This window comes from Peromyscus eremicus, chromosome 19 (assembly GCF_949786415.1).
Source record: "Peromyscus eremicus chromosome 19, PerEre_H2_v1, whole genome shotgun sequence".
NCBI lineage: Eukaryota > Metazoa > Chordata > Mammalia > Rodentia > Cricetidae > Peromyscus > Peromyscus eremicus.
In genome coordinates, this window is record NC_081435.1 from 53079614 (window position 1) to 53217370 (window position 137757).

Genomic DNA, 137757 nt, shown 5'->3' on the forward strand with positions numbered 1-137757 from the left:
CAAGCCCCAAGGACCTTTCCGTCTCTACCTTCCCAGTGCTGGAATTATAGGCACCCCCAGCCTTTACAGGTGCTGGGGATCAAACCCCGGTCCTCATGCTTATTCAACAAGCACTTTACTGACTGGGCCATCTCCATAGTGCCCCGTGGATTTTTTTAAAAAATAAAACTCAAGTCAGTAAGACCAAACATTATAGCACAATACAGTCCAAATTAGATAAACTAATTTGATATGTTGATGTTGAAAAATTTGAGTAGGGAAATATGAAAAGTCTTGGTTTCCATATTTATTCTAATTTCTATATGAGCAGAAAATGTTTTATGTACAGTAAGAGTGTTGCAATTCTTGAGATACAATAACATTGCTAAAACTTTTCCTGACCCCCACATTCATTATGGGGTCACGACCCACAGTTTATGTAGCTAGGCTTTAGAATAAATCAACCCATTCCCAGGGCGAGAAGAGCCCATGGAAGGGCGTCCTGTCTGTGCACGGATGACAGACAGCATCGTCTCACATGTGGAGATAATGAAAGATGTGCTCAAGAAAATAAATACCATAAAGTAGTCAATAATCACTGGAATCCTACCTAAACAGGTAGTAAGCCTCCTACTGTGTGGTTACTTATTCACTTGATGAGTGGGAGCCTAACACTTGATACAACATACACCAAACAAATTCGGCTCCACCATGGTAGTTGGCTCGCTTTCTATGATTAGTGCTAATTCTTCGTCAGCAGGATCTTCACCCCTGGGACCCAAGACTACACACACCCATACTGTACATATGTAGTCTCAGGATTTCAAAAAGAAATGCAAGTCTCTCTGGGGTGAAGTGAGGCCAACACAACACTTCTGTGTTCACGGTGTGGGTGAGCTTACTCCAGTGTGGCTGGAGAAAGAAACTTAAGATGGGCAGACTTTCAGGCCTTGGATCAAGAGCATGAGCTCAAAACCAAGAAGAAGAGTTGGCGGTGTGCTCCTTGACGAGGATTCAAGTTAGCCCGGGGTACCCTTCTCCATTTTTCCACTCCCAAACTGGAAGGAGCTTTGGAGCCTTCCATAAATGTAGAGAAACTGGGGGCTTTCCAATCCTAGCCTGGGTCAGTAACTATTTCAAGACAATGCCTGACAAGATGGCTTTGCATTGTGAAAGGCACGGGGGACGACAGAGAGTAAAGACACCTGGAAACTCATGTGTCAGACAGGACGTATTCTGCAAGAGGCCCTTGCAGAATAACACAGGCAATTGGAGGCATGGAATGTTCCTCAGAATGCTAAACCTGATGTACAGATGAAGATAAAACGCTAAAAGATAAGCTGCCAGTCACTTCCCACAAAAGGACAGCTTGAGGTAAGTGGATCAGACTAGACTCAAGGGTGGGGAAACCTATTAACATGAATCCTAAGGCAGGATTTTAAATCATTCAAAAATCTTTAGGTGCCCAAATCTGAAGAGTCAGAATAAATATTGAAACTGTCTTTGGACTTAGCTATGGAAAAAGCCATTTCCCCTGCACCATGTTATACAGAGTTTCATATCATTCCCACTGACTCCCATATTTCTGTGTCAAATTTACAATAAAAATTAGCCACTTGCTACCTGTCAGTCATGTTTTATATTGTGTAAGAAATATAGACATCTCCTGTAACTAAAAAGGAACTTTTCACATGGCTAAAAGAATCTGCATTTTTACATATGCCAATCCCAGAGGGAAAAATCGTCTGGTTTTAATCTAAAGAGAAGAAATGTCACTGGCACAAACATCCCACTTTTGCTTAAGGCTGCCTAGGACTGCTCTTTAATGTCCAACTTCCATTTGGGTTTCTAGCTGTGCCTTGAGTGAAAAATCAGCTCTGCTACTGACCCCGGCAAGGGGAGGCACAGGCCCTCTCCCTGCAGAAAATGCAAATTCTTCTGTCAGGAAAGTTCAGGGGCTTCCTTAATCACCTAATCACACAATAAAACAGCAGTCAAGGTGGGGTGATAGGGATTCTCAGAGAACTCTGACAGGTGGCCCAAGGTAGGCTTGGTCCCAGAGTCTGCGCATTTAATTTAGCTGCATTTTCAGTAAACCAGGGAACTTGCTGGCCGCAGGAGCTCTCATCTCCACTTCAGGTTAGAGCACAAACTGAGGAAAGCGGGGTTCCTTCCTTCCTCCCCACAGGTAACAGGTCTAGAACCTGCTTCTCAGCGGGATGTCTAAAGCCAACACTGTCAACTGCCCCCTTCCCTTCCACTTACCCCACGTGAGCCACCTCGTCCTGCCCCCATCCTCTAAGAGGAAAAGTCATCTTTGAGGGGACACATTCTCATGGCATAAACAACTGTAGAAAGGGGCTTAGCTGGGAAAGATAGGGCATTGACGACTAGAAAGGGACATGTTCTGTGTTTAGTGACACGAAAAGGTTAATACCGACACTTCAAACTAACAGTTAGCCAAACCTCCTCCACACAACGGTCATGTGCAGAGACCTGTAGCCATGGTGTGTGAGCTCATCAGTGGGATGTTTAAGGAACACAATGGACCAAGCTGCTTTGTCTGTGGGAAGGAGAAAAGATGGCTTCACCTGGCCAATTTCACCAGCAGAACAGAGCGACTGGCTCATCTAGAGCTCAAGTCTGACATTTGTACTTTGGCTATTTTATGACAGGAGCTTTAGAAATCCAGAGTGCGGGTTTATGTATTTCCTCACATTGAGTTCAGTTATTTCACATTAGGGACTATTTCTTTTGAGTGTTTAGTCTTCTATGAAAAATAATACCAGATTCCTGATATAGAGTCCCAGGTAGCAAGAAGCATCAGTGTCTCTACAAGTTTGGGAATAATAAGAAGCATAATAAATTGATAATAATAGTAATAGTTATGATAGATAGATGGATGGATGGATGGATGAATAGATAGATGGATGGATGCATGGATGCAAACATACATACAGACATTTCTAAAGACATTTGTTTCCAAAAACCAAATCTTGACCATAGTATACCATCAGTCCAAAACCTGTTATAAAACTACACAATTAAAAATACAAGTATATGAAACATAATACTCTATAAGCATTAAGTATTTCTATAATCCCGTCTCTTTCAAATCAGAACTGAAAATCATACCCAAACCACTATTAAGGGATAATACATTTTCTTTTTGGCCTTTTCTTGGCCTCTTTTATACTTTGCGGTCTGAGGAAAAGCAAAGTAAGGCAAACACCCAATCAAAAGCCCTGCATCGCGCAGCAAGATCAGCTTTGCCTGCTTCCTCCAGTGTGGCAAGTGGATCCTGTAAGTTTTCCAGTTCCACCGAAAGCCTGCCCCTTGCATTATGTATCTGACTAAAGTCTACCATTTTCAAAATGTCCCTGAAAAAAGCGACCCAAATGAATGGGCTCCCCCCCCCCAAAGGCTACCCCATGAACACTGACTTGAGAAACTTTCAGAACAGCGAACACTGCCCTAGTAAAACACATGCAGTAGGCAAAAATCTCAGGTTTCTTTTTCCAGCTGTCCAGAATCCCATTAGTGCTCTTACCCTACCACTCTTCTGCTATAATTAGAATGGCTCAGGGTTTATCTGGGCCTTTTTTCAAAGCCAGAGTTCCTTCCTAGCTGCCGAAACAGCAGCTGTCATTCACAAGTACCCCGACGGCACTGGGATATTTATTTTGATTATCATTATAGTACAAGAATTATGAGTGTGAAGTGACGAGCACACACACACACACACACACACACACACACACACACACACACTCCCACACACACACTACCTTTCCTCTTGCAGTGTGAAAACAAAACAAAACAAAACAAAGCAGGTCTTACCTGAAGATGATCAGTCTGGTCTGAAATTTGGCTTGCTTCAAATAATATATTAAACAATTCCGCTTCTCCCTCAAAGCATGTGTCCCCTTCTTTTGGAAGTGGGTCCGCTGGTGGTCCAGGGGTTTTGGAGCCTTGCTCTGCAGGAAGCGGAATACACAGTTCTGCATGGAAGTGGGAATTCCAGCCAGGAGCTCCTGCCTCGGTGTGTGTGGTCTCTTGTCCATAGCTCCCGGTTAAGGGGTGCCTAGTAGTTTCCTTGGGGAGCGGATCAAGCGTGCCTTTGGGGGCACTGTCTTTCAGCAGCTGCTTCTTGGCATTAGCCTTCACTTCGGGCCGCCTCGCCCTGGTGGGTCTCGGGGCAGTCTTCCTGCTGCCTGGGTGCTTTTCCTCCGATCTTTCCCCAGCCAGGCTTTTCAAACCCTGCTTCACCTCTGACTTGTCTAACCCCCCAGACAAGGGCTTCACCTCTGCCTCTGTCTCTGCCTTATCCATGGTTTGCAGACTGTCACCGGAGAATTCCTCTGCTGCTTCAGGCTTGTCTCTGGTTTCTCCCCGAATTCCTGAACAATCATTTTCAACAGCCTCGGAAGCAGTAGGGAGTGGAGCCCTCCCCGGTTCAGTCATTTTAGCTGTTCCATCCTGGTGAGGTCCCAGAGTGAGAGTCATTGCAGCATGCAGGGGTAAGGGACTATGCCTGGAGGTTCCGCTGCTCCTGACCCCCACTTCCCGGGGTTGTGAGTGATAACTACACAAGCCAGTGGTGGCATTCATAGGCCCCATGTCACCCGACACCCGAGGCCCACAACCCATTTCACTAAGGAAATGCTCACACCCACCCAGACCACACTCATTGAATTCCATCTCTTCGTCATCGCTTTCTAATAAAAAAACTCGGTCAGTCCCCAGCAGGCTCCTTTGCCAGACGGCATTAGAGTAATCCGTCATAACATCGGAACATTCCAAATACTCCAGGTCATCATCTGAAAACTCCTCCGTGTAGGTTAGGGTTATCTCTGGGCAAAGTTCATAGTCACTGTCAGAGTCCTCGCTGGAAACCTGTGGGCCGGGCTGCATGATGATGGAGCTGCTGTCACTTGGGTAAGGACACGGGGTAGCCTCCGGCAGCGGAAGACTGAAACTGATGTATTTCTGTGCTTTGGGGTTTTGATGACTCGGGGTGACACTCTCCTCATTAGACCCTTCGCTACGTAGGCCATCACCAATTAACTCTGGGACAGTGGCGTGCGCTGTCCTGTGCTGGTATACATCTTGTTTTTCGGTAGAGTTATTTGAATGCAAGGAATTTTCTTGCGTGTTACTTGAATTGTAAGGCTCCCGTCTTGTCTCCTTAACATCTAGAGGATTCTCAGAATTGGAAGCACCAGAGTCATAATTGGCCGCTATCTGGGGTGAACATGAGTGGTTGAATTCGTCGGGGGAGGAACCAGCTGGCATGCAAGCCCCCGGGGCCATACTTTCTTCTTCCTTACAAGGGCTCCATTTCTCGTCCGAGTGATTTACGCTATCTTCTTCACGTAGCTCTGTTTTACGTTTGCCAGCCGCATCCCTGCCACCTCCTGGGTCAGGAGACACTTGTGCGTCCTGCAGACGCTGGACCTCGATGGATGCCGAACAGCAGATCATCCCCACGCAGCTTCTTGCAGAGACTTGATAAACAGCGGCATCGCTCTGGGTGCAGCTAGGAGGAGGACAGACAGGTAAGTGAGAGTTTGTACACCGACATTTGTCACATCTTGGGTTTTTAAGAAAATATATCTTGCCATTTAAGTTAGCTCTAGTTCTTCTGCATTTCAAAGAGCATTGTGTGTGAGAGACACTCTACACAGGTAATAAAAGCATTCTACCTCAACGTTCTCACACAGTGCCGACAGTAGCTCTTCTTAAAGACCATACCAAGAAGGCACATAACTAAAAAAAAAAAAAAGTTTTACTTTATGGAGACTTTAACTGTCATGTCCCCACCATTTCCTCCCTCCAAGAAGTAGTATTTCTTGTCAAGAAACTCTAACAACACCGCAATGGGTTGTATGTAGGACGGTTGGTGCCATCTCCTCCTTAATGTGACTAAAAAGTCTAACTCACAGTCATGAGCTCCACTGGCTGGAAACCTGTGTCCACATGTCACCTTGACTAACATGGATCAAGCCAGGTGGCCTGCTTTGGCCCAACAGGGGAGAGCTCTGAATCAGGCTAAGCTTGCACTCCCTGTTCCGAGAGAGACAGTACTCCTGCGTCTCTTTCCTTTGTTGACTGGAGCCACATGGAGCCTGCACCTGGCATGCCACACTGACTCATTCCCTGCTGGGATCCTTCCGAAGACCTGGCAGGCCCAGTAAAGGCTTGGGACGCTTGCACAAGGTGCATTCTTACTGAGTCCGGTTGGCCACAGAGTATTCTTGCTTATCTTGCACTGTGCATTATCCAACTTAGAAGTCATATTTTCAGGAGGCAAGGGCTGTGGGTCTGGCCTGGACTTAGATGGAATGCTTAGACTTTCACCGACTGTTTTCTGTGTAGAATACGTACAGTTATCTAACTCAGGAGGGGTTAGACAGACAGTTTAGTAGAAGTAGTTCTGACACTGTATGTAGTTCCGAGTCCTTCCTCATCCTCCCTGGGAGGGAGCCCTTTGCCTTCTTGCCCCACTTATGTTCATAAACCTTCAATCACGGGAGCTTGCGGTGAGTGCTCACTCACCTATTCAGTTACAACTTCAAGGATGCCTTGTTTAGATGCTAACCAGCCTCTAGATGGGTTGATCTTGGCCATGCCCTACACTCTGCCTTGGATAACAGCTTGGGGAGAAAAGCACAGGGCAGCAGTCTATTTCACAAACTTGTTCAGGTCTGGAAGAGTGTGAGGGGGCTTCATCAAGCAGAAAACTCATTGCTGGAGTAGTCTTCAAGAATGTGGAAGCATCCTTTAGTTTCCCCAGTGTGTGCCTGAGCGTCCTGACGACTTGACAGGTGTGGTGGCTTACACCTGTAACTCTAACACCGGGAAGGCTGAAATAACGGACAGCAGCACGTTCAAGGCCACACTGGACTACACAGGAAGACCCTGTATCAAACAAAACAACAGTCAAAAATGGAGGGGGAGGGATTCTGAGAACTCTATTTAAAATTCCTAAGTCAGGGGCTGAAGAGACGGCTCAGCAGCAAATAGCATAGTCTGCTCTTACAGAGGGCCCAAGTTCTAGTATCCACACGGCATCAAACCATCTGTAACTCCAGTCCCAGGAGATCTGATGCCCTTTTTTGGCCTCCGCAGATTCCAGGCATTCAGATGGTACGCAGACATGCATGGAAACAAAACCTCCATACACATAAAACAAATAAGTAAAATAATTACTTTATCAAAAAGAACATTGAATTTCATACATCACCATTTCTAGATGGAGGAACTAAAATATGTTTTCAAAGATAGGAGTCATTCTAATGCAATGGCCACCACCCGCAGTCCACTGCATTCCTTTCCTCATTAGTTGGGCTCAGCTCTGTCCAGCCAAAACCAAGTTTTCAACTGATGAAAAGTGACCTTTGCAGCGGTTTCATATTATACCCATCATTCCCTTTGTGAGTCTCTTCTGTGAATTCCTAGAGATCTGTCCTCGGTTATGGATTTACAGGGAGCATCAAAGAACATTGTGGACAACAGGAAAAATCCCAGAGAAATCAAATATTCTGACCTGCTGATGCAAGGAAAACCCTGAGGGTACCATGACCAGTGTGGGGAGAACTGAAAAGAAAGCAAGGCCAGGAGGCACACAGAACCAGTTGAGAGACAAGATGAGTAATTGATACTCAAGACCCAGGGGGCACCAGGTGCTTGGAAAGCTGAGGCAGGAAGATCACAAACTGAAAGTCACTCTGGTTCTGTCTAAAAATGTACATTTACATCAAAGAGAGAAGATAAGTATAGATTTATTCCAAAAATGGCAAAAGTAACTATATTAAAAATAAATTCATAACTAAATTGGATATATCGGATTGTCATGGTTTAGTTAAAAATAATTTTACAGCACATATTTCAATTGATATGAAATTTCCAGTCCTCCTTCCATCCATTGAGGGGAGAGGGAAAGGAATTGGATTAAGCAGAAACAACTTCCCACTGGCTAATGGACGCTTTGAATTTTGTGTCATGGTTGATGCATCCTTGATCATTATCTTCAAGCACCCCACAGAGGAAGGGGAGAACATTGGGCAAAATGCCAGTATCTGTTGGATGCTTCTATGTGAAAACAGTCTAGTTACATCCCGCATGCGAAACTGGGGTACAAATAAGTTAAGTGATTCCTCCATAATGATAAAGGGAAGAAACCATGTAAATGGGATAAGCCAGTGGAGCCTTTGGACTCTGAAGCCTAGGTCTGTGTATGCGCCAAGAAAACTGCCATTCAGAGAAAGGAAACCGTGCAGTAGAGAGAAACCATTGTGTAAATGAAGCATGTCTATCCAAAGTCTGCACCCTCTTCTGTCACTTAGCAATCCTGTGGGAAACGTGCTGTTGATACCTGGCATTGTGTTAAGTGCTGAAGAGAGCCAAAGAGATGGGTGAGATCTCATATCTATCACCAGGCGCCTCAGTGAGCCATGCATTCTGAAGTGGGAAAAGTAGCTCAAAGAAAGGACGTCAGTGGTAGCCAGCTAAAATGATGTGAGGCCAGTGGGGAGTGCTGGCAGAAAGACCTGTGGACCCCAAAGTGATTCCTAAAAACACCAAGAAGGAATTCCCTGAACAACTCATTGAGTTCCATCCTTGCGTGTCCTTCCTTTTAGCTGAGGGGGGCAATAGCCATCTTCCGCCCTGTTGGGAAGTCTTAACTTCAGTTCTCTAGGTCCTTTCTACATTAATCATTTCCTTATTAAAAGAAAGAGGTCCAAATTATCATAGCTAGATGGGACTTCTGGGCTTGTACCCCCAGAACTGTATTATACAAGAGATGCTAAAACCATTTTGGTATCAAGACTCCAATGACTGAGGATTCAAAGCACTTTGTTAATGTAGCTTGTGTCTGTCAATATTACGTCAAACTGAGAAATGAGAAAATTCAAATATTTATTTATTCATTTCAAAATTAATCTGTCGTACTTTATCATATATAACATGTTTAGAAAAACTAAGCATGTCTTCCGAAAACAAGGTAAAATTTTATGAAGGACATTGTTTTACACTTTCCTAGGTGTCTTTAACATGAGGCTTAACAGAACACAGCTGGGGATTTGGATCGGTTTTGGCATCCAGTGTGATGCAATACACTGTTGTAGTAGGTGTAGAGAATCTGCCCTCACATGGACACACATGAGACGAATGTCAGAAGAGAGAAGAGCTTAGGGGGCAAGAAGAATGTCTGAGGAAACTGGAATGTCCTAGTTCAGAAAGGCGCCGAATACTGAATGGAAAGGGTTGGGAAATCGGATTTTATCGTCAGCAACAGATATTTTTAGTTTTCCTTGAAGCCCATTTTTCTGAGAAGATATCTACCAAACATTATTTGTCATTTTTTGAAGTGTGCATGTGATTGTGTGCAGTACAGGCATGTAGAGGTCAGAGGGTAATCTGAGCTGTTGGTCCTTTGTCTTCCACATTGTTTGAAACAGCGTCTCTTGTTGATCACTGTGGCATAGGCTAGCTGGCCTGCAGGCTTCCAGGGATGCCTGTATCCACCACTCATCCTTCTGCAGATGAAGGGGTTAGACATGGGTGACTCTGCCCAGCTTCATGTAGGTTCTGAGGACCTAAGGTCAGCTTTTCACACTTGCACAACGAGTGTTTTACACACTGAGCCACATACACCCCAGCTCCTGTCCATTGCTGATCTTTTTTTTAAAGTAAAACCATACTCTGTAAAACAAGTGGCTAGTTAACTTGCAAATTAGATAATAAGGCATATGCTTTTGGTCATACCTTTAGGGAGACCAGCAGTGATTTTTTTTTGTGTGTGTGTGAGTATGTATTGTCTTTTAATATAGTTATTAAAAAGGGGTTTTACTGAGTTATTAAGATCTAATAAAATCGGTCAAGTTTTATATATTCACAGAGGTTGGTGTTAAATAATACTCCATTGACTTTTAACCACAGCTATGCGGCAGTGATGCATTCTACAGCAGCTAATACAGTTTGGGACTGCTGCCCTGATTGGTCTCAGAGGTATCAACCAATTTATCAGCACAGTGCAGAAGACAGGTTTTATATATCTACATATATATATATTTACATTTATGTAAAATAAGCATAAGCAAACTTATGCCTGGACTCCATGCCCAGAGATTCCGATTCAGAGGTTAAAATATGGGCAGGTGTGATTGAACTGGGAACAGGAGAAGGCTGACTGCATCAGTGGGATGGGATGGGGAGGAGACCGATCCCAGAAACTCCTTCGGGTCATGGTCACTGTTGCTGTGATGAAACACCATGAACCAGAAGCAAGCTGGGGAGGAAAGAGTTTCTTTGGCTTATGCTTCCATATCACTGTTCATCACTGAAGGAAGGCAGGACAGGAACTCAAACAGGGCAGGAATTTGGAGACAGGAGCTGATGCAGAGGCCATGGAGGAGTGCTGCTCACTGGCTTGCTCATCATGGATTGCCCAGCCTGCTTGCTTATAAAAACCCAGGGCCACCAGACCCGGGATGGCACCTCCAACCAAGTGCTGGGCCCTCCTCCATGGATCCCTAATAAGAAAATGTCCTACAGGCTTGCCTACAGCCCGATCTTATGGAAGCATTCTGTCAATTGAGGTTTTCTCCTCTCCAATGACTCTAGCTTGTGTCAAGTTGACTCAAAATAAGCCAGCACAGGGGCTGTACACACCTGTAATTCTAGCCCTTGGTAGGTAGAGGGAAAAGGATCAAAATTCAAGGTCATCCTAAAATTAGTAGTAAGTTGGGGGCCAGTCTGGGGCACATGAGTTCCTGTCTGAAACACACAACATCAGAACAGGGATTCCCATGTGATTTGAAAACTGAGTTATCCCAGCCACAGCTGCTGTTCTTCCTTAATGTCTGCTCTGAGGCCATTTCCCTGATGCCAAGCCATCCTCCCACCCATTGCTGAAAATCAAACTGCACCTCCTGGCTAGAGGTAAAGCTTAGATTCCCTCTAGAGCTTGAGTGTTGAGCCAACCGCCCTGGGCCAGGGCCATTCCACTTCACCGTACGCCCTGCTTTCCAGTGGAGGAGAGCAGGAGCTGGGAAGGAAATGTCTGCAGGGTCTTCTCCCTGCAGCCAGGCTGTGGATTGCCTGAGCCTTGCCTAGGCATGCCACGAGGAGAGAAGAGAGGACATAGCTCAATAAATAACTCCACGATGACATCTGTGTCCTTGCCTTGTCACAGAACCAGGTTAAGGTCGTCTTATTTTCTTAGGCTGTGTCTGTATTTTAATACCTGGCTTTCTGCTGCTGTCAGTGACCTTCATTGATTTATTCAAAAGAACTAAAAGAAGGAGACAGAACTCGGTGATTTCTTCCTCCTCAACATCACTATTGTCATCCTCTTCCTCCTCTTCCTCTTCCTCTTCTTCTCCTTCTCCTTCTCCTTCTTCTTCAATGCTGGAGATTAAACCCAGGGCTTTGTGCATATTTAGTACATGCTATCCCACTGAACTATACCCTCAGCCCAAGGTGTTTGATTTTTTCCAAGCCTCATGCCTGTGCTTGTCATAGAAATAAAATCACAATACTAAAGACACATAGAACTTCCTCGTTGTGCTTTCTATAAGCAGCTAGGGACATTTTAAAGTAAAGGAGGAAATCATTGGTCATATATTTACTAATCCATTCCATAATTTATCCAACCAGTGGGTTGAACCATCATACAACTAAAGAGCTAGAAGGAAGCTTGGATCTGTGACCAGACCCGTTTGGCCCTCGGCCACATCTGTCTTTCTGTTATTCTGTTCTATGACACCAGGGCTGACCCCTTGTGGCTGAGCCACCCTGGGTCCAAGGTGGCTGAATTTTTGCTGTATCTGACCAAAGAGAGACAGGGAATTAGAAGATGGGAGGAAGGGAGAAGCCAGCCTTGGGCATCTTCCCTGGTTATGTGTCTTTTGCAGCTTCGGATCCCAGGGACCACCCACCAGGGGCCAACCTCTAGTCTGTGAGGAACCTAGTCCTTACTCTTTCCATTGTTTCTTCGGTCCAAGAGACAGTGGCTTCCTGAGGATGCTCATCTCTGGGTGATCTCCCTGTTTCTTGTTTGCCTCAATCCCTGTAGTAATCCTGCACTACATGCTTGAAAATGAGGTTTTGTCTTCCCTCGCAGATGCAAAAAAAAAGATATATTTTATAGATGTTGGATTTGAGACCCAGAGAAGATGTAACTTGTCTTCAGTGACCCAGATGGGGAATGTCTATTATACAGACTGGTGTGTGTGTGTGTGTGTGTGTGTTGGTTACTCTTCTATTGCTGTGATAACACACTATGACCAGGGTAACTTAGAGAAGAAACCGTTTATTTGGGATGACTGATCCAGAGGGATAAAAGTCCGTGATGGCAGAGTGGAGACATGGTGGCTAGAACTGGAAGCTGAACTGAGAACAGGAAGCAGAGAGCAAACTGGGGATGGTGTGTGGCTTTGAAACACCAAAGCATGTCCTAGTGACACACTTTCTCCAGCAAAGCCACACCTCCTAAGCCTACCCAAACAGTGCCACCAGCTAGGGACAAAGCATTCAAACATCTGAGCCTATGGGAAACATTCTCATTCAAATCACCACAGTGTGTTAGCCCCTAGATAGAAAAAAAGATGTTTAATTCCTAGACAGTTTCAATAGGCCCTACCTTCCCATCTGATAAGGGAAATGAAATGTCTATACAGATAGATGAAATATAGGGCAGTGCCTATTAAGGGCCACTAAAAATCATGCCCACTGTATGGACTCTGGGTGCCCCCAATAGAGAGAGTAAAGGTTTCCTGGGTAGCTTAAAGCAGGTCTAGGAAATGTATAGTCTGGTTTTGAAAGGAAAGATGGCATTTGCCTGAGACTGGGAGAGTAGAAAGATCAATCGAGACAGAAGAACTGAGAGAGGTGTTCACAGAAAACATTTGACCATTCCTTATTTGTTTGTTTATTTATTTATTTATTTATTTATTTATTTATTTATTTATTTATTTATTTATTTATTTTTGGTTTTTCGAGACAAGGTTTCTCTGTGTAGCTTTGCGCCTTTCCTGGGACTCACTTGGTAGCCCAGGCTGGCCTCGAACTCACAGAGATCCGCCTGCCTCTGCCTCCCGAGTGCTGGGATTAAAGGCGTGCGCCACCACCGCCCGGCTCCATTCCTTATTTAAAGTAAGGGACAGCAATAGATGGGCACATAGGGAAATGCCACCATTTACTGTTCAATCAAGACACTTGATTTTAATCTCTCTCTCTCTCTCTCTCTCTCTCTCTCTCTCTCTCTCTCTCTCTCTCTCTCTCTGTGTGTGTGTGTGTGTGTATGTGTGTGTGTGTGTGTATGAGTATGTATGTATAGGCACTCAGGGGTGCAGGCACATGTGTGTGGAGGCCAGAGGTCAGCCTTAGGTGTCAGTACTCAGGAGATGTCCACTTGCATTTTGATACACGAGTTTGCTGATGAGGCTAGGCTGGCTGGCCAGTGAGCTCCAGAGGCCCACGTCTCCATCTCCCCAGCACTGGGATTATAAACATGGGCCATCATGTCCAACTTTTTTTTTTTTAAAAAACCTGAGTTCTAGGGATCAAAACGTTGGGTTCTCGTTTGAGCTATCTCCCAGGGCACATTAAAGAGTGCACAGGGATCATCTTAACACTGCCAAACGATGGACAGAGATGAGAACCATGCTGGAAAAAAACGGAAGCTGACCCAGGTGAATCAAGAGATACAGTCACCTGCCAAGAAACAGCGGCACCAAGATGGGGAAATGTTTTCTATGCTGTGCTAAGGGGTTTAGACCTCAGGCTGCAGTTCACTGGAAAACAGATTAAAGATCCATTCAGGTCAGAAGGGAAGACAGTTCTATAAGATGCTCAGTACATTGTACACCACTGACCAGGGGTGGGGAGGGAAGGCTCTTGTTCTGTAGTGGGGCCTGCAGCCCTAATTGAGCAGAAACACCCAATTCTCAAATATAATCAACACTACCTTCCCAGCATATGCCACAGGACTTGATGATGGAAATTTTAAAAATTAGCATAAGATTTAGTTGCTCTGATCAGGGAGCTGAGCTACTACTTCAGGAATGAAATGAGACTGTGCATGATTTACAAACCTGAGTGTCATCAAATTCCAAAAGGCATGCTGAGGCTTCTGGTGGTTAGCAGGGGAGAGGTCAAGGTGGCCTAGATCTTCGGGGAGTGCAGCCAGCACGGGGAACTCGAACCGAGTGGGAAGGATTAAAGTTAGGTTGTGTGGGATAGAAAGGGAGGTATTCTGGGCAGATGGGCCAGAGCAGTAGACCATGATCGGGTCATGTGGGGGGGGGTCTGCAAAACAACGCACTGGGGTGACAGTCCCAGAAGCTAGGGGCTCCCACATAGAGCATAACACAAGAGACACAGACATCGGGAATCTTGTGAGAGCAAATTGTAGTTCAGGTCTGCTTTTACTCTTCACCAAGTGCACCCGGGGCTAAGGAACAGCAGCCTGCAGTCACAGTTAACCACGTGCTGGGTGACACTAGGTAAGCTTCTTAACAGCTCTGGATAATAACCGAATCTACAGCACTGGGAAATGACACCAGGTTAAGGGACTTAACAGTTAGAAAGTGCAAAGCAGGACCAGCCTCCTGGGTCAGTAGCTACCAGTCCAGCTGAGTATTAGAAGGGCTTTTAAAAATTATTTTTGATGTATGTTTGTGTGGATACACGCACGTGTGCGGACCTACATGAACATGTGTACACATGCATGTGCAGCCCAGAAGCCAGCCTCGGGTGTCATTCTTCAGGAGCTATCTACCCTATTTTTTTAATACAGGATCTCTCTCTGGGACCTAGTGCTTGCTAATAAAGCTAAGATGGACAGTGGTCTGACGCATTCCCAGCTCCCAGCTTCACCCTGATGAGAATGTTCTTCCCTCAGATGATTACTGCATCACCCTCCCTCTTCCCACTCCACCTCTCTGCTCATGGTGCACAGAGAGACCACCTTCCCTGGCCCACCTTACCTCTACCTGCCTTTTTTTAAACCTGATACATCATATACTTGCTGGCTTATTAGGTATCTGACTCTTCATATTACCCTTATCCCTGAAGATCCAGGACTCTAGTGTCATTAGTGAGTCACCAGCTTCTAGAATGGTCCCTGGCACATTGTAGACATTGAATGAATCCTCGTGTTTGGAGGAAACCCTCATATCATTCCCATTGTGCTGTGTTCCAGCCTGCATGTTAATAGACTTTATTTGCAGGAGGTTCTGGTAAGATGTACTTTTGTGAACCATGTCATGGACTCAGGGCCTGGGAAACAGACTGTTTAGGTTCCGAGTCTAGCTTTGATTCTAATTAGCTTTGTTACTTCCTATGGGTCCTGAGATCTCTGAGCCTGGGCTGAGTTATAAACTACACCAAGGTGGGGACTGGGGAGATGGCTTAGCGGGTAAAAATGTTTGCTACACAAGCCTGATGACCTGAATTTGGACCCCCAGAATCCTCATAAAAGCTAGACATAGCAACAAAAAATGTCCGAAATCCCAGCATGCTCCTACAGGAAGACGGAAGATGGAGAGAGGGGGAGCTCCAGAAGCTCATGGGCTGTCTAACCTGCCTTATGCATGGTCTCAATCAAGGCAGAAAGTTGAGGATCAACACACAAAGGTGGTCTTCTGACCTCCACATGTGTGCTGTGACCCTTGAATACCCACATTCCTGGACAATACTCACATAGACTTACCCATATCACACACACATACACTTACACAGTTGGGGGTTAGAGTGTAACAAGTGGGCCAAACCAATGGGATTTGACCAACAAAAGCGTAACTGGGGAGTAGGAGAGGTTGAGCATCTGTGTGGTTTGGCCTCCCAGTACTGTGGATAGCAGAAGTCAGCAATCCTCAGTTCATGGACTTCTCAAGTTTAACCATTCTCGTGAATCCCCTGAGGTCTTGTTAAAGTTCAGGCTTGGATTGGCTAGGTCTAGGGTTGGCGATGAGTTTCTGCCATGACAACTAGCGCCTAGCGATGCTGATGCTGATGATGCTGATGAAATCAATCAGCAAAGTCAGAGTTGCTCCCAGCTCTGTTGACACCACAAGCTCAAGAAAGGTGAAAGTCCCCTTATTAGATTTTTGGAAGGCCAGCTGTCACTTGGGTTACTGCTCAAACTGGGCTGCATTCCCGGTCAGTGCCTGCAAGCTGCCACCATGTATATGTATATGTATGTGTGTGTGTATATATATATATATATATATATATATATATATATATATATATATATATAAACAACCCATGACTGTTCAGAATCGATGTTACTTTTAAAAAGCAAGCAAATAAATATCAAAACTAATTACTGGATCCAGGGAGGAAGGAGGAGAAAACCGGAACGGAGAACTCTCTCATCGCAGAGGCTGGCTTAGCTAACCTGTGGGACCCTAAGTTCCGTCCCCAGCACCACTAATAATAACGATGACGGCCATGATGACAAATATGGTAAGACTGTAAAAAGCTGGCTCAGACCTGCTCTGAGCAAGGGGGAGGTCAGTCCCAGCTTAATTGCTTCTCTTTGCCTGCTGCTCTGTCAGGGCCACCGCGGTGCCCGCTGTGACCAGTTTTAACTTCCTAACCAAGCATCCGTGTGTCAGCCTTGCCGTCATCTGGTACCCACTAGGTAAATGAGGGCAAAACAGCAGCTGTCAGGCGAAGAGATAAACCGCAGGGGGACAGTGTGGCAGCTGGCAGGAGGCCGGCTAGAGATAACCGGCAACTCTAATTGGAGGAAGAACATCCACCCGCTGGGGCAGCAGCCCAGGGGATGCAGGATGACAAGAACAGAAAGGGGCAGCCACAGAATGGCCGAGGGCTCCTTACCCTGCTGCTCCAATGATGATAAGGGTGCTGACACAGTGGTGCTCTGTGGCTACAGCAGGGGATGGTGGGGCACCTTTTAAAGTGAGTCAGTCTTCATAATGCCTTTAAACGGCCATCTCTACAAAATACTGATAGCCAACCACCAGGAGGCCACTGTAACTCAAATCATATTCCCAGACTTGGGTAGCTAAGTGTGGAACAGCTCTTGCCCTCCCTCTGGGCAAGCCTCAGAAGAACAGAGGAAAAAAAAAAAAACCCACTGGATACAACTGTAAGCAGGCCACAAAACTTTATTGATTGCCAACTAAGAGACACTGTGCTTGGTGCTGGAACAGACAGGACAAGTCTTAGCTCCCATGGCACTTGCAGTCCATGTGAGTCCCATACCAGGAGGCAGAGAGTCACTATCAACGAAGTTGCAGATAAATATTCATCACTACCGGGAAGAACCCAGATGTCTGTAAGCAGGTGGACAGACTAATACGCTGTAGTACCTCTGAACACTGAAATGTGGGAATGTAGCAAAAAGGATGAACTTACCATACACCAAACAGCCAGAGAACACACCATACAATCTCATTTGCAGAAAGCTCTACAAAAGATAAACCTGTCTATGAGGACAGAAAGCACATGGTTTACCTTTTCAGGATGGTTGGGAGGACAGGGGCAGGAAGGTAGGAGGATTGTGAAGGGGCAGAAGAAACCTCCTGTGGCTCCAGGAATCTTGATCACGATCAATTGGGCTCGTGCATGTGTTAGCGCTAATCAAACTGAACGCTTTAAACATACACAGTTTGTTATGTGTCAAAACATGCACATGTGCACATAGATGGTATACCACAGTGTATATTTAGTTAGCATGTATGTATATTGTGTCATGCACTACATGAAGAGAGAAGCAAGTCATGAAAAGTAGCCCATGCTGGGGGGCAGGTGCTGTTTTAATGGTTGGTTAGAGATGGGATCTGTAACTAGGTAATTTTTTTAAATAAATCTAGAGCTATGTTGGGAGAGACCATTCAAGAGAGGAGGAACAGCATGGGTCGAGGCCACGAGGTTGGAATGTGCTATGAGACCTGATTCACATCCCTGAGCTCCATGACAGCTTAGAACTCGGTTAATGCTCCCAGGATTTGGGCTGATTGCTCCAGCAGCCACATTCCTTCTGTGCTTCTTACCCAAGCAGACCCTACATTCTTGGCCTGAGCTGGGGTTTCCTAGCACCCACAGAAGGAGCATTTCCTCTTTAGCAGCTCAACAGCCCACCCCAAGACTCCTGTCAAGCATTCAGAGGCATATTTTGACTCATCTTCTCTGAAATGCTTTGGCCAGGAAGCCTGGTCCCACTTTCACATTCTCATGACCAAAGAGTGACTATGTGTGTCTTACAGCACACAAGAGACCTCAGAGTAAAGCGTTACCATTTCCTCAGCATTTTCTAGCAACAAGCACTGTTCAAAAAACCTTTTCCATGTGTTTTAACTTTTTTAATCTTTACTCAACCCTGCAAGATAGGCGCTATTAGTATTTCCACTTTACAGGTGTGGAAACGGAGGCAGATAAAGTTTAAACCACCTTCCCTAGTAAGAAGTGGGGCAAAGATTTGAACTTGGGCATCTGATCCAGAGTGGCCTCACGGGTTTCCAATAGAGCGTCAGAGGATGCTTCAAATCTCTAATTCTGAACCAAGGGGTCCCTTCCACACTTTACTAGCCTGGTTTAGCCTGTCCCTGAACATAACCAGAACACCTTTTTTATTTGGCAAAGTGATGTAGACTGAATTGTGTCTACCATGCCAAATTCATGTGTTGAAGCTTTAAGTGTAAGTATAATAATATTTACAGATGGAGCTTTTGGAAGTGATTGGTTTAGATAAGTTCATGAGGGTAGGACCCTTTTGACAAGATTAGCTCCCTTATAAGAAGAGACAGAAGAATCATGCTTTCTGCCTCTCCCCGTGAGAGGATGGCCTTCTGCAATTCAGGAAGATGGCCCACCCTTTCTAGACCTTCACCAGCCTGAGACCTTGACTACAGAACACTAATCTTGGAATTCCCAACCTCCAGAACAATAAGAAACACATTTGTGTGTTTAAGCCATTCCATCTATGGCATTTTATTGGGCAGCCCAATCAGATTAAAATAAGCAGCATCGATCAGACCACCCCACATTCAAATCCCTCTCACAGGCCATCCCATCTCTAGGTGTGGCATGTTATGGAGAGGGTTCTGAAAAGGTCCAGAGCTCTGGCCTTCCTATTCAGCTGGTTTGAATAGGAAGGGTTGATGTCCCAGGGTAGGAGGTTCTGGGACTGACCCAGTATCATAGGACTCAGGGACAAGGGAGAGGGCTAGGCAGGAAGTCAAGGTGATAAAGCCCAGAGGCAAACTAAACAGAGGCACAAGGTGACAGCCCTACCACAGAATGAGGGTCTATCACAAGTCAGAAGAGGCCAGGAGAAGCTTCTAGGCCCTGGTGTGCAACAGAGAAGCACTGAAGGCTTTGGTGAGATGTCATCAGCTGTATGCATGAGGGAGAGAAAATATGTCTGAGGCTGCTAATCACAAAGAGACATGTTGACAACTGAACCCTGTCCTCCATGCTGTCTCTGTCCCCACAGTCCTGCACACCCACTTAGCTTTCTCCTGAGTCCTGTCCCAGTCTCCACAGTCCTGCCAACCCACAGGCCTGGTTTGATTTCAGCTCTGCCACAAGCATGCTATGAATTCTTACTAAGAGTCTTGGAGGGTGTTGGCCAAACACTCCCAAGTGCTAGAATCCTGAGGTTTCTGCCTCAGTGAGACTTCTGCAGCTTTTCAATCCTCAGAAGCTCTGGATTGTGACTTTCATTACAGAGGGGGACCAAGAATGCCCCTAACACTCCTGGTCTGCTCTCAGTCCTCAGGAGATGTCAATGGAAGGACCTTGTAAGAGACTGTGCATTTCCAGTGACTATTGATGAGTGAACCTTTCCCTGGTTGTCCCAAGGTCTGAAGAGGGACTCTCGGAAGAATATGTCACCTACCCGCGGACTCACATGCTTTGTCCTAAAGGGTTAGCATCGTCACGAGAGCTACCAAATGCCTGTCTCCAGGAACAGGTGAGTAAATGTGCTAAGAGCTGACCTATGATCATTCTCTGAGATAGTCACCTACTGAAGTCACAACCGGGAAGTGATGATGGACAGCGAATTCTTGGAAGGGATCTATCACCCCAGAGACTAAATGGGAGATTCTCGTCAGACCCTCAGGACCTATTTAAGTAGGACTCTAAGCATGGCGACGGTAAATGGATATGAGGCACACCTTCTGAATTCATTCAGGAGGAATGTCAGGGAAGCCCCATGCTGGGAACAGACGTCCTTTAAGTGCTAGAAAATTCTACCAGTCATCCTTAAGATTTGTTACACCTGCTTAAGCACACAGAACACAGAGTTCACGTAGTGCTTTCCAACCTTGGATGGAAACCATCGCCACTTAACCAGGACATAATGAGATTCAGTCATCTTTATTTCTACCCAGTGAGGTCTTGATCAAACAAGTTAGTGGTATTTTAACTCCAATAAGAAAAGAACAGAGAAGAAAAAGCGCTGTTGATCCAAACTAGCTTTCTTTCCTAGCTCCAAAATGCCGGTTTTAATCTGTTCCAAATGTGTTCTTTTGGTGTTGTGGTACACATTTTTAATCCCAGCACTCTGAAGGCAGAGACAGAGGCAGGGGAATCTCTGTGAGTTTGATGCCAGTCTGGTCTACATAGAGTTCTAGGTCAGATGGGGCTACACAGTGATTGCCTCTCAGAAATAGAGAGAGAGAGAGAGAGAGAGAGAGAGAGAGAGAGAGAGAGAGAGAGGAGAAAGAAAGAAAGAAAGAAAGAAAGAAAGAAAGAAAGAAAGAAAGAAAGAAAGAAAGAAAGAAAGAAAGAGAAAGGAAGAAAGAAAGAAAGAAAGAAAGAAAGAAAGAAAGAAAGAAAGAAAGAAAGAAAGGAAGGAAGGAAGGAAGGAAGGAAGAAAGAAAGAAAGAAAGGAAAGCAATTTGAGACAACTTGAAATATCAATACAGACAAGTTAGCCTCAGTTTCTTCTCTTAATGTAGGAAATAATACCCTGTCTTTTGTAAGTGGTTGATGGTGACAATTCCACCGTTAGCTGAGTGTGCTCTGAGGTATTTCCTTGAAAAATGAAGATGTCACTAACTGAGTCACAGATTCCCCTAAACCTCATTCATAGTTAGACACTCAGGCCTTTGGGGTACCTAAGAGGGTTGAGGGGTCCTTGGGTGATTGTGCATAGAAAGGGACTGATGGTTTTCTCAGGGACTGAACGAAGTTCTTAGATACAAACAACAAGCTCTGACGTTGAACTTTCAGACCAAAGTAGCTGAAGGAATGTGCTACATGTCCTAAGGCTCATGAGGTCTGTCTGCTCAGCAAAATGTAAGTAATGATCAAAAGGGCTGGAGAGAGACTCAGTTGGTAAAGGGCTTGCTGTGAAAACGTGGGGACTTGAGTTCATAGTCTCAGCACCCATATAAAAAGTGGGCACCTATAGTGCTAGGGAGGTAGACACAGGGGAATTCCTTAGAGCCTGATGCCAGCCGATCTAGACAAGTCAATGAGCTCCAGGCTCAGTGAGGACTTTGTCTAAAATAATTAAGGTGAAGAAGTGATTGGGGCAATGATGCTTGTATTAACCTTGAGCCTTCACATACACCTGCACACACATGCACATGTACAAACACTTGTGTATGCCTTTATCTATACACACCGAGAGAGATAAACAGAAAACAAGAGATAAGGTTGAGAAATTACCAAAATCTTAAATCTACCTCTAAAACAGCCTTTCAAATATAGCTATGAGTATAAACACATATAATAATAAAACCTAGTGTCTGGGATGTAATAAATAATATATTTTTTCTTCTAATAAATAACCACTTATTTTTATGTCTGTTTCCTCCACTAGAATATGACATCACACGAGACTCAGTACTCCCTGAGTTTCACTCTACCAATGGCTAAAAAGTTCCTGAGCTCAACGAATATAGTTACCTCTCAGTATCCTAGGGAGATCTCAGTTCCAGGATAAGGACCCCAAGGATGCTCAAATCTCTTTCCTATATAATATGAGGTCTTATTTGTACAAATCACTCCATGTTAATTCTAATGCCTAAGATAACATAAATTATATATAAATTACTCGTGTACTATATTACCTAGGCCAGTGGTTCTCAACCTTCCTAATGCTGTGACCTTTTGATACAGTTCCTTGTGTGGTGGTGACCCCCCCAAACCATAAAATTATTTTCATTGCTACTTCATAACTATAGTTTTGCTACTGTTACAAATTGTAATGTAAATATCTGTGTTTTCCAATGGTCTTAGGCAACACCTGCAAAAGGGTTGTTCAACCCCAAAGGGGTTGTGACCCACAGGTTAAGAACCACTGATCTAGGGAATGAAGATAAGTATGTCCAGTCCCAATGAGATTCTTTAAAAAATATTTTCAACCCATGGTGGATTAACTCTTCAGATAATCCATTCATATAGCGGGACCACTCTAGTCACTTCTGGGTGCTTCGGCTGTTGCCTGCCAGTAACATCTAAGATCAGGACTTGAAAAGCAAATCTTTTGGCCTGATCTCATAGTAACCAGCCCAGCATGGAAGACAGAATGTTGGTGAACAATCCACAGGAGCCAAGCCACTTACCATGAGAGATGTAGCAAGTGAATATACTGGTTCTCAAAGAATTCATAACTGGAAATGGTGCCTCCCTCATCTATGGCATGACCATTCTTATACCAAGTCACCTCTGGCTTGGGCTGACCTGGTGATTAAAAAAAAGAATATTTAAGTATTTTCAGAAAAAGTTAAAAAGCTATAAATGGGTATTAACAAGACGGCCTGGGAATGAGCATAAAGGGATATGCTAATAAAATGTAGAATAAAAATGCTGTCTCTAATCATAAGAAAATATTTTTTAAATTAAATTATCCAAAATAAATTTTAATTCTACAAAACTATGATGGATGGTCAGGGAGATGACTCTGCAGATAAAGGCACTTGCCACTAAAATCTGATGGCTAACTTTGGTTCCTGGATCCCACATGGTGGAAGGAGAGAATTGACTTCCATAAGCTGGCCTCTGACCTCTGATCTCCAAATGCATTCTGTGGTATGCATGTACCCACCCCTACACACAAAATAAATAAATAAAGAATAAAATGCAATTATCATGGGCCAGTGGAGGAATTTAACCCACACAAGTAAAAATTTTGTCTTTCCTGTTACCTTGGGGAAGTTTCCAGTGTGTCCCAAAGAACTTTATCACTATTCTCCATGCCACCAAGAACTATCAAATGTGCTGTGTGTGCAGGAAGCGAAGTTCAGGCTTGGAAAACAACATACATTCTGGATCCATACCAGGAAGAGTCTTGAGGTTTGTTTCTATATTATCTAATATTTGGCAAGCAACCCAGAGAGCCCCAAAGAAGTCCCTGTTCCTCCAAGGAATATATAGAAAGGGTAAGGAGATAAAAAGAGGTCGGGATGGTAAGAGTCAGAAAGACATGTACTAGCAAGATCTGAGAATACTCGGTCCGGCTCCTTGTCTGCATACCAAGGCCATAAATATGCTTTCCGGCAGCTCTGGGGTTTTTTCTACCTTCTTATTCCAGTAGGTGCCTGAGCAGCTGCCCTCAAGGCCAAGAACACAGGCCCACATGCAAGGACACACCCTAGCCCGGCAACTTCTTGCCTCAACTTCCTACGGGCAGATGTAAAGAGTCAAGAGGAGCTTCCCTGGAAACCCACAGAAGAGGCTGTCGGGCTTCATTTCTGCCTGTTCTTCCCCTTCTCGAACCAGCTTCCTCCAGCCCCTGCTTAGGAAGCACTGAATTCCTCCTTTTGCACGTGTGTGGGGCTTTACCTGGAGAAAGCATGTGAAGTATGTGAGAGCTGGCCCCTGGGACCTTTTGACCTCTAGTTGTTCATTCAGAATGATCAGGGCTGGCTGTTCTCCAGTTTCCTGCTTGCTGCCAGGGTTTTTCCCTGGGCATAGCCTGAGCCTGAACCATCAGCCAGAAATAAGACATGCATAAGGAAGTGGTATCTTGTACCTTCTGGAAGGTTCTCCTTTCTCCTGGAAACCTCACCTAAAACTTCTCCTTCCTCCCTTTGTTTTCCAATGCTAAGGATGGAACCTGGGGTCTTACGCATGCTAGGCAAGCATTCTACCACTGAGCAATACCACCCCCAGCCTTCCTCCCCTTGTTTTTGAATCTGTCTGTGAGTCACTACCTGAACCATTCGGAATGATCCAGCTACTGTGTGACCAAGTTTAGGATCTGTCTAAACACATGACAGTTCTCTCAGAAGACTGAGGATCAGCTTGGGTGTCTCCTTCTGTCTGAATGGTCATCGAAGAGCATTGAGAAAGCCACCAGCTATGGACTTGGAGAGGCTGAGTACAGATGGGTAGGGTACTCCAGCCTCCAGACCGAAGACAAGGTTTCATCTTGACTTCTGCAAACAAAGCGTAGTCATGACTATGGCCACACTCCTCCTGTGAGTTAGGAAGAGAAGGTAAGGGGGTAAGTGATTCCTGTTTGCCCTAAGGAAACACCATGGGTGTAGTGCCTTCCTGTTTTCAAGGGTAGAGATATAATTTAAGAAAGAAAAGAATCATCCAAACAGATTTTAAAAAAAACACTTATCTGTCAAATTACTATTTTTATTCTTTATTTCTGTGTGTACATGTGTGGATCTCTCCCTTTTCCCCTTTGTGTGTGTATGTGTGTATATATGTGTGTGTGTGTATGTGTGTGTGTGTGTGTGTGTATACACACGTGCACACAAGTGTGTGTTGAGAATGACACAGCAGGTTTGTGGGAGTCTGCCTGAGTCACTTCTCTCTTGGCGTGGGACCCAGGGAGCAAACTCTGGCTGTCAGATTTATACTGCAGATGCCTGTACCGTCTGAGCCATCTCTCTGCCCCCCCCCCTTACTTTTAATGAAATCCCTTTACCAGTGGACCACCGATACCCAATCATCAGCTTCAAGTGCTCTATTCTCCAATCCAGGGGTAGTTCCCATCTTTGGCCTTATGTCCTCTGGGCACCTCTTGCTTTAGTTTTAAATTGTTCTTCGTTTACTAGCATGCCTAAGGATGGTTCAGCGGGAGGCAAATTTAGCCAACCTGCAGACACCGTTAAAAGCTGACAGAAGAGCTCCATTTTATCAAGTGAAATTATTCAAGCTGTTCCTGGATGCCACAGCAAGTGAAGAGTGGATTGTCTGAAAATTAGCCAGTGGGAGGGCTGCCTAACCAAGAGCCACGGCATGAGGTGAGGAAAATCACTCAGCATCCAGAAGTCACTTGAAAAACATCATAGAGGATTTAGTTGCTTAATTGATGACTCAGAATACATTTCTCAGGTAATTTTCTCAAATGTTTTCATTGTCTTTGAGCCAATAAACCTGGTCTGCAGAGAAGCATGGGGTGGGGGATGAGCAGTTAGTCTAAGCTGAACAGCACCTAGGCTAGGATGAGCCGTAGTCAGTCTGAGTAGCGGCTAGTCTAGGGTGAGTAGCTGCTAGTCTAGGGTGAGTAGCTGCTAGTCTAGGGGTCATTACCAGCTATCATGCATCGAAGCACAACATCAGACTTCTCTGGAACCTTCTGGGAAAGTAATGTTGATAAAAAACACAGCCTGTGCCTCTGGAGGCAGCCTGGATCTGTCATCCTTTCATGCCACGTGACCTGAAACACAAACAAGGCCACCATCACTGTATGTTCTGTGATTATTCTGACCTTTAGAATCCCAGGAGCCATGTGGTGTGGCTCTTCTGTCCAGGCACAGTTGAGACAGTGGTGAAGGGTCCTCAGCAGCCTTCCTGGAACAGAGAGCTTCTGGGATGGTATGTCAAGGATCCCCCTTACACATCTCAAGACATTTAGAGATCTCCTTGATCTCCCCCCACTAGAAGCTCAGCACTCCACTTCCTTCGAGGGCAGTGTTAAAGTGTTGCTTGTGGTGGAGTTGCGTAGCCCTGCCTGAAAGCCACAAATTGAACAGTGATGGGACTATCCCAAAGCTATGAGAGCCCAAGCTGAGAGAGCAGAAGCCCATGAGTCTGCAGTCTGGCTCTCTCTTCTTGCTATGCAGGCTGGGAATACAGCTCACTTGATAGGAGTCTTTTCCCAGCACGCACAGAGTCCTGGGTTCCACCTCCAACATCCCATAACCAGTCTGTAATTGCAGAACTCTGGAAGTGTAGACAGCAGGATCAGGAATTCAAGGTCATCCCTGGCTACACAGCAAGTTTGAAGCCAACCTAGGCTGGATGAGCGCTTATCTCAAAAAATACAAAATAAATACATATATTGACTTCTCCCAAAAGGAGTTGACTGCACTCAAATGAATCTTGAGATGGGAGAGATGTTGAAATTTGGAAACTACCGACCCTGTTGAACACCCCAGGGGAGGGGAGGAACTGGGCTTGCACTTTTGAGCAAGCATGCCTTCTTTGGTAGACACAGACATCACACTCTTGTTAGTCACCAGGTAATGTCAGGTCACTTAATGGATCTTAAATTAACTGGAGTGGTTGTCAGTGCCCCTTAGATTGCATACATGAGGAATACAGGCTCAGGAAGTTCCATCTACATGCTGCTACCTTGAGGCTGCCTGCCTTCAGGACTTGCTGACTGACATGGGAGCAACACGGATCCTAGCTCGCACAGCTCTAAGGTAGCCCCGAGAACGCAGGTGGGTCTGACTCTAAAGGACTTGTTTTTCGTACTCTACCTACAGACATGCATCGGCATCTCCCACCAAAACTGTCCTTTCTAGAGGCCTGAGATTGGAAATCACAACTAAGTCTATCCAAACAGTAGGAGTCCGCTTCCCCTTTCAACCCTCAGACACCACGGAGCTCAGAAAGAGGGCAAAGACCGCAGTAGTATGGTGAGCAAGAATGGAGAAGAGGGGATTGGAAACTGTCAATGGTCAGTCCAGGGGTGCTGAGACCATAAGACAGCCTGGGTGTCAGCCTCTGAACCATTAACACCCAGTTTCCATCCTTTCCTCTTAAGTTTTCCAGGCTGTCTAATACCAGAGAGGTGGTTGTCAGAGAAAGATTCCCTAGCATTAGCTAAGGGTCTCGCTGGCACCCACACAGCCTTCGATGAGCAGGATTGTGGAGAGGGGACTTCACAGTGTGACAGGACCTTTGCCTCATTGGCAGGGCCCAGCTCTGGAAGACTGAAGGACTCCCTGTTCAAGTAGGAACAGGGTAGTGGCAGCAGAGCGTCCTGCGTGACCCTGCCTGAACATTCCGCTCATAAGGGCGGGATGCTCCACCACTCACGCATGCCCTCTAAGGCCTCTCCAGCGACTGTTGAGGTGTGCAACGCCTCCTTCCCTTTAAGACGCTCTGTTGAGTTTAGAATGAGGTGAGTCCCCGCATGGAAACCCTTCCCTCTCTGCGCACCCAGGCAGACACCCCTTTAAGAGAAAGTGCGGCCATCTTCCCTCCGTGTTCTGCAGGAAGCAAGTCTGCGCTTAAGCCTGAAGTTCCACAGAGTCGCTTAATGGGTAGAAAATGCTGCAGCGCAGAGGTGGTAGATGTTAGCATCCAAAAGCAAGAAGAGCCATGAACACTTGGACTCAAGGAGTTTGGCATGCCTACCCAGCGGCTGCTAAGATCTGCTAAGGGAAGTGGAAAAGAAGGTTTGAAGAAAGGATACCTTCTCAGTATGAGTCCTTTGGGGATTTGGTAAGAGAGAGCGAACTGCATTTCCAATATTTTGGGTTACAGAACTTCTATGAACATGGATGTGGGGACCCCTGAAGCATTTGGGGTCCCTGAGTAACCCATTATATTTAACTCACATAAGAGTCAGGTGAGCCTGTCTCAGTGTATATGGCCAATTATTTGCACAGGCCAGCAAGAGAATTCCCCTGCAACTCCATTCTACGTTAGCTTACAAGCACATTTAGTGGCTCAGGAGTTCACACTGAGCTATAAGTGTGAACTATAGCTGTAAGGCCCAGATTTAATTCCTATCTATCAGCCTTCCCTCACTTTCCTCGTAGGGTTGTTACTGGGACCACCCTGAGATACCAAGATCCGAGGATGCTCAAGTCTATTATACAAAATGATACAGTGTTTGCACATAGCCTGGGCATATATCCTCTTATACTTTGAACCATCTCCAGATTACTTACAGTGCCCAGTATGCCACAGATGCTATGTATAGAGTTGTTAGAAAGTCTCATTTAGGGAATGGCAGGGGAGGGGAGTCTACTTTTGCAGCACATATACAATTTTATTCCCAAGTAATTTGGGTCTAAAGGTGGTTAAACTCACAGACGTGAAACCTGTAGATATTTCTTAGTGGTCATAGTAATGTGTATTGGGAAAGGCTTCCCAAATAGGTAGAAAGAAGTACTTTTAAAAGTTTCAAAATGGCCGGGCAGTGGTGGCGCACGCCTTTAATCCCAGCACTCGGGAGGCAGAGCCAGGCGGATCTGTGAGTTCGAGGCCAGCCTGGGCTACCAAGTGAGTCCCAGGAAAGGCGCAAAGCTACACAGAGAAACCCTGTCTCGAAAAACCAAAAAAAAAAAAAAAAAAAAAAAAAGTTTCAAAATGTTTTGAATTTTGAAAATGCTTATAACTCATCTTTTGTGAGAAAGAAAATGCTTAAAGAAAACTTCAAGGCAAAAGTGCAGCTCAATGGTTGGATATTTACCTGTCACGTCAGAGACCCTGGGTCTGATCCCCAACACAGAAAGACAGAAACAAAAGGAAGAGGACAGAGGGAGGGAAGGAAGATGGGAGAGAGATAGACAGACAGAGACAGATGTAGAGACAGAGAGGGAGGGGCATTGTCAACTTATAGTAAGAATAGTCCAGAATAAACACAGAACCGAGAAAAGTGAGTGGAGATGGGCCATCCTCAAGCTGCTGAGGGGGCCCACCATGCAGAGCAGGCAGGAGAAGCTGCCCTTGGACAGCAGGAAAATTGTTCCTCACTAGAGGCTCGATCCGGCATAGAAGCCAGAGCTATAAATTTGGGTTGAGTTTGTTTGTTTGGTTTGGTTTTTTGTTTGTTTGTTTGTTTTTTTTTTGAGACAGGGTTTCTCTGTGTAACAGCCCTAGGTCTCCTGGAACTTGCTCTGTAGACCAGGCTAGTCTTGAACTCAAAGAGATCCACCTATCTGTGCCTCCTGAGTGCTGGGATTGAAGGCATGCACCACCACACCTGGCGAGATTTTTTTTTTAATTAAAGGTGTCTTTAAGATTTTAAAGTGGCTATTGCTCAGTATTACTGACAGGATAATTTTAGAATTAGAGGTACACATATAGCAGTAGCACAAACCTAAGTCACTTTTATTTTTTTCATCTCATATTCCATGTTGTTGTGTTGAAGATCAGACCCGGGGGCCTGTACATGTTCGGAAGTCCTCTAAGACTGAGCTACCTCCTCAGACCCCAATTTTTTTTATGGTATTTTGCAATAGTATAGCAAATTCCATACAGGGAAGGGACAAGGTTTGGCACACCTATGGACTTGTGGTTTCAAGTTGGAGACACCTCCTGTGACTTATTGACCCAGAGTGATGTTTAAACACCTCTGTAATGAGATAATTAATATACCACATACTTCACCCACTGAAGAGTTATGACTCCATGACTTTCGTTATAACTGGCTTGTGTAACCATCATCACCACAATCAATTTTAGAGTGTGCCATTACCTCCAAAAGAAGTCTCACATCTCCCCATCTCCCCATCTCCCCATCTCCCCATCTCCCCATCATCTCCATGCCCTGTCCTAGTCCACACAGCCTTCAGTAACCACCAAGTTCTGTTCTATTTCTGTGGATTTGCCTCTTCTGGACACTTCGTATAATCAGAATCTTCCACTTAGCATAATATTGTCAAGTCTGTCCACATTGTAACGCTTGCTAATGAATGTCATTACCAGGTTAGGCCAGTCTGCAATACTTGCTGGGAGCTACTGTTGGCAATAAGAAGACTACCTTGGCTCTCCACATTCCTGCAGACTTACTCAATGATTCGGGGGAAATCTCACTGTTGGAAAATGCTCTCCTGAACAGGAGGCCATCCTAGGCTTCTGGACCAAACCTAGACTGCCGGGAACAAAGGTAGCTGCAGCCCTGCCTCTTACCTGGCCATAGTATCGAATTTATTTCCTCACCTGTCAGCCAGGAACGGTAACAGGGTAAGGATCAGAGCCCACATCGACTGCCTCCTCAGACTGTTACATGGTTAGCTGGTGTCACAGTAATGTGGAGGCTCTCCAGGGAGATGGCTTCTTCACGAGTTTCCTTTTCTGCTGTGGGCTACCGCAGTGCGGCTGTTTTTTTAAAGTGACATGCCAACTAAGGGGTAAACATGTCTCCTGGAGTAACGCTCACTGGGAAAGTAATGTGCAGAGTAAGCTTCCTCCCACTCTTCTTCCCAGGACCACTGCTGTGGGTTGATTGGAAAGAAAGGGCTCACAGAGCGGGCCGGTGGTGAGGCCCCTGTGCGTCAGCTACAGCTCCTCCACGGGTGACCACTTCCTGTCAGGTCTGTCCCCCAGTGAGGACACTGACAGTAGGTTTGACTCACGAGGTTGGGTTAGCTGCCACGCGTCTCAGCCACTGGGCACTGACTGTTCCCTGAGGGAAAAGGACACTTAAGTCAGCCCGTGGCTCATGTTTCGTGGCTTCGCTGAGGGTGAGAATGACACATTTATCGTTCTGTGCTAGAGAGGACAAACGCGTGCTGAATTGTTGGCGTTCGTGGAGGGAGTCATGGGTTGGGGGGCTTCAAAATCAACCTAAAAAAAGTATGTTCACTCAAAAGAGTACCAGGCTTCTCAGTCCCTCTCTGCTTTCCTTTCTTTTTCCTGTATGGCTCAGGGCAAGTTTCCTACTTTTAAAAAATAATACAGGCTTTTAATTATACAGATTCTAAATATAGACATTTATGCTCTTAAAAAGTACATATAATGTACATGTTTAGAGATGACTACCTGGGAGGTTTTATACACACACACACACACACACATACACACATACACACGAAACACACATACACACATACACACACACATACACACACACACATACACATACACACACACACATACACACACATACATACACATACACACACACAAAACACACATACACACACATACATACACATACACATACACACACACATACATACACATACACACACATACACACACACATACATACACACACACACACAAAACACACATATACACATACACATACACACACATACATGCACACACATACACACATACACACACATACACACATATACACACACATACACACACACACACAATTAAATAAGAGATTATGACTTAGGGGAGCAGTGAGGCATGGAAGGGGTTGGAGGGGGAAGAGAGAGGGTAGAAATGATGTAAATATAGTACTATTTACATTTTTATAAAGGTCTTCTGAATAGGAAAATAACCATTGTGTGAGTGTGGTCTAATACCAGTAGCTTTGGGCTTAATGTCTGGAAAATTATAAAAATGATGTCTTTTACACAAATTGGTAGAAAGTATGAGTCTATAGGTTGGTTCTTGAGAGCATCTCAAACACTTGAAAAGGGACAATTTGTGTTGTTGTTTTGGTTTTTTGTTTTGTTTTGGTGTTTGGTTTGGTTTGGTGGTTTGTTTTTTTTTCTGTTTTTGTTTTTTATTCATTCATTTATTTATTTATTTTTGGCTCACCACAGAGAACTGTGAATGCAGCAGGGCTGCCGTGTGATGTGGGCCCAGGTGTCGTGCTCTCTTTCGGGTATGATGCTAAGTTGTACACGGAAAATAAAGACAGGAAAACAAACCTATGAAAAGATGTTCCGCATCCTCAGTCATCAGGGAGATCCAAACCAGAGCCCTGGGAAGGTGCGACCCTGCCCCGGGAGGATGCCACCCCGCCCAGGAGGATGCCACCCCGCCCCGGGAGGATGCCACCCCGCCCTGGGAGGGTTGCCTGTCAGAGAGCAGTGTAAAGAACAGAAGCAGCCCCTGTCTCTCCCCGGTGGAGGAAAAAATAGTAAAGACATTGTGAAAAACAGTTTACTAAAAAACTAAACGTGAATCTACCTAATGAGCTAGCAATTCTACACGTAGAAACCCTTGCCAAGGGAAGTGAAAACATCCATCTCCACAAAAGCCCCACACAAACGTCATTTGCAGAATTATTCAGAGTACCCAAAATTAGAAACAACCAGAATATCCAGCTGGTGAATAGATAAAGTGTGGCATGGTCATACCACTGAGTAATAAGAGGAACGAAGGATGTATATGGTGTAGCATGGATGAACCTCAAAACACTCTCAGTCAGACTCAGCAAAAGAAATCAGACCCAAAGACCCACAGTATATGATTCCACATATAAACATCCAAAGGACGCAGTAGGGACACAAGGGCAGTAGTGGCTGTTGGTGGGAAGAAGACTGATTGACAATAAATATATATAAGTTAATGTATACATACATACATACATAGACATATAGACACATACATACATACACACATATACATATACACATACATACACACATACATACACACATACACATATACACACATATACATACACACATGCATACACACATATATATACACACACATACATACACATATACACACACATACATATACACATACATGCACACATATATACACACATATATATACACACACATACACACATATAAACACACACATACACACACAACATATAGAGAGATGAGACACGAAAGAAGGGGGACTATTTGACTGGGGACCAGCAGGAGGGAAAAGAGGGGACAAGAAACGATAATAGAGGATTGAACATGAGCAAAGTATGCAATACACGTGTTTTAACATGTCATAACAAAGCCCATCTATTGTACAATGAATCCGCAATACACGTGTTTTAACATGTCATAACAAAGCCCATCTATTGTACAATGAATCCATACTGATATTATCTTTTTAAACACTAAATGAACCCAAGAGATCTTTCGTGACAAAAAAACAAAAAACGTGGTGATAGTTACCTATGTGGTGCGTTCAGTAAAACAAAGTCACCGCATTAAAACTGAGTGAATTCTAGGACACGCAAACACATCATAAACCAAGCAAGCGTTAAAATTAGAGAAGAGAGACAAGTGCTTGGGAAGCATCTGCTGTTTCCGTCGAAGCTCTGCTGTGATCACAGGCCTGGAGGCAACACAAACACCCGCTAGCAGGAATCTAGTGGATCCAGCGTCTACGTCTGGACACTAGAACCTTCTCCTGGTTTGTTGTTGAGATGCAGTATCCTGCAGCCCAGCTGGCGTCAAGCTCCCTAGTAGCGGAGGATGGCCTTGAACTTCTGACTGTTTGACTGCCACCTCCCCAGTGCTGGGATCGGGTGGAGGGTGGGGTTGAAGGCTGACTTCGTGCGTGTAGACAAACACTACCAACCCGGCTACATCCCTGGCCCTGGACGGAGCATTTTAACAGCAGTGTGTATTAAAAGGGAATGAGGCGGTTCTGTCTGACAGACATGAAGTGACCTCAGAAGCATATTGCTAACTGAAATGAAATATAGCAGTATGAAGTACGCTAGCCCTTTAAAAAAAAAAACCCAAGGTGACAAGATGGTTCAGTGGGTAAAGGCACTTGCCACCGAGCCTAACTAAGGAGTTGGATACTCAGACTCCACATGGTAGAAGGAGAAAGCCCAACTCCCAAAAGCTGTCCTCTGACCTCCATTCACATCATATGAATTGGCAAGCATAAATACACACACACACACATACACACACACACACACACACACACACACACACACAGTAATAAAATATGAATATGCCCTAGTACGCTTGTTTGTACATTTAATATGTTTAGAAACACACACAAATCGAGGAGACTAGTTGTCCTGAGTATTTACAGGAACATGATATTGTTTAAAGACGGTGACTTTACATGTTACTTTACATAATAAAATTGAACTTTCACAGTATCTGTGTGTTCACTGATAAAGACAGGGTGGATGCTGGGCTTGGAGTTGCCGCTTTCTCTAGCTTTTTATTTTTAACTGTATTTTTTTTTAATTTTTGGTAGACTACAGCTTTCCCATTGATTCTCCTCTCCCCTCCCCTCCTCTCCTCTCGTCCCCTCTCCTCTACTCCACTCTCCTGTCCTCTCCTCTCCTCTGCCATTTAAACTCATTTCCAATTCTTTAATGGAGGGAATTTAAAAATATCTCAAGGTTAAACATACCAGAGCTTAGTATCTTCCCTGATTTCATACTGAAAAACACAGACATGATAAGTATCTTTCCCAAGGTCACACAGCGTTTTAATGAAAGCGTCTTGGTTTCTTGAATATGATTATTGATATATTAATCTTATTTGTATGTGTGTATGTGTGTGTATGTATGTATGTGTGCGTATATATATGTGTGTGTGTATGTGTGTATGTATGTGTGTGTATACGTGTGTATGTGTGTGTATTTATATGTGTGTATGTATGTATATATGTGTGTATGTGTGTGTACGTATGTATGTGTATGTATGTGTATATATGTATGTGTGTGTATGTATGTATGTATGTGTATATATATGTGTGTATGTATGTGTGTATGTATGTGTGTGTATACGTGTGTATGTGTGTGTATTTATATGTGTGTATGTATGTGTATATATGTGTGTATGTGTGTGTACGTATGTATGTGTATGTATGTGTATATATGTGTGTATGTGTGTGTATGTATGTATGTGTGTGTATATATGTGTATATGTATGTGTGTATATATGTGTGTATGTGTGTGTATGTGCATATGTATGTATTAATTAATTAATCTCTTATCCTGGCCTCTTCAGGTAAGAGACAGGGAAGAGAGGAAGCTCGCAATGCACAAAGGGAACTCACCCCTTGGTGGTGCGTGTCTATAGCCCATCTACTCGGGAACCCAAGGCAAGAGGATGGAGTGTTCAAGGTCAGCTGCTGATGCAGAGTTAGATCCTGCTACAAAGTAAAAGGTAAAAAAGAGAGATGAGGCTATCGCTCAGTCATAGAGCAATTGTCTAGCCCTAGATTCAGTTCCCAATAACATACACACACACACACACACACACACACACACACACAAATAACACACACACACACACAATAACACACACACACAAACACTGTCTCACACAAGCACACTCACACAGAGAGGCACACTCACAAACACTCTCTCACACAAGCATACTTTCACACACATACACACAAGCACACTTTACATACACACAAGCACACTCACATACACACACACACACACACACACAAGAGGCATGCATGCATACATGCACAGGTGGAACATGGTCCTATGGCTAATGAGATCTACTCTTTTGAGTTAATGATTATTTCTTTGATTGAAAGCTGGATGCCACAGACCATTGAGTACAATCCTCTGTTGCATCAGCAAGACCCTTCAAAAAGAGCACTGTAGAAGAAAAGCACTCCCCTCTGGCCCCCTTTTCCTCCACATTCACCCAGTCTCCTAGCACACCCCACTGTAACAAACCCCAAGGCAACCCTGGATTATCCCTGTTGGGAAAATACTTAAACCAGACTGAAAGGGAAATGCTGTTGAATTTAGGACTTGGGATGATATGGGGAGAACCTGGGACATTAGATTCTCTTCTGATTTGCTCGCTGCCACACACTGAAGAGCAGGACCAACTCTGGGTAGAATGAACTGAGCCTGAATTTATTACACAAAACTAATCACCTGTCAGTACGCGGACAGAGAGCATAACAGCCCTGCGTGGACAGGACAAGTGAAGTGGGTGGCCTCCCCGCTCACTTACCACCCTCCTCTAACCTTGCCAAAGTATTTTAGAGAAAGCTTTTCACAAACTGATTCTGCTTGCCTTGTTTATTTATTTACTATTTATGTACGCATGTTTGTATGCAGCCCAGACTGACCTTGAACTCACCTGCCCCCATGAAGATACTTTGTTTTCAATTATTCCTTTTGTAACTTTTCTTATGTATACAGGTGGGTTTTGCCTGCATGTATGTCTGCACCACATGTATGCCAGGTGCCCATGGAGGGCAGATGAGGGCATCAGATCCCCCTGGAACTGGAGTTGCAGATGGTTGTGAGCCAACATGTGTATTGGGAATCAAATCCAGGTCTCCAGGAAGAGCATCCAGTGCTCTTAAGCCATCTCTCTACCAACCCCCACTTCAAATTAATTTAAACAGTAGAAGTTATTTACTAAGTGGGAAAAGATTTAAAATTATGTTACAAATAGCAGTAACAATTAGGTTTATGGGGAACTCAGTTCAGTTAGTAAAGGGCTTAGAGTGAGCCACAGAGCCAGCAGTGCCTTCCAGGGCTCCCTGGTTGGGGGTAATGCTGTGTGGGATAGCCTTCAGATTCCTGCCTTGAGTTTCTGCCCTGACCCGATCAGTGATGGACTTGACCTAGAAGTAGCCACCTGTCTCCACACCCCAAGTGCCAGGATTCAGGTGCATGCCACCATGCCTGGTTTCTGCAAACCTTGAGTCACAAGCACTTTAGAAATTTGCCAAGTATTCTTGAGGTAGCACTATCATAGGAAGCAAGATATGCGTTAGGGATAAAGAATATCACATCTAAAATCTTAAAGAGCTCCAGGGGCTGGAGAGATGGCTAGACACCACATGGCTACTCACAACCATATGTAACTCTAGTTCCAGGGGATCGGATGCCTCTTCTGATCTCCACAGGCACCAGGAATGCATGTGGTGCACATACATACGTGCAGTCAAAATACTTACACATACGAAAGGAAATAAGTTTTTTTTTTTTTTAAAACAAAAAAAAAAGTTACACTCTTCAGAGCACAGTACTATATCCAAGGGTTCACTCCATTGACAGTTAAGGTTGCCCTGTGGAAAATTACTTTTGTTTGCCTGGACTGTCCTTTAAAACAGGATCATCCCAAGACTTTAAGGCTGTGTTTTTCAACCTTCCTAATGCTGCGACCCTTTAATACAGTTCCTCATGTTGTGGTGATCCCCCAACCAAAAAATGATTTCAGTGCTACTTCATAACTGTCCTTTGCTACTGTTATGAATGGTAATGTAAATATCTGATATACAGGATAGCTGATATGCGGCCCCCACAATTTGAGAACCACTGCTTTAAGGCACGAATGAGCCTACTATCAACCTTAGACCAAGGGAAGTAATGGGATGACTTCAGAGACCGTTCTCCAAAACATTGTTTCTGTGTCCCGCTAACCACTGGTCCCCATATTCCCCACTACCCAGCTTCCTGGTGACTTGGTGTGGTCAGACCCGCCCTACCTTGCATGCTTTGTGAGCTTTGGTTGGTCTAAACGGATCATGGTTTTCCTGGGTGCTGATCAGTTCAGTCACCAAGTCTAAGCCAATCATGTGTTGCATGTTCCAGAAAGAAGCGCAGGAGGCAATCCAACCCAGTGCAGGACTTAGACCTTTCATTCTGCCCTCAACAAAGAGAAGAAAGCCTGAGGGGTGGGGGGTTGTCAGAGAGGCTTTCTTGACAGAAAGCTGTCTATCCGGAGACTGTGAGAAAGCTGACTTGAGGTTGAAACCAAAACAGAGAGAAGCTGAGCCTCCAGAAATGCAGAGACAGAACGTGAGTCCTGACCCATCCATCGCCTAGACTTTTCTCCCACTGTATGAGCAATAAATCCCCATGTTGTTTCAATAGTCGGCAGGCTAATTCCACTTTACTTTTCAAAGACTTACTGAAGTATCCACGCCTCCCTCCTCCTTTACCCTGGTTCCTGAAATCCCTACTGTTGACTCTCCTTTCCAGATCCTTGTGTTGGACACCACGTAACAACCAGATTTTAGGCAGAAGTAACAGACTTGAGATCACCAAATTATAGACAGAAGCGACAGATTGAAGACTAGATGGCTTACTCAAAGAGCGTTTCCCTAAGAGAGCGCTGAGAAAACTGTGGGAAGTATAGCCAAACTCCTTTTATTCCCTATTTATTCCTTTTCTGCCCTTTGTGGTTGTATTTAGTTTTCTCACTTCCAGTACACGTTTTCCATGTCTACCTGTTCAAATCCCACCCATTTTGAATCATTTAAACACAAGAGCTTGCTTCCTTTAATGGCTTTCCTTCAACTGGAAGAAAATTAGCCCCTTCCAGAGGATGGACTGCTCTCCCACACACAGCCAGACTGAAAACTGTTTGCCTGCAGAGTGCCTGGTTAGATTATCTCCTTCGGATTATTTTAAGCACTAACACAATGTGTCCATAACCTCAGCATCTCTGAGAATAAATCCAGTGACCAAAAACCACACATGGAAAAGAAAAAGTTTGTCTTTAGGAATTGCCAGCCAAAGAGTTGCTTCTCTTGAGGTGGTGTCTGCATCCCAACATCAGCATCACATGAGAATATGGAAGAAACAAGGATTTGTGGGACCTTCAGAACCAGAGGCTCTTGGGTAAAGTCCAACAAGTATTTAACATGCTGTCTGGATTCTAGTATGCTTGGAATTTGAAGAACAACTAGACTCAAGAACGCTTTAAGCTATGGATTGAGGAGCAGATGACCCTGGTCACCTAGAAGCAGGTTGAAGATCAAGGAGACCTGTGTCTCCTGAGATGAAACCCTAGAAACCATGGAGGATCTGGCTCTGGTGTGGTAAATGCATGGTGCCCAGGCTGAGCTATCTAGAGCCCAGGGTCCTGTTAGTCTGGCATTCAGGCTTTGACTCGATGCCCAGAGTGTCCTAGTCAGGTATGCATCTACAGAAACTCCAATAAGGGTTCTAGATTTTGTGTGTGTGTGTGTGTGTGTGTGTGTGTGTGTGTGTGTGTGTGTACATGTGTCCTGGGGTTGCATGCGAATGTGTGTGCAGGTCTTAAGACAACAGTAGTGGTTCCTCAGATGCCATTCGCCTCATTTTTTATTTTTTGTTGTTGCTTTGTTTTTATTTTGACATATTTGTGTGCGGGTGGTGGTGGGCATTTGTGCGCTACACCACGGATGTAGGTCAGCAGACAACCCGCAGGAATCAGTCCTCTCCTTCTACTATGTGGGTCCCTGGGACTGAACTCAGGTTGCCTAGTGAGTACCTCTACCCAGCGAGCCTTCTTAATGACCCTATTTTCTTTGTTGTTGTTGTTTGTTTGTTTCGTTTTGTTTTGAAGACACTGTCTTTCATCAGCCTATAGCTCACCTAGCAGGCTAGGCTGGCTGGTGAACCCCAGGTATCTGCCTGTCTCTACCTCCATCAACATTACAAGCACTCACCAGAACGCCTTTGGGTTTTGTTTGTTTGTTTTGGGATTGTTTTTTTATTTATGTTTTTTATGTGGGTTCTGGGAATTGGGCTCTTTTTCTCAAACTTGGAAGGTGAGTACCTTACTGACTAATCTCTCTCCCCAGCCCTAATCATTCTTTAGTGTTCTTTGCCTTCTTTGAAGGTATTTATTCCTTCATTATTGCCAGACAGCAACAATGCTGTGAGACAGTACCATTACTTCCTCCCACGTTTCTTATATAATTCTACATTTCTAATTTTCCTTTTGGGCAGAATTAAGCTGAGAGCCACAGGGCAGCTTGTAACCTTCCAGTAACTCAGGCAAAGAATTCATCAAGATATTATTATCTGTCTGGGGGAAAACCCCGAGATGGTTCAAAAAGGAAGGGACAATACAGACGTCTGCTGTCACAGTTCTTTGGAAATATTCCATGAGCCCTAGGCAAGATTCTTGTCTCTCTACTCACGTGCCTCATCAGCTACTACAGACCTCATAGCGTGTGTGGTCTTTAGACTACAAACCACACTGCTTCCATGATGGCCTGTTCAGGTGTGGGGTCTATTCTACTACACCAATTGTAAGTCTCCTTAGGGAATTCTATCTCTCCTTCCATGCTCTACCCGGCCTGTTTGATCAATGTGAACATAAACTATAATCTTTGAGGACAGGCTAGGCTCCTGCCTTGCTTCACATAGTTTTCACAAAAATCACAGACATTGGCTTGTACGTGTACGTTTATGCTGCTTCCCATTCCTATGATTCCCCTAACACTCAGACTTTAACATGGTACTAGTAGATATGAAAAAGTATTCTGAAATGATGCTGATAAATCTTTACTTGTCCTTTAAGATAACAAGCATATCGTCATCTTCAGTATATAATGGGTTTTCTCTTATTTATCATCAATGCATTCTAAGATAGAATCCCTTTTAAAATTGTTGTTTTGACACATTGTTTTCAAGTGCAGAATTTTCCTCAAAGTATCTAACTTTTTCATTGTGCCACTGTTAATAAGAAGGTTTTTTTTTTTTTTTCTGTTACTTTGTATAGTTGGTTACTATGGTCATATCCTAAGGTACTGCAGGAGAGACTTTTTAATGACAAAGGTAGAGAACGTACTTTGGTTGAGAGACTATGGTGCCATGGACACTTCGGGTATTTGTGTGCATCCCATCCCCTCTCAATCCTGTTAAAATGGGTGCTCTCTTCACTTTACAGGTGAGAAGACTGGGCCAGAGTTAGAGGCAGATTCCAAATTGAGCTTCAGATCCTGTCCTTTCTTCTGGAAGACTACTCTACTTCCTCAGTGCAGTACAGATTAAGACACTCACAGGCACATTCTCTTTGTGTATGCTAACATCTACACGTGAGTATGCACAGGGCTGTTCAAAATGAATACAGTCGGGATCTCGCACCTGAAATGAATACAAACTCCATTCTACTAAAATTGTCCTCAAACTGTGATCCCATGTTTGGTAGACACTTCAAAAGGGCAATGTACTTTGAGACTTAAATGTCTTTAGATCCCAATTTCCAATATCTGCATCTGCTTATTGGCCATCAGCATGTTTTAATACACGCTGTGTCAAGAGGTTGCTACCGAAGGTTGGTCATATCCTTGGTTTCAGTTCAGAACTCTTAGAGCACACAAGCTCTCCCTGTTTCCCCTTAGCTGGCATGCTGGTATAATCAGACTCCATGCCTTTAGAACACTGTTCTGGGTTGACTAAGGAAGGTTACCTTTGCACAAGGAAGAAGCTGTGGAAAGGAGATAATCTGAGCAGAAGCCAGTGAAGTGTTGGACCTGCTTTTTAAACATCTATTTTTAAATGGTTGTCAGATGTCTGTAACTGACACCCTTAATTGGAAGTTCTGAAGTTTAAGTGTATCCACTAAAATTTACTAAAATGTAACACGATGACGAATCCATTTTTTAAAAATGATTTCCTTTTTGGACTGACTTTTTATCTCAAGGTTTCTTTCTTCTATTTAGTGGCAGTGAATGTCTATATAAATCGTTTCTAAATACCCAGTGGCTTTCCAGAAACTAGATCTATTATTGCATGATACAATGCTGCCCACCTAGAAAGCTAACATTTTCTAATCATTCAGACAACCTCATGCAAAAAGAATAATATTTGAACAAAATATTCAAACACCTAGGGCTAGTATCAACTAAATATTTGCCTTGATGCCTCAAGTTTACAGTGGCTATGATCTTCATTTACAGATTGATCCTCTGGGCCATTTTCTATGTTTGTTGTTTCTAACCGTTAAGACAGACATAATGTGAAAGGAATGATTTTAACCATTGGCAAACCAAAATAAACAAACATTTTAAAATGTCCCCAAGTTTCATAGAGGTCAGAGGGGGCTTGACACAAGATGTTGAGCATGTGGCCACATTAAAGCCCTATACACCGCAATGCCCCATCCAGCCTTGGTCTGTTTCAGAAGGAAACAACCTGCTTCGTTCTCTGTTGTAGAAAATGTCAATAGCGATATTTAAAGCACAGCCAAACTAAAGTCTCCATACTTACTTTTTAATACTGTTTATCCAGGAGATGTTATTGGAGGGCTGGCTTGTTGTTGGGTTCTCCTGGCTGTTTGTGAAGCATTGATTGAACGTCCTTATGTCCTTGTCCCCTGACAGGGACTCAGATTCAGGGTCTTTTCCACAAACAGATCAAAGTGCAGTTGGGTGTGTTTCAGAAAAACTCCTGTCTTCCCAGGAGGCAAGAGTCCGTGTCCAAGCAAGTTCTGGAAGAAGAGCATGTTTTGCCTGCCCTTGAACGAACTAGGTCACTGCTGAGGCTAGAGAATCTTTTTCAGCATCACTGTGATGAAACTTGAGGGCCGTTTTCTGCAGTAGGTGCGACACTTGTTGACACCGCTCCCTGGAGAACCCTGGCAAAGGGACTTGATGAAACACAGCCCAGGGAGCTGAAATCCAGATGAGCTCTACTCGCTGACTGCTGCTGGAGAAGGGCAGCTCTCTGCAAAGTCTATGCAGGACCTTGATTTAATTGCTCTCCTCTTAGGAAAGCAATCACATTGAGGGAATTAGGTACTGGAAGCCATGCTAGGAAAACCCTGGGGAGGGTGGGAGGGAGATGAAAATGCGACCTCCTACGTTGTTCCTTTAGAAATGGCACTGGGTCTTCCTCTGAAGTTCTCTGAACAGAATACACAAACGGCAGGACCACCCCCCTCAGGAATTTGACACCGTTTCCAGCTATATGATGAGTTTAAGGCCAGCCTAGGCTATGTGAGACCTTATCTTAAACACAGTCAGGCACGGTAGTACACAACCTTTAATCCCAGCACTTGGGAGGCAAAGATAAGCAGATCTCTGTGAGTTTGGTGCCAGCCTGGTCTATATAATGAGTTCCAGGTCAGCCAAGGCTACATGGAGAGACTCTATTTCGAAAGAAAGAAAGAGAGAGGGGGGAGGAGAGAAAGAAAGAAAGAAAGGAAGGAAGGAAGGAAGGAAGGAAGAAAGAAAGAAAGAAAGAAAGAAAGAAAGAAAGAAAGAAAGAAAGAAAGAAGAATAAAAATCATGAGAAAGAAAAATGCCACAGGTTCTAGTCCTTCAGTTTGTCAGCAATTATTCCGGTTTCAAAGTAGTTTTGATATGGGCGTTTCTTTGAATTTTGCTCAAACCCAAGAAAGGACATGGAAAATCCAGAGGCGTCCTTTGGTAAGCCCCCTTGCCTCGCTACAAAAGTATTTTAAAGCTCGATACCTGGAAACTGACTAGCTAGAAGGAAACCTCTTGTGAGACAGACATGGCTAAAATTAGCACCTCTAAGTGGGTGACTTTGAAAGGGCCATGACTGAAACTTCACTCTGTGGTGAGCAATGTGCTCCTCAAAAGCAAAGCCTCCGTGCACGTTACAGTGTGTGCCTCGCTGTTCTGGGCAGAAGAGGTTCACGAGACAAAAAAAAGTAACTATCTGAAGTCATTAAATATCATCGCGTGTACAGCTCGGGGGTTCGGTTCTTCAGTTTTATCTACACAGGAGAAGAAACATATTCAAAGCTCCTTGCAAACACATCCATGAAATGGGACTGAACACAGAACCAAATCCCTGTGACTGCAGATATCAGCTCTTTTCATGGAAAACTGGGGGTCTTCTCAGCTTGAGGTCTGTTCCAGAGAAAGAGAGAAAACTTAAAAATAGGGGCAAGAAGGAGGTGTGACAATAAAGAATAAACCAGTTACCCACTGAGATGGCTCAGTGGGTAAAGGCACTATATCACCAAGCCTGACAACCTGAGACCCATCCCAGGACTCCCTTGCTAGAAGGGAAAGACCAAGGCTTGCAGGTTGTCCTCCATGTACATGCACATATACACACTAAATACACAAATCAACAAATGCACCAAAATAGTGTTAAGAATAAACAAATGTCACACACACAAAGCAGGAGAGGATAAAGCTGAAAGTGAACAAATGACCCAGGACAGTAGATCAATATGACATGGCTAGGAAAGAAAACATGCGTAGAGTTCTTATGTGGGACAGTTGAAACTCGCTCTAGGGCTTACGCTTATTTTGAGACCAATTCCTTGAATTCCTAGCATTTGTCTCCTAATAAAGTAAATGTAATAATATAGATATCTGAAAACCCACACTTACTGCAGTAAGTTGTATTGTAAGTAAGCATTGTATTCACAATGACTTGGTTATGGAATCAGCCTACACGCTCCTCAACAGATGAATGGATAAAGAAAGCTCAGCACCCCTGCACAACGGACTGTTCAATCACCCATTCAAAAAAATAAAATGATGTTGTTTACAGGAAAGTGGATGGAGCTGGAGATCGTTGTGCAAGATAAGCCAGTCTCAGGAAGACAAGTGTGATGGTTAATCATTGTCAACTTGACTGGACTGAGAATTCACCGCTGAAAAACACCTCTGGCTGTGGGCGAGGGTATTTCCAGAACGTTGGTTTGGCTGAGGCTGGAAAACTAACCTGAGTGTGGGCAGTGCTGCTCTGTGAACTAGGGTCCTGGGATGAAGGAACAGGAGGAGGCTAGCGAGCAGCACATTCGTCACCCTCTCTGCTCCTCACTGCAGATGCTATGTGACCTCTTGTACCTGCTCCCATGCCTTTCCTCACACCATCATGGCCTGTGTCCTCTCCAACTGTAAGCCGAAACAAACCGTTCCTCAGTCAGGCTGCTTCTCTTCTGGTCTCCGATCACAGCAACTAGACAAGTAGCCAACACAACAAGCCCTCATGTATTTTCTATCACATGTGGAACTGGGGGTATTAGATTCTTTTTCTTTTTTTTTTCTTTTTTATTTTTGGCTTTGTCAACTTGGTACCAGCTAGGGTCATCTGGGAAAAAAGGACCCTCCACTGAAAAAGTGCCTCCATCTGATTGGCCTATAAATATGTCTGTGAGGGGTGTTTTCTTGATTAACGATGGATGTGGGGGGTGGGCAGCAGCCCACTCTAGGCAACGCCACCACCAGGGAAGGAGGTCTTATGCACTATACAAAAGCAGGCTGATCAGGCATTGGGAGCAAACTAGTCAGCAGCCTTCCTGGTGGCCTCTGCTACAGTTCCTGCCTCCCAGTCCCTGCCTTGAGTTCCTGCCCTGACTTCGCTCCATGATAGACTATAAACTATAAGACGAAACAAACCCTTTCCTCCCCAAACTGCTTTGGTCATGGTGCTCATCACCATGAGCTAGAACAGGTGGACAGGGATGTAGACTAGGGACAGTGAAGGACGGGAGAGGTGGAGAAACAAGGAAGGGAACAGAATGGGTGAGCAGGTCAACATACATAGAAGTGTGTATGGAAATGTTACAATGAAGCCCATTGCTTTGTGCAATTTATACACTATTGAAACTAAAATGAATAAATGAAGCTGAAATATATATATATATGTATATGTATATATGCATATGTATTAGATCTGACTACATTTGCTTTGTTAATCATCTCAGCAGTCCACAGACACTAGAAGTTTTGTTTTAATAACAGATTTTAAAGAGTATGGATACACAGAAACCATGGAATTAAGCCCTCTTTGGCCAGGACATTTGCTCTGAATTTTCTGTTTACTCAGAGGAAAGATAGAAGAAGTAAGATTTTGAAGAGGAAAAGTAAGGTCTATACATTTTTATTACATTAAAAAGTACAGGCCGGGCGGTGGTGGCGCACGCCTTTAATCCCAGCACTCGGGAGGCAGAGCCAGGCGGATCTCTGTGAGTTCAAGGCCAGCCTGGTCTCCAAAGTGAGTTCCAGGAAAGGCACAAAGCTACACAGAGAAACCCTGTCTCGAAAAAACAAAAAACAAAAACAACAACAAAAAAAAAAAGTACAAGTTTGTGCTTGAAATAAAAAGATCAAACATTTAGCACCATCCCAAGAAAAGCAATATAGAATATAAAAAAATATGCTTAAATGATTTCTTTTTTCTGATGCTAAAGCCAACAGTTCTCAACCTGTGGATCACAACCCCTTTGGGGGTCTCATATCATATATCCTGCATATCAGATATTTATATTACAACTCATAACAGTAGCAAAATTACAGTTATGAAGTAGCAACAAAATCATTTTGTGATTAGGGATCACTGCAACATGAGGAACTGTATTAAAGGATCCCAGCATTAGGAAGGTTGAAAACCACACAAAGGTGTGGTGGTGCACACCTTTGATCCCAGCACTTGGGAGGCAGAGACAGGCGGATCTCTGTGAGTTCAAGGCCAGCCTGGTCTACAGAGCAAGATCCAGGACAGGCACCAAAACTACACAGAGAAACCTTGTCTCAAAATACCAAAAATAAATAAATAAATAAATAAATAAATAAATAAATAAATCACCACTTAAGCAAGAGAAAAAGCATTTTGTTTGTAGGGAGATTTCCCTTCTATTGAGTACAGTTAGAAATGTATTTTTCTATCAGATGATTTTACATCCCTCTTTCCAGAAACCCATTTGGTATTTTTTTAGCTTCACAAATGAGTGGATGTCCTCGTGATCGCAGACATCAGAGGTTTTGGGGTGGAGATCTAGTCGGTCCCTAACTGATCTGAATACTTAGAGCAAATTCGTTAGGTTCTTAGCTGCTCTTGACTCCCATAACTTGGGTTAGGACTGGTACGTGGGGAGGTTATCTGCTCGTGTTAGTCTTCCTGGCACGGCAGATCTGTGAAGACTGGTGTAGCATGGCAGGGTGATGTCATACCCTCCCCTGCTGAACACATTCTTGGCTGAGGCTTGGTACCAATCACATGTCTGGTCAAAGGTTCTGCCAGAGTCCCCAGGACAAGCTGCACTACTTAGGTGTCTCTTGCTTTGGGGAGCTGTGGGTGTTTGAGAAGGGTCTCCTCACACATAGCATACACTCACAAAGACACATAAAAATAAAACCAAAAAAAAAAAAAAAAGAAAAATCAAACAAAAAAACCCAAACAATATCAATAAAACCAACCACAGCTATTATGCTGGAAAAATCACTTATGGAAATCACCTAGAGGCATGCAACAATTGATTGAAAACCTTCTCAGCTTGGGGCAGTAACAGTGAATCTCTACAATGTTCTGCCGGAATCTGTTCCCATTTCCTCCCCTTGCTTTGAAGGACAGAGCTTCTGTCATGGACATTTTCACTGTCATGGGTGAAGGGGACTCAGTAGAACTAGAGCAGAAGAAACGCTTGTGCTCAACATTGCCAGTGATGGTGTTTTCTTGGCAACAGGCGCATGGAGAGGGCCGTCATCACTAGCTTGAGAATGAGACTGCGGTGGAGGCTACATACAGGTGCCGTGAATTTGCTCTAAGTTGTCAGCACAGCTTCAGCATGAACAGAAGACTCAAGTCAGGACACAGCAGAAGTAAACCTCGGGGCAGGCTTGAAAACGGCAGAAACTTAACGGCACTCCTCTCTGTTCTCACGAATCTGTTGTCAGAACGTGGGAGATGTAATGGCCGAAGGGGCTGGGGCACAATCTCTGTCCAGTCATTAACTGCTATCAAGTTTTCAGACACGGGGGTCGTTGTCAGGAGTGAGTTCTAATGAAGAAAAGATTTAATGAAGGCAAAATGCAGTGGCCCACACCTGTTTTCCCAACACGTGAGAAGCTGAGGCAGGAGGATCACTAGAGTCCGAGTGTTTGACACCATCCTGGATAATATTAGTAAAATCTCATCTCAGAAAACAAAACAAAATTAGGACTACAAATGAAGCAGAAGGAAGGGAGAGCTGGCTCAGTGGTTAAGAACATTGATGGCTCTCCCTGAGGACCTGGGTTTGATTTCCAGCATCCACATGGGGACCCACAACCATCTGTGCCTCCATTTCCAGGGGACCTCGTGTCCTTGTCCAGCCTTGATGGGCACCAGGCACACATGTGCTACATAGACATACATGCAGGCAAAGCACTCATACACATAAAATATAAAAATTAATAACCCCTCCCCCCCAAAAAAAAGATATGAAAGGGTTGGGGATTTAGCTCAGTGGTGAGAACTTGCCTAGCAAGCTTAAGGCCCTGGATCAGGTTCTTGGTGCAATAAATAAGTAACTAATAAATAAATCCATGTCTACATACTTTGAGGAAGAACAATTTCAGAGTTGACCCAGGCAAGCTACTAAACCAAACAAATTAATAAACCAAAAAACAGCAATAATCTTTGGGAACGAGGGGTAATTTAGAGTTACCAAAATATATTATCTAAAAGTTTAAATCTTCAATGAAAAAGTATGAGGTGTGCAAAGAAATAAGAAAGTAAATTCTTAGAAAAAAATTGGTTAATAGAAACCATTTTTCAATATTACCCTGCTACTAAAGTCAATGATATTACAGTAAAATAAAACCAAAGACCTAAACCTTTAAGCAACATGAATGAAAACTACCCTTACTAAAGCATTATGAAATTGAATCTAAAACCATATAAGGACCATCCCACACACATGACAGAGTAGAATGGGTCCTAGGAATGCAAGGAATGGTTTCACATCTGACAATTGATACAATATACTGTTAATATAATAAAAGGCAAAACTACATCCTGAGCTTAACAGAGACAGATCAAACGGAGCAGCCATTAATGATAATAAACTCAACAGCAGACAGCATATACCTGTCATCCCTATTACTCTGCTCAGCAGGCTAAGGCAGAAAGATCACAGGTTTGAAGGCAACCTGGGCAGTACTCATGTGAGCTGTGAGCCCAGTTTTGCTAACCCAGTGAACTCTGACCCTTGCTGACCACCCTCTCCCCCCAAGAAGACTATAATACCCTCGCAAACACAGCACTTCTCTCTGGGTTTTATTGCCCTCTTTCTCAGAAGCTGCTCAGTTCTGGATTCCTGAGGGTAAAAAGAGAACTTAGTTCTAGAGTGGAAGCCCCACGAAGATGGCTGCATGGCATAGACCCCATCTATCTGTGCACTATGACATACTTCTCCAAATGTGGCTGCTTTGTTAGCGCTCAGCTTTGAGTCCATTTTTCCCCTATCTAGATTCCATGCCAAGTGAGAGGCCCACAGCATTAGCTTCCTACCCTCTTTCCACATCCATCATTACCACACTGCCACAGCACCATGGAAGCTAAGGCTTCCCAGTAAACAGTCACCCAGAGCAGTGTGCATATCTATTTCTTGTGTGTGAATCATCTGGTGTTTAGGATAATGTTATCCTGGAGTCTCTATTTTTCTATGAGGAGACCCACCTAAAATTGAATTCTAGGGAAAATGCAGGCCCTTACATTCATTAGGATTCCCCATAAAATATGGAATGAATTGGGAATATATGCATTATGAGGAACAGACAGACCCACATTGTTATAGAGGCTGAGAAGATCCAGCCTTCTGTCTTCTGCAAGGCGGAGGCACAGGAAAGCCAGTGGTAGTTCCAATCCAATGTTTCCTGAGTCTTAAAGGGAGTGACAGAGATGTCCCCTTTAGGGATGAGCATTCAGTAGTCATTTGCTGTCAACATTTTGACCAGTTACAGTCACTGCTGGCCACTGGAAGAAGAAGCTTCTCTGACCAAGGTTGACAGCAGCACTAATTTCTAATTACAATGTAAATATATAATTATTTAAAAGGGAATCCGATGGGCACATCATATCCATTTAGCAAAACAATAACAGTGGCTTCCCAACCGGGACCTGTGATTTCCCCAGCCACAGGCTTCTAACTAGGTTTATAGTACCAGACATGACCTTCTCCTTCCTGTGGAGCAGGACTCAGATCCAATCAGAAATCAGCTGGTTATTTCCATAACAAGCTTGCCACTGTGATACTCATAGGCACATACAGCCTGGCAGACCGACAGTATAACATGCAAAATCCATAGCTGAATAAGACTGTTGATAACTGTTCCTCTCAGCCGTTTGCAAAGCCTCCTCCATCACTGGGAGGGCTACTTAGCAGGAAGGAAGCTTCCACCCCAGCTCCAGCTTGATTTCTCTATGTCTGTCTAACAGAGTGTGTGGTATCTTCAGCAACAGGCTCTTACCATCCATTTCTGATGGGCAACCAATTACAGTGAAAATTGCCTGCATTGTATTGGGAGCTTGAAGGACCTCCCTGACCAGTAACTTAGGGATAAATAGTCCATCCTTGGTGCCTTAGGGATACTATTGCTGTGATGAAACATCATGACCAAAGCAACTTGGGGAGGAAAGGGTTTATTCAATGAATGTTTCCACATCATAGTTTATCATCAAAGGAAGTCAGGACAGGAACTCAAACAAGTCAGGAACCTGAAGGCAGGAACTGATGCAGAGGCTGTGAAGGGGTGCTGCTTACTGGCTTGCTCCCCATGGTTTGTTCAGTCTGCTTTCTTATAGAATCCAGGACCGCCAGCCCAGGTATGGCACCACCCACAATGAGCTGACCCCTCCCCCATCAGTCATTAATTAAGAAAATTCTTTACAAGTTTGCTTACAGCCCCATTTTTTTTTCAAGACAGGGTTTCTCTATGTATCCCTGGCTGTCCTGGAACTCACTGTGTAGACTAGCCTGGCCTTGAACTCACAGAGATTCACCTGCCTCTGCCTCCCGAGTGCTGGGATTAAAGGCATGTGCTACCACACCCAGCTTTAAAGCCCCATCTTATGGGAACATTTTCTATAATGAAGTTCCCTCCTCCCTGATTAGTTTGTGTAGAGCTGACATAAAACTATCCAGCACACCTGGTACTTACTGTCCACCAATATTTTTCCAGGCTGCCTTAGGCTGGATGTGGTGGAACGTTATGTGTCAATCCCTGCATTTAGGGGGCTAAGGCAGGAGGATGGTGAATCTGTAGTTTGGGCTGTGTAGTTAAGATTGTCTCAGAAATGAAAGAGAAGGAGAAGTTGGTGCTGCATTCATAGTCACTCTGGTGTTAGTAACCTAATGGCTTTGAGTTGGTGAATATATGCATTTTTTAAATGCCTAAAAATAAAGGATTTTTTTAATATCAAAAAGGGCAAATGTTTCCTTCAAAGTGTTAATTTTGAGAAGTCATATTTTTTAGGGAAATTGGAACAATAGGAAGGCGCACTAAGACGATGCCCTCCTTAATATGGAAATGTTCTTTAATACGATTTAAACAATGGAGGAAGTTGCTTGCCCAGGAGTCCAATTCCTTAGGTTTGCTTATGTAACATTCTTTCAAACAGAAGCTTAATCTATTATTATGGCTTACACCACTGGTGAAAATAAAATTGGGAAAAAAAATCTAGAAATGTAATTGCTATGTGAAACAGTAAATACATTTCCACTCTGATAGATGATAATGTTATATCATCCTTTGAAGAGTAATAACCAATTTATAGGTTGGGACATTACTCGGTGGTAAAGCACGTTTTTTTAGCATGCATAGGCCCTGGGTTTAATTCAAATTCTCCCTAATAATATGAGATGCTGCATTTGAAGTAGTCTTGTCAAAACAGTGTCAATATTCTTATGAATCAATTTAATAGATGGCATTAGGATTGTTGCATTATTTCATTGCATTTCTGTTACTTTAAAAGAGGGCACATATCTTTTCATATTTTCAAAAGCCATTTGAATGCCTTTACCTGTAAATTGCCCATCCATGTTCTTTGCCCATCATCCTGATCAGCTTTTTGTTGACTTGTAAGAATGCCTTCTATAAGCTGGGCAGTGGTGGCGCACGCCTTTAATCCTAGCACTTGGTAGGCAGAGCCAGGAGGATCACTGTGAGTTCAAGGCCAGCCTGGGCTACAGACTGAGTTCCAGGAAAGGCACAAAGCTACACAGAGAAAAAAAATGCCTTCTATGTTAAGGATAGTACCCTATATTAAAGGATAGTCTTTTAAGTATTTGCAATTTATCAGTAGCAATTTTACCTTACTTGTAAAATTTCCCATGAAGAAAAGGTGTATATATATATATATATATATATTTATATTTATATAGTTATATAGTTATATAGTTATATAGTTATATATAGTTATATAGATATATATAGTTATATAGATATATATAGTTATATAGATATATATAGTTATATAGATATATATAGTCTGTGTGAGGATATCAGAAGCCCTGAAACTGGAGTGATAAGCAGACGGTGTGACCTGCCATGTGGGTGCTGGGAATTGAACCTGTTCCCCGGCACATACAAGATGCGGGAACTGGACTGCTTTTACACACCATGCTCTGTGTCAAGGTAAATTGTACCTGTTCTAGTTTCACTCTGTTGTGATAAAACACTCTGACAGAAGTGACTTGGGAGAGGAAAGGGTTTGTTCCAGCTGATACTGAGAGGTCAAAATCCATCACCGAGGAACTTGAAGCAGAAACCATGGAGGAACGCTTTTTTCTGGCTTGCTGGCTGGCTCACACTCAGTTAGCTTTCTTATACAGTCCAGGACCACCTGCCTAGGGATGGTGCCACCCACAGTGGGATGGGCCCTTCCACATCAATCATCGGTCAAGAAAATGTCTGCACAGATGTAGCCACTGGCCAATCTGATTTAAGTAGTTACTCAGTCTAGGTTTACACTCCCAGGTGACTGCAGGTTATTTCAAGTTGACAATAAGAACTAACTAGCACTGTATCCATGACTCTAAGCACCATGGTTTAAATGGCACTGAGGTTTTGTGGTAGATGCTGTTTTGAAGATATTCTACTACATCATGTTTGGGGCCCTGAGTGCAACTTGTGGTTAGTGAAGACAAACTGTGATACTTCAAAATTTTTATTATCTTTAGTTCCACAAAGAATTTAAACAGAATTACTATATAACCCAGCAATCCCCCTGCTAAGTGTATGCCCAAAAGAACTGAAAGGAAGGACTCAGGAAACTCAGGTCCTGGCACACCATGTTAATTGAAACATTATTCACAACTGCCAGCAAGAGGAAATAACCCAGATGTTTATCACTTGATAAATGAATGCACAAAGTACAGTGTGTGTGCACACTCACGCGTGTGTGCACGCACGCACGTGCGCACACGCGCATACACACACACACACACACACACACACACACACACACACACACACCACTATTCAGCCATTAAAAAAAAAAAAAGGTTTTTTTGAGACAGGTGTATTACAATGTGGCCCAGCCTGGTTTCAAACTCATGGCAATCCTTCTGCCTTAGCCTTCTGAATACTGGGATTATATATGTATATGCCATCACAACTGGCTTTAAAAGATTTTTATTTTAAGACATGGTCTCAATATGTAGCCCTAAGCTGCCTGAAATGCACAATCCTCCTTCATCTACCTGCCTATCCTAGAGGCTTGTTCAGCCATGCCTGGCAAGAATAATATCCTGATACACCCTGTGACATGGCTGAACCTTTAAGGCATCATGCCTAGTGAATTCATCAGACACAAAGAACAAATCGAGTGACTTTAGTTACATAAATTACCTTGGGCATCAAATACATAGAAACAGAATGATCATTATTGAGGGGCAATGGGGAATTATGGGTACAGTTTCTATCTAGTATAATGAAAAACTTCTGGAGATTAATAGAGATAATGGTTGCCTCATATTGTAAACTTAATGCTACTAAACTACTCATTTCAAATGGGTATGGTGAGTGGTACATTCTACATTATTTACATTTTACCACATATCTTCTGGATAAAGATGCCCTCCCTCACCACTGTAACAAGCCATGTTATATAGTATACTAGCTCTCTGAGCCCTAGGTATCACAAGGTAGGAAACACACTCATGCAAAACAATGCAAAATATTTTAGGAAACACAGTGAAGAGTGTGCATCCGGAAAGCCCCTCCCAAGAACTAACCACAATGGGAGGAAACATAGAGGGTGAAAACCCAACGTTTGCAGCCAAGGCTTCGAGTTTGTGCTATTGCATTGAGTACAGACTGACACAGCACAACCACAAATTCAGGAAAGGTGGGAGCATTTAAGGGTCTTTTGCTTTGGCCTGTGCTTTCTGTTCTAGGAATAGCCTTGTTCCCAAACAGCTTTGAAGCACTTGAATAAACAGAAGCCCTTTAAAACTACTTAAGTCGAGCCGGGCGGTGGTGGCACACGCCTTTAATCCCAGCACTCGGGAGGCAGAGCCAGGCGGATCTCTGTGAGTTCGAGGCCAGCCTGGTCTCCAAAGTGAGTTCCAGGAAAGGCGCAAAGCTACACAGAGAAACCCTGTCTCGAAAAACCAAAAAAAAAAAAAAAAAAAAAAAAAACAACCTACTTAAGTCACCAGAACTAGGCAGTCTGTGTTGAACTCAGAGGACAGCCAGGATGAAACCGAGTCACTGTTGGTTAAGCAAATCTGACCAGTGATGATGGACTAGAAGGCTGCAGAATACTCTATGCTATTTCCAAAGTTTTGTCCCGGAGGACAACCCAGCGGAATCTGCCATAAAATTTAGGAACATCTAAATGCACAAATAAATAACTCATGAAGTAAATTGTAAAGTGGTACCCAGGAAAAGGAAGGCATAATTTGATTAATATTGAATAAACTAAGGGATATAAATCACTTCTAGTGATAAAATTCTTTGGAAAATTTCTGCACAGAAAACCCATTTTCTCCACTTAAAGTCATCACAGCATTAAAGAGTGTGCAAAAAATGGGTCTGGAGAGGTGGCTAAGGGGTTAAGAGTACTTGCTGCTCTTTCAGAGGACCTAAACTTAGCTTCCAGCACCCACATCAGGCAGCTCACAAGCACCAGTTCCAGAGGCTCTGCTACCCTTTCCTGGCCTCTGCAGGTACCCCACACACTGACACATACAACACACCTAAGTAAGAATGTACAAAGATTCTGGCATTGGCTTGATGATAGGAAGTGAAAGTTCAGTCCAAAAGGAAATGCTTCCCTTGGGAGGAAAGTGATAATCATTGCTACATAAGGGTGTCAGTGCAGGAGCTTTTAAATTTCCTATTTTCTTGACATCAATGAGATTGGGTACATGCCAAGTTAAAGAAGATAGAAGTAACAGGATGCTAAAATGGCATTGTAAGTTGACTCCCCTGAAATAAGCATCCAATTCTAAATCTCTGTCATCTGGGGCCATTTTTATTCCTCATCTGTTCTCAGTTCCTGGAGACCATACAGATTTTTGCTCTTTATTCAGGCAATCTCTGGACTAATAGTGACCAATAAAGGAGACTCTCAGCATCTCCACTATACACTGTTCCCAACTCCTTAGATTCCTGCTGTTAACCCTTAAAACTCAACTATGGCAGAATACGTAGTGCTCCTGTTTGGCATGGATCTTGGATTATCCAGTTATTAAATGATGGTCAAGGGAAGGAGAGCAAGGATCAGCCCTGGTGTCCTCTTCTCAGTGACAGCTGCATCTTCATCTCCTTCTTGGTTCCCCTTCTGCTGAGACCCACCCAGGGCTGTTGCCCACAAAGGCATGTAAGAGCAGTCTCTTACACTTTTGAAGACTGAGGGCTCCACCCTTCAAAGCTTTAAGGAGATAAATTTAGATGTGAAACAGGAAGTAATCTCTATGTGACTGAGAGGAATCGTAGAGAAATTATTGCCCCCAAAATATTTTGAAGCTGAAGTGTGGGGGAGCCATTCTCAGTCATTAGCATGGACCAGAATCCCCTGTGGGGTTTTGGAAGCTACACAGTGTTGGGGGGGCCCATCTCCATTTTCTCATTCAGGATGTCTGCGCTGGAGCCGAAATTTTGCGTTTCTAAAAAGCTCCCCATGATGCTGACACTGTAGGACCATCCTTTGAGAATCACTGTAATAGAGGTTAAAGAAGAGAGGGGGGACTTTCCCAGGCTCCAAGGTCTTATCCAAATGTAAATGGACAGGATGTTGGAGCAGGTCAGCTAAGGTGCTCCATGGGTGTGACCTGATTAGCACTGAACAGCTAAGTCTGCACAGCCAATTTATTAGTTACTTTTTGCATTGCCATGACAAATACCAGACAAGAACAACTTGGAAAGGAAGGAAGGAAGGAAGGAGGGAAGGAACAAAGGAGGGAGGGAGGAAAGGAGGGAGGGAGGGAGGGAGGAAGGAAAGAAAGGAGGGAGGGCTGGAGAAATGGCTTGGTGGTTAAGAGCACTGGCTGCTCTTCCAGAGGTGCTGAGTTCAATTCCCAGCAACCACATGGAGGCTCACAACCATCCATAATGAGATCTGGTGCCCTCTTCTGGTGTGCAGGGACACGTACAGACAGGGCACTGTGTATATAAATAAATAAATCTTTTAAAAAAAAAAAGGAGGGAAGGAGAGAGAAAGGGAGGGAGGGAGAAAGGAAGGAAGGAAGGAAGGAAAAGAGGAGAGAGGGAGGGAGGGAGGGAGGAAAGAAGGAAAGACTTATTTCGGCTCATGATTTGAGGGGATACAATCCACTGTGGTGGAGAAAACACAGAAGCAGGAACCATTACCTTCTCTGGGGAGACAATGCACAAACATCCACTCACCATGGATAGAACACCAATGAAAGACCAAACTAATGATGTCGCCCACCTCTCGTTTGTTGAACCAATGAGTTTATTGGGCTTATATACAGGAGCACGGGTAAGGGATTGCTTACGAGTGATTCCCCACCCCCACCACCAAATAGCTGCATCATTACAAAACTGCAGCCTAGCATGGCTGATGACCTCCTACAGTCTGCATAGGCAGAATCTCTCCCGTGAAGCTCCTGTCTCTTGTATGCTGATCTTGAGCGTACAACCACATGCAGCTGATACAGAATTATGTATAGCTGAGGGGTGGAGACATGAGTGAGTGAGTAGCTGTAATTTCATGTTTGGGTCTAATGAGCCTCTCACCACACACGCACACCCCACCACCACCATGAGGGAATGTTCACAGGCCCCATCTGCGAGGGCCTCTCACGATAACTGCAGCTGTTTAGAATTCAACATGGTAAAGGCAATGTTATGCCCAAAGGACAGCTCTCCACAAGTGGGTCGTTTATGAGTGATAGAAGATTATGTGGCTTATAGTTCTGGAGTCTGGAGAGTCTAGAATAGAGAAGCTGCTTCCTGAGTGCTGGGATTAAAGGTGTAACCCACCACACTCAGCCTTCCAGAATGTTCCTCTCTAGATTCCAAGATGAGCACCATTATCTTGCAGGTTATGCATCCCTTCTCAGACCTCACTACATGTAAGATTTAAAAATCAACCCAAGCCAACTAAAATCAGTCTATGGGATTTAGGGACTAGATCTCATTCATCTCTTAGGGTTTTTCAAATGAATCTTGAGGATATAAATGATACCTAACATTAAATTTATTATTTTAATTTATGGGCATGGTTGCTTTGTTTTGATTTTTGATGTCTTTATTTTAAATGCTAAAAACATATTTTATGAGTATGGGTATCTTGCTTGCATGTATGTCTGTGCACTACAGGCATGTCTGATGCCTCCAGAGGTGAGAAGGGGGTGTCAGATTTCCTGGATCTGGAGCTATAGATGGCGTGAGCCATCACGTGGGTGCTGAGAGCTGGACCCAGGTCCTCTGGAAAACCACCACACCAATGCTCTTAGCCTCTAAGCCCTCTTCCCAGCCTCACCTTTTGTTTGGTTGGTTTTGCTTGTTTATCTTGAGATAGAGGCTCATATTGTAGCCCAGGCTGGCCTCAAGTTCCCTGTGTATCTGAGAGCGACTCATAATGTGGGAGAACACACGACACGGTGAAAATGTATGAAATCCTGACCTTTGTTCCAGCGCTTCTCAAATCCTAAGATTATAGGTTTGCGCTATAAAGCCTGGCTACATTGGAACCACTTTTAAGTGGCCAAGTTAGTGGAATGAAGTGCATTCACAAGCATGGTATAACCGGTATCCACTCTCACCCCACATGATCTCTCTCCATTAAACAACTAACTTCTACTTCCCCGGCCCCCAGCCCCTGGAAGCCACCTCTCTTATTTTCTGTCTCTATGATGTATTCTATGAGCCTCATCTAATTCAGGTCACCTAATTCAGGCCACAGAATGTTTGTCTTTTTGCATCTGGATTATTCGCTGCATAATGCTTTCCAAGTTCATCCATGCTAAAACCGGTGTTATTCCTCAGATATTTTTGGAGTTAGAGATTGAATCTAGGGCCTTATACACACTACGCATATATTCTATCACTGAGCTACAGCAGGAGTTGTAACCCCAACTCCTGCAGCATAGATCAGAAATGTCATTTCCTTTTGATATCTGAATAATACCCAATTGTATTTATGTACCACATTTGACATTTGAATTTTTACAGCATTTTTTGTTATTATTAATGCTGCTACAGACATTAGTACATAAACATTTGTGCTGTGAAATAATCCTTTTGTACACTGTGAATATGTATTACTCTCATTAGTTAATAAAGAAGCTGATTGGCCTATAGCAAGGCAGGATCAAGTTAGGTGGGACAATCAAACTGAGGATACTGGGATGAAGAAGGGCGGAGTGAGAGTCGCTGATAGATGCAGAGAGAGCAAGATAGGCATGCCATACTGAGAAAAGGTAGTAAGCCATGTGGCAAAGCATAGATAACAAATATGGGTTAATTTAAATGTAAGAGTTGTCTAATAACAAGCCTGAGCTATTGGCCAAGCATTTGTAATTAATATTGAGTCTCTGTGTCGATTATTTGGGAAGCAGCCATGGCACAGGAAAACTCCACCTACCATTTGAATCCTTGATTTAGATTCTTTGGAGTATATATGTACCAATAAAAATGGGTTGTATTTATTCCCCTTTGAGGTTCTACAGCACTACCATGTGATTCTTACCTGTAGCCCAGTGTGAGAAACACTAGCATGCCAGCACCCCTCTTAAGACCCAAGAGAGTACAGATTGGAAGTAGACAGAAATGAATGTGTTCATTACTAAATGAATGTCTTTATTTGTTGCATTGCGATTGGTATCACCACAAATTTAAAAACCTGTTATATGGATCGATGAGGTGAGAACTCGGTTGAAGAGCCCAACACTATCTCATTTATTATTAGAAATAGCTCCTTCATTGTCATTCCTACCTGCAATTGAAATCTGTCTTCCATAGCAAACATCAGAGTTTCTAATGTTTTCCTTTGAAGATAATAAATCGTGCAGGATTTTTCCCATCACAATGCCACTTATATCAGGTTGTCTAGTTTTACTTTTGTTATAACACCCATGCTCAAAGGTTTTTTTTAAATAAGAAGGATAAGATGGTAATATCATTGGGAGCACACATGTGTATGTCTTTTATTTCTTAAAGCATTGCTAAACTATCCTTTTGCATCAAGCCTGGAAAACTAGCTTGAAAATTAACTGCAAGGATATTTCATGATGCTATAATACACTCTTCTTCCCCAGAGGTTTCTACTCTAAGACACCAAACATCTTTTTTAATGTTCTGTTGTCTTTTTGGAGATGGGACTGTAAGTTGTTTTTCTTGTTGTTTTGACCAAATATCTGACAAGAAGTAATGACAGAAGTGTACCAGGCTTTTTCTTTCAGGCCACCAACCAGCCAGCTCCCAAATCATGACACAGAGACTTAGTTGTTATGAATGTTCAGCCTAGCTTGGGCTCATTTCTGGCTAGCTCTTTTAACTTAAATTAGCCTGTTTCTCTTTATCTACCTTTCACCTCGGGGCTGTTTACCTCTCTTTCCTTCTGTATATCTTACTTTCACTGCTTCTCACATCTGGCTGGCAGCTGCCTGGCTTCTGGCTCCAGGTGTGTCCCTGTCTTTCTCCCTCGTTCTCTTCTCCTTCTTTCTCTCCCCGTTTTTTCTTCTATTTATTCTCTCTGCCCGCAGTTCTGCCTATCCTTTCTCTGCCTAGCTACTGACCGTTCAACTTTTTATTAGACCAATCGGGTGCCTTAGGCAGGCAAGATGAAATAAATGCAACACATCTTTACATCATTAAATACATTACATCGTTAAACAAATGCAGCATAAACAAATGTAACACATCTTTACATAATTAAACACATCCTTACATCATTAAACAAATCCAGCATAAACAAATGTAACACACCATTACACAGTTAAAGTAATATTCTGCAGCATAAACAAATGCAACACGCCTTTACATCATTAAATACACTACATCGTTAAACAGATGCAGCATAAACAAATGTAACACATCTTTGCACAGTTAAATACTCCACAACACAGAAGGGTTTATTTTGGTTCACAGTTTGAGAAGCGATATAGTCCATATAGTCCATCCTATGGGAAAGGCACAGTGGTGGGAACATGAGGTGGCTGTTCATCGTGCTCCATCTGCATCCACAGTCAGCAAGCAGAGAGATGAATGCTGCTTTTCTCCTGTTTATTCTGTGAAGTCTTCAGCCCTGCATTCCTCAGTTAGACCTTTCTGGAAAGCTCTGGTAGACTCCCCAAAGGTATGCTGCTACAGTGATTCTAAACCCAATCAAGGCGGCAGTGAAGATTCACGATCAAAACTGTGTCTTTGATTTTTCAACAGCTTCCACACAAGCGCCAACTGGGATTCTGTGTATGGAGCCAGGGGAGGACCTTGAGAGATGAAAATAAACACAGAATCCCTGCAGAAGTTCTTCAGTTCTGCACCTCGACACACACCAGTCTGTAGTAAAACACAAATACTGAAACCAAAAGGAAGCAAGACAAAGTCGATCTTGGGTCTAAGGAACAAGGATAGACACCTCAAGATTTGCCAAATAACAACCTCTTCCTTTTTTCTTCATGCTTTACAATTAAAAAAAAAAAAAAAAGGTGTCTGTGTCTGGGTGTGGTGGCATACACCTATAATCCTGGCATCTGGGGGTAGAACTGTAGAGGCTGCAACATTGTGAGTTCAAAGCCAGGCTTGGCAATACAACAAGGCTGTCTCAAAAGCAAGCATTAAAAGGCACTGGAGGTTTGAGAGCAGTTCCTAAGTATAGAAGAAAAGACAGTGTTTGGGGGCATCTATGGTTGTCAGCGAGAGTGGCAGGGAGAGCAGCGGAGGGCCAGTGCACAGACACTCGATGGCTAGAGATATGGCCGCAACTTCTAGTCTCGAGACAGAAACTTTCAAAATTGCATTTACTTATGCGCTCATTCTGTGAATGTGCATGTGGGCGTGCCAGGGTTCAGTCTCGGGAACACATGTTGTGAAGGAGGGAATCTGACCGCAGTACACACCCTGGCGCACACACACCTGGGTCCATCCATCCTTAGCAATACATAGACAAAATGTAAACAGAACTGATTTGTTTTGTTTCCTCCTGAACAAAACAAGGGCAAGTTAATACCATGGGATTTTTCAGTCATGATTCCTACAACCTGGCAGCCCTATGGCCAAATACCTTACAAGAAATAACATGAGAAGAAAGGTTAATTTGGTCTCATGGCTTATAAGGATACAGTTCATCATGAAAGAAAAGGCCTGGCAGCTGAAGACCTACTTTCTGCACGTATGGCCCATCTCTTAAAGGTCCACAACCTTTCAAAACACCATCAGTTGAAGGCCAAGTGATCAAACCCATGAGTCTGTAGGGAACATTTTGACTCCAATTCTAACATTCCATTCATGGCTCCCATAGGTTCATGTTATCTCATTATGCAACGTACCTTCAGTCCAACTTTGAAACTTCCTACAGTCAGCCCGGCAAGATGGCTCAGCAGATAAAGGTATGTGCCAGCAAGTCTGACAATCTGAGTTGTATCCCCAAGATACATGTGGTGGAAGGAGAGAACAGACTCCTACAAGCTGTCTTCTAGCCTCTATACATGTCATTGCACACATATGCCTCCAACACCCGCAACACGCACAAAAATAAATAAATGAAATGAAAAGAAATACTTTTTAAAAGGCTTATAGTTCCAATATTGTTCAAAAGTAAAAAAAAAAAAAAATACCTTCTATCATGAAGGCACTCTAGCTACGAGCCCCAGAAAATCAAAACATCAACTTACCTAATTTCAACCTACTATGGCAGATTAAACATTCTCATTCCAAAGGGGAGGGATGGAACTATAGTAAGAAAATACTAGAACCAGAGCAAGACCAAAACCTAGCAGAGAAAACACAAACTCTGCAGCTCCACGTCCATTACTCAAGGTTTGGGGTAACAACATCAGAACACCAATGGGTTTGGATGGCCCTGGTCCACCTGAGGCACATGTAGGCAACTCTACTTGGTGGGCAGCTTTCCTCCACAGACATCCCAGTTTTCTGATATCTACAATGTCCTGAGGTCTCTATTGCAATTGAGGCTTCATACAATGGCTCTCCAGTCCTCCTTCCAGGGAATCTGACCCTGCCACATATTGCCTGGATTCAGTGGCTTTCACAAACTTTGGTGCAAGGCATTATGACCCTATGTGGTGCTTTGCATGAAAGTGGTCCCCATAGGCTCATATAGTTGCATGCTTAGTCCCCAGCTGATGAGCTGTTTGGAAAGGATTAGGAGGTAGGCCTTGTTGGAGGGGTGTGTCTCTTGGAATGGGCTTTGAGGTTTCAAAACCCCAGGCCAGGCCCAGTGTCTCTCTCTTGCCTGCTGCCTGTAGATCAGGATGTAAAGCTCTCACTACTGTCCCATCCAGTGCCTTGCCTGTCTCCTTCCCACCATGATGATCATGGACTAATCCTCTGAAAATGTAAGCAAGTCCCCAATTGAATGCTTCCTTTTACATGAGTTGCCTTGGTCATGGTGTCTCTTCACAGCAATAGAACAGTAACTCAGAGACCCTGTAACTCTTGCACGTTGTCTACTTATTGTGATGGTTAGTTTTGTCAATTTGGTACAATCTAGAATCACCTGGGAAAGGAGTCTCAATGAGGGACTGTCTAGATTAGGCTGGCCTGTGGGCATGTCTATGAAAGACTATCTTGACCACAGTAAACGAGGTGGGAAGACACACCCACTGTGGGTAGCACCATTCCCTAGGTAGAGGATTCTGAAACTAGAGTGCATGCATCCAGTGTTCTCTGCTCCTGATTAGGGATAGGATATGACTAGCTCTCTTAAACTCCTGCCAACCTGACATCCCCCTTTATCCTAGAACTGTGAGCTTACTGCATACTTACTGCATACTTACTGCATACTTTGCTAGCCAGTGGCCCTAAGGTCTTTCCATATTCCTCCTGTGTTCTACTTCCGAACACATACAAACCATGTGGTCAGGGTTATCACAGCAATAGCTTTTACTTCCCAGCATCAATTTCCTGCACTCCTTACTTTTTTCATACTGACCAAAAGCAACCTAAGGGAAGAACTTACTTTGACTCACTGTTTTGAGAGGGTGCAGTCCATCACGGTGAGAAACGCAAGGTATCTGAAGTAGCTGGGACTACAGCAGGAGCATAAGGGCTGCTTGTTCACATCTCAGTGGCTGAGCAGAAGTAGAGAGACTGGGACCAGAAGAGGGGCAAGGCTATAACCCTCAAGGGCCAGCCCACAGCAACCCACATTCTGGAGTCAGGGCTCACATCCTTAAGCTTCCCTTATTTCCCAAATCATACCATCAGCTGGGATTAGGTGTTCAAACACATGAGCCTGTGGGAGATATTTCACATTCAAATCTAAAAACTACCAAAACTGGTTAAAAGTCGTCGTCGTCTTCTTCTTCTTCTTCTTCTTCTTCTTCTTCTTCTTCTTCTTCTTCTTCTTCTTCTTCTTTTCTGGTGACGGCGGCAGCCTGAGGAGGCCAGGCTGGGCGAGTGGAGCAGCACTCACGCAGCAAGGAGGCAATGGCCGCAGCTGCAGCTCCGTTGAGAACTGCTGGGCCTGAGCCTCGTTCCCACAAACACCCCCCACCCACCCTGAGTTTAATCCAAGGAACCCATATAGTAGAAGGGAATCCTCTCTCAAAAGTTGTCCTCTGGCCTCTACATGTTTGCTCCACCACCACCACACACACACACACACACACACACACACACACACACACACACTCACACACACTAAATAAACGGATTTTTAAATTAAAAGATGAAAAAAATTAAAATTAAAAATTAAAGCCATATCCCCACTCACAAATTTTCTCCTGTCATTAATATAATTGTTGATAGAGGAAAGAAGAATCTAAGTTATTAAATTGTTCCCAAAATTAATGTGTCCATTTTGAAAATACTAATATAGACATACACCTCATAACATGGTGGCCAACAACTATGCTGATCAGCTGTTTTGTCAAGCGAGGATCGTCTGAGAAGAGGGAATCTCAACTGAGACAATGCTCTATCACATTGTCTGCAGGCAAGCCTGGGGGACATATTCTTGATGGATGTAGACGAGGCAAGTTCACTGTGGGCAGTGCCATCTCTGGGCAGTCGTATTTTAAAAAAGCAATCTGAGCAAGCCAGGGAGGCAAACCAGTAAGCCTCATTCCCTCTATGGTCTCTACATTGGTTCCTACCCTGCTTGAGTTCCTGCCCCGACTTCCCTTAATGATGGTAAGATGAAAGAAACCTCCTTAAGTGGGTTTTGGTAGTGGTGTTGATCATAGCGACAGAGATCAAACTGGAATAACAAGAGACCTGCACCTGTTGTCCCAGGAGACTGAGTTCACGCAACAAAAATCACCTCGTGATACATTGCTCAGAATGTACTCTCGAATCCTTAAGAAATGGATATGCTGGGCCTACTTTCCCCAATCACTATATTGATAGTACTATTATCTTCCTCCTTTTACAGGCACAGAAACTAAAGCTCAGATCAGTTCAAGAACCCACCTAAGGGAATATCAGTAATAAGCGGCAGCATCAAAATTTGAACTCACAGCTAACTTTAAAAGTCACAAATGCACCGGGCAGTGGTGGCGTATGCCTTTAATCCCAGCACTCGGGAGGCAGAGGCAGGAGGATCTCTGTGAGTTTGAGGCCAGCCTGGTCTACAGAGTGAGTTCCAGGACAGGCTCCAAAGCTACACAGAGAAACCCTGTCTCAAAAAACCAAACAAACAGCAACGACAAAAAAGTCACACGTCCCAGAAGATAAGTGAAAATTAGGTAGTAGAGATACAAGGATTTTATTAAGAGAAGAAATACACCAAGCATAAGATGCAATGTCTGTCCAAGTACAGAATGGAGGGTAGTGGAAGAGGTGACAGTATAGATTGTAACATAGCTAGGTAGAAAAATAGTGTTAGGAGGTGGATGGAGTGAAAGAAGCACTTAGGAGGTAGGGGAATGAGAAGGAATCGATATGGTACCCAGCACAGGCTGAAAACAAAGGATCCCCACAGGGGAAATTAGTACAAGCATGCATTTGGAGTCCTTTCACACAGGAGAAGCTTCAGAAGCAATGACTTGCACAAGTAGGTTTGGAAGGGGAAATAAGATTATTGCATTCAAATTTAATTGAATTTAAATGAAAATGTAGAATGACAATGGATTAGGAAATTTAGGACTGGGGATGGAACAAAGCTGATAATGTGCTTGCCTAGCATTTGACAGGCCTTGGGTTCCATAACAGTTCTACATAGAACTGTGTGTGGTGGTGAATACCCATAATCCCAGCTCTCAGGAGGTGAGGAGAGGAAGAAGTTTAAGGCCAGGTTGGACTACATAAGGCCCCAAACACACACACACACACACACACACACACACACACAGAAGACTTTTAATGTCCTAAGTGGCACACATAGGTAATAGAAAACTATTTGTCCAATACCTGAGGAAAACATAGACACTCGATAAGATGGGGAGAGCTTTCCAATTCAAGTTGAATGTGAAACAGGCCTTCTCACTGGCAAGGTTAAAAGGGTGAGCATCTGGTATGTGCCAGTCATTGTACTGAGTGTTTTATCAGCATCAAATATTTTCATCCTGGCAAGACCTCTGTATACTACCATCCAGTCCCATTTTAACAGGCGAGGGACAGAAATCAACTCACCAAGGTCATAACAAACTCAGTGACTGGCTGTACCAGAATGTGATGGAACAAGTATGGAAAACACCCACCCTGCCAACAACTTTGAGAATCTGGTCATTCAAATTACTGCTGCAGGGAGTAATGAAAAGTTAAAGGCCTGGAAGGCTTGTATCTCAGGCTACCTGACCGGTCACCCTAAGTTGTTTGTTCCTATGTCGAACAAGCCTATAGTTTCCAAAGGGCTAACAGCCTTTGCTGTGGATGAGACGAGGCCAGAGTTCCAAGTGTAGCTGCTGTGGCTTCGTCTAGAATCTAGACAGTGTTCATATTCCAAGCAGTTCCCTTGAATGATCTAAATCATCCATGACCTAGACTGGTGAGCTAGAGGAACTGCTTGGAATAGGAACACTGTGACTGACAATTTGATCCCAAGGACACCACACCATTACTGCTAAAATCAACTATTTCCAGGATCTAATTAGTTAAAATATACCAGAACTATTTGGGTTTTGCTTGCTTGCATTTGCGGAGCTGAGGATGGACCCAGAGCTTTCTTTAGACATACTAGACCAGCGAATTGCACCGCTGAATCCCCAGATAAGAAACGCAATCTTTAAAGTCTCGCCAAGAGTTGGGTCCATGCCCTTCTGAGTAGCTGAATCTCCAATTGCACTACTTCCCTCTGGCAACACCATCTTGCAGAGGAAGCGTCTGTTGAGGTTGCCCAATGTGGGGAGCTGGCGGTCTGGGCGCACACCGCACATACGCAAGCCCCGGGGTCCTCGGAGCGCAGACGCGCGCGCGGGGGCGCCTCCAGGAAGCGCGTGCTACCCTCTCGGGTGTGAGGTAAGCATCCTCCCACGGTCCCGGGAAGCTCCTACGCAGCAGGCTTCCTCGCTGCGCGGCCTTTCCTCCACCGCTTCCTCCAACAGCTGTACCCACCCATCCCTTCCGACTCCGCGGAACCAGAACGGGCCCGCGGGGAGGTGCGGCCGCACGCCCCGCCCACAACCCCACCCCGTCCCGGGAGGCTGAGCAGGCCGGCCCCGCCCCCTATCCCACCCTCGTCACGGCAGGTGAGGCTGTAGCCACTCGTGAGCCGGCCCCACCCTACGACCCGCCCACCCCGAGCCCATCCCTCCTTGCCATTGGAGAGGCCGCCCGCACAGGCCCCACCTAAGCCCCGCCCCCGCACGCGCACAGCCAGGCCCCGCCCCCTAAGCCCGCCCAAGCCCCGCCCCGCCCCGCCCCCTTCGGCCGGCGCGCCCCGCGGCTTCTCAGGGGAACCTGTCTCGCGGGCCAGGAGCAAGTGCTTCTTCCTGTGACGGCCTCGCGGTGCAGCCGACTTCTCCTTCCGCTCCCGCGGCTCCCTCCCGGGACGGCGAGGCCCGAGGGGACCGGCTGGAGCTGGGCCGTCGGGGCTCCCGGCGTAGCCATGTCGCTGTGGGGGCAGCCGCTGAAGGCCTCGCTGCCCCCGGCTGTGCAGCCGCCCCCGACCGCGCCCTCGGGGCCTCCGAGCGGCGCCCCTCCAGCCGGCGCCACCCTCAACCGCCTGCCGGAGCCGCTGCTGCGGAGGCTCAGCGAGAGCTTGGACCGCGCGCCCGAGGGCCGAGGCTGGAGGCGGCTGGCCGAGCTGGCCGGCAGTCGGGGGCGCCTCCGGCTCAGGTGAGCTCGGGGGTCCGGCCGCGGGACCCTCGGGGTGGAGGGGTGTGCCCCGGGGCGGGGAGTCGCGCGAGACCGACCGGGGCCCCGGGATCGGGAAGGGACTGGCCCTGATGGCCAGGTGGCCCCTTCTCACCGACCCTCCGCCCCTAAAGCTGGAAAGCGATCGTTGGGAAGCTTGTCTGCAGGGTCGTAATCCAGTGGGTTTTGAAGCAAAAGAGAGGGATGTGGACACAGCCCTCGGAACCCAAAGGGCGATCTGGAAGGATCCGGGGCGGGTAGGGGAGTGAAACGTAGAAAGAAGGGAGGAGAGAAAAGACGGGACCAAATTCACCATCGTCGTTAGTTCAGCGAGCTCACCAAACTTTCTCCTGACTTCACCACGTACATTAGACTCTAAGAAATTAAACGACTTTTCCTGCTGAGAAAGGGGACCCCTGGCATGGCTTGGCACCACAGTTAGTGATTCTTAAAGCTTTGGGTCTCAGGACTTCCACGCTCCTGAACATGATTGAAGAGTACAAATAGTTTTTTTTTTGGGGGGGGGGTCTCTATATTTTGCAGGTGTTTACGGATATTTACTATTAGAAAGTAAAAACAATCACTCTTAAAAATATTGACCTTCCCAGGAAAGGCGCAAAGCTGCACAGAGAAACCCTGTCTCGAAAAACCAGAAAAAAAAAAAAAAAATATTGACCTTAAAAGTAATTCTTACATGGTAGCAGAAACGATGTCGTTGTTTTGTTTTTTTCTTCAGAAAAAGTTGGTCCAAAAACAAATAGCGCATCAGTTAACATTTTCAAAATCTGTCCTCCTGATGAGCCTCCCTCGTGCTGCGATTTCAAGCTGGCACCATCATACTCGTCTTGAAGGCTCTTTTTTTTTTTTTTTTTTTTTTTTTCTTCTTGGATTCAGAGACAGGATCTGACTGTAGCCTGAGATGTCCTGGAACACCCCATCAGCCAGTCTTGTCTGGTTCTTGTAGCATTCTTCCTGCCTCAAACTGCTGGATGCTTTGAACATCTTTATGGTGTCTTAGTTTAATTGCTGAGATAGATTCTTTTATATTTGATTCATTCCGTTGCAGTTTCGTAAGTTTCAGAACTCTAGAAGCTTGTGTATACACCTTTAAGAATAAATAGAAAATAGTGACTTAGTGGTATAGTAGTAAGAAAAAAATGCTTTAACCTTGTGAACCTCCTGAAAGTGCTCTCAGGAACTAACTGCACTAGGGGTTCCCAAATGGAGCTTTGAACCACTACTTTATATCCTTGTCAAGATTTCAGCCTGCCTCCAGTTTCTTGTCAAATAACTAAACTTTGACTTTGACTGTAACTATTTGTACACATCTGTATAAGCCTAGGAGTAGAAGTCATTTATTTTGTGTTATACACAGAACTTCTCTTAGACAAATACTTATTAGAGAGGGGAGTCCTTCATTTAAAATTGTATTTATTGAGTGCTTCTTATTAGCTGAAAGTTCTGTAGACTGCTTTTGGGGAACATTCACAGTTACACATTATGAAATGGCAGGTTGGTTGTAAATAATATTTACTGAACACATAGTATATTACAGTGTGCTGTTTACATGCATTATCCACCTTAATCTTCCCATTAACCCCAAGCTTCAGAGTATAGGATTGAAGCAGAGAGTAATGTTGGTATGAGATTTTTGCTCAAATAGAAAAGGCCCATGTTGCCTGATTTAAAAAAAAAAAAAATCAGAAAATGGCAAACTAATACAAGAAATTATTTTCTTTGAGGGCAGATCTGCAGAGTATTATGGTGTTAACTGTGAATCCAGTTAAAGAAGGTGCTAGGCTTCTTGGTGAGAGCCTTCATGGTGATGGAAAAAGACACAAAAGTCAGTATACTAAGCTCTGCCCAAAAGAAGCATGGCTACTGAGCTATAAAAGGAGTGGGTACTTAATGCTGGGTATTAAGTTTTCCTTCCCAATTCAGTAAAATATTGCTAAGTAAACTGCAGAATGGTGTTTGAGGGGGCTTAGGGAAAAGTTCAAAGCAAGTTACAAGGAGTAGTGTAGAGAAAGGGCCAGTTACTTACTGTTCATTTTTAGAATCTTAGAATTCAGGGTAGAATCTGGTAAGAGTCAGCTGAGTTTCGTGAGTCTTCCATGAGGGCAGTTAGATAGCTCCATGTAGGTTAATTGGGGTGGGGAGGGCTGGAGAATCTGGAAGTAGTAAACCCATACCGATTGGCATCAGAAGGGTTGGTTGCTATTAAAAGTGAGTGTGGAAAGCCAGGAATGGTGGTGCATACCGTTAATCCCAGCACTCAGGAAGCAGAGGCAGGCAGATCAGTGTGAGTTCTGGGCCAGCCAATGCTATATAGTGAGACGCTGTCTCACAAACAAAAGAAAGTTAGCAGTGAAAGCTTGGGGCTGGCCAGTCTGAACCAAAGAGATAGGCGTTGAAAGTTAGCAGTGAAAGCTTGGGGCTGGCCAGTCTGAACCAAAGAGATAGGCGTTGTCAGCTGGTGGTTCTTACTATGGTTAAGACTTTTAAAAAGTTCCTTTAAGGGGACTAGATGCAGGTGGTGGAAGATCGTCTGATGGTAAAAGGTCGTGAAGGCATTTTCCTCTGACTGCAGTGTGAGAGCCTGGTCCAGGGTGTACACATAACAAGTCATAGGAAAATGGGAAATGCTTTCCTCAGCCATTGAATTCACAGCCCGCATCTCAAAACTCTGCCTTTTCTAAAAATGTCTTCTTTTATGTTTCTTCTTTCTTTTTTGTTGGTTTGATTTGGTGTGAGATGAGATCTTACTACACAAACCAGGCTGACCTCAAACTTGTCATGATCCTCCTGCCTCTGCTTTCCAAGTGCCACCGTGCTCAGCCTGTTGTCACATTTCCCCCTCATTCTTTACAGTTTTATTTAAGTTACATGAGAATTTAGTAATTTAATCACAGGAAGAGTCCATTCAGAGCTGTTTCCAGAGATTAGGAATATATGTTTTCAGGTGAGTATTGATGATCTAGGTTGAATCTTTGTATGTAGTCTAGTTTGCTATAACCAGAGACCGGTAGGAATGCCCTGCCTTCAAATCCTGATCCTGTTCAAACTGATCTAGTATCAGACACTTTAAGGAAGGATCTCTACAGTAGCCCTGACTTGGAACTTGCTATGTAGAGTGAGCTAGCCTTGAACACAAAGAGATCTTCCTCTGCCTCTCAGGTGTTGGGATTAAAGGTATGCACCACTGTGCTTGGCTGAAATCAGATGTCTTTTGCTGGCAGTTTAGACTCATTCTTAGTGTGCCAGCATATGTTGATTGGTGGTGAGTAGAACAGCTGAACTCCAAGGACTGGCGGAACTTTCAGAAAGCTTTGAAATATCTAAATTGTCTAAGCAGAGTACTTGAAAGTAGAGCTGTGAAACATGAACCGAGAGGGAAAACATCTGTTGCTGCTTGTCTACAGTGTAGAAGATGCTCCTTAGCTGTAGAAATCTTACCCTCAAGCAGATTATGATACAAATGAAAACACGTATTTAAAAGATTACTACAAATGTCCCTCATCTGTCACGTCAGTCTGAATTTTGAAGTGCTCTAGAATTCATGCTTTTATCTCTAAATGCTTTTCTTTCTAATCTTCTGATATTATCCTTCACTCAGGGTTTTAAATACAGTCACGCTGATTACAACCAGTATATCTGCTTTTCCCAGATGTATGCATGTAGATGGCTAATGCCATCTCCTTTTAAATGACTAGTAGGCATCTTAAATGTAACATGTCCCAAACTTAATATGTACTCTCCTGTAGACCTTAGTTCCCTGTATCTGAGTGACTAGCACATCTCTCCAGTTGACCAGAAAATCCAGTCATTCATGACTTTACATGTATACACATCATCTTTGTCAGGAAATCGGGACTGCTGTATGTTCAGTATGTATTTAGAATCCAGCATCCACTGCCACACTAAGCTAAGCCTACCTCTCTCACCCAGTTTCTTCTAGTAGTTGCTTGATTTCTCTCTCCTTTACTTCTTACTCCAACCTTTCTAAACACAACAGTAAGAGTGCTTCTTTCAAAATATTAATAAGTAATTGGGTTCCATCCCCAGTTCCACATAAACCAGATGTTGTAGCAAGTGCCTGTATATCTAGCATTTAGAAAGTAGAGGCAAGAGAATTAGAATTAAAGGTCCTTTATATAGGGAGTGTGAGGCAAGCTTAGGATACATAACCTTATCTCAAAGAAAAGATCAATGAGGTGTGGTAAGTGCGATGTGTCATTCTAGCGTTAGGGAGGTTGAGGTAGAAGACATTTTAATCCTGAGGCCACCCTGGACCTAAAACAATAAAATAAAAACCTTAAGTTAGGCTTGTTCCTCTGCTTAATAAACCATCCAAATGCTTTTCTATTCCGAAGTGGAAATAATGTCTCTAGAGCTAGAGTTACAGGTGGTTGTGAGCCATGTATATGCGTGCTAGGAGTGGAACTCAGATCTCCAGAAGAGCAGTGAGTTCTCTTTACAACTGAGCCATTCCTCTAGCACCTAAAAATAATTTTTAAAAGCGAAGTTCATCTGCTTCAGTGATAAAGAAGTTCTTTAAATTCCAAGTTCAAGTTTATAGAAGCCACATCAAAGCACACTGTTACAAGAACATAACTAAAAAAGGAAAGATAAAAGTTGGTTATGTATACGTATCACCTTAGCCAAAAGCTAGTGAGTACCCATGCAGAAAATCAGTAAAACAAAATGATACACAAATCTTACTTTTATCTTTATATCTTGTTTTAGAACAGAAATATTTAACTTCAATTTGCTCCTTGTTCTTTGTTAGGAAGGAGAACTCTGGCTATTGAGCTTTTTTCCCTATATCAGTTAAGACATCCCTTGGTTATACCTGATGAGATGGCTTCTTAATTTCATGAGTACGTAGTGCCTGGCAAACTTCTGAATCGTGAAACGTGTTTTGTATACTGTACTCATGTATTTATGAATCTCATTCATTTGAAAATTTAGCCATTCATTTCTAATATATGATCTTTGACAAGGGATTCTTATGCCTTTTCCAGTTGCTAACTTTATAACATTGATTATCCTATCCAGTATCATTTTTGAGACATGAGCTTCTCTGTTCTTAATACTTCTCACACTGTTCATGCAGTGATTTAAGGTATCTTGACCTCGTGGGATGAAGGACATATTTCTCTCAGATGACAGCAGCATCTTGCCAACTAGTTAGTCTCTTCATTTTGGGTCATATTCTACTTCATCTTTAAAGGAAGCATTAAGGGAAATGTAATTCTGTTACCTGACACATATGCTTAAGATTCAGCTGCAAGTGTATCATAAATGCTGTCTAAAATAATCAAGGGACGTTGAGTCCAATAGTGATTATCCTCTATAGCTTTTCAAACCTTTTTTGCCTTGATCTTGACAGCAACTGTTAGCTACAGAGTCTTTGATACACAAATAAAAATATTTTTTTAGTTAAACACACACACACACACACACACACACACACACACACACACAGCTAGGTGGTGGTGGTGCACGCCTTTAATTCCAGCACTCAAGAGGCAGAAGGAGCTCTGTGAGTTTGAGGCCAGCCTGGTATACAGAGGGAGTTCTAGGACAGGCTTCAAAGTTACACAGAGAAACCCTGTCTCCAAATACCAAGAAAAAACAAAACAAAAAACGCAAAGAAGAAAGAGTGAATAGGCCTGGTGTGGTGCCCTGGCACTCAGCACTTGGGAGGCAGAGACAGGTAGCTCTCTAAATGCAAGGTCAGCCTGGTCTTTATAGCAAGTTCCAGGCCAGCCAGAGCTACATAGTAAGACTCTATCTTGATTGGTAGAATGATTGATAGGTAGATAGATAGATAGATAGATAGATAGATAGATAGATAGGGGCGGGGGAAGTTTTCTAGTCTTTTCCTCGCTTTCAATTTAAGGATAAAAGTTTGATTAGCATCAAGACTAAATTTCTCTCACACCCTTTAGACTTAATAATTATAGGAGCTAAAGGGAGAAGAGACTAGAAGAGGAAGGAATGCTGGAGGAGGGGAAGGAGGAGGGAAGGGCCCTGGTTTTCATGATGTAATTAGTTTCCTACCTCCCAGTGTTTTTTCTGTACAGCACCTATAATGGTCCAGCCACATATTAGTCACTTCATGACTTCAGTCTGCTGTTTCAGTTGCCTGGACCTGGAGCAGTGTTCTCTGAAGGTGTTGGAGCCAGAGGGAAGCCCAAGTTTGTGTTTACTGAAACTGATGGGTGAAAAAGGATGTACAGTTACAGAACTGAACGACTTCCTACAGGCTTTAGAACACACTGACGTTCTTCAGCTTCTCAACCCCCCAGGTAGGTGGGTTTTTTGTTTTGTTTTTTCCTTCGGGAATGTTCTTCAGAAATTCATTGAGTCAAACTTAGAGAAAAATACATCTCTTGACCAGGTAGATTGTGTTCAGTATTATTGGAAAATATAAATGCGTAGAGCTTCATTCTCCTTCCACCTATGTTGAGACCAAAGAAGATATCAAAAGTGTTGGGTTATGGTTGAAGAAGCAAGGTATACAAGACATTTTTAAGCAGTTATTTTAAAAATTTGAATGTAACCCACATATTTGATATTAGAGAATTGTGCTGTAATATTGTAGTCCAATAGAAGACTCTCATTTTCTAGGAAGATGCATGCTAATGTATATACATGTAAGGTTTCTATAATATACACTGAAATAGTGTATCCCAAAACACAGTGTATGTATGTGTATATAAGGATGAGATAAAGTGAGTAGATCAGATATTCACTGCTTTTTGCCATTGCGATATTTTTGAAATGTTAGTCATATGGATTTTTCTTATTATACCTGTATTGAGTGAGGCTTTTCATATGCAAAGTCACGTGAAGAATAAGAAACAAGGGGTTAGAACACGCGGGGCTCATCAGTTAAGAGACTTGCTGCTCTTCCATAGGACCCAAGCATGGTTCCCAGCACCCACATCAGGCAACTCACAACTGTTTATGACACCAGCTCCCCTCTGACCTCTGACATCACCTACACTCACCTGCATGTAAACAGAGACACAAACATACATAAATAAAAATAAAATACAAAATTAAGAATAAAACAAATAGGAAACAGGCTAGAGAGATGGCTACTTAAAAAAATAGGATACAATCTATCCTCCATGTAGCTGCAGGTGGAGTTAATCAGTTACAGAGATATCAGAGAGGAAGGACATTTCATCAGTGTTGCTTGATTATGTGTGGGGGTATCTGAATCCCCAGGGCTCTAGAGGTTAGAAGGAAAATGAAGAGTTCCAGGCCAGCCTGGACCACATAGTGAGATCCTGTTTCAGATAAACAGACACTGCTAGTGGCAGCAGCCCTGCAGTGTCTTTCTTTCCAGGATTCCATTTTGCCATATGTCCCATTAGGAGCAAATAATCCAGGCAAGCCTGGAAGAGCTGTAAACTATAGACTTCATGCTCTCTATTTTATATAACTGTGGTGTATTAGTGTTTCTTTAGAGAACCAAATTGGTTATGATGTATATGTGTACATGCCTGCATATGTTTATATTCACCACATGCATGCAGGTGCTCTTAGAGGCCAGTGGGCATAGGATCCCCTGGAACTGAAGTTATAGGTAGTTGTGAACTGCTTGATGGTGAGTGCTGAGAACTGACCTGCGTCTTCTGTAAGAGCATTAAGCCATCTTAACCACTCTTAACCACTAAGCAGTCTCTCCAGCCCCTAAGATATGTTTTCAATATGAGAAATTAGGAACATAACATATAGTGGTAAATTGTCAGTTACACCTACCAGAAACCCAAACTCAAATTGATGAAGGTAATAAATTATTTCTACCTGAAACACCCAGAAATAGTTAAGACTTCCTAAGAGGCAGAGAAGAGCCTTAAATGTAATATTTTCCCTCTTCTTTCTTGGCGTTGACTTCCTTTTAAAACTGATACTCACTAGCCCAGGATGTCTGCTGGGTCTTCTTAGGCTCATTTATCTTTGTCCCAGAATTCTAAGCAAAAAGCAGGTTATTCTAGTTAACTTGTTTTGTTCACTTGCTTGTCCCTAATACTGTCACTGTAGCCAAGGACATGGAATGTGTCGATATGCCTGGCTTAAAGCCAAGAATGGAGTTAGGCTGAGTCAGCTTTCCAAGAACCACATGGATCACCAAACAAAAATAGACCTGTTGGGTAAGAAAAAGAGGCAACAGACCCTGGAGGTGTAAGCAGACTGATGATCTTAGATTATGAGGGAGGAAACATGGACTCCCAGCCTTCCTCTATACCCTTGCATGCCTCCTTTGGAGGTGTACTATGTTGAATGCTTGGCTTCTTCAACTAGGGTGTATAGGCTAGGAACAATGAACTGCTAATGCAGATACCACATGTAATTGTTGCCCATCTCTAAACAATGAATGTCCTAAAGGAGCATTTAAAAAATTGTATATACTCAGTGCTTTGAATAATAGGTACCCAGAAGTTGTAAGGATTGAAATCCACTAGCCTAATACACTGTGCTATCTACTAATTTCTCATCTTTATAGAACACCAAAGCCTCTGAAAATTTAAGAGAAGTAAATATAACCTTCTTCTCTTTTTCAATAATACAATCACTCTGGCTGTAGGTTGCGTGATCTATACAGTGAATGGGGTATTCTCTGCCTCAGAGTTACAGGAATCACATGGAACGGAAGCTCATGCCGGTAATCCAGCAGTCAGGAAGCTGAAGTAAGAGGAGCAGCATGAGTTTAAGGTTAGCTTGGGTTACACAGTGAGTCCAGGCAAGCTTCAGCTATAGAGTAATATCTCTCAAACCAAAAATAATTATAGAAAATATCTTTTATGTTTTAATAACAAATTTGAGAATAAGACTATCATAAGAAAATGTAAGCTCTGACAATAATCAGTTTAGTTTGTGACTTGGCTCAGAATTCTTCATTGAACACTTGTATTCCATTACTTTCGAAGTCTCAGGCATTAAGTGTATGGATTCAGAGATGAACAAGGCAATCATTTCTGCCTGTTAAAAGGTCTTTGTTCAGTAGAGCAGACAAATACCAAATCTGGAACAACTATACAATTATAAGCCACTTGTAGTGGTGTATATCTTTAATCTCAGAACTTGGGAGGCAGAGGCAGGCAGATCCCTGAATTCAAAGCCAACCTGGTCGACATAATGAGTTCGAGGACAGCTGGCACTACGTAGTGAGACCCTGTCACAGTGTGTGTGTAAGTTTATCTGATCTCCAGTTTTCCTTTTTAGTACATTACATTCGTAAATCTTAGTGAAGATGCAGAGTGTGCTAGTGTTTTCTCTGTTTTGTTCTTTTTTTTTTCACACCTCTGTTTTGTTCTTAATGTGATTTTACAGAAAGCATTAGTTCTTACTCCACAGAAAGCCATGTTTTTCTCTGACAGTCCTTACAGAGAGTGTGATTAGGATAAGATGTGTTCTGTAGATGCTGTGGCATCTTACCAGACCTTTCAGGTCCAGATGCAAGAAGGGGGAACTAGATTCATTTTGACTCAAGGAAGAACTTTAGTCTGATTTTGCTATATTCTGTTCCAGTTGTTAGGGAATTACAACCAGAGATAGCTCTTTTTTTTTTTTGGGGGGGGGGGAGTTGGTTTTTTGAAACAGGGTTTCTCTGTGTAGTTTTGGTGCCTGTCCTCGCTTTCGCTCTGTAGACCAGGCTGGCCTTGAACTCACAGAGATCCGCCTGGCTCTGCCTCCCGAGTGCTGGGATTAAAGGCGTGCGCCACCACCGCCTGCCAGAGATAGCTCTTAAGAGACAGATAACTGTAGTATAGAGGTCCCTGTCTTTTGAGTAGCTAACTGAGATTCCTTTTTATTTGTTCTGAAAGCTGAACTTGGCTAAGGCAGAGCTGGGAGTGACTTCCAGTGGCCACTAGCATGAAGCTGAAGACAAGTGCAAGTTCATCCTGAAACTTGTGCTCTCCTAATACGGTTTCTAAAGGAGCCCCTAGGAATGAGGTGTCCCCGTCTGCTAGCTCTCTCATTGGGCTTTCCACAGCTCACGGGTTGACTTTGCTCTTCATCTGGTCTTCCTTGAATTATTTGTTAAACTGCTTCTAGTTTTGATGTGCTTGATCACAAGCACATACACCTGTAAACACACATGTGCACTTACCATACTCACATGCATCATATTTACATACACATAAAAACAATAATAATAAAAATTGAAACAGATTTTTAACATTTTTATACAACATATTTTGGTCATATTTCCCCCTCCCCCAACTCCTCCCAGATCCTACTTAACGTCCCTACCCATGCAAATTCATGTTTTCTTTCCAGCAGTAAACCACAAAACAAAAAGCAAAACTCAGACAACAAATAACAAATCAAATCAAACAACCCAAAACAAATAACAAATAAGACAAAAAAGTGAAATAAAAAGCTCCCCCCTCCACATACACACACACACACACACACACAAAAGAAAAAAGAAAAAAATTCTGGCCAACTACTCTTGGACATGGGGCCTGCCCTGGAGTGTAGTTGACATCTAGTATATATATATATATATATATATATATATATATATATATATATATATATATATATATATTATACTCCATTGTAGAAAATGTATTTTCTCTCTGCCAGCAGGCATCAGTTACAAATAGCTTCTTGGTTAGGGGTGACACTCTGTGCCCACTTCCCCTTCTGCTATGTGCTGGCATTTTATATGGCTGGAATTTGTGCAGGTCTTGCACATGTTGTCCCAGTATCTTTGAGATCATACGTGCACAACCCTTCTGTATCTGGAAGACACTGTTTCCTTGGAGACATCCACCACCAGTGGACCTTGAGGGGAAAGGAAAGGCTTTGTGAAGACATCTCATTTAAGACTGAGTGTTCCAAAGTCTCTCACTCTGCACATTGTCTACTTGTGGGTTTCTGTGTTAATTTCCATCTACTGCAAGAAGAAGCTTCTCTGATAAGGATTGAGCAATATTGGATCTATGGGTATAGTAGTATGTCCTTAGGGGTAATTTTATTGCTGTTCTTTCTGCAGCATAATAGTAGTAGGTTTTCCCTTTGGCCTATGACTTACCTAGTCTCAGGTTCTTGGCCATTTTAGCAGTGTCAGTTATAGGTCCCATCTCATGGAGTGGGCCTTAAATCCAATCAAAAGTGGTTGGTTACTCGATGACATTGGTGCCATTGTAGCACCATTATATCTTGCAGGTAGATCATTGGGTACATTGAGCCGTTTGTAGCTGGGAGATGTTGAAGATTTTCTTTCTCCTTGGTAGTGTGCAGAGTACCTTCCAGTACCATGAACACTAGTCAGTAGGGGTTATGCTTCTAGTTATGAACCAGCTCAACTTCTTGGATGTCTCTGGTTTGTATCAAGTTGAGAAAAACTAACTTGCACACTGCTTACTTGTGCAACTAACTGAGTTGAAGTGCTGGTGATGTGAACACTTATGACCACATATTTGTATGTGCTGGCATTGAGAACTTCACGGTGATATCTGTCTAGCAGGTATCTTAAAAGGTGCATCCTGATCTCAGAAATGGTAGCGTTTGAGGAAAAAGTCTTCCTAAAAATTGGAGAAATGTGGCAAATAATTTCCCTTCCTAACCATGGAGAAATAGAGTATATCAAGTCTTTTGCAGGTCTTTTTCTTGTGGTTTTGCAGAGTTTTCAGCTGAAGAATGCCTACTGATAGAGAAGGAGAAGTAAATACCTGATTTGTGACAAAGACAGATATTTCTTTGTTGTTTTGTGTATATAAGCAAGGAAAACCCTCTTTTGTGACTTTACCTTTTTTTCCCCCCTTAGGATTAAAGATCACTGTAAACCCAGAATCAAAGTCAGTTTTGGCTGGACAGTTTGTAAAACTGTGTTGCCGGGCAACTGGACATCCTTTTGTACAGTATCAATGGTTCAAAATGAATAAGGAGGTAATTTTTAAATGTCTTTTAATTCCATTTAGGTTGGTTGGTTAGTTGATTAGAGGCAAGATCTTATTCTGTAGTCCAAGCTGGCCTGGAACTCACTGTGGAACCCAGACTGGTCTTAAATTTGTGGTGATACTGCTGCCTCGATTCCTAAGTGCTAGGATTAGAGTGTGAACCATCAGACCTGACTATTTCACTAATATGGGTGGGTAAAACCACTCCCAGAAGGCATAGTGTTATTAAATGAAAACCCTAGTGTCCCCTCCGTTCCAAACACGGAAAAAAACCTGTGCTGCCTGTTGGGGGGATTGGAAGAGAATAAATTTCTGTGTGGCTTTCTCATGCGCCCTTTATTTTGGTCAGGTCTTCCACCATTCCTCGTTTCCCCATCCGTTACCCCTCTTTGTGCTTGCGTGATAGTGTTTATTCCCTGTGGCCCCTTGACTATGTTTATCCTTCTCTTAAATCCAAAATATTCCTTCTAGTCCTCTGTAGAACTGGCTTGATGGTCATAAGTTCCTCTTGTCTGTTTTTATTGTAAAAAGTTTTAGTTCTCTTATAATTTTTAATAGATAGTTGTGTTGGGTATAATAGTCTGGGTTGGCAGTTGAAGTCTTTCAGAACTTGTTCTTTCCAGGTACTTCTGGGTATAAAAGTTTTTATTAAACAACCCTAGGTGTTATTCTGATGGGTCTGCCTTTATTAGTGACCAGCCCTTCTGTCTTGCAGCTTTCAGTACCCTCTCTTTATTCTGTGCTTTTAGTGTTTTAACTATAATTATGTCATGGGGATTTTCTTTCTTTGTCTTCTCTATTTGGTATTTTGTAAGCCTTTTATGTCTGAATGGGTATTTCTTCTTTAAGTTTAGGAAATTTTTTCTTCTATTATTTTATTGAAAATATTCTCTCTGTCTTTCGTGTGGTATTCTCCTTTCTCCATGCTCATAACTCTAAGGCTGTGTCTTCTCAAAGTTCTCCATACTTTTTTTTAAGTCTATTATTGACCTTTACTGAGTAATACAAAGTCTTCCATCTCTGACACTCTGGTTTCCACATGATCCATTTTATTGGTGAAACTCTCCACTGAGGTTTTTATTTGGCTTATTGAGTTTTTTCATTTTTCAGCATGATTTCAGTTTGGGTTTTCTTCAGCAAGTAAGTCAACCTTCTTCTTGAATTGACTTCCTCATTTCCTCAGCTTTTTGTTTTTATTCTTCTGAACCATATTCATATCTTCTCTGAGTTGTTTGAACATGATTATAATCTTTTGAATTCTGCATCTGGTAGTTCTTCCATGATTAGTAGTTTTAGGAGATGACATGTCGTGATTTTGTGCGTCTGTGGCTTTTGTTTCTGCACTGGGACGAGTGCATCTGAAATAGTTTGTTGATTGAGCCTTCTCTTCAAATTTTTCTTTTTCAGTGGAGGTCTGTACACTGTTCAGGAGAGGATCTTGTAAATTGTGAGAGGGTTGAGATGTTTTCCTTTGTGGGACCAGTAGTGAAGGCTGTAGGGACAGGGCCTACCTAGTGGTACAAAATGGAGACGTGTCCTCGAGGAGAGGAGCCGGGTGACCTGTGTGAGAGAAGGATGGGCCTAGCCAGAGGCACAAGGATGTGGGCTCCGGGAGCACTCAGGCAGCCCGGCAGGGAAGGGAGAGAGAGAGTCTGGAGGAGCTGGATGTGGTGTCAGACAACATGGCAACTCGGAGAACCAGGAAGCCTGGCAGCGCAGGACTGCTGGAGGAGTCGTCCAGCATATGGGGTGGGACAGAGTGGGGCCTCGTTCTAATAGCTGTTTGCAACCGATTATGGTGTCTCATAGGAAATTTATGGTTTTGTACATCTTTTCCCTACATGAAAATAAAACAGAGCAGTTACATAGACATTCAGTACTAGGTTAAGTCTGTGTTGGCCCTAGTTACCATTACTGGATGTATGAATCCCTGTCACCAAGGTTGTGAGATTCTATATGTATCAAGCCCTTGAGAGATGGTAACTAAAGGTATTTTATCATATTTTTTCTAGTTGCTTTTATTTTAATGAAGTCCTCTTGTAGATGATAGAGAAAAAAATTACTATGGAAGTATATAATTATAAAATACATCATGACTAGAAGTTAGTGTTATTCATTATGTGGCACTGTTTACCATGCGAGAAAAGCCACGAGGCACAACAAAACCCACTATAAGAGTTTATTAGGGAAGAGAACAGAGGAGATATGCTTAGGCCTATTGAAGATTGTGCAGGGAGAGCAGGGGAGGGGTATGTGGCCTGCTTTTTATCGATCTCCCATGCACACATGGGCTTACATAGCTACACCATGAATGTGCATAGATTACGTGATCATGCTGCATGCAAATTGTGTGATCATGCAGCACACAGATTACGTAGGATGTAAGGCCCTGGAATGACCAAGCTTCTTGCCAGCGCATGTAGCTAGTGGAGTGGCCAGGAATTCCAACAGCATGGCCACAGGGGGTGAGGAACCCACAGAGAACTGATGGGCTTTTTACATACAAACTTGCTGCCTAAAGAAGGCAGAGAACAGCAAGACAACCGGGTATCTATTGTCTGTGCTGCTGAGAAATAGCTGTAGTGTGGTCTCAGTGAGTTAATGAAGGTGAATTAATGAAGGTGAATTCATATGTGTGAGGATATGGTTAGCCAGACCAATAGATCGGATGTGGAGCAAGAGGAAGCAGAAAGAACTCAAGGAGGTTTCCCTAGCTTTTCCACTGTTTACTCTGTAGGGTTTCTTGGTTTTTTGAGAAGACTGGAGAGGTCTCTGTCTAGGAGGGAAAATAAGAGTGTGACTTCAGACCATGTCTGTTGTATATGCAAGTGAATCCCATGGGCAGTTTGGATAGCCAGAGAGACAACAGTGGGAGTTTATAATGAACGAAATTGAAAGCTGGAGCAGTCGATGAAGTGAGAGAGTGAAAAGCAGTGTTTCTAGAGGAAAGGGGTGACCAGCTTCTTCAGTGCTGCTAAGAAGAGAACGTAAACAGAAAGATGTTTGTTGACTGATTTTTGATACAAAGGACTTAAAAGTATGTTTTTGAAAATGATTTGGTAAAGGAAAGAAACACATGCTAAAGCCAAGAAAAAAATACAGGAACAATTTCAGAGAAGATGGGATTATTGAGAAAGAAAAACTTTTCCCTCTTCGTTTCTGTGCTCGGGAAGATGGAGTAGTAGGAGCTGGAGGAGTGACTCAGCAGTTAAGAGCACTTGCTGTTCTTCCCAGGGACCTGCCTACAGTTTCTAGCACCAACTTAGCAGGTTACACCTGTCTAACGCAGTTCTAGGAGATCTGACGGCCTCTTCTGGCCTCTGCAGGCACATACACAAATACAGGCAAGCACACATACAATGAAATAAAATGTATCTTTAAATTAAAAAAAAAAAAAAAAATGGGGACCAGGCATGGTAGTGCATGCCTTTAATCCCAGGTCTCCAGAGGCAGGTGGGTCTGAGTTTGAGGCCACCCTGGTCTACATAGTGAAATCCAGGATAGCCAGGGCTATGTGGAGAGACTTTGTCTCAATAGATGGATGGATGGATGGATGGATGGATGGATGGATGGATGGATGGATGGATAGATGGATGATAGGTAGGTAGATAGATAGATAGATAGATAGATAGATAGATAGATAGATAGATTCATTAGCTGAAGAAACCATGGGTCTACAAGATGGCTCATTGGGAAAAGGCTCTTGCTGACAAGACTGATGATCTGAGTTTCAACCCTAGGACTCATGTGATCAAAAAAGAAAATTTCCAAAAGTTGTCCTCTGACCATCATACCATCATGTATTGTGATACATGTGCATGTGTGTACATACACATAATAAATAAGTGCAAAATATTCTGAAAAACTATATGCATGGAGAAACCTATAAATTAAGCAGTTTGCTAAATTGGTGAAGTTAGAGGCTAATATATCTAACTATGAGAAACCATGAGAAAATCAAGTGTGTTTCTTCTTAAAAGACCAGAGATTCTAGACGGTTGCTTCATGTCTTTAATTCCAATAGTTGGGAGGCAGAGAGGCAGGCGGATCTTTATGAGTTCAAGGGTGGCAGGGCTACATTGTAAGACCCTGTCTCAAAACAAACAAACAAACATGCTTAAAAATTACATGCTCAAAAAATGGTTCTAAAAGAACAAGGGTAGACTAGGGAAGTTTTGTGTTGTTGTTCATATAGTTGTGCAAGTCTTCTTTATGGCCATAAAACTGAGAGAATTTATGATAGATTTATTCTGATCTGAGAGTAACATGAAGAGAACACTAACTGTTATTCAAGTTCTGACCAAAGTGAAAAAAACCTGCTATGGCCATTCCTTCCTCTCACTTCTGTGCTTCCATGAAGCCAGAGGCTTGAAGGACGCCGGAGATGGTTTTGCTTAGCGGCCTGTCTTCTTACAGTGTTTCCTAGATGAGAAAGTGAAGTCCCAAGGTAAAATAGTGTATCCACGTCTTCGTAGCTGTTTGACCAGAAATGAAAATAATAGCCAGTTTGTTTCCTTCATGCCACTCTGCTGTTTACTGCATTAAATGCTACTTATAAAAGTGGCAGTTTCATAAATAAATATACTGTTTTAATGACCAGATGGGTTCCTACTAGTGAGCCCCTGTAAGATCTGGGGGACAGCTAACTTCTCTGTTGAATGGATTTGTTAAAGACTCGATTTCTGCCGGACAGTGGTGGCGCACGCCTTTAATCCCAGCACTCGGGAGGCAGAGACAGGCGGATCTCTATGAGTTTGAGGCCAGCCTGGTCTACAGAGTGAGTTCCAGGACAGGCTCAAAAGCTACACAGAGAAACCCTGTCTCGAAAAACCAAAAAAAAAAAAAAAAAAAAAAACTGGATTTCTAACACTCTAGTCCTCAAAAATCTCACTTTTTACTTTGTAACTAGCACATTTTATAACTTGAAGAAAAAAAGAAATATACTTTTCAAAGGTCCGTAATAAAATCAGATTTTACACAGCATGTATTATATTATAAGTTGGATTTTTGATGAACCCTTCACTTATGCTCTCTGATTCTTTTGCAGATCCCATATGGAAATTCATCAGAACTTATTTTTAACACAGTGCATGTAAAAGATGCAGGCTTTTATGTCTGCCGAGTTAACAACAATTCCACCTTTGAATTTAGCCAGTGGTCACAGCTCGATGTCTGTGATGTGGCAGAAGTAACAGAAAGCCTCCAGGGTACGTGACAAATGAAGTTGCGTATTGGTTAGTGGGTCATCGTATTTTATTTAAATGATAATTTAAAAATAACTTCAGAGTATAACTGTCACGCACGAGTCATTAAGAGTTAACTCCACATGGTCTGATTGTCGTTTTCTCTGTCAGCCCCTTAAGATGACATGGCCGCTTCTCATTCTCATGCCTGATGCTGAACTTGAACTGCTGACGTTCATGCCCTTTACATGTGGCAGCTATAATTCAAGCTTAGTTCCCCCTCACTTCTCCTTTCTTGAGTATCCCCACCTGTTAGCCAGAATTTCTCAACTGTTTTTGTTCACCACAGTATTCTTTTCTCTTTAGAACATCACTTAACATTTGTGGACTTTGATGAAAATATACATTAAGTATGGTTTTAAAGATTGTAAAAACTAAAGGATACACTTAGATATATCTGCATAAATTGTAGGAAAATTTTGGTTTTATGTTTAACCCAGAGATTTTATCTTTTCTTTGAATTTAAGGAAGTGTGGATGGTATCTCAGAATCCAAGTTGCAAATCTGTGTTGAACCAAGGTCCCAAAAGCTGGTGCCAGGCAGCAAATTGGTTTTACAGTGTGTTGCTATTGGAAGCCCTATTCCTCACTACCAGTGGTTCAAAGATGAGTCACCATTAACACATGAGACAAAAAAGCATTACACGGTAGGCAGTTGATTTTCTAGGGGGTGGGAGGGTTGGATTAGTCTGTAAGATAAATAGTACCATTAAGATGTAAAGGGACCACTTAAACTCATGCTCTCTGGAATGTTTTTAGTACTTTTAGTTTAAGTTCTTTATGTTTCAGTATTTCTTGTGTTTGCAGCAAGGCTAGATTTCAACCAAGCTTTGGGATAAGATGTCAGATATTACTGCACCAAACTTTGCACTGTTAGAATCATCTTATCATTTGCTTGCTCATACTTAGCTTAATGAATGAAGATAATATAAGGATGTATAATTTTTTTTGAAGTGCTGCATTTGGAACATTTTTTAAATGCAAATGACTTTCATTTTAATCAATTTTCAAATTAAAGTTGAAGAGAAAATATGTGTTCTGATGTTGATACAGGTTCCATATGTGGATCTAGAACATGAAGGGACCTACTGGTGTCATGTTTATAATGATCGAGGCAGTCAAGACAGTAAGAAGGTAGAGATCATCATAGGTAAGCAGTACTAGAGTTCTGATGCATAAGATACAATGTAAGCTGTATACCTGGAGTGCTTAAGCAAAGGAAACTATCACTTCTTGTCCTGTGCCATTTAATAATAAATTACGTATAAGGAGTTAAATTTTTTATAGATAAATTTTAGAGAATTCATAATAAATTAATTCTCTTAAGTTATATACAAAGAACAAAACAAAAAACTGAAATTATTTTGTTTAGCTCATTTTAGTTGTTTTAGTATTACAATTTATCTTAAATATTTGTGTCAAAATGTATTCCTTGTAGTTTTAAATTAGAAAAGATTGATTTGGTGAAAAAGATTTTTAATAAAACATTAAAAAGTCAGAGACATATAAATGAAAAATAATTATTGGTCAGTACTCTTGTGAAATGTGTGATTTTGGAGTTCTATTTACATCGAATGTATTTATAGTGACATTTTCAATGGTAGGAAATATTGATGCGTATGTTGCTTTGACAACATGATTCTGTGGTGTTTATCTCTGTTTATGTAGTGACTACCCTTTCTAAACTCTGAGTTACAATGTATTCAAATTTGTTTTCTCTAACACAAGGAAGAACAGATGAGGCAGTGGAGTGTACCGAAGGTAGTATAATCCTTTGGTGGTCTGCATGCTGGTTACTCTGGGGAGAGGTGCAGTGTCCCAGCTTACTGAGTGCAGTGATGAAAAAATACTGGCTCTAATAAGTCACTTGGATTGAAGAGTACAGTGTCATACTCCTTAAAGTTGTGTAAAGTTTCTTCGACACTCTTGAGCAGACACTTCTAAAGTAACCTTCAGCTGACTTCGTATGGCACATAGGCCCAAAGCGCCTCCATATTATTAGAAATAGTGAATATTTGCAATTCTTGATGTAAATTTTTAATCTTAATAAAATTTATTTTAAATACTCTCATAAATATTTGTTTAGATTATTTTATTTCTTAAGATGCTCTTTAGAAGCAAGCATAGTTTCTATAAAAATTTCAGGATGGATATATCATTTGATACAATTTTATCAAATATTAAATATTCTGGAAATAATATTGATAAAGATTTTCAAAACTGTAATGTTTTAACTTAATTTACATACCGCTTTCACCCTGGAAAGAGAACTGAAAATCCATTTTAGTATAAACTTTTAACTTGTTTCAATTAACCAAAACATTGTATTTAAATTGTAATAAGTAAATATTAAAACTTAGATTACCTCCCCTTAGTGTACTGTCACATTGGTTTATAAAATTAAAGTTGTGGATAGCTGAGTATTTTTTCAATTGCTGCTTCTTTGATCCATTATGTAGTCTTTCTTAGGTTCTTGGGTAAAGTAAGATAGTAATATTTCCTGGTTTTCCTGTCATTCATCTCTATGGTGGCATGTAAACTACTAATAATTACTGTTTTGATCCTAATACAGAGTTGTGAATCAAAATTCTCCTATAAAGAAGTTCCAATCCCACATCTGTTAATCGTACAGAAGGGAAGCCATGTAGAGAAATCTTAACCAAACTTCTCTTATCTCTTACATTTTTTTGCCTAATTGCATGCATGTTTGTTTCTTTAAACTACCTAACATGTAGGAGACCTTTAAGAATAAATATAAAAGAGCACTGCTGTTTGCCTTCCAAGTGAGCATGTGGTTGTTACCCTGTCCTGCTGTTTCTATAATTGTACAGTTCACTATGCAGTTTTTTCAATGATAAGAACAATCAAATAATTTTCAAATAACTATTTAGAACACAGAGATGACAATGTAATTGTACAGTTGCTATAAAATTTTCAGATGGAAAACATCAGTTCCAACTTTTTTTCTCAAAAAGCCTACAAAACTAAGATACTTTATAGTTGATAGGTTGATACATACTGTGAACAGTATCCTCTACTACATCTTATTTTAATGTAGAGAAAATGATGTCTCCTATTCCATTTTGTGTATTTTATTAGAATATTATTAGGACAAGGGGTATGGTTGAAAAGGCGAAGCTCAGCTGTGGTTTAGATTAGTGAGACCATGCAAATTTCAAACAGTCTTTTAGGAGACCAAAAGAAAGGCTTCAAAGATGGAATACAAAATATGACAGAAACATCTAACTGTATTACAATTGCATGAAACATCCTCACTGAAAAGAAGTAGAGTGATGTGCTGACCTACCTATCTAGAAACTAATCTATGCTGTAAGATGAAAGACAGCAATTGTACATATTGTGTGCACAAGTTGATACCACTGTTAAACTGGTTTTATGTAGTATGAAAATACCAGCCTTAGCGTAGTGATATGACCATAATTCCAGGACAGGGAAGACTACGGTGGGAAGATTGCAGATTTACAGAGCTACATACTGAGACCTCATCTCAAGCAAATAAACCAAAGAATATATTCCCATATAATACTTTATGAATCCTGTATACTTGCAACTTATTTCATGTTCATTTTTGTCTTCATAATATTTAATGAGTAAAAAAAACTGATGATGACTGTTATGTCATAAACTTGTACTCAGGTTATTTATCTATCCTGTGTGAAAGGTGTATGGAGGATGAAAGTTAATTCTGAAACTGCTCTGCTTCCCCTAAAAGCACACCATACTTTGGTCTAACTATAAGAAAAACACAAATCCCAACTGGAGAACATTCGACTGCTCAAAACTGAAGTGGTCGTTAAAAACAAGGAATGTCTGAGCAACTGTCACAACCAAGAGTGTCTTAAGGAGACACAGTAAATGCTTCTGATATCTTAAATAGGTCGTGGGGGACAACACAAATGGTTCATTAGTTGTGATATGTGTAATGTACTAAGATGTTAATAATAGGGAAACTAGTTTTAACATACACAGGAACTCTCCTCTACAGTAGCCCACAATAGTTCATCAAGTTTCCTGGTATTTTAAAGTTAAAGGTTTTTGTTTTTGTTTTTAGATCATTTATGAAATACCTAAAACTTTGAACAAATTATGAATGAGTTTGTTTATTTAGATTTTGTAACTTAGTGAAAGTTAAACAGTCCTGAGTAATACAACAACAGTATTCTTACCTGTTCCCTATTTATATGACTTCTTCATTAACTGTGAAAAGTTCTAAACTAATAACATAACAGTTCATAAACTGCTTCTCTTAGTTATACTATTTGTGTTGTTGGAAGTTAGGTTATTCAAAATTAATCTGTTTTCTCTTACTCTATTTGTAGATGAATTAAATAATTTTGGGCATCCTGGTAAGTATTGTAAACAAAGTTCTATTTTAGATTGTTAAGTTTGATATAGTAAAGGTGCTATAGACATTCTTGCCTACTTTCTTAGACTACTGCTTACACGAAGGTCAATTTAAAGCAAGTAAATACAAAAATAGTATTGATTTTAAGACCATAAAGACCGAAAAGTATTTTGGATAACAATAAAATATCAATACCAGAACCAGCAATGTAGCTGAATGAGGAAAATTACCTATTGCCATACCTGATTACCTGTGTTTGACCCTTAGAGCCCACGTGGTGGGAGAAGAGAACCAATTCTTTCATGTTTTCCTCTGATCTCTATGTGCACCGTAGCCCCCTACACAAAATAAATAAATAAATGTAAAAAAATATTAACAATTTGTTGTGGTGGTGGTGGTAGTGGTGTGTTACTGGGGATCAAACCCAGGGTCTGGTACATGCTCAGCCAAGTTCTTAGCTGCACCACCCAGCACTGATGCTTTTATGAAAAATCATTTTATGTGCTCCTTATAGAAAGAAGTACATTGTTTTTAATGAGGAAGACTAGATGCATATTGACGAAGTGACACATTACGTTTCCAAACTGTCAGACATAGAACATCCCTGGAGTGGTTGAGCAGGTGCTCAACCTGATGGAAGGCAGTTAGTGGAAAGAGTTTGCAGTAGATGGATAAATTGGTCTGTAACTATAAGAGACTAACAATAACAGTCTCTAGACAAGTTTTGATCAGAACAGATTTCTGAACATGCTGAGCTAAAGAGAAAGCCATCACCTGGGACAAAGACATTTCAGTAATGAGGATCATGTAAAGAAAGAGGATGTCAATATAAGCTGTGAGCATTCTGAAAGACAAGGATGGAACCATGAATAGATTTAATCAAATCAAACAGAAATGTATTAAGAAGGCATTCGGTTATTTAATATTTGCAGAAAGCCTATTGGTCTCATTATTTTACTACCATAATTAGTTTGCTTAATTTTGTTTTTTCATGGTGCTGGGGATTGTGCTCAGGGGCCTGGTGTGTGCTGGCTGTACACTCTTCCACTGAGCTGCTCCTCCAGCACCAGTTTGCTTAGCTTTGTGTTTCAGTCAGAGGTTCTGTCTGGATTCTGCTGACTGTATATAAGCACATTAGACAAGGCAAAGCCACTGTGAGCAACAGATAATTTTTGCTGTAGTATCTTCAAATTCATGTGAAGCTCAGAAAGAATTGCTTCAATTGTCCCAGACTAAAGACTGTTTGAAAACATCCTAGTAATTGTTTCTCTTGGTGTTGATAGAATCTCTTTCCTTAAATTTGTCTTCTGTGTCTTGCCCTTTAAAAAAGATGTAAAATTGGGGCTGGAGATGGCTCAGAGGTTAAGAGCACTGGCTGCTCTTCCAGAGGAACTGGATTCAATTCCCAGCACCCACATTGTGGCTCACAACTGTCTATAACTACAGTTCCTGACACCCTTACACAGGCATACACACACAGGCAAAACACCAATACACATAAAAAATAAATGAATAAATATTTTTTTTAATGTAAAAATTACTTCCTAAAAACTGTAGCATATACCCACCACTAAGTTTTTAACATTTCCGGGCCTGATTTTCTTTATTCTCCAAGATTCAAAGAAACCAAACCTTGAGTTTAAAGAAAATGAATGTGTAGTAAAGTTTGTAGTTGACTCCCATAGCGTCTGTAATATTAAATGTGCAGATAAACTACCCTCCTCCCAAGTACTGGGCTCATGAAGGATTGAACTTCGTCTTTCCCTGTGTCACTTCCTGGTGGTACTGGAGAGTGAATGTGATTTCATTCTATGTATGATAATGATTAGCCCACATATTTTTGTCAAAAATCTTTTAATGATAAATTAACTATTAGTAACCATATTCTGTATTTTTTTCCTTCTAAATTATTATTTATATTTATATATGAAGTACCATATTACGTACTGATACATATATATATATTGTATAATAATCCAGTCCAGTAATTAGCATTTCTATCTGCTTAGATATTATTAGTCTATGTGTTGGGAGCCTTCAAGAGCTTCTCCTTTAATTATTCTTAAATTCATAATTGTTAGAGACATAGTTGCACTATTATGCCATATAACATTAAATCCCTTCTCCTGTTTTTTGTGCCCTGTTGTTCACCCTCTGACTGTCTCTCCTCCTTTTTCTAGCCTCTCTGACCTCTGCGCTACTATTATAGCATTTTAATGACATCTTGCTGTCAGCATTCATTGCTTTTCTTCTCTCATGAGCTCTGAGGATATGCCACGAATAACGGCGTCTGTTTGCTCTCTTATCTTTGTGCAGATAATAAAGAACAAACAACTGGCCAGCCTTTGGGTGAGTTGAGTTTAAAGTACATGATCGAGTTTAATTACAGTTTAATTTTTTTGGTTATCACGAAGGAATTTACAGTATTTAATTTGATTGATTGAAGGACATTGGAGCAGATTTTTATTTTGGGTAAAAGAAATTATGGAAGAACCACCTTCAAAAAGATACAGATTTTGTTTTTGGTTTCAATCGGTTTCACGTAAACAACATGTAAACAAAAAGGAACACGCATGCTCCACAGAGGAAGAAGTAGTTATTGCTGTCCTCTGGTGAGGTAGAAAGTAGGAAAATCCCATGTGGGTGGCAGTGAGTCTTGAGTCTGTTTCCCACCTTCTACGATTGGAAGAGAAGGATGTAAGATAAGATTAAATGGGGGTAACATTGAAGTGTGCTTTGAAGAAGAAGACACAAGGGAGAGTCTCCAGGAGAGCCGTTCAGAAAGGCTCGGTAGACTAACATTAAGAGAGTAGAAGTGGCAACATTGATCTATGGCAGTCAGGTTAAAATAATGTCTAATTGAATTTTATCAGAATTTTGAAAACCCCCCCCCTTTTTTTTTTTCTTTTTTCGTTTTTGTTTTTTGAGATAGTATCTTAACATAGCCCGAACTCACTATCCAAGGATGACTTCAAATTCCTGGCTCTTCCTGCCTCCGCCTCCCAAATTCTGGGATTAAAAATTCAGTGCCAGCCTAAAACATTTTGTTAATTCTTCAGACTAGAAAGGAGGATACTCATGAAAATAAAGAAAGATTTGTTAGTCAGGCCTTGGCGGTGTACTCCTTTTATCCCAGCACTCAGGGAGGCAGAGGCAGGGGGAACTCGGTGAGTTTGAGGCCAGCCTGACCTACAAAGGAGTTTCAGGACAGCCATAGCTACACAGAGAAACCTTGTTGGAGGTAGGGGATGGTGGTGAGAAAGAAAGACTTGTTAAGCCATGAAATTTTTTCAGTTGACCAATTTCCTTGTCTTGAAAGGATTGAAGAAGAAAATGGAATAAGGCTAACTGTAGAACCTGAATAGAGGCCAAGATTCTGTAACTCAAACAAAAGCTACCATCTCATCTAGAAGTAGAAAACTATTGGGAGAGTTAAACTAAGACTTAAAATTAGGAATATGGGCTGAAAAGATGGCTTAGCCATTAAAGGCTAAGACTTACAACCAAAAGGACAAAAAAATTAAAATTACAGATCAGTTGTGTGGTTCTTCTGTAGTAGAATTCAGCTTTAAAGTGAAGACAGGCTGGTGAACTGGTCCGTCTGTCCATTTCTGTGTGCCAAGCACTGCAGTAATGAGGTTTCCACAGCGCACATCCAGAGGAAGCAAGAGCTGGGATTTGGAGGAATTAACCAAGAGATAAAACTGCAAGGGAAAGAAAGCCACTTGAAAGGTTAATAAACAGAAAACATCAGGAGTCAGGACATTGGATTCACTCATTGGAGGAAAAAGTGCAGCAGGAACAAACATGGTAAAGGATAGGGTGTCTTAGGTAGGATTTCTGTTGCTGTGGAGAGACACCATGACCACGGCAACTCTTTTTTTTCCTCCTTTTTATTCTTTGTGTCTTTCACATCATGCATCTCCATCCCATTCATTTCCCTGTCCCTTCGTATCCATCCTCTACCCTTGCAACCTCCCTGCCAAAATAAAATAAAAGTTATGAGAAAAAAGAAGAGAAAGAAGGAAAAAATCAATCTCATCATGGAAGCTATAGTGTGACACAGTGAGTCACACAGTATACCCTTTTATCCATATATCTTTACTTGCAAGTGTTCATTGCAGAGTCATTGGTCTGGTTTGAGGCCCCTGGTCTCTGCTACACTATCGATGCTGGGCCCTCACTGGAACTCCTCTTGGTTATCCTGCTGTTGCCCTGTGTTGTGGAGATCCTGCAGCTTTGGGTTTGCAGGACAGATCCCTTCACGTGCTCCAGCAGATCACAGATAGAGTGGATGTTGGGGTGGGCTAACACATTACCCTGGTTCTGGGCATGGGTAGTTGCAGGGTTGGTCAGCCTCCAGCTCTCCCTTGTCCTCACCACCAAGGTGGAGTGAGCTCTCCAGCACTGTCCTATTGTAGCCATGAGCAAGGGGTGGAGCCAGTTCTGGTTTCATGTCCTCAAGGACAGATCACACCTACACCTTCAAGGTCAGCTCTGCTGTGTTGCCCAGGTCTAGTATAGAGACCACTCTCCTGAGTGCTACAGGTGATGAGTGGCAGGACCAGCTTTCCCCTCAGGCCATGGCAACTCTTATAAAGGAAAACATTTCATTGAGATGACAGCTTACAGTTTCAGAGGTTTAGTCCATTATCAACATTGTGGGGAGCATTGGCAGCGTGCAGGCAGACATGGTGCTGGCAACATCTCGATCAGAAGGCAACAGGAAGTATAATGAGACACTGGGTTGGCTTGAGCCTATATGACACCGCAAGGCCTTCCTCCACAGTGACACATTTCCTCCAACAAGGCCACACCTAATAGTGCCACTTCCTTTGGGAGCCATTTTCTTTGAAACCACCACAAGAATAAAGTACATACATTACTTTAGATTTGAGAATGCAGCAGCTCAGGTGATAGCAAAGTACAAGGATGATCACAGGATTGGGCAACAGTAAATGTGAAGGCCCCTGATGTTGAAGAAGACTGTCTTTTAAAAAAAACTGCTTCATTTCATTCATAATGGTAAAATTTCATGTAGTTAGTTCTGTTCTTTCCCAACCCTCACTTGGTAAGAAAGACCAACTAATAGTGACCTGAACAAAGCCATGGCTACTGTATTGTGTAGTGAGAAGCATGTGTGGTAATGACGAGCACAATGACAAGCAGATAATGCAAGTTCAGCAGTGGTTACTTATTTTGCTTTATGAAATGTATAATTTACTCCTGAAATGTAGACTCTGTCCTCATTTTTTGTGGGTGAAAGCTTAGCCAGGTGTGGAGGTGCATGTCTTTAATCCCAACACTTGGGAGGCAGAGGCAGCGGATCTCTGTGAGTTCAAGGCCAGCCTGGTCTACATAGTGAGTTCCAAGACAGCCAGAGCTACATAGTGAGACCCTTTCTCAGGAAAATAACAACTACTTAACTCTAAAATTCGCTCAGAGTTATGTAATTGGTGTCTGATTGGTGGTTGATACCTGGGAGTCAGCAATTCTGTAGCCCCTGTTGGGTCCGTTGCAGCATGTGCCATTTCACAGACAGTGGAATTCTAAGAACAAAATAAACCGAGTATCAGGTTAACTCTTATTGTGAGGTTCACCAAACACCAAATATCTCATGTCTGTGACCGTTTATAAAGTAAGAAAATGAACTTTATAATAGTATGTGGTATATCCCATAGTAGAAATGGATAAATAATCTTAAATTATTCTTAGAATATGGTGATTAGGTTTGTCTAGGGGAGTCAAGGAAGGCTTTCTTTATGAGGAAAGTTCAAGTGAGAATTTTTAAGGATAAATTAGGAGTTCTCATGTCGATTAAGCTAGAATGTTCTCTAAAGAAGAAGGGAAAAGACTTGGTGAGTGAGGAACTGTGAAGTAGGCAGTGTGGGAGGGGAACAAATAGGTCAGTACTGCTGGAGGGTGGAGTCTTAGGGTAGGACTGCCAATCATTAGGCTGCTGATACAGTTATCTAATAAGTAGTAATAGTATTCCAGAATTCACTAGATTAAAAAAAAAAAAAAAAAGCATCAACCAGGCATGGTAGTGCACACCTTTAACCCCAGCACTTGAGAGACAGAGGCAGGAGGATCTCTGTGAGTTTGAGGACAACCTGGTCTGCATAATGAGTTCTAGAACAGCCAGGACTAAAGGGGAAAAACCCTGTCTCAAAAAAAACTATCAGTTTTATTTTATCTCCTGGTTCTGTGGGTTTTACACATGGTTCTTCTTGGAGTCTCTTATGTAGTTATAGTCTGTTGGTGACCAAGGCTACACATGTAAGAAGGCTTCACTTTCATACCGTGGCACTTAGTGAGGACTGAGAAGAGACTCTTCCCCTCTGTCCTGCCTCTTTCCCTGCCTGAGAAGCTGCTGCTTTTTTAATATTGTGCTTGTATCTCTAAAGCGAAGGCTGTCAGGACTTCTTCAATCCACAGCCCAGAACTGGCAGTGCCACCACATATTATATACTGCTTGGAGAAAGTCAGAGGGCAGCACATGTGAGGTGAGGCTGACTGTACTGCACAGGGCAAAGATACCAAGATTCCTCATGGCACCTATTACAGTGACAAGAATGTGAATGGCTCTGTATGCCAAACTGAGGAGTTCAGACATTATTTTGTAAGATACAGAGTCATTAAAAGATTGGATGCATCAGAGTAACAGGAAGTCAAATTCAGTTGAACTAGTCAGATTTGATGCTAATTCTGTATTTTTTATAAATATTCAAAGACTTAACAAATGCTTAATAGTGCTTAGAATGAACCAGACCCTTTTTTAGGTGCTTAGGAATATGAACTCATTTTGGATAACTTAGAATTATTAGACATGGAATTGATGATGTAGCACTGTGCCAGTTTTTGAAGAATGTCTACTCCTTTAAGTTCTGGAAAATGTCTAGGATCCTCTAGTAAGTATATTTCCAAAGTGGTTTTGTTATTCTTTTGTATAATCAAATAACATTTTTATTTCTTTGTTTTCTTTTTCTTGGTGCTGGGGATTGAACCCAGAGCCTCACATGCTAAGCATGCACTCAACCACTGAGCTGCGCTCCCAGCCCCATGTGTAGATAGCTTGTGTTCAAGAACTTGTGGGTGGCTCTTACAGTACATTTTTTATAATAAATTTCTTGAATTTATTATCTAAAACTCATGATGACTTGCTTGTGTACTTGCCATTTTTAAATTTTCTTTATTCCTCTCATTTCCTCAAATTCAGTACTGTTCCTTTCTCTGTCTGGTCTCTTTGCCACAACCATTTCCTAGAATGGGTCCTTGTCATCTTGTCTCAGCCCGTCTCTACTTCTCTATTCTAAGTCCACTCCAGCTCTCCTGCCAACCAGGAACTGCTTCACAAGTAGATTGGTCAAGGTAAGACCCACCATCTTCCTTACCAGAAAAATTTTAAAAGTTATATAATCTAGTTTTTTCAAGATTATCATTGACAAAAATTTTATAAGAGTTTTGGGCAATTATTGATATTTTCACATTCTCACATTCTTGGACTCTTGTATTCTATAAATCATTCTTTCCCAAATACAGTTACATATGTATCACTGAGTACGTATATCTATATAATAGAGGTATATCTTGAAAAAGGCATCATTAGACCCTATAGGTCAGTTTCTCAGTTATTGTCCTAACGCATTCAGGAAATGTAGTAAATACTGAGGATATGAGGCTGCTGCTGACAGACCACGATATGCTGCTGTTCAGCAGTAACCTTTTTTTTTTCTTCCATATGTAGAAGTCATACTTTACATAATGATGAAACTTGGAATTTTTAAAATAAAATTTAACAATGAAAAGCATTATATAATAACTATATAAAGAAGTAGTGTAGTTTATAGTGATTACTGTCAAGTATTGTGTGTTTTATGTAATTCTCAGCTCTAATTTTATACAGCTGGCAGTGCACAGGTCTCTTGAAACTTTGCTGCCACCGTACTACCCCCAAGACCATCAAGAAAGATGCAGTGTTGAAGTCTCTTAAGTACTAAGCTTGGCACAGCCTTCATAACTGTTCAGGCCAGGCCAGGCCCCTAAATAGGCTAGCTGATACTTTTTAAGGCATAAGTACATATTGTTCGCCTGCCAGCTCCCCAGAACACCTCTTTCTGTCTGAGCAAAGTCAAAAAAATAAACTCAAAAAAATTCCTCAAAGTAGCCTTATCCCAGGCAAACAGGAAATATGTCTTTAAAAAGTTAAGAAGGAAATGAAAGTTGCCCTCTGAACTACACACACACCATCATGCCTGTGTGTCCACATGCACATATACTATGATGATGATGATGGTGGTGGTGGTGGTGGTGGTGGTGGTGATAAAATTTTTTGAATTTAGAGGTAGGAGGAGACAGTTCCCCCACATAACTACTATAGGAACAAATGTGGTCCTTGTGAAGTTCCTCCTTTTCTCTCTTTGGCCTTTCCTTGCTCTGTGAATTCTTCCTCCCCTCTGGAGGTGTTTGTTTTACTTCCTCCTTTCTCAGTAAAACAGAACCTTCCAGGAGAGCGAACTCTGGTGTATATTTCATATGTAACTAATAAGTATCCTTTGTCTGATTTGATGTTTCAGCATGTTGTGTTCTTAGTCTCCACTGCAAAGTAATACCTCTAAAATGAAATTTAATGTCATCTTACTTGAAACACTGTAGTCTTAAAGTTTTTCATTTTAATACTTCTATAAATTTTAATCTTTATACCCTCCTCTAATTCCCAACCCCCCCCCCTTTTTTTCTTACAGCAAAGGACAAAGTTGCTCTTTTGATAGGAAATATGAATTATTGGGAGCACCCCAAGCTTAAAGCTCCTTTGGTGGATGTATATGAATTGACCAACTTATTAAGGCAACTAGATTTCAAAGTTGTTTCATTGTTGGATCTTACCGAATCTGAGATGTGCAATGCTGTGGATGAATTTTTACTACTTTTAGACAAAGGAGTATATGGTAAGCTATTTCTAATACTCATAATTACATGCCATTCCTATTAAACACATTAAGAGTTGGAAAGTCATGGGCTGGAGAGATGGCTTAGCAGTTAAGAGCACTTGTAGGTCTTCCAGAGAACCTGAATTCTATTTCCATAACATGATGGCTCACAATCATCTGTAACTCCAGTTCCAGATGATCTGGAACCCTCTTCTGGCACACAAGTGGTGCACAGGCAAAATATTCATACATATAAAAAACAAAAAGGAAAAAAAGGTTGGAAATCAGATGAAGGTAGGTAAACATACTGTTGAATTGAAGAGTTTTGATATTCTTGCAAAAAAAGATAAATTTTATCTTTATTCCAAATGAATAGCTAATTAGCTTAGTATCTTCTGTGTTTTTTTTAATCTTGTTAGAACAACATTCTTTTGTTGTTGTTGTTGTTGTTGTTTGTTTGTTTTTTTGAGACAGGGTTTTTCTATGTTATAACTCTGGCTGTCCTAGAACTCCCTTGTAGACCAGGCTGGCCTTGTTGAACTCACAGAGATCCGCCTGCCTCTGCCTCTCGAGGGCTGGGATTAAAGGTGTGAGCCACCACCGCCCAGCCAGCAAAACATTGTTCTTATGAGAATTCTTACCTATCTTTCATTATTCTTTATTGACTGTAAAAGTTACCATACAGTATTTAGTGTTTAGTAAATTTAGAAATTTGACCTTGTAGATTATCAGATAACAAAACATTCATATATGCTTAATATTATGTAGGTTCTTTTAAATATAAAATGTTGTGATAGAATATACATTGTATTTGCTTCCTTCATCCAATTATTGCATGGTATTTTCTAGTTGTTTATTAGGATCTAGAATTTAATAAGGAAATGTTGGACAGTGCGTCTCCCTCATATCCATCCCAGTCTTCTGTCCTATGCTGAGGATGTAATTCAGTCTGTAGAGCCTTTTATGTGCTAGGCAGAGACTCTACCACTGAGTACATATCCAGCCTTGCCTGCCTATTAATTAAAATTCTGTGCAGATACAATTCAAGATGTAGCCATACATTTTTAGTGGTTTTTCCCCATTCTTTTTCTGAAAAGTACTCAAAATACTGTAGATCTGATAAAGAATTTTATGAGCCAGAATATGCTGGTAGTAGTAAGAATTTCCTTGCTAATTTATTTCTTATAATGTATTTAGCCTTGAGTTTGGGAAGGCTAGCAGTTGAGCTCATTCCAACTGTCTTTCAGATTGTACTTAGCATAACTGTTAACATTTGAGTGCCCAGAATGTGGCATCTCCTGGCCTGGAGTTAGGCTTGCAGATAATAAACAAAAAGTGTCAAAAAAGTGTCAATTTGACTTTCTGACATTTCAAATTATTTTATTTCAATAACTAGAGATATAGCTTTCTTGTTTACAAGTAGGTTGACATGGTGAGATAAACTTGGTAGAATTTCTAATGATTCTTAAGTAGAATTTTTAAAGGAACAAAAACCACCCTTTTGAAGATTTAATAAACTGTTGTTAAAAGGATGATGAAAAGCCTCAAATTTCATTTAAATGAATTTTTTCCTCTCAATAAGGAGGGTTACTATTGTAGTACACATAAATAACAAGGTAGCTACTTCAAATTTTCCATTTCTACCATTATGCTGATTTTGAAACAAAAGTTTTCTCATGAGCATTATAAATTGATGATTAATGGGTGTATTCATCCGTTTTTCTTTTTCTTTTTTTTTTAAGATTTATTTATTTATTTATTATGTATACAATTTCCTGTCTGCAAGTATTCCTGCAGGCCAGGAGAGGACGCCAGATCTCATTACAGATGGTTGTGAGCCACCATGTGGTTGCTGGGAATTGAACTCAGGACCTCTGGCAGAGCAGCCAGTGCTCCTAATCACTGAGCCATCTCTGCAGCCCTCATCTATTTTTCTTACAAAAATGGAAAATAGCTAGAGAGATGACTCAGCGATTAAAAGCACATGCTACCCTTCAAGAAGACCCAAGTTCAGTTTCCAGCACCCACATTGGGCAGCTCATAGCTGCCTGAAACTCCAGCTTCAGGGGAATTCTATGCCTCTGGCCTTGGTAGGCAACTACACTCATGTACATATACTCACTCACAGACATATATACATATACATAATTAAAAATAATAAAAGTAGGTCTTTTTTAAAAATAGGAAAGCATATGCCATACACATAGGCCTTTTGACAGCTTGTCTATATTTTTTCATTCTAACAAGAAGTATGTTTCAGTATGATCAAAATATATTTGAATTTGAAAATTGTTGTAAATAATGAAAAATATAATAATGATGATAAAAGAAATTGTCAAAGAGTAAAGGAAAAGGAATCATGGTAATAGGCCAGAAAATGCACTTTGAAAAAACTTGTCTACAAGAGTATTCACCCAGCAAACTCAGCATCTAGGTACTTAACATGCACAGTGTGGAGCAGGCTATCACTCCTTATCTGAGTCACATGACTGGCTTCTTCCACCGCCCAGACCCAAGATGGGGCCTCCTCTTCCCAGCATTCATTGTTGGACACTATGTGGGAGGGAGCTACAAAAAAGATGACTACATTTGATAAAATTCCCTGTGAAAATGTGTTTCTGAGAACTTAACTTACTTTGTATGAGTCTTCAATAAATGAAAGTTGTTGTTTTTTTTAAAGTGGATTGCTTGAGTATATTCTATAATTTATCTGTTTTTTAAGGTGCCTATGTGACTTACATAGGGTATTGCTTCTAAAACGTCACTAGAAAGTGAGGTGTAAGAAAAAAAAGTAATGATAAGTATTGATTTAGGTTAAATTTAAGTTTCTGGGTTGGTAAAATATCTGAAGAATGAGAGAATTATATAAATAGTAATATATTCAGTTACTCTTTTTTTTTTACTGCAACTGTTGTCGTAACTTTCCAGCTTTCTGTTTAAGTCAGAACTTTTAATTGCCCCTGTTATTAAGCAGAGAGCCAGAACTATAAAGGATGGTTAGGGGACAAGATTTCAGTTTGCCTGACACTTTACACACAGTCCCACTGTAACAGTATCAGTTTGGGGTATAAAATAAAGAGCGGTAAATAATAGAACAAAGGGAAGCTTAAGAAAGCTAGAAAAACTTAAAATCCTGATTCATGTCTTAACAGGGTGGCTGCATTATATTTTGAAGTATTGTGACTACCCAAAACACCAGACACATCTACATTAAATGTAAGTGTGGTAAAGGCTTCATGGTGTAGGGCATGCCATAAAGAGACTTTTTATTTCTTGTTTGGACCATGCCTTTACCTCTCCTGATATCTTTTAGGGTGACTAGTGGTCCTTTAGGGATTAGGAGAAGGTAAAGGAGTTTCAGCATGAAGAACTTTAGATACAGAAAAGTGTAAACACAAGTTGACACTCTTTTATTGCCCACTCATTGTAAAAGAAAGAAAAATTAGAACAGAAAAATGAGTAATTCAGTCTGTAACATGTAAATAAGCAAAACCCAAAAATAGAAATAATTTACTTATAAATGTATAAATAGTTATCCAGATAATAAATAGGAGTAAAAAGTAACCACGTGGCGGTCTGTCTGCCTCACCAAATGTGTCTGTATGTTCATCACCACTTGCAGCTTACCTGTGCCGTTGTGGACAGACTACTCCGTGAAGGTGGTCAGAATCTGACAAAAGCCCATTTACCCTGAGTCAGTCATTTAGTTCAGTGTAAGTCAGTGGTTAAGCACCGGAATAAATTCACCCATGTCCAAGCTTTGGATTTTGTGGCCAGGTAATTTTTCCAAACTGAAACAGTGACCTATAAAGTGGCTAGAACTCAATTATCAAAGCTGTGATAGGAAAAAAAAAAAAAAATCACCCTCATGCTTGACACACTCAAAATGCCTAAATTATCATATCCATTGTTACCATTATTATTACAGTTCTTGAAATTTTATTAAATGGGCTAGAGAGTTGGCTCAGTGGATAAAGTACTTGCTGCGTAAGCATAAGGACCAGAGTTTGGATCCTCAGCTCCCATATAAACGGCAGGCATGCATAGAAGCTTGTCCATAGTCCCAAGCCCTTGAGAGACAGAAGCAGAGTCCCCAGAACAAGCGGGCTGACTAGCCATGTTGGTTATCTCTGGGTTTGAGGGAGAGACTCTGCCTCAATCTATGAGGTGAAGAGTGATCAAGGAAGACACCGAGCATCAACTTCTGGCCTCTGTACACATGCACACTCGTGCATGCACATCTCTACACAGGTGTGCACACAGACATGTAAACATGCCTATACTCACCACACATGTATATACACACACACACTCAAAAAAATCTGTTAAAGGAATTCAAACTGTCCTTTAAATTGGAGATTTGGACTAGATAGCACTTTGGGCCTTGACTGATCGGGTTTTGTGTATTAAGAGTCTGCCTACAGTTTCTTTAGGGGGAAAATAACAGTGGAGATGTGGGGGTGTAAACTATAATGTAGTCTATCCAGTGAAATATCAGTACACTCACATTAACAATATAAGCCAACACAGTGATCAAACTTACCTGCATCCAAAGTCTGGTTTTCTGACTTAGTAGTCCTTAGAATTTGGGTGAGCTTTTAAATCTCTCGGTGTTTCAAGTTCCTATGTACAAAAAAGGGGAGTGATATTATTACCTGCCTTGTTATGAAGAGTTCCTATGTATGAAAAAGGGGAGTGATGCCATTACCTGCTCTGTTCTGAAGAGTTCCTATGTATGTAAAAGGGGAGTGATGCCATTACCTGCTCTGTTATGAAGAGTTTCTATGTATGTAAAAAGGGGAGTGATGCCATTACCTGCCTTGTTATAAAGAGGATGTGAGTCTCCTAGAGCTGGTGATTTGATATTCTCAACAGAGCACTATGCAAAGTAGAATGCCAATCAACTTGAGTAGGAGAAGTTTGTTACTTTTTTTATTTGATTGTTTTGCTTTGTTCTGTTTGAGACCGTTTCCTTATGTAGCCTAAACTATCCTTAAACTCAGGATCCTGCTGTTTCAGCTTCTGTACTGGGATTACAGATATGTGCCACCATCCAAATATTTTACCTGTAGCCAAAAATAAATAGCTATGGTTTAAAAAAAAAATGTTTTTAAAGCACATGCTTGATGGCACACACTTTTAATCCTAGCACTTAGGAGGCAGGTACAATCAGATTTCTGAGTTCAAAGCCAGCCTGTGCTAATATCGTATTTCTAGTCTAGCTAGGATTATATACAGAGACCTTGTCTCAAAAAACTAATTTAAGTACATGTATTTCTTTGTGTGTAGGTAGGTGTGTGCCACAGTGCCGGAAGGTTAGAGGACAGTGTGCAGGAGTCTGTTTTCTCCTACCATGTGGATCCCAGGGATCAGACTTGGGTCATCAATCTTGGTGGCAAATACCCCTTCCCAAAGAGCCATCTCACCAGCCCCAGACTACATTCCTGGAAATTGTGTTGCCAAGATAGAAAATTCTCTAATGGCCTAATTTGCATAACTATATTTCTAACTACATTCAATTGTTTGATATCTCTAAAAGTATCTATTTTCTCCCCTTTTCTTGAATAGTTAAGAGAATTAGCAGTGCTGGAGATGGAATTTTTAAAATACAGTGATTTTTACTGGTTTATTGTACGTAAAAATAATCCCCCTTAATATAATCTCATTGCAGATGAAAGGTTTAAACTTTGCACAAGTCATTTTGGTAAGGAGAAATCATATTTTGTAGTAAGTGCCTTAATCTGAGTAGTGGCTGAGAATATGGCAACTGTATGGTGAAATACCTCAGAGCTGCTGCTTCTCCAGAGCTGAATCTGTGCCGCACCCAGGCTCTCTGATTGGGTATCTAAGTTGTACCAGTTGTAAAAAAACGGCACCAGTTCTAAAAGGTCATCCCTGCTGGACTATGTTGATTGTTAGTGTCAAGTGCTTACTGAGTTCCTGTTATAGCTACAGATAAAGAAGTGTCAGTGTTCTGGGGGGCACCGTAATAACAAAAGAAAGATGCAGGTAAAGACCAGAAAAAGACAAAGAAGACATGGTCAGTACTTAGAGAACATTACAGTACTTAATACAGTGGTCAAAATACCACCTGTCGAGTCCAGACACCTCAGCCGTATGACTTGAAACAGATGTTTAATTTCCTCTTCTGTGACACACCTGTAATCCCAGCACTCAGGATGCTGAGGCAGGATTATCACAATTTTGAGGCTGGCCTGGGCTGAATGAGTTCCAGGTCAGCCAAACTACAAAGTAAGACCCTGTCTCAATAACTCAGAAGTATATAGAGGTAGATATCTTTTATAAATTGTGTTATCTGAATTAAAAGTAGGTTGTGTATATGAAAATACTTTGAAAATCATGAAAATATTATACAAAGATAAATGATAACATGAGTATTTTCTCTCAGAAAGCCTAAGTATGCATAAGACTATTTACAAAGTGCCAAAAAGTGAGTGCTACCGGAGCTGGAGAGGTGGTTCAGCAATTCAAAGTGAGCCCTGCTCTTTCAAAGGACCTGAGTTTGGTTCTCAGCATCCGTGTTAGGTGGCTCATAACTTCCTCTCACTCTAGCTTCAGAGGATCCAGTACCTTATTGTGGTCTCCATGCGTATCTGCACACATCCAAAAATAAAAATAAATCTTTAAAATTTTTGAAATATTAGCAATTTTTTTTAATGTTGTAGCATTTCAAGGTGTATGTTACAATGTTAGAAAGCTATAATACTGGTTGATAAGACTTGAGCAGGGGCCGTGGTGGTGCACGCCTTTAATCCCAGCACTCGGGAGGCAGAGGCAGGTGGATCTCTGTGAGTTCGAGGCCAGCCTGGTCTCCAAAGCGAGTTCCAGGAAAGGCGCAAAGCTACACAGAGAAATGCTGTCTCGAAAAACCAAAAAAAAAAAAAAAAAAAAAACTTGAGCAGGAATCTGAATTGAAGATACTCTTGACATGGGTTAAGATTTAACGAGCTAAAACTTCAGTGCAGTCATGGAGCTTAAAAACAAGTTTGTCATAGGTGGGTATGGTGGTGCACACCTTTAATCCCAGCACTCGGGAGGCAGAAGTAAATAGGTTTCTGTGGTTCAAGGCTAACCAGGGCTACAGAGAGACTGTATCAAATAAAGAAGTTTGTCTTGCTCTACAAATAGTAGAGGCTGGTGGAAAAAAGTTACATTTTGAACACTTGCTAAAAATACAACTTGTATTCTTTAAAAGTATAATTTAGTGGATCAGAATATTCCCAAAGTTGTGCATAGGTCATGTGCCTGACTGCTCATTTTCATTACTGGGAAGTGAGAGCCATGCCCACTTACATGTCTCTCTAACCTAGCCTTTGACCACTATAAATGTACCTTCTGTCTTAGGAACTTGCCAATTCTAGATGTTTCATATAATTGGAAACATGGGAGCCAGAGAGATGACGCAGCAGTAAGACTTGCATCTCTTGCAGAGGACCAAGTTCAGTTCCCAGCATTCATAACAGACAGCTCACAAATGGCTGTGACTCTAGTTCCAGGAGATCTGATGCCCTCTTCTGGACTCCATGGTTTCTGGCATTCACACATGCACACATACACACCCGCACTGTCTTGGTTTACTTGCTATTGCTGTGATAAAACAGCATGATGAAAGGCTGCTTGAGTTTATTTTGGCCTACGTGTTCTGATCACAGTGCGTCATGAAAGGAAGTCAAGGCATGAACTCCAGGTAGGGCCTGGAGGTAAGAACTAAAGCAGAGGCCATGGAGGAGCACTGCTTCATGGCGCCTTCCACATGGCTTGCTCAGTTTGCTTTTTATATAACTCAGGACAAGGATGCCGAGGGGTGGCACCACCCACAGTGGGCCAGGCCCACTAACACCAATTACTAATTTTAAAAAATCCCACAGATTGCCTGAAGGCCAATCTTATGGTGAAGATATTTTCTAAATTAAGATTCCCTCTTTCCAAATGACCCTAGCTTGTGTGTCAAGTTGGCAGAAAACTAACTATACATTCAGACACACATCCACATAATTTAAAAGAAATCTTTTTTAATGGAACCATTCTGCATATAACCTTTTCTCTCTGACTTCTTTCACTGAATATGTGCTTAATTTAATCCATGTTATAGCATGTTATCAGAACTTTTTATTTTAAGAATGGTTAATATTTAATTAAATGAATAAACGACATTTTGCTTATCTCATCTCATGGTTATTAAGTTATTTTCACTTTGAGGGTAATATGAATAATGCTTCTATAAGTTTTTGAATACAGTTTTGTGTGGACAAGTTTTAGTTCTCTTTTGTGAATACCCAGCAGTAGGATTGCTGGACATAAGGTAATTTTGTGTTTAATTTTTTGAGGAACTTGTAGACTCTTTGCAAAATTCTTGTATAATACTGTATTATATTACCAGGACAAGTGAATGAGCATCTCGATTTCTCCTCATTGTTGTTACTGCCCGTCTTTTGATTACAGCTGTCCTAGTAAGACTGAAATGGTATCTTACCACAGTTTTGATTTGTTAATGGTAAATGATGTTAAACATGGTGAATTGTGTTTGCTTATTAACCTGTTAAATATTTACCAAGTTTCTTTGCTGTACCCTAGCCTCATGAAGGGACAGATTAGGAAAGAAGTCCCTAGGTAGCATCCTCATTACCCCTTTCTACTCCACAGTATACTGTTAACTGGGCCTTTCTTCTATCAGTTAGAATGTATTTCAGACAGTAGCTTGGTGGTATTATAAAATATGGAATTTAAATGAAGACCATTTCCAAAATAATACAAAGTTCAGATCAACTTTTGATTATTGATTGTATCTGTAATTGGATGTTTCTTAGATATGCCTCCATAAGCCTGAAGAAAAGAAGTCATTATTACAGTATATATCTGTAAACGTTGAAATGCATTTAGAGCTGACATCTCTCCTTTCCCCACCCCCAGGGTTGTTATATTATGCAGGGCATGGTTATGAAAACTTTGGGAACAGTTTTATGGTCCCGGTTGATGCTCCAAATCCATATAGGTCTGAAAATTGCCTGTGCGTTCAAAACATACTGAAATTAATGCAAGAAAAGGAAACTGGACTCAATGTGTTCCTGCTGGATATGTGTCGGAAAAGGTACAATTTCTAATCTCTGTAAAGCTATTGTTGGGATCAAATATCAGCCTTAACAAATTCCACCCAAGGCAGTTCTGTAAGACGCTAAGAACCAGTGGGAATTATGAGTTTCTGAAAGCAGACTTGATGAAAATATATTTTTAGTATGGGTATCTAATTATTTTAACTTACTTTCTGTTTGCTGTAGAAGGGACTAAAAGATATGTTATATATTTGCACCATAAAGCATTGGCTCTCTAGATGCGTATACATGTTGCTAACAGTCACTGCCATTTTTCTCTAGGAATTAACAAGTCACACCCATGGATTTAGAGCATGTAGTCATCAGTCTGTCTTGTCTTACAAATGTACAAAGTAGTTGGGTAGATTCTGGAAGTCTTAAATCTACTTGTCTGGCTTTGTATTCCCAAGAATCACAACCAATGATTATTCCTCTCTGATTTTTTGCTTACCAGTCAGAATTCAGTGAGGGAGTTCAGATACAACTTCATTTTTAAAGCTAACAAAAAGCCAGGTGTGAACTGGCTTTAATCCCAGCACTCAGGAGGCAGAAGCAGGCAAATCTCTGTGAGTTCAAGGCTAGCCTGGTCTACACAGCAAGTTCCAAGCCAGCCAGAGCTGCATAGTGATACCCTGCCTGGAAAAAAAATCTAAAAGCCAGGTATAGCAGTATTCTAGGGTTCGGGAGAGTGAGAGTGGGAGGATCTTGAGTTTGAGGCTAGTCCACACTACCTAGGAAGATCCTAGCTTTAAAAAAAAAGCTTAACAACAGATGGGATGACTATTTACTGTCTTCATAACGTAGGAACCTGGGTTGCTTTTGGTTTGTATGTAGCTGGCTAAGTAAAAGAAGTTGATCTGTCATTTTATGTGTACTAAAAATAGCAGCATGTTTTTCATTGAAGAACAGTGTAATTTCTCATACTTGTTTCTGCCCTTTTCTCCTTCCCATGCATATAAATAGAAATGACTATGATGATACCATTCCAATCTTGGATGCACTGAAAGTCACTGCCAATATTGTGTTTGGATATGCCACGTAAGAAAACTTTGTATTCAGTTTTCTTTATTCTTGTATGTCTTTGTTTTCATTGTAGATTAGAGACAGAAATATCCATGTAGAGACATGTAGGCATAAGTTTTCCCTCTTGATGTGCTTGATAGAAAGCTTCAGCTGTGCACCTCGGTCTCAGTACCTTCTTACTAAGCCACAGAACCTTTCACTTTTGCCTAAAGTTCAGTTCTAGTTGGGAAGCCATTGAAGGGCAGATGAAAGAGGGAAGCTTATCTGTGGGTGTGGGCACCCCACTAGCAAACACTGGCTCTCCTTTTTCTTGGTGACTTTTCTATTGGATAGTGACAAATTATGAGCATATATATTTGTGGGGTACAAGATGCTACCATGTACACAGCATGGACTGATTGTATGAAGCCCGTTAGTATTCCAGTTACCTTTCACACCCATTTACTTGCCCTGTCTCAGAGAAAGAAGCATTATGCCCTGACTAGCATCTCCCTCCCACCCACCCCCCTTCCCAGCCTCTGATGACCGCCATTCTGCCTTTGGTGTTCTTGGTTGTGTGTTCAGGTTTGTTGGTGAACACGTGGGTTTGTTGTTCTGTGCCTGGCTTATCTCACCCTTTCTCTTGGTGTTTTTAAGGTGCCAAGGAGCAGAAGCTTTTGAAATCCAGCATTCTGGATTGGCAAATGGGATTTTTATGAAATTTTTAAAAGATAGATTATTAGAAGACAAGAAAATTACTGTGTTACTGGATGAAGTTGCAGAAGGTAAAGTTTTAATGAGAGCAATCCACTCAGAAAAAGCCCAGCGGTGGAGAGAAACCCACTCGGGGTTCTTTGCTCGGTGGTTATTCTCATCAGTACTGTATTCTCACCAGTACTGTGTGGGTTTGGAATTACCCTGTGCTTTAGAAAACAGTTTTTGGCTTCATGCTCAGCAACACTGATGCTCTCGGTTCTTCTCTTTCCTTGCTGTCTTGGCGAATCTCATGAGCAGTGATGAGATGGAGTTCAGTTCTCAGAGCTCTGCTTTATGTCCAGCCTGTACCTTGCTGCTGCCCAGTCTAGTTAGGGAAACTAAAAGTGCAGTGAGCAGTCTATGAAAGTAAGGCATCTTCCTCTACACCTTATCTTTCAGAAATGTTGACACCCTGCTAGAAGAAAGCCAACCTCATTATTTCTTTGATGAATTAGATGTTTCCAGGTCCTGCTTTACGTATATGGCCTTATAGATCCTATCTTCCATCTCCTATTGTCCCCTTCCCTGTCTGCTCACACAGTGCTGTAGCTCACACAAGGCTTAATCTATACCTGTTAAATACGTAGGTTACAGTGTGGTTGAACTTGTTTTGTTAGATTTTTGGATTTGGTGTTTTTGTTTTTTGAAACAAGGTCTCACTGTGTAGCCCAGGCTAGCCTCTAACCTCACAATTTGTCTGTCCTAGCCTTTTTTATTATCTTTATTTTTAGTTAATTTTGTTCATAAGTATAGCTGTCTTGTCTGCATATATGTCTATACTCCATGTGCATGCCTGGACCCTGAGAAGGCTAGAAGAGGACATTGGATCCCCTGGGACTGGAGTTACAGATGGTTGTGAGTTCCCATGTGGGTGCTGGGAGTCGAACCTGGGTCCTCTGTAAGAGCAGCCAACTACTAAGCCATCTCTCCAGCCCCTGCCTCAGATTATTTAGTACTGTGTTTTGCAGTATATTTTTTGATGAACTTATGTAAACCACATCAGAAAGAAGGTACACCCTTTGCAAACCCTAAAAACTGAAATTTCATAGATCTTACAGAGTTGACAGGTTGTGTTTTAGGTGTGTTTTAAGGCTCTGTTTTGCTCACTGTGTAGCGCAGGCTGACCTCAGATGCTCAGCAGTCCCCCGCCTTAGTCTACTGAATACACACAGCTCAGATAGCACATTGAGAATAAAATATTTTGCTAACAGCTGTTGATCATGTTTTTTTTTTCACAAGCTCCAGCGCGTGCGCGCGCACACACACACACACACACACACACACACACGTGACTTAATCACTTAGCATAACCTGTCAGGTTTTTAGACTTTCTCCTGCCTGCTTCAGCCAGAGAAGTTCTGCTTTTATCTGTTTTACATATTGAGTTTCCTCTTAAGCCTTCATATGAAAACATTCTGCTTCTTCGAATTTAAAGCCCTTGGATTATTTCAGTTACCTTCAAACTGAAGTGTGTGAAGATGCCCCAGACTCTCTTTGGCTGTTTTAAGTTTCTTTTATGGGAGGCAGGTAGCCTAAGCTGTCCTGAAACAACAGTTGTGTTGATCAACCACAGCCTCCCAAGTGTCTGTATGAGGGGCGTGAGCCCTCATGCTTTGGCCAATTGCATTTTTAAAGTATATTTAAAACTGGAAGTGGAGCCCATTGGTAAAGCACTTACCCAAAGTATATTTTACCTATTTTAAAATTTAATCAACACATGCTTATTTACCTCTGATGGTTACCAAGTTGTCTTTTGCTATGAGTGTATTTGAACTTCTTAAGAAGTTTGCTGTTGTTTCAGACCTGGCATACCTCCACAATTAAAACTGCCCAGACAAGAGTAGACTAGAGTAAAACATGTAGTTCAGTGTTAGACATACTGTTCATATCATGAGTAATAGCCAACCAACTGTAAAAATAAGTAACCTTTGATGAAATCATAATAGTTTAATGTAGCATGATAGTCTTAGTCTCCTTTCTCATTGCTGTAATAAAATATTGTAACAAAAGCAACTTAAGAAAGAAAGGGTTGTCACAGCTCCAGGTTACATCCATCATTACAAGGAAGTCGAGATGCTAGGGACTTGAAGCAATTAGTCACATTTCATCCACAGTCAACAAAAAAAAGCAGTATATTAATGCGTGCACTCTGCTGCTCACTACCTCCACTCATGCCGTCCAGGATGCCTGCCCAGAGAATGATGGTCTTCCTGCCTCACTCCACATAATCAAGATAGCTCCTCCAACAGGCCAGCCTGACCTCCCTTCCCCAGTGAGGCTTCCTTTCCTGGGTCATTCTAGAATAAGTCAAGTTAACAGTTGTAAATGATTACCTCAGTAGTGAAGAACAGAAGTAATTATAAGAAATTGCTCTGAAGTCAAGCTTAATGGCTTCACACCTTTAATTCCAGCACTTAGGTGGCAGAGGCAGGCAGATCTCTGTGATTTCTAGGCCAGCCTGGTCTACAGAATGAGTTCCAGAACAGCCAGGGATACATAGCAAGACCCTGTCTGGGGAAAAAAAAAAAAAAAGTCATCCAACTTTGAAATACAACTTCCTGTTCCTCCCCTTTTAGCTTCTGAAATAGTTAATTTTAAAAGTATGATGGAAAATATTTGAAGAGCATAAGTTATTGAAGGGGAAAAATTACCTTGTCAATTTCAACTGTACAAATGAAACAAAATGTGAAATGAAATAAATTGCTTGCTTTTATAAGGCTACAGTGTTTAGTCATAGCCTAGTCCTGTATTTTTTACTTTTCAGAACAACCTTATTATCAATGGATGTTCAATGTAAATCTGAGACTTTGCCAATAACCTGCATGTAATAACTATGAATGTCCTCTATTTTCTTTTCTTTCTTTCTTTTTTTTTTTTTTTTTTTTTTTTGTCCAAGACAGGGTTTCTCTGTACAGCCCTAACTGCTCTGGAGCTCACGCTGTAGACCAAGCTGGCCTCAAACTCTGAGATCCACCTGCCTCTGCCTCCCATGTGCTGTGATTAAAGGTGTGTGCCATCATACCCAGCTATCATCCTAATTTTATCATTTCTTCCTTTTTCTTGTTATAGTTTCATAGAATTTTTATGTGTTCTCCAAAATTATGTCTTTGTATTTAGGTTATTTTTAGCTTTAAAAATAAAAAGACGCCTTTAATCCCAGCACTCGGGAGGCAGAGCCAGGCGGATCTCTGTGAGTTCAAGGCCAGCCTGGGCTACCAAGTGAGTCCCAGGAAAGGCGCAAAGCTACACAGAGAAACCCTGTCTCGAAAAACCAAAAAAAAATAAAAAATAAAAAATAAAAAGATATTGTGCTCCATGTAATCTCCTAGGTCTTGAATTTCTTCAGTTCTAACATTGAGCCATACTGTTGAATGACTGCAGCACTAATAAAATTCCATCAGGGAATGCTATGGTTTTTTTCAGCTACTGTCCTATGCATGGACATTTGAATTCTTTGGTATTTTTGTTACTGTGAGCAGTGCTATTCTCACATTCTCACACATGTACCCTGAAGTGTACACCAAGAGTCTCTTGGAGTTATAAACCTGTGATTTGGAGTTGCTGGGTCATAGTGTATGCCAGTGTTCAGTTGTGAGAGATGATATTAAACTTTTGTAAAAGGTCTGTCTGTACCCACTCCCCACCAACACTGTGCAAGAGACAGTGTGAATCTGAACTCCCTCCATCACTTGATAGATCAGAGTTTTCTGGCTTTGCCTATCTCATGATGTTAAATAATATCTCAGGTGGCCTTGCTTTTTTTCCCTAATCATTAGTGATGTTGAATATCTGTTCATATTTTAATTGTCATGCAAATCCACCTAAGTGAAAATGTATTCATGTTTTCCTCATACTTTTTTAACTTACTTTATCTGTATGAGTGTTTTGCTCACATGTGTGTCTGTGCACCACATGTCTGGTACACACGGAGATCAGAATAGAGCATTGGATCACCTGGAACTGGAATTATGGATGGTTGTGAGCTGCCATGTGGGTGCTTGGAACCGAGCCTGGGTCCACGAACAAGTGCTCTTAGCCACTGTTCTGTCTCTCCAGCCTTTGTCGTGTTTTGATTATGTTGTTTTTGCTTTACTCATTGATTGAGAAGAATGTTGTGTGATTTTGTGGTACTAAATTGCACCTCTTAAGACACTGAGTACAAATAGTAGTTTTTGAAGGAACCGTTGTTTTGTTTCTGATTTAAAAGGAATGCACATACAGAATAATACAAGTTTTTAATATTCTTTGTGAGGTTAAGAAAGCTCTTTTCTATGCTGATTTTTTTGAGAATTAAAATGTTGAATATATTTAATAGTTTTTCTTCAGCTACGAAGAAAATAATGTGATGCTTCCATTCTTCTAATCTCTCAGTATGATTGATTATATTCAGCTAAGATGAGTGGATTTTATTGGCACATTTTAAATGTAGCCTGATTTACTATGCCAGCATTTTGCATAGAATTTTTACATCTCATTGCAAATATTAATTATGCATTTAAATGTTCATTAAAAATGTTGAGTAGAAAAAGAATTTTCATGTCTATATTCATATGAGAGATGAGCCTGTATTTTTACTTTCTCATACTATTTGTTTTGAGTTTTGGTATCAATGTTACGTTGGTTTTGTAAAATGGATTGGAGCTTTCAGTGGTTAATTGTATGTTAACTTGACTGGGCCTCAGTGCCAAGACATTTAGTCAAACATTGTTCAGGTTGTTTCTCGATGGTTGATCCATTCATTATTCTAGATGGGATTAATGTTTAGATTGACGGGCATTCATTAAGCAGGTTATACTGTGATGTGTTTGGGCCTCATCCATTGGTTGGAAGAGGAATAAAGATGTCACCCAAACAAGGATTTCTGCCAGAAGAAATCAGACTATAACTATTTGCTGTCTCAGAAAAACAGTAACTAATAACTAGGAAGCACACTTTCAGGTCAGTGTTTTTGTGGGTCTGCTCACCTCACTGCTTCTTCCTCATGCTTGGTACACAGTAGGCACTGAATAAATGTTTGTTAACAGGTGATATTGACACTACAACCTGACTTACTGGGAAATGCTTAACCTGAATTTGTCTGTTTGTTTGTTTGGACATGGTTTCTCTATATTATCGGCTATCCTGAATCTGGCTACATAGACCAGCCTAGCCTCAGATCACAGAGATCCTCCTGCCTCTGCCTCCGGAGCACCAGGATTAAAGGTGTTCTCCACCATTCCTGGCCTGAATATTTTAGACAAAAGAATCAGTCTTTAAAAAATGTTTACTCTCTTGTCTTTCAGATATGGGGAAATGTCACCTTACCAAGGGCAAACAAGCTCTAGAGATTCGAAGCAGCTTGTCTGAAAAAAGAGCACTTACTGATCCAATCCAGGGGACAGCTTGCTCCGCAGAGTCCCTAGTACGGAATCTACAGTGGGCTAAGGCGCATGGTATGCTCCAGTCTGTTTCTTCTGAGAGCTTTCTATCATAAACTTACTATTTATTTTGTTTTTGGTTTGTTCATTTTGCTTTGCTTTTTGAAACAGGGTCTCACTATGTAGCCCTGCCTGGCTGGAACTCACTATGTGTACCAGGCTGGCCTCAAACTCACAGAGATCCATTTACTTCTGTTTCCTGGGTGCCGAGATTAAAGGTGTGTGTCACCATGCCCAGGTATAAACTTATTTTTAAAATCATAAGTCTTTTTTTAGCCTGACTGAAGAGTTTTCTCCTGAGTTTTACAGTGAAATTGGGTGGGGTAGGTGGCAGATAGTGGTGTGTGCCTGTACCCCAGCACTTGAAAGGCTGGGGCAGGAAGATCATGAGTTCATGGCCAGTCTAGGTCCATGACAAGATGCTACCTCAAAAGTAAGTGTTCACTGGGTGGCAGTGGCGCATGCCTTTAATTCCAGCACTCGGGAAGCAGAGCCAGGCGGATCTCTGTGAGTTCAAAGCCAGCCTGGTCTACAGAGCAAGATCCAGAACAGGCACCAAAACTACACAGAGAAAGCGTATCTTGAAAAACAAAAACAAAACAAAAAGTAAGTGTTCACCTAGTAGGCAAGTCCAAAATATTTCAGTTGTATATATTATATTGGTTTATGCTAAAAATACCAAATTATCTAGTTTATTATTTTACTATTACTATTTTACTATTTACTATTGAAGACAAATTGTATTTGTTTTTGTTTGTGTCTTTTGAGAAAGGCCTCATTATGTAGCCTAGGCTGGCCTAGAACTCCAAAACTTAAATAATCATGTTTAATTCTGTTCGGAAAGTGAGTTAAATTTTTATTTATGTGGGATGCAGGCAAGCCTTTGACTTCTCCATACTGTGACTTCTGAAATGTAGAGTTGTCCGGAGCCAGCAGGTCTGGATTCTGCCGTGCGCTCAGCTCTGTCCCCTAGGGTTGTAGGTATCCCCCCAGTTCTCCTGTGCAGACAGCCGCTCCCAGCTGTGATTGTCCTGCGATCCGTGACACTTGGTAGGGAAGAGTGGTAAAGACAGAGAAGATGAGGAGAAATGAGATCTGCACCTTGATGGCCTTCTGGTGTTTTTACATGGTGTAGGAAAAACAAGCTTCAAGTCCTGCCTGGAGGAAAGGATTGTCTGTGAACTTCCCCAAGCATCTCCTCTGAGTCTTTTTTCATAAAAAAGACTGAAGAATAATGTATTTCTTGAACTTCTTTTTAAAAAATCTTTGTAATGCTTTGTTCTCTTAAGTTGTAATTTTTGGCAAATTATCATGTTAGAGCACATTAAAGGGTAAAGTGCTATAAATCCATCATCTTCTAGATAATTGCACAAATAATTAAAATTGAATTTCTTTCCCACATATATATGTATATGTATTTTGTGTATATGTATATATACACACACACACATATACAACACTGTGTGTGTGTGTGTGTGTGTGTGTGTGTGTGTGTGTGTGTGTGTGTACAGAACAAAACTACAGTGGTAAAGATGAACATTAAGGGATAGGGCAGAGCTCAGTAGTTACGTTTTTGCCTGGCATACATGAGTCCTCAGGTTAGGGTCCTAGCACCACACCACAAAATGAAAATTCAGTTAGCTCGACAGAAAACAACCTTTCATCAGACAATACCAAACTGGATATGGTGGTGCACAGCTGAAGTCCAGCCTTGCAAGCCGGAGGCAGGAAGGAGGGTTGAAAGTTAAAGGTTAGCCTGGGCTAGTTAGGGAGTTCCAGGTCAGTCTGGGCTACCCAGAACTTATCACCCTATCTCAAAAACCAGAGAGAAATATTTTATTTTTCGATCCCACACACTCAAAAAATAATTGTTTTAGTGTATTTGTATTTTGTGTCAGTTACAAACGGTATGGTGCATATGTAAGTGCCATCTAATAGCTCCTCCAACGATCCTGAAGCAGTAAATATATGAAATATGGGCTAATAGAAAAATATCAAGCCAGGTGGTGGTGGCGCACTCCTTTAATCCCAGCATTCAGGAGGCAGAGACATGTGGATTTCTGTGAGTTCAAGGCCAGCCTGGTCTACAGAGCTAGTTCCAGGACAGCCAAGGCTATACAAAGAAACCCTGTCTTGGAAAAAAAATGAAGAAGAAAAATAAAAATATCAAAACCAAAAAATACTGAAGTTATTCAGGAGTAGCTGAATGACTAGTTACCAAATTATCATAGACACTTGGTGACAATATATTTTGTAAAATTCTTGTTTTGGTAAGAGGTTTTAGCGTAATAGTAGAGAGCTTATGTAAAATGCGCAAGACCCTGGGCTTTACCCTTCACACTGTGGAGAAACCTCAGGTGACTGTCCAGGCAGCTGGCTGTTTCTGTCAACTCACATTTTTTTTTTTTTTTTTTTTGGAAGCTGCTTGCGTGCACTTCCTGTTTTTATTTTTGTTAGGTAATATTATTTCCTTCTTGGGTCTCTGAGGGAGTTAAAGGTTAGTTAGTTATAGTTATAGTTTTCCTTGTTAAGAATTTCAGAAAAGAAACTCACTAAAAAGTAAGTGTATAAATTTGAAAGACGTTATAAGATAGTTCTGTTAATAATATAAATTAAGATAGAAATTGAATCAGGTACATTTTGGACTTAGCAAAATAGGATAGATAATTGAATTATTTTTTCTGAATTTGTCAAATGCATATGGACTAAACATTGTTTAGGTATTTATTGCTTGTATATATGGTATATAATTATTGTACTTTTGTATATAGTTTTTCTTATATTATAGCCTTTTTCCTTTTTTCTTTTTATTAAAATAGAAAAGGAAATATGGTGATATTTTATTTGTACTGAAATGTGATTTTATTTGTATGTTAATAAATAAAGTTGCCTGGGGATCAGAGCTAATAGCAAGTGTAGAAGTAACCAACCGTCTTATTAAATAAGAAACACAGAACCAATGCAAAGAAGAAAGCCAAGAGGTCAGAGCTAAGAGCTAAAACCTTACCCTTCCTCCTACAGTGGTCCTACCTCTCCGAACCAGAGCTACTTTCTGTGTTAAAGTCTTTATATAAAGTTTCTGTTCTGCCTTCTCATTGGTTGTAAACTCAATCACATGACCGCCTCGTCACGGCCTGTCTGTATAGACCTCCAGGTTTTCCATGATTGGTATTGAGATTAAAGGCATGTGTATCCAATACTGGCTGTATCCCTGAACACACAGAGACTTACCTAGCTCTGCCTACCAAGTGTTGGGATTACAAGCGTATGCCACCACTGCCCTGCTTTCCTATGGCTTGCTAATAGCTCTGACCCCCAGGCAACTTTATTTATTAACATACAAATAACATTTTAATACAAATAAAATACCACCATAAGCAAGCCATAGCAGAAGCTGGGCGGTGGTGGTGCACGCCTTTAGTCCCAGCACCTGGGAGGCAGAGCTAGGTAGATCTCTGTGTGTTCAAGGACACAGCCAGCATGGAGACACACGCCTTTAATCTCAATACCAACCATAGAAGACCTGGAGGTCTGTACAGACAGGCAGTGACGAGGTCATGTGGTTGGGTTTACAACCAATGAGAAGGCATAACAGAAAATCAATAAAAAGACAGACACACAGGAAGTAGGTCTCTTTCTGAGAGGAAGGACAGCAGCAGCAGCGAAGGGTAAGCTCAGCTCTCAGCTACTGCTCTGACCTCTTGGGCTTTTAACTCTGCAATTGGCTCTGTGTTTCTTACTTAATAAGACTGTTCATCTACACCACACCACACAAATTCTTGTCGTAAAGATTGAGTCATCAATAAAAATCTATGTATATTTTTATTACCACTAGAAAAACCGTATATGCAGATGGCAAAAGTTTGGCTTTTGGTCTAATTGTGTGTATATGTTTCAGCAGTAACATTATATAATATTTTTAAGCAAAAGTTCTAACCATATACTGCCCCATGCAGATATTTGCTATCTATCAGAAAATTTACTAAGCACTCTTTAAATGATATTTATATATGTTGTTTCTATTGTTCTTTTCCAGAACTTCCAGAAAGTATGTGCCTTAAATTTCAATGTGGTGTTCATATTCAATTAGGATTTGCCGCAGAGTTCTCAAATGTCATGATAATCTACACAAGTATAGTCCACAAACCACCTGAGATAATAATGTGTGATGCCTATGTTACTGATTTCCCTCTTGTAAGTCTCGTTTCTTTTATTTAAAATAGAATAATATGTTCTCATTTATTAAAGACTAAACTTTGAGATGAGGCTATAGCTTAGGGACAGATGTGTAAGGCCCTACGTTCTAGCCCCAGCACCAAAAGAAAAAAGAAGTCACTTAAATAATAAATTAAAATTCAATGATAAGTGTAAAGGAAGTCTATGTGCTTCTTCATGCTTACTTGTGTGACACTGATCATAGTGTTTAATACCTGCTACAATACCTTAAGTTTTGTCAATTCAGAAGTATCCAAAGTTCACTCAGGAAGGATGTCTGCAGTACCTTATCCTCTAATAGGATTTTAAATGTGAGAGGAATGGAATATTATATATACAAGGTGTGTGTGTGTGTGTGTGTGTGTATAAATGTCATGAATAACTTTATTTACTTATTTATTTGTTTATGTTTGGTTTTTAGAGACAGGGTTTCTCTGAGTAGCTCTGGCTGTCCTGAAACTCACTTTGTTCCACCTGCCTGTGCCTCCCAATGCTGGGATTAAAGACATGGGTCACCACTGCCCTACTGAGTAACTTTATTTTAAAAACTTGAGTCCAGTATAAGTGTTTATTACAACATAAAATTTACTGCTGGAGCTAATGAGAGAACAGTATCTATGAAGATATTTTATGTTATAGACAATGTTATAACTTCCATTGATTACATCATTAACATTCGCTGATTTGTGTTTTTTTATAGGACCTAGACATTGATCCAAAACATGCAAATAAGGGGACTCCTGAAGAAACGGGCAGTTATTTAGTGTCAAGAGAGCTCCCCAAGCATTGCCTCTACACTAGACTCAGTTCACTCCAAAAACTGAAGGTCACTACTTTTCCTGTTTATAGCAACAGTGAGAAAGCCGTGCAGCTGCACCTGAGTGGGGCGTAGGCTGTAGATGAGCCGCTTCACTGGGATGTTAAATTGGAGCAACAGTAACCAGTCTGCAGTGGGTCTTCTCAGGGTCCCTGACACTGGCCGTGGGACCTCTGTCTTCTGTGCTGTTGAGAAGTTAGGTACATAGTGGATATGCGATACATTTTTGAATCATGATTTCTTTATTGTCGCTTTCTACAAAACATAGAGCAAATTAAAATTGGAATTGCTTTTTATTCCATTTCTTGCTGACTGACAAGTAAGAAACTGGTTCTGTACAGTTAAGTTTTCTAATATAAGCATATCCTTACAAAAAAAATTTTCACTTTTTTTCTTAGCTACATGGTTACAATGTAGTAAAAATTAGGCAAAGGAATGGACAATTGTTATGCAGACAAGAGACTATTATTATTTGTTAATATCTAGTTTACTTCAACTCTCATTATCTGATTGAGTTCCTATCTAATAATATGGTAAAACAACTAGGGCTTTTAATGTCCTTGTAAAGTAGATGATTTTGACATCAAAGGACCCTGTTTCTGGTTCTGGGGAAGGGTGAAATTCCAGTATCACTGCATGGAAAATGCCTCTCACGGTGCATCAGAAATGGAAAATCTCTGAAACTCTGTTAGCAGATAGATAGTAAATGAAGCAGCCTGCCTGTTGGCTCTAGGGATGTTGGAAAGGAACCTCAGAGAGGGAGCTGAGTGGGGGGGCTTTGTTGTGGGGTAAGGAAGTGGTACTTTAAGGGTTCCACAGTTAATAAACATGATAAACCTCTTTTCATTTTTAGGAACATCTGATCTTCACAGTGTGTTTATCGTATCAGTATTCGGGACTGGAAGACACTGTGGAGGAGAAGCAGGAAGTGAATGTTGGGAAGCCTCTTATTGCCAAGTTAGACATGCATCGAGGACTGGGCAGAAAGACTTGCTTTCAAGCTTGTCGTGTGCCCGATGAGCCTTATCACAGCGCCACGCCTGCCTCAGGGGGAGCAGGGCATTTTCACTCCTCTCAGGACTCATTCCATGACGTGTACCATTCACATCTGGCTAATTCAGACAGTGACATGCCACCAGACAGGTGTCACTGCAGCCGGACTCCACATACCTTTGTTTCAAGTTACCCCACCCACCATTACTCCTGCCAGTTTGGGAGAAGTAACGTGCCGGTAGAGACAACTGATGAGATGCCGTTCAGTTTTTCTGACAGGCTGATGATTTCTGAAAACTGACCTCACGTTTGTGAAAACTAGAGTAATTACAGTACTTTCACATGAAATATCACATACTATGAGGTATGGTGGAAAGGCAAAGGTATATGTACAGAAAGAAAACTGGCAACAGGCTCTTATAGCAGGCTCTCAGGAGTGTGAGGGACCAGAGTTACGTTATTTAAGCTGGGTGGTGGCGGTGGTGGCAACACTTTTAATCCCAGCACTCAGGAGTCAGGGGAGTGGATCTCGGAGTGTGAGGCCAGCCTGGTCTACAGACTGAGTTCCAGGAAAGCCAGGGCTACACAGAAACCCTGTCTTGAAAGATCAAAAAAAGGAAAAGAAAAGAAAAGAAAAGAATTACATTATTTAACCAGACTGTCTCTTGCTTTTGTCTCATTTTAAGACTTTGTGAATTAATTTGTTCTAAAAGAGTAAAGAATGGGGCCTGTGAATATAGCTCAATGGTACAATGTTCAGCTGATATGTGGAAGGCCCTGGGCTTAATCATCATTACTGGAAGGGAAGATGAATTATTAGAGTGTATATGTATGTGTACCAAATATTTTCATTTTGACCACTCAGAAAAGCAGCAAGAATGGCATTGCTATAGATTGAATTATATTGTTGGCACCAAAAAAAGAACCCTTTCTTTTTTCAGAGTTCTTTTATGTGTATGTGTGGGGGCCTGAATATATACGTGTTGTCATGGAGACTAGACGAGGGCTTCAGATCCCCAGAACTAGAATTACAGACAGGTGCGAGCCACTTACTGTGAATGCTGGGAACTGAACCTGTGTCCTCTGCAAGAATAGCAAGTGCTCACCGGGCGGCGGTGGCACACACCTTTACTCCCAGCACTTGGGAAGCACAGGCCCGCGGATCTCTGTAGCATGGTCTACAAATCGAGTTCCAGGACAGCCAAGGCTACATGGAGAAACCCGGTTTCAAGAAAAAAACAAAAATAAAAAAAGACTAGCAAGTGCTCTTAATCACTAAGCTATCGTTCCAGCCCCAGAAAGAATCTTTTTGATCACCAGGCTTAACAACTTCCTTTTATCAATGGGAAAATAGATCGAGGCAAACTGTCTTGCATTGAAGTCTCAGTTCTAGGCTCAAATTTCTATTCCAGTGGTTTCCTACTCCACACTGCCTTCCCTGCAGGTTCTCAGATAGGAATTGTTTGTGTACATAAGGAGAGAGGTGGGTGGGGAGAAAGAGCTCTTTGTAACCCTGAGAACTGCTTATGATTTTGTGATTACAGGATTTTGCTTCAAGTGTTAGTCAAGAGGCTTGTATATAAATTTTATGTGGAACAGACTGAAATTTCTTGTTCATAAGTTCATGAAAACGAGGAAGTGGTAAAATGTTTGTGTTTAAAGCTACAGTAGAGGTTAAGAGTAGAGATTAGACTGGATAGTTCTGATGGCTGCTGAATTTTCCAATCATTGAAAGTGGCTCCTTGTTTCCTTGTTTAACTTCAAAAGCTACAGGAGATAATAGCCTTATCATTTCTCTTTGACCTACAAGCAGACTTAAAAGCAACTTGAAATAACAAGATAACTGGTAACAAAAAGATTAGTAATCACAAGAGTCCAGACAAAGAAAATCCTTCAAGCTGATGCCATCACTGTTCAGTTCTGACAGACATTAAAATTAGCATCACCTTACTTTGCAAGATCTTCCTAAAATAGAAAACATGTCCCACTGTTCTTTCAAGCCCAAAGCATCACAGCAAAACTGCAAACCAGTATCTGTTGTACATACAAACACCAAATCATTAATAAAATACTGCCAAACTAAATCTAGCAATATATAAACCTTATCAAGTAAGATCCCACGAACTCAAAGTTGGTTTAATGTCCAAAAATCAATTAGGCTAATAGGCAGTTGAGTTTTTCTTTTCATAGTAGTTATGTTCTAGAAAGTCACTGTACACACCACCTTGGATTTGACTTTACAGAGAGAAAAATGAGGTTCAGAAGTATTCGGTGAGGCTGCCCCACTAAGGGACCGTAGTTGGAATTCACTTCCTGTCCAGCTTGCCCCATAGCATAACGTACTGACCTGCTTTACCCCATCTCCATCCTTTTATCAACTGAAAGAGCTAAAGCAAGAAGAGAGAGCATTGCCCTGTTAGACCTCAGCTGGAAACACGAGTACTGGATGGCTCCAAGTTTTCACTCGTCTACACATGTCTACACATTTTTTGGGGGGTGGTTATAGCAAATCAGTAAGGACCCAAATACATGATCGTGTGTGTCCATCTGATAAGTAGAAAAAAAAATCACTAAAACCTAACATCCTTTTGTGATAACAAACTGAGCATAAAGGAGGCCTTTAACCTGAAAAAATATTTAAAGGTAATAGATTGCTGAATTCGGAGCAGGAATAAGGCAGTGTTCTGATGTATTCCTGTAATCCTAGCTGTTAGGAGGTTGAGGCAGGATTATTGTAAAGTTGATGCCAACCTGAAATACATAGTACCAAAGAAGTCAGGAATACATAAGGAGTCTTTGTCTCCCAAAAAAAAGTTTTAAAAGGAAAAGAAAATAAGTAAATACTGTAAGATGTTCACTCACGGTTCTGTTCAACATTGTGCTTAAAGTTCTAACCAGGGCTTGAAAAATAAAAGCCATCTGTACTGGAAAATCAGCAAGGGCATAGAATCACACTCCAGCAGCTTTCGTTGGCAGACATTGCATGGTGCTGGCATTTCTACCATCCTAAGGTCTCCTTTACAGCTCGGCCTTCGCCTTCACGTCCCGTGCAGTTCTATGGCTGTGATAAAACACCATGACCAAAGGCAGCTTGGGGAGGAAAGGTGGTATTTCAGCTTACAACTCTCAGCTTATCCTCCATCACTGAGGGAAGTCACTAATGCAGAAGCCATGGGCGAGTGCTGCTTGCTGGCTTGCTCAGCCTGCTGCCTTAAAGCAGCCAGGGCCAGCAGCCCAGGGGTGGCACTGCCCACAGTGAGCTGGGCCCTCCCATATTAATCATAGTCAAGAAAACGCACCACAGGCCTTATAGGCCAATCTGATGGGGGCATTTTCTCAATGGGGGTTCCTCTTCCAAAATGACCAGTTTGTGTCAAGCTAACAGAAAAACAGCCAGCACATGGACATTTCCCTCCTCGTCTTTTTTTTTTTTTTTTTAATTATTTATTATGTATACAATGTTCTGCCTGCATGTATGCCTGCAGGCCAGAAGAGGACACTAGATCTCGTTATTGATGGTTGTGAGCCACCATGTGGTTGCTGGGAATTGAACTCAGGACCTCTAGAAGAACAGCCAGTGCTCTTAACCTCTGAGCCATCTCTCCAGCCCATCCCTCCTCGTCTTAAAAGTGTGTGACCTTTCAAGTCTTTGGCTTGAGCATGAAGCATCCAGGTAGCCTTGTCAGTAAGTCACAAATTCTTGCCAAGTTCAACAAACTCAGTCACTAGGCAAGAGCTTAGGTAATTCATACGTACATGGACACAAGTTTAACAAGCGAATGAAATCTGAGTATCTTTTACTTTTGAGGGTTTTTCTTAAACAGCCTAATAAATGTAAATTGTGTTGTTTGAACTTCCACTGATCGGAATATTATCATTTTAGCCGCCAGCTGAGAGCAAAGAGAAGACTGGGGTTGGAGTCCCAGTCCCCACATGGCAGCTCACAGCCCTGTCATCCAGTTCCAAGGAGTCTAATGACAACACTAGACACACATGGGCATGCACAGGCATGCAGGCAGCCACCCACACGTAAATTAATTCCAGAATTGATAGATCCCACTCTGTCTTTAACCCATTTCTCAAGTTAACCCCAACTTTTTTTCTTTTTACTTCTTTATTGACTCTTTGGGGGTTTTACATGTGCCCCAATTCTGTTCACCTCCTGGTCCCCCCATATCCTCCCCTCATTCCTGCCACGTTCCCCCACATAAGGAAACAAAGTATGCAAGCAAGCCAGCAAAAGCAAGAGCCAAAACAAAACAAAAAAAAAACAAACCACTTCAATAGAAAAATCTCTGCTTCTCCTTTTCTGCTTCTCCAACACCTCTCCGTTCGTTCTGGTGGCGCTGGAGGCTTCAGTGTGCCATCTAGTACACCTCTTTGTCCCATCAGCTTTACTGGCAAGTGTTCAAACAATGAGTCACTGGTCTGGTTCAAGGCCTCTGGTTTCTGGTACACCATCCTCACTGGACCCTCACAGGAACTCCTCTGGGATATCCCATGGCTGCCACAAGTCTTGGAGATCTTGCAGGTATCGTTCCACAGGACCAGTCCCTTCACCAGCTCCAGCAGGTCCTAGATGGGGTAGATGCTAGGGTGGGCCAACCCAAGGCCCAGCTGTGGGCCTTGATGGTAGCCAAGCTGGTCAGTCCAGACCCCTGGGGCCACCCACCTCAGGTAAGGGGGTGGAGTCAGCTCCCCTATGTGCATGCACTTAGGGTCAGTTCACCCTGGCCTGTGGTGAGGGGTGGTAATCTCAACATTTTAATTCATATTTTGATACTATAAGTTGTATCCAGGTCTAACTAAAGAATATTTTAAATTTTTTACATCCAACCACTACATGACATATTTCTCATACGGACAAACTATTAGTACAGAAAAATACACCTGAAGCATGAGAATGATGTGTAAGTGTGCATACTGTCTTGTCCAACTTGGCAGCAGTGAAAATACTTGAGTGCCCCAGACACAAGTTCTGGCTTTACTCATGAAGAGGCTTCATTTCTCCTGGGTAGTGACTGCTCTCCTCTCTGTACAGTCGCAGATGGCGGGCTAACATCAGAAGGCCTAAGGTCCTTCACAGAGTTGGCAGTGCTAAATGAAACTATCCCTATGAAATGCCACTGTTGGGGCGGGTGGGGCGCCTCCCACCGACAATACTGACAATTCAGCATTCAGGCTGAAACAAGGTTGCAGGCCAGCCTGAGCTGCATGGTTGAGTTTCAGAAGCCTATGCTCTAGAGAGTGAGATTCATCTCAAACAAAACTAAAAACCACCAGTCTTTTCAAAGGGATCAAATTTGATGTTCTCAGAACCAAACCTATACAAGTAGTAGAGTGTATTATTGAAGTCCGGAAAGGGTGTTCATAAGATTGGGAATGTACAGCGAAAATAAGTTGCACAGGCTGGAGGGAAGGCTGAGAGCCCTGGCTGCACTTCCAAAGGACCCAGTTCGAATCTCAGTACCCACAGGTTGACTCACAGCTGTCTGGAACTCGAGTTCCACAGGATCTGATGCCCTTTTCTGGCCTCCGAAGGCACTAGGCATGCACAGACATACATGCATGTAAAACACCCATACACATACATTTTAAAGCCAGACGTAGGGATGCACGCCTTTAATCCCAGCACGCAGGGGGCAGAGGCAGGTGGATCTGAGTCTGAGGCCAGCCTAATCTACATAGTGAGCTCTAGGACAGCCAGGACTAGACACAGAAACCTTGTCTCAAAAAGACAAAAATAAGTAAATGAAATTAATTGATTAATTAAAAAAAACCAAGAATCAGTTACAATTGAATTTCATTCACTCCAAAATCACTTTGTAAAAACAAAAATGCAGATTTAACATGACCAGTTATTAATGTATTAAGTATTCTGAGTACCAACCCAGAATAGCATAACAGTTTATCTGCATTGTGATTATATTTTTGTTTGCTTGGCTATGTTTTCCAAAGTGTATATACTGAACAACTGTTGTGTAACTTTAAAATATAGATGAACGCAATTATGTAAAGATGCCCAATTTTGATAAGTTTCTTCTGAAGACATGTTTTTATCTTCTGTAAACATGCTCTTACATGTAAGTACTGGTGCAGCATGCATATTTTCGTGTCATGCATTACAGAGGTGTTTGTTTCTTTTTTTTTTTTTTAAGATTTATTTATTTATTGTGTATACAGCATATGTGACTGCAGGTCAGAAGAGGGCACCAGATCTCATTACAGGTGGTTGTGAGGCACCATGTGGTTGCTGGGAATTGAACTCAGGACCTCTGGAAGAGCAGTCGGTGCTCTTAACCTCTGAGCCATCTCTCCAGCCCCGAGGTGTTTGTTTCTAATTCATGTTACAATATGAGTAAAGCTGGGCTGAGGGTATAGCTCAGTCAGGGGTGGGTGCTTCCTAGCACCCCCAAAGCCCTGGGTCTGAGCCACAGCACCATTAAACCAATGTAAATCTGATCCTAACGACACACTTTTATGTTCATCAGGTTTGAGTGTTGTAAGTAACAAAACAGCAAGTGAGTATTCTCCTTTAAGTTGCTGGGCTTGAAAGCAATGAGTAGCATCACTTTCTGTGTGCTGAGATGAGCGTTTTCTATTCAGCCTCATTTAACCTTAAGCAGCCTTGTACTTATAGATGAAGAAACTGATTGTTGGGCTAACTTGAGATGTTCGTGTACCTCGGATGACTCAAAACTAGACCGCAGCGATGTTTTTGCTGTTACAAAAGGCGAGGAAGGAATTGCAGTGACTGTAAATCAATGCCGAAGCTCTGTTCCATCAGGTACTCGTACCTGATGGAGGAAAAAATAAAGAGTTTTATGTCTAAGAGACAAAAGAAAAAAACAACTTTTGAAGTCTGCAAGCAATTGTTGTCTTCTGACAGCGGAAGAAATGATGTCTTTAATTAGGAGACCTCACGTGCTAGGTCTTGGTGTTCTCTAACCACAACAGGAAAACGCTTCAGATAACTTTTTTTTCTTTTCTTTTCTTTTTTCTTTTTCTTCTTTTTTTGGTTTGATTTTTTGAGAAAGGGGCTCTCTAGTCCTGGCTGTTCTGGAACTCCTTATGTAGACCAGGCTGACCTCAAACTCACAGAGATCCACCTGCCTCTGCCTCCCAAGTGCTGGGTGGGATTAAAGGCATGCGCCATCATGCCCAACTTTCTGAAAACATTTTTTAACAGTGTCTCACTAGTTCATTCTTCAATGAGAATACTTCCCCTCCCTCCCTCCCTCCCTCCCTCCCTCCTTCCCTCCCTCCCTCCCTCTGTGTGTGTGTGTGTGTGTGTGCATGAATATAGGTGCCCTCCAAGACCAGAATAGAGTATTGATCCCATTGAGCTAGAGTTGAGTGCATTTTTTGAGCCATCCAACAACACTAGGAATTGAACTTGGGTCCACTGCAAGAATAGTATGTGCTCATAACTACTGAGCCATCTCTCCAGGCCCTACTTTTAGACAGTGTCTCTTACTGAAACTAGGATTCACCAATGCTGCAAGATTAACTGGCCAGTGAGCCGTGGGAATCCTCCCATCTGCCTACCAAGTTCTGGGATTATACATGGATCTGGGGCGTTCAAACTCAGGTTGTTATGTTTGTACAGCAGGCACTTTACAAAGCAAGCCACTACCCCAGCCCAAGAAAACTTTTATTAATACTAAAATGTTCAGAGAAGAAAATAATCTGCCATCTCTCAGATGAAAACCACAGGTCACATTAGAAATATCTCTAAGAAGCCGGGCGGTGGTGGCGCACGCCTTTAATCCCAGCACTCAGGAGGCAGAGCCAGGCAGATCTCTGTGAGTTCGAGGCCAGCCTGGTCTATGGATCGAGATCCAGGATAGTCACCAAAGCTACACAAAAAAACCCTGTCTAAAAAAACCAAGAGGTGTGATGGCACACACCTTTAATCTCGGCATTCAGGAAGCAGAGGTAGGTGGACCTCTGTGAGTTCGAGACCAGCCTGATAGACAGAGTGAGTTCCAAGACAGCCAGGGTTACACAGAGAAATCTTGTCTCAAAAAAAAATAAAAAATAAAAACACCTAAAGGATTTGGCCTAATATGATGTTGACATGGTCTGTTCAGTGGAGAAGCCTGTTCTGATAAACACATTTTTAAAACATGTTAGGTACTTTTCTGTTGCTATGAAGAAACACTATGATCAAGGCAACTTATACAAGAGTTTACTGGGGGTGCTCACAGTTTCAGAGAGTGAGTCCATGACCACCATGGTGGGGAGAATGGCAGTGGGTCCACATGGTGCTGAGGTAGTAGCTGAGAACTTACATCCTTATCTGAAATTTGGAGGCAAGAGAGAGCTAACTGGGAATGGCATGGGCTTTTGAAACGTCAAAGCCCTCCCCTAGTGGCACACCTCCTCCAACAAGGCCACACCTCCTAATCCTTCCCAAATAGCTCCACCAACTGCCAATCAAGCATTCAAATGTGAGCCTATTGAGTCCATTCTCGTTCAAACCATCCCATCTTTAAAGTAGGTTTGTAAACTTGAATTTTACTCCTCCAGATGTTACACAGATTGGTCTCTCTCTCTCTCTCTGAAGTTTGATAATCTGTAACAATCTGCAACATACTGTTCCGATGTTGTTATCTGACCTCAGCATCCTCCACTCGCTTCCCACGTTAGGTCAGAGCTTTGTTGCCCTTCTCACTTTCTCATTCACACGCTTGACCTCACACTGGAGTCCAGTGGTTTTCAGACTCTTGTAGTAGCTCTCGTTGGAGGGAATAGGGGCTCCCCCTTCTGCCTCATACACCAAGCCGGCTGTTATCTCTCTTTTACTTTCCAGGTAAGCTGTGGTTTGCATGAAGTTTCTCAGCTTCTAGTCTCCTCTCACATAGAGCCGCAGCAGCACCAGACTGCGCTGGGGAGGAGGAAAGGGGGGTAAGATTCCCAGCGAGCACTGAGGACTGGAGTCTCCAGCCGCCTCTCTCAGAGAAGGAAGGCACCTAGGAGTCGATCATCTTGAGATGCTGATGACCAGCAGTTTTGGTCCCTGGAACAAATAGGACCAAATTTAGCCCTCAAATCAACTGCATCATTTACGATGTGGCTTGCCGGCTGTGATATTGGCAGCAAGGCCAAGTACCATCTGCTACTCTCCCATTTGAATCCTTAGGGTCAGTTCTCCCACACCTACACCTTCAGGACCAGCTCTACTGTGTTGCCCAGGTGAGGTGCAGGGCCTGCCCTCCTGGGAGATGCAGCTGATGAGGGGCAGGGACAGCTCTCCCACCTCAGGCATTGATGTATGGGAGGGGCGGGTATCTCTCCTGTAACGGTTGCGCCCACGTTACCACCACCCGTTCACCATGTCCGAGCCAGGGGCTGTGGATTAGAAAACAGAGACAAGAGACAGCGGGTCATTCGCCTCAGCAGAATGCAGAATGCCGTTTATTGAAGGAGGGAGGAAACCTTAAATACAGGCTTACAGCACAGTGGGAGAACCCCGGAGGGCAGAAGTTCGCTACCGATGTTTACAATCTTGCATCTAAGCTGTTTACACCAAATGCAGGATACACAAAGAACCTCGGGTGAGCCTTCAGGAAGAAGGAAACTGGCAGGGAATCAGCATAGGGAGGACATCTGGTTAGGGTCAGCAAGCAAGGCAGCAGCTACCCAAAATGGGGGGCCAGGGCCCTACACTCTCCCCTGCCCATGCCACCTCAAGACATATGAGTAATGGGGACAGCTCTCCCGTGCTCACAACTTTGGGGCTGGCTCCCCCACACCTCTGCCAGCAGGGTTGGCTCTATTGTGAGATAGAGGGCCTCTAGATGAGATGCAGGTGCTGCAGCTGGTGGGGGCAGGGATTGCTCTTCTGCTCTGATGACCTCAGGGCCAGCTCTATCACCTGCCTCAGGCATTGATGGGGGGAGGCCATCTCTCCCCCGCCCATGCCACCACAAGACAGATGAGTAATGGGGACAGCTCTCCCGTGATCACAACTTAGGGGATGACTCACCCACAACTCCACCAACAGGGTTGGCTCTATTGTGCTGCCTGTGGGGCCCACAGAGGTTTCCTAGTGAGATCTGAGCTTGCTTTACCCAGCAGGGCTACATTAGGAGATGGCTTGACCATGTATGTGGTTGCCAGGTGATTGAAAGGGTCTGCACTTGGCTGTGCTAGAGGGAGGTCTTTTGCCCCACCCTGGGCATTCATATAAAAAGCCTTCTTGAAGAGACAGAAGGGGCTGGTGGATATTGATCCAGGTCCTCCCGAAGCTATCCTGTGTTTCTGTCTGTCTTCTCCACACTACCTTTCTATCTAAATATTTCTTATCCCTCTCTCCTCAAGAGTACCCTGGGAAAAAGTGGGAGTTGGCCTCCCACAGCTGCCCAGGCAAGGTAATGGGCCTGCTTTCCCGTGTGCTGCTGCTGGTGGGAAGGGGTTGGGTCAGGTCCCCCACCTGCTGCAGATGGCAAGGGGGGAGGGGAAGAAGGAATCTTTCCATCCCCCCACGTCAACAAAAGGGGCATGACCTGCTCTCCCATTCTCATGTCCTCAGGGCCAGTTCTCCCAGGCCCCTGTGAACAGAGTCGCTCTATTGTGCTGCTCAGATGAGGTGGAGGATCTCCTCTCCCGAGTGCTTCAGTCAGTGAGGGGCAGGACCTGTTCTCCCTAGTGTTACAGTCAGTGAGGGGGTGGGACCAACTCTGTACAGCCCTATGCTCTCCGCCTTTGGTGGTATCAGGAGCCACAGGCATCAATAGAGACCACGACTGCATCAGAGCCATGAACCTAGACATGGGCCCCTGCAGAAGGTCAGGCCCAGACATCTCATGGACCTGGGCGGCAGTGAAGCCACCCACCTCAGCCCGCTCCTCATCTCTTTTGCCTCCAGATATTCCTCTGTCCACAGAACATGAGCTAGCTTGTCCCTCTCTCTCCGCCACACTCCATACATTTGCTCACCATAGTAGTGCCCGTCTGCCTGGTGCCACAAGGTTCAAGGTGGGCCGGTGCTCTCTTCTCTGAGCCTGGGGTAGACCGCCCCAAGCTGGCTTGTGAGCCTCCTTTTCCCACATAGAGTGTCATGGCCCTAGGCAGGACCATGCTTCCTCATCACAAAGAGAGTTACTTGACATCTAGTCTTGAGGGGTTTTATATATATATATATATATATATATCTCCAATATATAAAATATTGGATATTAATCTACTAGATGTGGAGTTGATATGAACTTTTTCCTTTTTGTAGGCTGTCACTTTGTAGGAATGATGGTGTCCTTTGTCTTACAGAAGCTTTTCAGTTTCATGACGTCTCATTTTTCAACTGTTGAATGTTGTGCCCATGCTAAACAGCGCTCTGTTCAGAAAGTCATCTCCTGTGTCTATGAGTCAAGACTATTCCCTACTTTCTCTTCTATAAGGTGCAGTGTATCTGGCCTTATGTTGAGGTCTTTGATCTATTTGGAGTTGTTTTGTGAAGGGTTGTAAGTAATGGGTCTGTTTTCATTCTTGTACATGCAGACATCCTATTTCACCAGAACCATTTGTTGAAGATGCCTTTTTTTCTGAAGTGTATTTCTGGCTTCTTTATAAAAATTAGGTGCAAGAGTGTGGGTTTATGTCTGGCTCTTCAGTTCTATTCCATGCATCAATGTGTCTTTTTTTTAATGCCAATACTATATGGTTTTTGTTAATATATCTTTCTAGTACAACTTGAAATCAGGAATTGTGAGATCTCCAACAGTTCTTTTATTGTTTAGGATTGTCATAGCTATATCCTAGATTTTTTTGTTTTTTGATATAAAATTGAAAATTGTTCTTTCAAGTTCTGTGAAGAATTGTGTTGGAATTTTGATAAGGATTACACTAATCTGAATATTGCTTTTGGTAGGATGGCCATTTTTACTATGTTAATCCTACTGATTCATGAACATGGGAGACCTTTCCATCTTCTTCAATTTCTTTTTTCAAAGACTTGAAGTTTTCATCACATAAATCTTTTACTTTCTTGAGTAGAGTTACCCCAAGATATTTTATATTATTAGTGGCTATGGGGATAGGTGTTGTTTCTTTGATTTCTTTCTCAGTCAATTTGTCATTTGTATATGGGAGGGCTACTGATTTTTGTGAGTTTATTTTGTATCCAGTTACTTTGCTGAAAGGTTTATCAGGTGTACGAGTTCCCTGGTGGAATTTTTAGGTTCACTTAGGTATACTATCATATCATCTTCAAATAAAGATTCTTTGACTTCTCCTTTTCCAGTTTGCATCCCTTTGGTTTCCTTTAGTTTTCTTATTGCTCTAGTTAAGAGTTCAAGTAGTACATTGAATAGGTATGGAGAGAGTGGACAACCTTGCCTTGGGATTTTAGTGGAGTTGTACTGAATTTTTCTCCATTTAAGTTGATGTTGGCTACAGGTTTGCTGTAAACTCTTTATTATGTTGAGTGTGTCCTTGTATCCCTAAACTCTCCAGGACTTTAATTATGAAGAGGTGTTGGAGTTGCCAAAGGTCTTTGCTCCATCTACTGAGATGACCATGTGTTGTTTTTTTCTTTCAGTTTATTTATATGGTGGATTACATCTATTGATTTTCACATGTTGTCCCATCCCTGCATCTCTCAATTGAAGCCTCCTTGATCATGGTGGATGATCTTTTTGATATATTCTTGGATTTGGCTTGCAAGTATTCTACTGAGTATTTTTGTATCGAAGTTCATAAGGGAAAGTGGTCTGTAATTCTCTTTCTCTGTTGAGTATTCATGTGGTTTGGATATCAGGAAAACTGTGTCCTCATAAAATGAATTGGGCAATGTTCCTTTTGCTTCTGTTTTGTGGGATAATTTGCAGAGTGTTGGCATTAACTCTTCTTTGAATGTCTGGTGAATTCTGCACTGAAAACATCTGGCCCTTGACTACCTTTAGTTGGGAGACTTTTAATGACTGTTTCTGTTTCACTAGGCATTGTGGGTCAGTTTAAATTGCTTGCCTGATGTTAATTTAACTTTTGTAAGTGGTGCCTATTCAGAAAATTATCCATTTCTTTTAGATTTTCCAATTCCAGTGGAGTACAGGTTTTTAAACTATGTCCTCACGATTCTCTGGATTTCCTCTGTCTGTTGTTATGTTCTCCCTTTCATTTCTGATTTTAGTACTTTGGACATTCTCTCTCTGAGTTTTAGTGAATTTGGATGAGGGTTTATCTATCATATTGATTTTCTCAAAGAACTAATCTTCAGTTGATTCTTTGTAGTGCTCTCTTTGTTTCTATTTTAATTGATTTCAGCCTTGGGTTAATTCAAGTTGTAAGAATTAGTTAGTAGCAAGCCTGATCTTTCGACCAAGCATGTATAATTTATATGAAGTCTCTATGTCAGATCATTGGGAACTGGTGGGCAGAAAAGAAAAGTCTGCCTACAGTGGTATGGTTGCAGGGCTCTGTTTCCCTGAACTGTTCACCTGGTGTTTTCCAGATGAATGCCTGCTGGTGTTGGAGCTTGAAATAATGGGATGAGTTGGGGGAAGGAAGGTTGTAGGAGAAGATCTTTGTGATCCACTGGGGATGGGGTCAGAGAAGAAGGGGAGACTGCAGCAGGTGTTCTGCAACAGAGCTGGGGGTGGGACTGGGTGGACTGAATCTGGTGGAGCAGAAGAAGAGGAATATCTGCCCATTCATATTTTTCAAAACTAGCCTGAATATAGGCCAAAAGCCACTGGGCACAGCATGAGTGAGAGGCCAAAGAGAGGGGTAAACTGAGAAAGGGACTGAGGAGCAGGAGAGAGACAAGGGAGCAGCCAGGCAGGGGTCTCTCTCGCTCTCCTTTTTTTTTTTTTTTTTTTTTTTTTTTTTTGGTTTTTCGAGACAGGGTTTCTCTGTGTAGCTTTGCGCCTTTCCTGGAACTCACTTGGTAGCCCAGGCTGGCCTCGAACTCACAGAGATCCGCCTGCCTCTGCCTCCCAAGTGCTGGGATTAAAGGCGTGCGCCACCACCGCCCGGCTCTCTCCTCTTTTCTTGTCACCTTTTCTGTTTTTTTCTCTCCCTCTGTGTTCTGTGTTTTCCCCTCTTCCCCCCAACGTATTCCCATCCCTCCCCCCACTCCTTCCTTGACACTCACTACACTAGTCTGAAATCATAGAACTTGGATCCACAAACCCAGCCCTAACTGGAGGCATCATCACTCAGCATCAGTGACCCACATCCACAGCACTTAGTGCAGCGATGAGATGCTCAGGGGCTGTCCTCCTGTGGCCAGTCAGTCCCCCAGGGCCAGAGACGAGGCCCTCTTTCCTGGGAGAGCCCGGGTGAAAGGACGACTTCTACTCAGGCCTCATCGGAACTTCGAGTGTTACTTTTCCTGGAGACACTTTCCCAGAAGTAGAAACATCTGCCCAGAGTGAAGATCCGGGTTCTCACTTCCTGGTGTCACTAAGGAATCTGGACTCTTTCACCTCATCAGCAAAGGGGAAACAAACTTGTCCTCTCACACTTCAGCTTGCAGGCCTGATGTAAGCTGTAGAATCTTAGCTTTTCCACCTAAATGGACCCAGAGACCTTCCTTTCCATTCCCCCTCCTCTCCCTTTCTCTTACTTCTTCCTTCTCTTAGCCATTTTTGTTGTTGTTACTGTGATAAAATATTTGAAAGAAACAATTCCAGATGAGGATGTTTTATTTTGTCTCAGGTCTTCAGGGCTTTTTTTTTTTTTTTTCATTTTTTTATTGAGAAAGTTTTTATTCATTTTACATACCAACCACAGATCTTCCTCTCTTCCCTCAACCCACCCCCCATTCCCTCCTCAGATAAGGCCTCCCATGGGGAGTCAGCAGAGCCTGGTACATTCAGAAGAGACGGGTCCAAGCCCTTTCCCTTGCATCAAGGCTGTACAAGGTGTCCCACCATAGGTAGTAGGCTCCAAAAAGCCAGCTCAAGCACCAGGGATGGATCTGATCCTACTGCCAGGGGGACCCTTAAGCAGATCAAGCTACACAAGTGTCTCTCTTATGCAGAGGGCCTAGTCCAGTCCCATGGAGGCTCCACAGCTGTTGGTCCACAGTTCCTGAGTTCCCACTAGTTTGGTTTGGTTGGTTGTCTCTGTAGGTTTCCCCATCATGATCTTGATGCCTCTTGCTCATAGAATCCCTCTTCACTCTCTTCGACTGGACTCCTGGAGCTTGGCCTGGTGCTTGGCTGTGGATCTCTGCATCTGCTTCTATCAGTTACTGGAGAAAGGCTCTATGATGACAGTTACAGTATTCATCTATCTGATTACTGGGGTAAGCCACTATTGCTGGGGTCATCCTTGTGGATTCCTGGGAACTTCTCTAGCACCTGGTTTCTCCTTATCCCCATGATATCTCCCTCTATCATGGTTTCTCTTTCATTGCTCTCCCACTCCAACCCTGTTCCAGCTAGACCATCCCGTTCCCTTATGTTCTCAACCCCCATCCCTTGCCTTCCATTACCCACACACACACCCTCAGATTTGCTCAATATCCTTAGTCATCAGGAAAATGCAAATCAAAATGACTCTGAGATACCATCTTACATCTGTCAGAATGGCTAAGATCAAAAACACTGATAACAGCTTATGTTGGAGAGGATGTGGAACAAAGGGAATACCCCTTCACTGTGGGAGTGCAAACTTGTACAGCCACTTTGGAAATCAGTATGGCAGTTTCTCAGAAAATTGGGAATCAATCTACTTTAAGACCCAGCCATACCACTCTTGGGCATATACCCAAGGAATGCTCAATCATACCACAAGGACACATGCTCAACTATGTTCATGGCAGCATTATTCGTAATAGCCAGAACCTGGAAACAACCTAGACGCCCCTCAACTGAAGAATGGATTAAGAAAAATGTGGTACATACACACAATGGAGTACTACTCAGCAGAGAAAAACAATGACATTATGAAATTTGCAGGCAAATGGATGGAACTAGAAAATATCATCCTGAGTGAGGTAACCCAGACTCAGAAGGACAAACGTATGTACTCACTCATAAGTGGATACTAGATGTAAAGCAAAAGATAACCAGACTGCAACCCACAGCTCCAGGGAGGCTAGCTAGCAGGGAGGACCCTAGGAAGGATTGCCCGGTGAAGGAGAATTGGATGAGATCTACATGAGCAAACTGGGGTGAGGGGGGTAATGGAGGGCAAGGAATGGGGGATGAGAACGTAAAGAAATGGGAGGTTCGAGCTGGAACAGGGACAGAGTGGAAGAGCAAGGAAGGAGAGACCATGATAAATGAAGACATCATGGGAATAGGGAGAAACAGAGTGCTAGGGAAGTTCCCAGGAGTCCACAAGGATGACCTCACCTTAGACTACGTCTAGAGGGCGCCTGAGCCGACCTACTCTGGTGATCAGATGGCTGAATGCCCTGTCATCATAGAGCCCTCATCCAGTGACTGATGGAAGCAGATGTAGAGATCCACAACCAGGCGCCAGGCCGAGCTCCAGAAGTCCAGTCAACGAGAGAGAGGAGGGATTCTATGAGCAAAGGACATCGAGATCATGATGGGAAAATGTACAGAGACGGCCAGCCAAACTAGTGGAAATGCATGAACTGTGGACCAATAGCTGAGAAGCCCCCATGGTACTAGACTAAGCTCTCTGGATAGGCAAGACAGTTGTTTAGCTTTAACTGTTTAGGGGGCCCTAGGCAGTGGGATTGGACCCCATCCCTGGTGCATGAGCGGGCTTTTTGGAGCCCAGTGCCTATAGTGGGATGCTTTGCACAGCCTTGGTGCAGGAGGAGGGGCCTGGACCTGCCTCAACTGAATGTACCAGGCTCTGCTGACTCCCCATGGGAGACCTTGCCTTGGAGGAGGTGGGAATGGGGGGTGGGTTGGGAGGAGGCTGGGGAGTGGGAAGAGGAAGAAGAGGGGAATCTGTGGTTGGTATGTAAAATGAATAGAAAATCTCTTAATAGTAATAAAAAAAGAAAAAAAAGAATTGTTGGATTTAGCATTTTCTTTGACCAATCAATCTATTTCTTCTATCATATCTTCAACACCTGAGATTCTCTGTTCAATCTCTTGTATTCAGTTGGTTATGCTTGCATCTGTAGTTCCTGATCATTTACCCAGATTTTTCATTTCCAGAATTCCCTCAGTGTGTGTTTTCTTTATGGTCTCTATTTCACTTTTCTAGTCTTGAACTGTTTCCTTCACCTGTTTGGTTTTCTTGCTTTCTTTAAGGGATTTATTGATTCCTTCCAACTTTTTGTTTGTCTTTTCCTCCATTTCTTTAAGGGAATTTTTCATTTCCTCTTGAAGGGCCTCTGTCATCTTTATAAAGTTATTTTTTAGGTCGTTGTCTTCTGCTTCTGCTACACTGGGGTGTTCAGGTCTTGCTATCATAGAACCACTGGTTTCTGGTGGGTCCATATTACTCTTTATGTTGTCGAATGTATTCTTACACTGTCCTCTACCCTCTCTTCCTCCACCTGGTGCACTGAGGCCTGTGCCTTAGGAAGTCCCTCTTCCTCCACTTGGCGGGGGGGGGGGGGGGGGGGGGTGGGGGGTGGGGGGGTGTTGTGGGCTGTGGCTTAGATGGTCGCTCTTCTTCCCGGTGCAGGTGGGGTCTGTGGCTCCGGTGGTCACTGATGCCTCAGGGGATGTTTGGGGCTGTGGGGAGGCTGCTGCTGGGTCTCTGGGGCTTTGCTGTCTGAGGGTGGGGGAGAGGCATGAGATGTGCCCATGGGGGCTAGGGACTAGGGAGCGGGGCTGTCCAGCTGAGCCCACACACTCATATCCTCCTCTAGGTGCAGGTGGTCACTGATGAGGCGGGGATTTCTGGGGGTCAGGGGAGGCTGCTACAGGATCTCTGGGGCTTAGGTGTCTGGGTGGGAGAGAGGCACAAGATGTGCCCCTGGAGGCTAGGACCTAGGGAGCAG

The 137757-nt window shown here is 42.3% G+C and overlaps 1 protein-coding gene and 2 long non-coding RNA genes across 4 annotated transcripts; 2 read left to right on the forward strand and 1 right to left on the reverse strand.

Annotated features, from left to right (window-relative positions):
- Positions 1–27352: 27352 nt before the first annotated feature.
- LOC131895937 (uncharacterized) lies at positions 27353–37857 on the forward strand. Its single transcript, XR_009375325.1, has 4 exons — positions 27353–27612; positions 29827–30084; positions 34752–34910; positions 37712–37857. It is a non-coding gene; the product is annotated as an uncharacterized LOC131895937 (long non-coding RNA).
- A 20588-nt stretch (positions 37858–58445) lies between these two features.
- Positions 58446–61488, reverse strand: LOC131895758 (uncharacterized). Its single transcript, XR_009375254.1, has 2 exons — positions 61161–61488; positions 58446–60171 (listed from the first exon to the last, which is right to left on the reverse strand). It is a non-coding gene; the product is annotated as an uncharacterized LOC131895758 (long non-coding RNA).
- Positions 61489–66826: 5338 nt separating this feature from the next.
- Malt1 (MALT1 paracaspase) lies at positions 66827–121476 on the forward strand. Of its 2 annotated transcripts, XM_059245980.1 has the most exons (17): positions 66827–67071; positions 73237–73403; positions 78890–79011; positions 84070–84229; positions 84733–84911; positions 85318–85414; positions 85993–86025; positions 88605–88631; positions 90947–90979; positions 97375–97578; positions 106492–106669; positions 107634–107708; positions 108330–108457; positions 113711–113860; positions 117882–118039; positions 118761–118886; positions 119731–121476. In XM_059245980.1, the coding sequence occupies exons 1-17, from the start codon at positions 66842–66844 to the stop codon at positions 120169–120171; spliced, it is 2508 nt and encodes an 835-aa protein (XP_059101963.1). In that variant the 5' UTR covers positions 66827–66841; the 3' UTR covers positions 120172–121476. The 2 variants fall into 2 exon arrangements, with proteins under 2 accessions (XP_059101963.1, XP_059101964.1); XM_059245981.1 differs by lacking the exon at positions 85993–86025.
- The last annotated feature ends 16281 nt before the right edge of the window (positions 121477–137757 follow it).

Coding starts and splice junctions, on each gene's coding strand:
- Malt1 (XM_059245980.1), top strand. CDS start 66,842: ATGTCGCTGTGGGGGCAGCCGCTGAAGGCCTCGCTGCCCCCGGCTGTG. Junction 79,012..84,069: donor GGTTCAAAATGAATAAGGAG/GTAATTTTTAAA, acceptor ATTCTTTTGCAG/ATCCCATATGGAAATTCATC. Junction 90,980..97,374: donor AACAACTGGCCAGCCTTTGG/GTGAGTTGAGTT, acceptor TTTTTCTTACAG/CAAAGGACAAAGTTGCTCTT.